The sequence below is a fragment of the Pseudophryne corroboree genome, chromosome 4 (genome assembly GCF_028390025.1).
Source record: "Pseudophryne corroboree isolate aPseCor3 chromosome 4, aPseCor3.hap2, whole genome shotgun sequence".
NCBI lineage: Eukaryota > Metazoa > Chordata > Amphibia > Anura > Myobatrachidae > Pseudophryne > Pseudophryne corroboree.
Genome location: NC_086447.1, coordinates 919,286,175 through 919,430,353, shown reverse-complemented (window position 1 = coordinate 919,430,353; position 144,179 = coordinate 919,286,175). Strand labels below are relative to the sequence as shown.

The window sequence follows — 144,179 nt, the reverse complement described above, 5'->3', positions numbered from 1 at the left end:
AAGGAAGCCTCACGGATTCTACGTTGGGCAGAACGCCATCTACCGGCAATATTCATTCTGGGAGTCCTGAATTGGGAAGCAGACTTTCTCAGTTGTCAGGACGTGCATGCCGGCGAGTGGGGCCTCCATCCAGAAGTGTTTCAACTCCTCGTGGAAAGGTGGGGTCTTCCAGATGTGGATCTGATGGCGTCTCGACACAATCACAAGGTTCCGGTCTTCGGAGCAAGGACAAGGGATCCTCAAGCAGCATTCGTGGATGCGCTGGCAGTGTCGTGGAGGTTTCGGCTGCCGTACGTGTTCCCTCCGTGTCACTCCTGCCCAGGGTAATTCGGAAGTTCAAGCAAGAAAAAGGAAATCTGCTTCTCATAGCTCCGGCGTGGCCCAGACGGCACTGGTTCTCAGACCTGCAAAGCCTATCGTCAGAGCGTCCACTTCTACTTCCACAACGCCCAGACCTCCTCGTTCAGGGCCCCTGTGTCTACCAGGACCTAGGCCGGCTGTCTTTGACGGCGTGGCTCTTGAAGCTTCCGTCTTAAGAGCTAAGGGTTTTTCTGAAGAGGTCATTAAAACTATGTTGCGGGCCCGGAAACCGGCCTCTGCTCGGATTTACCATCGGGTCTGGCATTCCTACTTTTTTGGTGCGCATCTAACCATTATGACGCTTCCAAGTTTAGTACAGCCAAACTTTTGGCTTTTCTACAGCAGGGCCTAGATTTAGGCCTGCGTCTGGCCTCCCTCAAGGTTCACATTTCTGCCTTGTCGGTGTGGTTTCAGAGAAAAATTGCGACTTTACCTGATGTTCATACGTTCTCTCAGGGTGTGTTGCGTATCCAACCTCCCTATGTCCCGCCTGTGGCTCCTTGGGACTTGTCGGTGGTTTTGGAGGCGTTACAAGAATCTCCATTTGAACCTCTTGGTTCAGCTGATCTTAAGTGGCTTTCCCTTAAGGTGGTGTTTCTGTTGGTTATTGCCTCTGCTAGAATAGTGTCGGATTTGGGTGCCTTGTCTTGTAGTTCCCCATATCTGATTTTTCACCGTCACCGGGCGGTTCTTAGGACTCGTCCCGGATATTTGCCTAAGGTGGTTTCTTCGTTCCACCTTAATCAGGAGATTGTGGTTCCAGCTTTTGTCTCTCCTGATTTGTCTCCCAAAGAGCGGTCTTTGGATGTGGTACGGGCTCTCCATATCTATGTGAAGAGAACTGCTTCTATTCGAAAGTCTGATTCTCTTTGTTTTGTTTGGATTTCACAAACGTGGCTGCCTGCTCACAAGCAGACCCTGGCCAGGTGGATCAGAATGGTGATTGCGCATGCTTATGTGAAGGCTGGTCTGTCAGCTCCTGTTCACATTACGGCCCATTCTACTCGGTCTGTTGGACCTTCTTGGGCGGCACAACGTGGTGCGACCCTTGATCAATTGTGCAAGGCGGCTACGTGATCCTCCGGGAACACGTTCATAAGGTTCTATGCCTTCGATACTGCCACTTCCCAGGATGCTTCCTTTGGATGCCGGGTTCTTGTGCCCGCTACAGTGCGTCCCCTCCCATAAGGAACTGCTTTAGGACATCCCCATTGTCCAGACTTGTGGAGCCCAGTGTACCCCACAGCAGAAAACGAGTTTTATGGTAAGAACTTACCCTTGTTAAAACTCTTTCTGCAAGGTACACTGGGCTCCACAAGGCGCCCACTCTGACACACTTAGCTTCTTTGGGTTGATATGGCATTAGCCGATGACACTTCTCTTGTCGTGAGAGTGTGGTGTATGTGGCTACTAACCGTTGTCGTCTCTTTTCCTGCTACTGCATTGGGCTGGTTAACTAAACTGAGCTCCTGTGCTGGGAGGCAGGGTGATATAGGAGGCGGTGCTATGCATCTTGGGAAGAAGGTCAAAGCATTGAGCCTGTTGGTGCCTCGGATCAAGATCCTACTCTACACCCCATTGTCCAGACTTGTGGAGCCCAGTATACCTTGCAGAAAGAGTTTTAACAAGGGTAAGTTCTTACCATAAAACTAGTTTTTTTCCCTCAAAATACTACACACAACACCCCGTAATGATGTGAAAAAAGTTTTTTGGTGATTTTTGCAAATGTATTAAAAAATAAAAAATTAAGAAATCACATGTACATAAGTATTCACAGCCTTTGCTCAATACTTTAATGCACCTTTGGCAGCAAAACAGCCTCAAGTCTTTTTGAATATGATACCACAAGCTTGGCACACCTATCTTTGGGCAGTTTTGCCCATGCCTCTTTGCAGTACCTCTCAAGCCCCAGCAGGTTGGATGGGAAGCGTCGTGCACAGCCATTTTCAGATCTCCTAAGAGATGTTCAATCGGGTTCAAGTTTGGGCCACTTAAGGACATTCACAGAGTTGTCCTGAAACCACTCCTTTGCTATCTTGGCTGTGTGCTTAGAGTCGTTGCCCTGCTACAAGATGAACCTTTGCTCCAGTCTGAGGTCAAGAGCGCTCTGGAGCAGGTTTTCATCCAGGATGCCTCTGTACATTGCTGCATTCATCTTTCCCTCTATCCTGACTAGTCTCCCAGTTCCTGCCACTGAAAAACATACCCACAGCATGATGCTGCCAACATCATGCTTCACTGTAGGGATGGTATTGGCCTGGTGATGAGCTGTGCCTGGTTTCCTTCAAACATGACGCCTGGCATTCATGCCAGAGTTCAATCTTTGTCTCATCAGAGAGAATTTAGTTTTTCATGGTCTGAGAGTCCTTCGGGTACATTTTGGCAAACTCCAGGCGGACTGCCATGTGCTTTTTACTAAGGAGGGGCTTCAGTCTATTTTTCTGTACCCTTCCCCAGATTTGTGCCTCGAGACAATCCTGTCTCGGAGGTCTACAGACAATTCCTTTGACTTCATGCTTGGTTTGTGCTCAGACATGCACTGTCAAGTGTGGGGACCTTATATAGACAGATGTGTGCCTTTCCAAATCATGTCCAATCAACTGAATTTACCACAGGTGGACTCCAATTAAGCTGTAGGAACATCTCAAGGATGATCAGTGGAATCAGGTTGCATCTGAGCTCAATTTTGAGCTGCATGGCAAAGGCTGTGAATACGTATGTACATGTGATTTCTTAGATTTTTATTTTTAATAAATTAGCAAAAATCTAAAAAAAAAAAAAACTTTTTTCATGTTGTCATTATGGGGTATTGTGTGTAGAATTTTGAAGGAAAAAAATTATTTATTCCAGTTTGGAATAAGGCTGTAACATAACAAAATGTGGAGAAAGTGAAGCGCTGTGAATACTTTGCAGATGCACTGTGTATGTATGTATTATAGATAGATAGATAGAGCCCAGGTAATGTACTATCCTGCTGTCTGTAGATTACCTTCTCTTCTTGCCCCAGACCGACACTAGACGTACATATTTATTACTGTGTTACCAAAAGTAAACCCTACGTAAAGTTTACTACTGCACACATATCTGAAATCTGTTGCAGAACAAGCGTTAATCAGTCACACAGGGAAATAAGGTCAGAAGGTACAGTGGAGGTATTCCACCATGCAGACATAACACTTGTGAGATATACAGAGCGATCTGCCAGAGGGAAGATTATTACAACCTAGAGAACCTATACAGTAACACATTCATAGCCACACTCCCACAACTGCTGTACTGTAGTTTTCTCTGGCTGAACGTGTTTGTTTTTTTGTGTGTCCTCTGTGGTATCTGTCTTTTCCCTGAGTTTAGTCACTTGGTCAGCTGCTGTGTTGGTTGCCTCTTCGGAGTTGGATTGCTTCTCTGTACTCAAGACGTAGGATTCTGGGGCAGATTTATTAAACCTGGTAAAGTGATAAAGTGGAAGGTGATAACGCACCAGCCAATCAGCTCCTAACTGCCATGTTACAGGCTGGGTTTGAAAACTGACAGATATGAGCTGACTGGCTGATGCGTTATCACTTTATCACTTCTCCAGGCTTAATAAATCTGCCCCTCTGTCCTTTGGCGCAGTCAGTGTATCAATGAGAATCTCTCTCACGGTCCGGTTCTGGAGCGTGCTGCGTTTTTTTCCTAATAAATATAAGCAAAGCCCTTTACAGGCAAAATCTCTGATATATTTCTTGCGAGATTTTTTATCATTCCAAAGTGCATTTGGCATTTTCTCCAGCACTCTGGAAGATAAGCCGTTCCATAAATAAGTAGATGTCACTTTTCAGGCAAAACAAATCCCAAGGCATGAATAAAAAATGAGAAATAAATAACTATACTGTACACTCATGAGAAAAATGAGTTATACTTTCAAAAAGTTAAGACGTGAACAAAATTAAATACACAACAGCATGTTCTAAAAACGGGATCAGTAGGGAGTCCGAAGAAGCTTACAGACAACCAACCAATATAACTAATGAAAAAACTACACTAATTAGAAATAATTAGATCTAATACGGCAGAAATTGGTATCAGGACATGCTATAGAAATATGAGAAATCATTAATAAACAGAAATAAAATATTCAGAATGATAATCATAAGAGCAATAAATCTGAATATTCTGAGTAGAAATATATCAACTATATAAATATTGCACTTGTGTACTTATGATTATCATTTTGTATATTTTATTGGTTGTTTATTATTTTATTATATATTTATATACCATGTCCTGATACCAATTTATTTCTGCCATATCAGATCTGTTTTGTTTTATTCAACGCAGTTCGTTACAGTATATCAGTTGATTGTCTTCAATCCTTTTGGGTAGTGCAGAATCTGTAAACATGCGTCAGATTATTTCGGACAGGGTTCTGTTCTTCACTTTCCTCTGGTGTACAGAATACCATCTTCTATTGCTCTATACGAGGTTCCCAACCATGGTCCGAGGTTGGGAAACGCTGCTCTATACCATGTTATCTTGGGAAGTTTTCCAATTTGTCTCCTGTGAATTCACTTCCATGGTCACTGCTGAATGCGGGTTTCTCTGAAACTTATTACAAGTTGCGTATCCCTTATCCAAAATCCCACATTTTTGGGTCCCCTACTGAAATAATGACATATATATTATGTGTATAGATATATAATATACATATATATGTGTACCATTGCTATATAGAGCTGTAAGTAGCTTCATCATTGCTCTTTATCAGATAAGTGACTGTATATGATGAGTAGTTACACATGTAAGTCACTGTATATCTGTTGCATCCTGGTGTGGGCAATTTTGCTTTCCATATTGAGGAATCTATAAGTGTTAAAAGCCTGCTCTTATTACCCTATTGTTTGCCTTAGAAGATTGGTCTTTACAAATTCTGGTGATCATTCTGCTTCAGGCCTTTATTATTATTATCCTTTATTTATATGGGTTCCGCAGCACCCAATTACAGAGTACACAAATAATCAAACAGGAAAACAGCGACTTACAGTTGATGACAATATAGGACAAGTACAGGGTAAATAAACATAGTTACATCAGCAGATGACACTGGAATAAGTATCAGGTGGCAGAAGACTGCTGGATGTGGTACAGTTGAAGATTATTAAAGTAAGACAAAGGATAAGCACATGAGGGAAGAGGGCCCTGCTCGTGAGAGCTTACAATCTAAAGGGGAGGCGTAGACAGACAGGGGTGACACAGATGGGGTACATAGAGAATGTGGAACAGAGGCTTAGGATGAGATTTGGCTGGGTTTGGTGAAGAAGTGGGTCTTGGGAGCCCGTTTGAAGTTTTGTAGAGAGGTGGAGAGTCTGAGGGGGAGAGGTAGGGAATTCCAGAGAAGTGGTGCAGCACGTGAAAAATCTTGGAGGTAGGAGTGGGAGGAAGTAATCCGTAGGCAGGAGAGTCGTCGTGCATTAGCAGAGTGAAGAGGACGGGTGGGAGTGTAAAGGGAGATAAGGTCAGAGATGTAGGTGGGAGAGGAGTGGGTGAGGGCTTTGTAAGCGAGTGTGAGAAGCTTGAAATGGATTCTGAAAGGGAAGGGGAGTCAGTGAAGGTCTAGTAAGAGAGGAGAGGTGGACGTAATGCATTTGGTGGGGAAAATGATCCGGGCAGCAGCACTGAGGATAGATTGAGAGGTGGAGAGAGGTGTTTGTCAGGAATGCCAGTCAGGAGGAGATTACAGTAGTCCAGTCTGGAGATGACCAGTGAGTGGATAAGAGTCTTAGTAGCATCCTGGGTCAGAAAGGGTTTGGTCATGGAAATATTTTTTAGATGAAAACGGCAGGTTTGTTAGAGGTGCTGAATGTGTGGTTTGAAGGAGAGGGAGGAGTCAAGGATGACTCCAAGACAGCGCACTTGGGGGATAGAGGAGATAGTAGTGCCATCAATAGATGAGAGTGTAGGAGGTGAGGTTATGCGGGAGGGAGGGAAGATGATCAGCTCGGTCTTAGACATGTTAAGTTTAAGAAAGCGCTGGGACATCCAGGAAGAGGTAGCAGAGAGACAGTTGGAGATATGTAGATATTCTTCCACAGCATTAGTGAGCTGTATGTGGCTGGAAAACTGCACAAATGCATGGCTACTGCATATTTGCACTTCACACACTCCCTCATAGACCGGAGTTGAGCAACTGTCTCCATTATCACATTTATATGGTATACCGTTTCCATTGCGGTCTCATGTGCTTCAGTTTTGTTTGTTTTTGCAGGAATAACTTGCTGTTTATACTAGATCTTTCATGCAGCTTCTGTAGTGCATTGCACACGCCCTTTGCAGCATTCTCACACATTATGTGAATTAGCTGGTTGTCTTCGATTAATAAACTTATGGTTGCATGTGCTGTCTGATTCTTGGTATTAACTTTAGATTCCACAAGTCATCTTTAGGTAGCAACATTTCAACTTTAAATTTCCACATCTGCTAATTGTCATTAGCTCTGTGCTTTAGCCAAGCTTTTTGCTGCCAGCCATTTTGTTTCCCTTTAACTTTACTCCCTCTGTTGTACAGTACTGGGTTACTCACATGTTCTGTTTAGGTATCTACGGGAAATTCACAATAATTATTTTTTGTTGGAGTGACTGGGTCACACACTTCCCAAATAAGGGGGCCCATGAGTAATCATTTTCTGTGGGTACCCTATGACTGCTTCAATATGACTACCAATATAAGCACACCCCTCCCCCCTCCGCTAGGTGATAGCAAAGACTATCTTTCCAAAGATGGCGCCTCCAGCTGCCAAGGAACCTGGAAGACTCCGCTATGAGTGCAGAGTGTGTCGCTCACAGGCCCATGTATTCTGCATGCCCTACACCCAATATTGTTACACCACTCTTATTAAATGTTACAGGACTTGTGCGAAGTTGGCAGTAAGCCTGTTTGCTTATCATGAAATATGAATATCTGTACTACGCATGCCCATAAATAATTGCACAGCTATGTCACATGCAGATTTTTTGCTTACCCACCTTTTGCTTGGATAGGCAGAGAGGAGGGAAGCCGCAGGCAAACCAAGGCAGAGCGCCGCCGCCATATCCACTACCGATTCAACTACGCACTGGTGGAGCTACCGGCTCCCGCTAGCCACTTCAAATTGGCCAATTGAACTTCCAAGCTGATCGGTGCTTCTGCCTATAACTATGCTGAAAGTTTTGGACCCATCTTACAAAGGGTTCAGATCCATCCCCACCTTGGCCACTCCACTCCTGGTCCTGTCCCGCTCAGCATGAGCCCCTGTATGTATAAAGTGACATATTGTCACAGCATATAAAGGGCTTCCCATAATTATGGAGCACATTTATAATGCAAATATCTAGGACTAGAACAAGCACATTAATTAAGGTCTATGTGTAATACATGATCAAAGTACAAGAGTTCATAGCACGGTTCACGGTTTGAAGATCACATCCCTTAGATGGTCTCCACCTTGAGAACATTCTCGGGCTTCTCTCTGTCACCCCCCACCATAACGCAGTGCCGCTATGAGAATGTGACGCATATGCAGTGAGTGAGTTTGAGTGTGTTCCCCAAGACTAGCGCTTCTTTACTCGGGCGTAACATTCATGATCAATGCCCTGGAAAGGAGACCCACGTTAACTCCCCAAGTCAGACTTTGAAATAAAATACATTTAAAAGATGGGCGAGTGCCCCACGCTCTTGTAAATTAAAATAAGATTTTACTTACCGATAAATCTATTTCTCGTAGTCCGTAGTGGATGCTGGGGACTCCGTCAGGACCATGGGGATTAGCGGCTCCGCAGGAGACAGGGCACAAAACTAAAGCTTTAGGATCAGGTGGTGTGTACTGGCTCCTCCCCCTATGACCCTCCTCCAAGCCTCAGTTAGGATACTGTGCCCGGACGAGCGTACACAATAAGGAAGGATATTGAATCCCGGGTAAGACTCATACCAGCCACACCAATCACACCGTATAACTTGTGATCTAAACCCAGTTAACAGTATGACAAACGTAGGAGCCTCTGAACAGACGGCTCACAACAATAACAACCCGATTTTTTTGTAACAATAACTATGTACAAGTATTGCAGACAATCCGCACTTGGGATGGGCGCCCAGCATCCACTACGGACTACGAGAAATAGATTTATCGGTAAGTAAAATCTTATTTTCTCTGACGTCCTAAGTGGATGCTGGGGACTCCGTCAGGACCATGGGGATTATACCAAAGCTCCCAAACGGGCGGGAGAGTGCGGATGACTCTGCAGCACCGAGTGAGAGAACTCCAGGTCCTCCTCAGCCAGGGTGTGCCCCTGACCAAGTAGCAGCTCGGCAAAGTTGTAAAGCCGAGACCCCTCGGGCAGTCGCCCAAGATGAGCCCACCTTCCTTGTGGAATGGGCATTTATATATTTTGGCTGTGGCAGTCCTGCCACAGAATGTGCAAGCTGAATTGTACTACACATTCAACTAGCAATCGTCTGCTTAGAAGCAAGAGCACCCAGTTTTTTGGGTGCATACAGGATAACAGCAAGTCAGTTTTCCTGACTCCAGCCGTCCTGGAAATCTATATTTTCAGGGCCCTGACAACATCTAGCAACTTGGAGTCCTCCAAGTCTCTAGTAGCCGCAGGTACCACAATAAGCTGGTTCAGATGAAACGCTGACACCACCTTAGGGAGAAACTGGGGACGAGTCCGCAGCTCTGCCCTGTCCGAATGGACAATCAGATATGGGCTTTTGTGAGACAAAGCCACCAATTCTGACACTCGCCTGGCCGAGGCCAGGGCCAACATCATGGTCACTTTCCATGTGAGATATTTCAAATCCACAGATTTGAGCGGTTTAAACCAACGTGATTTGAGGAATCCCAGGACTACGTTGAGATCCCACAGTGCCACTGGAGGCACAAAAGGGGGTTGTATATGCAGTACTCCCTTGTCAAATTTCTGGACTTCAGGAACTGAAGCCAATTCTTTCTGGAAGAAAATCGACAGGGCCGAAATTTGAACCTTAATGGACCCCAATTTGAGGCCCATAGACACTCCTGTTTGCAGGAAATGCAGGAATCGACCGAGTTGAAATTTCTTCGTGGGGCCTTCCTGGCCTCACACCACGCAACATATTTTCGCCACATGTGGTGATAATGTTGTGCGGTCACCTCCTTCCTGGCTTTGACCAGGGTAGGAATGACCTCTTCCGGAATGCCTTTTTCCCTTAGGATCCGGCGTTCAACCGCCATGCCGTCAAACGCAGCCGCGGTAAGTCTTGGAACAGACATGGTACTTGCTGAAGCAAGTCCCTTCTTATCGGCAGAGGCCCTGAGTCCTCTGTGAGCATCTTGAAGTTCCGGGTACCAAGTCCTTCTTGGCCCATCCGGAGCCACGAGTATAGTTCTTACTCCTCTACGTCTTATAATTCTCAGTACCTTTGGTATGAGAAGCAGAGGAGGGAACACATATACCGACTGGTACACCCATGGTGTTACCAGAACGTCCACAGCTATTGCCTGAGGGTCTCTTGACCTGGCGCAATACCTGTCCAGTTTTTTTGTTCAGGCGGGACGCCATCATGTCCACCTTTGGTCTTTCCCAACGGTGCACAATCATGTGGAAAAAACTTTTCGATGAAGTCCCCACTCTCCCGGGTGGAGGTCGTGCTGAGGAAGTCTGCTTCCCAGTTGTCCACTCCCGGAATGAAAACTGCTGACAGTGCTATCACATGATTTTCCGCCCAGCGAAGAATCCTTGCAGTTTCTGCCATTGTCCTCCTGCTTCTTGTGCCGCCCTGTCTGTTTACGTGGGCGACTGCCGTGATGTTGTCCCACTGGATCAATACCGGCTGACCTTGAAGCAGAGGTCTTGCTAAGCTTAGAGCATTGTAAATTGCTCTTAGCTCCAGTATATTTATGCGGAGAGAAGTCCCCAGACATGATCACACTCCCTGGAAATTTTTTTTTTTTTTTTTTCCTGTGTGACTGCTCCCCAGCCTTTCAAGCTGGAATCCGTGGTCACCAGGACCCAGTCCTGAATGCATAACTGTGGCACTTTAGTAGATGAGCACTCTGCAGCCACCACAGAAGAGACACCCTTGTCCTTGGAGACAGGGTTATCCGCTGATGCATCTGAAGATGCGATCCGGACCATTTGTCCAGCAGATCCCACTGAAAAGTTCTTGCGTGAAATCTGCCGAATGGAATCGCTTCGTAAGAAGCCACCATTTTTCCCAGGACCCTTGTGCAATGATGCACTGACACTTTTCCTGGTTTTTGGAGGTTCCTGACTAGCTCGGATAACTCCCTGGCTTTCTCCTCCGGGAGAAACACCTTTTTCTGGACTGTGTCCAGAATCATCCCTAGGGACAGCAGACGTGTCGTCGGAGACAGCTGCGATTTTGGAATATTTAGAATCCACCCGTGCTGTCGTAGAACTACTTGAGATAGTGCTACTCCGACCTCCAACTGTTCTCTGGACCTTGCCCTTATCAGGAGATCGTCCAAGTAAGGGACAATTAAGACGCCTTTTCTTTGAAGAAGAATCATCATTTCGGCCATTACCTTGGTAAAGACCCGGGGTGCCGTGGACAATCCAAACGGCAGCGTCTGAAACTGATAGTGACAGTTTTGTACCACGAACCTGAGGTACCCTTGGTGAGAAGGGCAAATTGGGACATGGAGGTAAGCATCCTTGATGTCCAGGGACACCATATAGTCCCCTTCTTCCTGGTTCGCTATCACTGCTCTGAGTGACTCCATTTAGAATAGGTCTCACCGAGCCGTCTGGCTTCAGTACCACAATATAGTGTGGAATAATACCCCTTTACTTGTTGTAGGAGGGGTACTTTGATTATCACCTGCTGGGAATACAGCTTGTGAATTGTTTCCAATACTGCCTCCCTGTCGGAGGTAGACGTTGGTAAAGCAAACTTCAGGAACCTGCGAGGGGGAGACGTCTCGAATTTCCAATCTGTACCCCTGGGATACTACTTGTAGGATCCAGGGGTCCACTTGCGAGTGAGCCCACTGCGTGCTGAAACTCTTGAGACGACCCCCCACCGCACCTGTTTGTACGGCCCCAGCGTCATGCTGAGGACTTGGCAGAAGCGGTGGAAGGCTTCTGTTCCTGGGAATGGGCTGCCTGCTGCAGTCTTCTTCCCTTACCTCTATCCCTGGGCAGATATTATGGGGACGAAAGGACTGAGGCTGAAAAGACTATGTCTTTTTCTGCTGAGATGTGACTTGGGGTAAAAAAGGTGGATTTTCTAGCTGTTGCCGTGGCCACCAGGTCCGATGGACCGACCCCAAATAACTCCTCCCCTTTATACGGCAATACTTCCATGTGCCGTTTGGAATCTGCATCACCTGACCACTGTCGTGTCCATAAACATCGTCTGGCAGATATGGACATCGCACTTACTCTTGATGCCAGAGTTTCGCATATATAGAAATGCATCTTTTAAATGCTCTATAGTCAATAAAATACTGTCCCTGTCAAGGGTATCAATATTTCCAGTCAGGGAATCCGACCAAGCCACCCCATCGCTGCCCAACCAGGCTGAGGCGATCGCTGGTCGCAGTATAACACCAGTATGTGTGTATATACTTTTTAGGATATTTTCCAACCTCCTATCAGTTGGCTCCTTGAGGGCGTCCGTATCTGGAGACGGTAACGCCACTTGTTTTTATAAGCGTGTGAGCGCCTTATCCACCCTAAGGTGTGTTTCCCAACGCGCCATAACTTCTGGCGGGAAAGGGTATACCGCCAATAATTTTCTATCGGGGGAAACCCACGCATCATCACACACTTCATTTAATTTATCTGATTCAGGAAAAACCACATGTAGTTTTTTCACACTCCACATAATACCCTTTTTTGTGGTACTTGTAGTATCAGAAATATGTAACATCTCCTTCATTGCCCTTAACAAGTAACGTGTGGCCCTAAAGGAAAATACGTTTGTTTCTTCACCGTCGACACTGGAGTCAGTGTCCGTGTCTGTGTCGACCGACTGAGGTAAAAGGACGTTTTAACGCCCCTGACGGTGTTTTAGACGCCTGGACAGGTACTAATTGGTTTGCCGGCCGTCTCATGTCGTCAACCGACCTTGCAGCGTGTTGACATTATCACGTAATTTCTTAAATAAGCCATCCATTCCGGTGTCGACTCCCTAGAGAGTGACATCACCATTACCGGCAATTGCTCCGCCTCCTCACCAACATCGTCCTCATACATGTCGACACACAAGTACCGACACACAGCACACACACAGGGAATGCTCTGATAGAGGACAGGACCCCACTAGCCCTTTGGGGAGACAGAGGGAGAGTTTGCCAGCACACACCAAAAACGCTATATTATACAGGGACAACCTTTATATAAGTGTTTTTCCCTTATAGCATTTTAATATATATATATACATATCGCCAAATAAGTGCCCCCCCTCTCTGTTTTAACCCTGTTTCTGTAGTGCAGTGCAGGGGAGAGCCTGGGAGCCTTCCCACCAGCATTTCTGTGAGGGAAAATGGCGCTGTGTGCTGAGGAGAATAGGCCCCGCCCCCTTTTCGGCGGGCTTCTTCTCCCGTTTTTCTGAGACCTGGCAGGGGTTAAATACATCCATATAGCCTCCAGGGGCTATATGTGATGTATTTTTAGCCAGAATAAGGTATTATACATTGCTGCCCAGGGCGCCCCCAGCAACGCCCTGCACCCTCCGTGACCGTTGGTGTGAAGTGTGTGACAACAATGGCGCACAGCTGCAGTGCTGTGCGCTACCTTCATGAAGACTGAAAAGCCTTCTGCCGCCGGTTTCTGGACCTTCAATCTTCAGCATCTGCAAGGGGGGTCGGCTCCGGGACGAACCCCAGGGTGAGACCTGTGTTCCGACTTCCTCTGGAGCTAATGGTGTCCAGTAGCCTAAGAAGCCAAGCCATCCTGCACGCAGGTGAGTTGAACTTCTCTCCCCTAAGTCCCTCGATGCAGTGAGCCTGTTGCCAGCAGGACTCACTGAAAATAAGAAACCTAAAAACTTTTTCTAAGCAGCTCCTTAAGAGAGCCACCTAGATTGCACCCTGCTCGGACGGGCACAAAAACCTAACTGAGGCTTGGAGGAGGGTCATAGGGGGAGGAGCCAGTACACACCACCTGATCCTAAAGCTTTAGTTTTGTGCCCTGTCTCCTGCGGAGCCGCTAATCCCCATGGTCCTGACGGAGTCCCCAGCATCCACTTAGGACGTCAGAGAAATATAAATGTTCCCCAGCATTATGGAGCACCCTGTAGAAATTAATTGTGTTTTATTTTTATGTCTCACTTCATATATTGGTAACACAAAATAACTCCGACATTAGAGAGTAAATTAACTTTATACATATATTTGTTTTATGAACGAGCCATAATTGTAGCAATAGGATTAAGGAGGCTGCTTTGTTTTGACATGTCTTCAGACCTTCATCGTGATAGTACGCCACCTGCTGGAAGTAACTTATAGTGTTCAATAAAGAAATAAAATAAAAAAAATCACCTAAACTTGCCTCTCTTCAGAGCACACCTGTACGGTATCCCTGGAACATAGGAAAGGCATTGACCAAAGCAGATGAGGGGGTCAGAGCAGGAACTGTCACTTTTATTTAATATTTTTTTCTCTCTCCTTTTTTCAACATTCCTGCATTTTTCACAAAGCCAAAAAGGGTGTTGGGAGTATCAGGGCCTGTCATTGCCCATTCTTTAGTTTCTTGCCTTTTGTCCTCTGCGGCCATGTTGTGTGGTCTTGGAGCTATTACCATCATCTCAGGAGACCACCTTCCTCCTCCAGGCTGGGCAGGACAGATTCCGTTTGTGCCTGGACTCAGAGGTGACGTGGGAAGGAATAGCACCAAAGCAGAGAGGGCAGCACTGAAATTGCTAAAACAAAATATATATTACAAAAAACAAAAACGTGTATCTGAGGGCACCACTTTCTACAATGGTGTAAATTTATTAAGCATTAGTACTCATGGCCAGCAATGATCAGCGGCTTTGAACTACAGACTTAAAATGGCAATATAAATGAACGCTAAATCAGGATGTTTAGCATTAATTCCTGTTGCCGCTTTAAAGTGATCGGTCAAAGCCGCTGATCATCAGAAGCATTGATACCCGCTGCTTAATAAATGTAACCGAATGTCTAACTCAGCAACAGACTTCAGCAGTTTCCCAAACTGACATTACAGTCCAGGTTTTAAGGATATCCAAGCAAAGGGCGGCTGAAGGGGAGGCAGGCCTGGAGAATGTACTGTGATTCTGCATCTATTTGACAGTACGAGCAAAGATATACCTTCATTCTGAACACCACTGATTAACCACTTGGGCAAAGTGCAGCAGACATGTGGAACTGTACAGGATAATACATTGCTGCAGAGGTCATCGGTTCTCTGCAGTCTGTCTGGGAACTGAAGGACAATGACCACTGGATGGGAGATGGTGGCAAGGAAGACGTAAAACTGTAGATTGTCACAAATGTACACACTGCAGTAGTAACCACCAGGATTTACACACATTAGGTGAATTATACCAAAGTGAAAGTGGCAGAGAACAAAGAACCAGGTGTAATCTCTGATGTAGGTAAATCATTATGAAGATAGACTGGGAAGTTTTGGATCGTTTGTTAAGAAAGAGAGGATTTTGGTACTTACCAAGTACATTCTTTTCTTTGATTCCACAGGGGGCACTGGAGTACTCTTGGGATATGGACGGGGCGGTAGCAGGGATAGGCACTTTTAAATATTGAAATTTATAACCCTCCTCCCCCTTCATACTCCCATAATGCCTCAGTGTTATTTACTGAGCCAAACAGGAGCGATCGAGAGAATGAACAATGGAGAATTATATATAACATTATAATATAACGGACAACTAGAAAGTTGACACAACAACAGATAATCACCAGAACATTTAAACAAACCGGTGATAAAGTATTACCAGAAAATATAGTGAATTTACCACAAGACAGGTGAAACTGCTTTGGGTTGGCGTCCAGTGACGCCTGTGGATTCAAAGAAAAGGATTCATCTGTTAAGTACCGAAATCCTATTATTTTCTTTTTCATCCACTAGGGGTCACTGGAGTACTCTTGGGACGTACCAAAGTTTCTCCCTTGGGCGGGAGAGCTGGTTGGCATCTGTAACAGTAGACGGCCAAAGCTAGATGCTGATGCCGCAGAAGTATCAAACTTGTAAAAGCGCACAAACGTGTGCACTGATGACCATGTAGCTGCACGGGAAAGTTGCGTCTTGGAAGCACCACAACGTACTGCCCATGACGTTCCCACAGAACGCGTGTGCTGAAATAGATGCAGGTGGTTGTAAACTAGCATGAAAGTAAGCCTGACGAATGGCCAGCTTAATCTACAGTATCTAGCCAAGGTCTGTTTGGAAGCTGGCCAACCTATCTCGACTGCATCATAGAGAACAAACAATGTATCTCTTTTACGTACGCTGTTCGGGCTACATAAATGTGAAGCGTGCAAACTACATCCAAAGTAGCAGGAGTTCCCGAACCTTCGGAGAACACAGGAACTATGATTGGTTGTTTATATGAAAAGAGGATACTACCTACGGTAGAATAGCGGAATTCGTCCGAAGTCCCGCTCTGTTATCATGAAACACCAGAGACGGTGGCTTGCATGACAAGACACCCAATTCTGAAACACGCCCTGACGAAGCTAAGGCTAATAGAAAAACTGTTTTCCAAGTCAGAAACTTAACATCCACGTGTTGTAAGGGCTCAAAGGTTGAGGACTGCAAAAATAAGATTTTAAACCTACCGGTAAATCTTTTTCTCATAGTCCGTAGAGGATGCTGGGGACTCCGTAAGGACCATGGGGATAGACTGGCACCGCAGGAGACATGGGCACTTTAAGAAAGACTTTAGCACTGGCTCCTCCCTCTATGCCCCTCCTCCAGACCTCAGTTAGAGAAACTGTGCCCAGAGGAGACGGACAGTATGAGGAAAGGATTTTGGTAATCCAGGGCGAGATTCATACCAGCCAAACCAATCACACCGTATAACTTGTGATAAACTACCCAGTTAACAGTATGGAAAACAACATAGCATCAGTTCCAGACCGATGCAACTATAACATAACCCTTATTGAAGCAATAACTATATACAAGTATTGCAGATGTAGTCCGCACTTGGGACGGGCGCCCAGCATCCTCTACGGACTACGAGAAAAAGATTTACCGGTAGGTTTAAAATCTTATTTTCGCCAACGTCCTAGAGGATGCTGGGGACTTCGTAAGGACCATGGGGATTGTACCAAAGCTCCCAAACGGGCGGGAGAGTGCGGATGACTCTGCAGCACCGATTGAGCAAACATGAGGTCCTCCTCAGCCAGGATTTCAAACTTATAGAATTTTGCAAAGGTGTTTGAACCCGACCAAGTAGCAGCTTGACACAGCTGTAGTGCCGAGACCCCTCGGGCAGCCGCCCAAGAAGAGCCCACTTTCCTCGTGGAATGGGCCTTGACCGATTTCTCTAACGGCAATCCAGCCGTAGAATGCGCTTGCTGAATCATGTTACAAATCCAGCGAGCAATAGTCTGCTTTGAAGCAGGGGCACCAATCTTCTTGGTTGCATACAGGACAAACAGCGCTTCAGTTTTCCCAACTCTAGCCGTCCTGGCCACGTAAATTTTCAAAGCCCTGACCACATCAAGTAACTCGGAATCCTCCAAGTCACGTGTAGCCACAGGCACCACAATAGGTTGGTTCATATGAAAAGATGAGACCACTTTTGGTAGGAATTGAGGACGGGTCCGCAATTCCGCCCTATCCACATGGAATACCAAATATGGGCTTTTATGTGACAGCCGTTAATTCCGACACTCGCCTAGCCGAAGCCAAGGCTAATAACATGACCACCTTCCACGTGAGATATTTCAACTCCACCGTTTTGAGTAATTCAAACCAGTGTGATTTTAGAAAACTTACCACCACGTTAAGGTCCCAAGGTGCCACCGGAGGCACAAAAGGAGGCCGAATATGCAGCACTCCTTTTACAAAAGTCTGAACTTCTGGAAGAGAAGCCAATTCTTTTTGAAAGAAAATGGATAAGGCCGAAATCTGGACCTTAATAGAGCCTAATTGTAGGCCCAAATTCACTCCAGTTTGTAGGAAGTGAAGGAAACGGCCCAGATGGAATTCTTCCGTAGGAGCATTCCTGGCCTCACACCAAGAAACATATTTTCACAATATACGGTGATAATGTTTTGACGTTACATCCTTCCTAGCCTTTATCAGCATAGGGATGACCTCAACCGGAATGCCTTTCTCTGCTAGGATCCAGCGTTCAACCGCCATGCCGTCAAACGCAGCCGCGGTAATTCTTGGAACAGACATGACCCCTGCTGCAACAAGTCCTGTCTTAGAGGAAGAGGCCACGGATCTTCTGTGAGCATTTCCTGCAGATCCGGATACCAGGTCCTCCGTGGCCAATCTGGAACAATGAGGATTGTTCTCACTCCTCTTTGTCTTATTATCCTCAGCACCTTGGGTATGAGAGGAAGAGGAGGAAATACTAGGGCGTCTACCGCTACTGCCTGAGGGTCTCTTGACCTTGCGCAATACCTCTTGTTGAGGCGGGACGCTATCATGTCTATCTGTGGCAGTTCCCACCGACTTGTAATCTGTGCGAAGACTTCCTGATGAAGTCCCCACTCTCCCGGATGTAGGCCGTGTCTGCTGAGGAAGTCTGCTTCACAGTTGTCCACTCCCGGAATGAACACTGCTGACAGTGCGCTTACGTGATTCTCCGCCCAGCGAAGAATTCTGGTGCCTTCTGCCATCGCCACTCTGCTCCTTGTGCCGCCTTGGCGGTTTACATGAGCCACTGCTGTGACGTCTGACTGGATCAGAACCGGTTGGTCGCGAAGTAAGGTCTCCGCTTGATGTAGGGCGTTGTATATGGGCGTTTTATATGGCCCTTAGTTCCAGGATGTTGATGTGAAGACAAGTCTCTTGACTTGACTAAAGACCTTGGAAATTTCTTCCCTGTGTGACTGCTCCCCAACCTCGGAGGCTTGCGTCTGTGGTCACCAGGATCCAGCCCTGAATGCCGAACCTGAGGCCCACGAGAAGGTGAGCACTCTGCAGCCACCACAGGAATGATACCCTGGCCCTGGGGGATAGGGTGATCAACCGATGAATCTGTAAATGTGACCCGGACCACTCGTCCAGTAGGTCCCATTGGAAAGTCCTCGCATGGAACCTGCCGAAGGGAATGGCCTCGTATGATGCCACCATCTTTCCCAGGACTCGAGTGCAGTGATGCACTGACACCTGTTTTGGTTTCAATAGGTTCCTGACAAGAGTCATGAGTTCCTGGGCCTTTTCTATCGGGAGATAAACCCTCTTCTGGTCCGTGTCCAGAATCATACCCAAGAAAGACAGACGAGTCGTAGGAACCAACTGCGACTTCTGGATATTGAGAATCCAGCCGTGTTGCTGTAACACCTTCAGTGAAAGTGATACGCTGTTCAGCAACTGTTCTCTTGATCTCGCTTTTATGAGGCGATCGTCCAAGTACGGGATAATTGTGACCTTGCTTGCGCAGGAGCACCATCATTTCCGCCATTACCTTGGTGAAAATTCTCGGGGCCGTGGAGAGACCAAACGGCAACGTCTGAAATTGGTAATGACAGTCCTGTACCGCAAATCTGAGGTACGCCTGATGAGGTGGATAAATGGGGACATGAACGTATGCATCCTTTATGTCCAGGGACACCATAAAATCCCCCCCTTCCAGGCTTGCGATGACCGCTCTTAGCGATTCCATCTTGAATTTGAACCTTTTCAAGTATAGGTTCAGGGATTTCAAATTTAATATGGGTCTGACCGAACCGTCCGGTTTCGGGACTACAAACATGGTCGAGTAATATCCCTTTCCTTGTTGGAGGAGGGGAACCTTGACGACCACCTGTTGAAGATACAATTTTTGTATTGCATATAACACTATCTTCCCTTTCCTGGGGAGAAGTTGGTAGAGCAGATTTGAAAAATCGTCGAGGAGGCACTTCTTCGGATTCCAGCTTGTAACCCTGAGAAACAATTTATATTGCCCAGGGATCCCACCTGGGAGTGAACCCAGATGTGGCTTAAACTCCGAAGACGTGCCCCCACTGGGCCGGACTCCGCCAGTGGAGCCCCAGCGTCATGCATTAGATTTTGTAGAGGCCGGGGAGGACTTCTGTTCCTGGGAACTAGCTGTGTTGTGCAGCTTTTTTCCTCTGCCCCTACCTCTGGCAAGAAAGGACGCACCTCGCACTTTCTTGTTTCTTTGTGACCGAAAGGACTGCAATTGATAATGCGGAGCTTTCTTATGCTGTGAGGGAACATAAGGTAAAAAATTTGATTTTCCAGCTGTAGCTGTGGAGACTAGGTCCGAGAGACCTTCCTCAAACAATTCCTCACCACTGTAAGGTAAAACCTCCATATGCCTTTTTGAGTCGGCATCACCTGTCCATTGGACTCTTCTGGCAGAAATCGACACAGCGTTTATTCTATAACCCAGTAGACTAATGTCTCTTTGAGCATCTCTCATATATAGGACAGCATCTCTTATATGCCCCAGGGGCAATAAAATAGTATCCTTATCTAGGGTATCCATCCCCTCAGATAAGGTATCCGTCCATGCCGCTACAGCACTACACACCCAGGCCGAAGCAATTGCCGGTCTGAGTAAGGTACCTGAATGTGTATAAATGGACTTCAGGGTAATCTCCTGTTTGCGGTCAGCAGAATCTTTGAGGGTAGCCGTATCCTGGGATGGGAGGGCTACCTTCTTGGATAAGCGTTAATGCTTTGCTCAGACATGTCGACATACGCGTACCGACACACCACACACACAGGGAATGCTCTTTCTGAAGACAGTTCCCCCACAAGGCCCTTTGGAGAGACAGAGAGAGAGTATGCCAGCACACACCCCAGCGCTATATAACCCAGGAATAACACAGTAACTTAATGTTTGCCCAGTAGCGCTGCTGTATGTAATTTGCGCCGAATTATGTGCCCCCCCCCTGTCTTTTCAACCCTCTTGTCTACCGTGGTATAAGCAGGGGAGAGTCCGGGGAGCTTCCTCTCAGCGGTGCTGTGGAGAAAAAATGGCGCTGGTGAGTGCTGAGGGAGAAGCCCCGCCCCCTCGGCGGCGGGCTTCTGTCCCGCTTAAAAAGTAAAATTGGCGGGGTTCATACATATATACAGTGCCCAGCTGTATATGTTATATTTTTGCCAAAACGAGGTTTATATTGCTGCCCAGGGCGCCCCCCCTGCGCCCTGCACCCTTATAGTGACCGGAGTATGTGAGGTGTATGGGAGCAATGGCGCACAGCTGCAGTGCTGTGCGTTACCTCAGTGAAGATCATGAAGTCTTCTGCCGCCTATGAAGTCTTCTTTTCTTCTCATACTCACCCGGCTTCTATTTTCCGGCTCTGCGAGGGGGACGGCAGCACGGCTCTGGGACGGACGGCGAGGGTGAGATCCTGCGTACCAATCCCTCTGGAGCTAATGGTGTCCAGCAGCCTAAGAAGCAGGACCTTGCAAGTTAGAGAGTAGGGCTGCTTCTATCCCCTCAGTCCCTCGATGCAGGGAGTCTGTTGCCAGCAGTGCTCCCTGAAAATAAAAAACCTTACAAAATACTTTCTGTCTGAAAGCTCAGGAGAGCTCCTGAAAAACACCCAGTCTCCACTGGGCACAGTATCAAACTGAGGTCTGGAGGAGGGGCATAGAGGGAGGAGCCAGTGCACACCCAGAACTGAAGTCTTTCTTAAAAGTGCCCATGTCTCCTGCGGAGCCCGTCTATCCCCATGGTCCTTATCCTTACGGAGTCCCCAGCATCCTCTAGGACGTTAGAGAAAAGTCTAAAACTAAATTCAAGTCCCATGGAGCTGTAGGTGGCATAAATGGAGGTTGAACTCTAAGGACACCTTGCAGGAACGTATGCACTATTGGCAAAAGAGCCAAACTGAAAGAAAATTGACAAAACTGAAACCTGCACCTTTAGTGTCACTAAACGAAGTCCTCCATCTAACCCAGTCCGTAAAAAATAAGATTTTACTCACCGGTAAATCTATTTCTCGTAGTCCATAGTGGATGCTGGGAACTCCGTAAGGACCATGGGGAATAGACGGGCTCCGCAGGAGACTGGGCACTCTAAAAGAAAGATTAGGTACTATCTGGTGTGCACTGGCTCCTCCCTCTATGCCCCTCCTCCAGACCTGAGTTAGGATACTGTGCCCGGAAGAGCTGACACAATAAGGAAGGATTTTGAATCCCGGGTAAGACTCATACCAGCCACACCAATCACACCGTATAACTCGTGATACTATACCCAGTTAACAGTATGAAATATAACTGAGCCTCTCAACAGATGGCTCAACAATAACCCTTTAGTTAGGCAATAACTATATACAAGTATTGCAGACAATCCGCACTTGGGATGGGCGCCCAGCATCCACTACGGACTACGAGAAATAGATTTACCGGTGAGTAAAATCTTATTTTCTCTGACGTCCTAGTGGATGCTGGGAACTCCGTAAGGACCATGGGGATTATACCAAAGCTCCCAAACGGGCGGGAGAGTGCGGATGACTCTGCAGCACCGAATGAGAGAACTCAAGGTCCTCCTCAGCAAGGGTATCAAATTTGTAGAATTTAGCAAACGTGTTTGCCCCTGACCAAGTTGCAGCTCGGCAAACTTGTAAAGCCGAGACCCCTCGGGCAGCCGCCCAAGATGAGCCCACCTTCCTTGTGGAATGGGCTGTTACTGATTTAGGATGCGGCAATCCAGCCGCAGAATGCTCCAGCTGAATTGTGCTACAAATTCAGCGAGCAATAGTCTGCTTAGAAGCAGGAGCACCTATTTTGTTGGGTGCCTACAGGATAAAAAAACGAGTCAGTTTTCCTGACTCCAGCCGTCCTGGAAATATAAATTTTTAAGGCCCTGACTACGTCCAGTAACTTGGAATCTTCCAAGTCCCTAGTAGCCGCAGGCACTACAATAGGTTGGTTCAAGTGAAAAGCTGATACCACCTTAGGGAGAAACTGGGGACGAGTCCTCAATTCTGCCCTATCCATATGGAAAATCAGATAAGGGCTTTTACATGACAAAGCCGCCAATTCTGACACACGCCTGGCCGAAGCCAAGGCCAATAACATGACCACTTTCCACGTGAGATATTTCAAATCCACAGTTTTAAGTGGCTCAAACCAATGTGATTTTAAGAAACTCAACACCACGTTGAGATCCCAAGGTGCCACAGAAGGCACAAAAAAGGGGCTGAATATGTAGCACTCCCTTTACAAATGTCTGAACTCCAGGCAGTGAAGCCAGTTCTTTCTGGAAGAAAATCGACAGAGCCGAAATCTGGACCTTAATGGAACCCAAATTTAGGCCCATAGTCACTCCTGACTGTAGGAAGTGCAGAAAACGACCCAGCTGAAATTCCTCTGTTGGGGCCTTCCTGGCCTCACACCACGCAACATATTTTCGCCAAATACGGTGATAATGGTTTGCGGTTACTTCTTTCCTGGCTTTTATCAGCGTAGGAATGACTTCCTCCGGAATGCCCTTTTGCTTTAGGATCCGTAATTCAACCGCCATGCCGTCCAACGCAGCCGCGGTAAGTCTTGGAACAGACAGGGCCCCTGCTGTAGCAGAGCCTGTCTGAGCGGTAGAGGCCATGGGTCCTCTGATATTATTTCTTGAAGTTCTGGGTACCAAGCTCTTCTTGGCCCATCCGGAACCACGAGTATCTTTCTTACTCCTCGTTTTCTTATTATTCTCAGTACCTTTGGTATGAGAGGCAGAGGAGGGAATACATAAACCGACTGGTACACCCACGGTGTCACTAGACCGTCCACAGCTATTGCCTGAGGGTCCCTTGACCTGGCGCAATATCTAGTTTTTTGTTTAGGCGGGACGCCATCATGTCCACCTGTGGCCTTTCCCAACGGTTTACCAACAGTTGGAAGACTTCTGGATGAAGTCCCCACTCTCCCGGGTGTCGGTCGTGTCTGCTGAGGAAGTCTGCTTCCCAGTTGTCCACTCCCGGAATGAACACTGCTGACAGTGCTAAGACGTGATTTATCGCCCATCGGAGAATCCTTGTGGCTTCTGCCATCGCCATCCTGCTTCTTGTGCCGCCCTGTCGGTTTACATGGGCGACTGCCGTGATGTTGTCTGATTGGATCAGTACCGGCTGGTTTTGAAGCAGAGGCCTTGCCAGACTTAGGGCATTGTAAATGGCCCTCAGTTCCAGAATATTTATGTGTAGGGACGACTCCTGACTTGACCAAAGTCCTTGGAAATTTCTTCCCTGTGTGACTGCCCCCCAGCCTCGAAGGCTGGCATCCGTGGTTACCAGGACCCAGTCCTGTATGCCGAATCTGCGGCCCTCTTGAAGATGAGCACTCTGCAGCCACCACAGTAGAGATACCCTGGTCCTTGGAGACAGGGTTATCAGCCGATGCATCTGAAGATGCGATTCCGACCACTTGTCCAAGAGGTCCCACTGAAAGGTTCTTGCATGGAACCTGCCGAATGGAATTTTGCTTCGTAAGAAGCTACCATTTTTCCCAGGACTCGTGTGCAGTGATGCACCGATACCTGTTTTGGTTTCAGGAGGTCTCTGACTAGAGATGACGGCTCCTTGGCTTTCTCCTGCGGGAGAAACACTTTTTTCTGTTCTGTGTCCAGAACCATCCCCAGGAACAGCAGGCGTGTGGTAGGAACCAGCTGTGACTTTGGAATATATAGAATCCATCCGTGCTGTTGTAGCACTTCCCGAGATAGTGCTACTCCGACCAACAACTGCTCCATGGACCTCGCCTTTATAAGGAGATCGTCCAAGTACGGGATAATTAAAAACTCCCTTTTTTCGAAGGAGTATCATCATTTCTGCCATTACCTTGGTAAAGACCCTCGGTGCCGTGGACAGTCCAAACGGCAGTGTTTGGAATTGGTAATGGCAATCCTGTACCACAAATCTGAGGTACTCCTGGTGAGGATGGTAAATGGGGACATGTAGGTAAGCATCCTTGATGTCCAGGGATACCATGTAATCCCCTTCCTCCAGGCTTGCAATAACAGCCCTGAGCGATTCCATCTTGAACTCGAATTTTTTTATGTATGTGTTCAAGGACTTCAAATTTAAAATGGGTCTCACCGAACCGTCCGGTTTCGGTACCACAAACAGTGTGGAATAGTAACCCCGTCCTTGTTGAAGTAGGGGCACCTTGACTATCACCTGCTGGGAATACAGCTTGTGAATTGCCTCTAGCACAGCCTCCCTGCCTGAGGGAGTTGTCGGCAAGGCAGATTTGAGGAAACGGCGGGGGGGAGACGCCTCGAATTCCAGCCTGTACCCCTGAAATACTACTTGAAGGATCCAGGGATCCACCTGTGAGCGAGCCCACTGATCGCTGAAATTTTTGAGGCGGCCCCCCACCGTACCTGGCTACGCCTGTGGAGCCCCCGCGTCATGCGGTGGACTCAGAGGAAGCGGGGGAAGAATTTTGATTCTGGGAACTGGCTGACTGGTGCAGCTTTTTCCCTCTTCCCTCGTCTCTGTGCAGAAAGGAAGCGCCTTTGACCCGCTTGCTTTTCTGAAGCCGAAAGGACTGTACCTGATAATACAGTGCTTTCTTAGGCTGTGAGGAAACCTGAGGTAAAAAAATTTCTTCCCAGCTGTTGCTGTGGATACGAGGTCCCAGAGACCATCCCCAACAATTCCTCACCCTTATAAGGCTCTATGTGCCTTTTAAAGTCAGCATCACCTGTCCAGTGTCGGGTCTCTAATACCCTCCTGACAGAATGGACATTGCATTAATTCTGGATGCCAGCCGGCAAAATATCCCTCTGTGCATCCCTCATATATAAGACGACGTCTTATGTTCGCAAAATAGTATCCCTGTTTGACAGGGTTACAGACCACGCTGCAGCAGCACTATCTGCAGGTCTCAGTCTAGTACCTGAGTGTGTAAATACAGACTTCAGGATAGCCTCCTGCTTTTTATCAGCAGGTACCTTCAAAGTGGCCGTATCCTAAGACGGCAGTGCCACCTTTTTTGACAAACGTGTGAGCGCCTTATCCACCCTAGGGGATATCTCCCAGCGTAACTTATCCTCTGGCGGGAAAAGGTACGCCATCAGTAACTTTTTAGAAATTATCAGTTTCTTATCGGGGGAACCCACGCTTTTTCACACTTCATTCACTCATTGGATGGGGGAACAAAACACTGCCTGCTTTTTCTCCCGAAACATAAAACCCTTTTTTAGTGGTACTTGGGTTAATGTCAGAAATGTGTAACACATTTTTTATTGCCGGGATCATGTAACGGATGTTCCTAGTGGATTGTGTATATGTCTCAACCTCGTCGACACTGGAGTCAGACTCCGTGTCGACATCTGTGTCTGCCATCTGAGGGAGCGGGCGTTTTTGAGCCCCTGATGGCCTTTGAGACGCCTGGGCAGGCGCGGGCTGAGAAGCCGGCTGTCCCATAGCTGTTACGTCATCCAGCCTTTTATGTAAGGAGTTGACACTGTCGGTTAATACCTTCCACCTATCCATCCACTCTGGTGTCGGCCCACAGGGGGCGACATCCCATTTATCGGCATCTGCTCCGCCTCCACATAAGCCTCCTCATCAAACATGTCGACACAGCCGTACCGACACACCGCACACACAGGGAATGCTCTGACTGAGGACAGGACCCCACACAGCCCTTTGGGGAGACAGAGAGAGAGTATGCCAGCACACACCAGAGCGCTATATAATGTAGGGATAAACACTATCACTGAGTATATTTTCCCCAATAGCTGCTTGTATAAACAATATTGCGCCTAAATTTAGTGCCCCCCCTCTCTTTTTAACCCTGAGCCTGAAAACTACAGGGGAGAGCCTGGGGAGCTGTCTTCCAGCTACACTGTGAAGAGAAAATGGCGCCAGTGTGCCGAGGGAGATAGCTCCGCCCCTTTTTCGCGGACTTTTCTCCCGCTTTTTTATGGATTCTGGCAGGGGTAATTATCACATATATAGCCTCTGGGGCTATATATTGTGATTATTTTGCCAGTCAAGGTGTTTTTATTGCTGCTCAGGGCGCCCCCCCCCCAGCGCCCTGCACCCTCAGTGACCGGAGTGTGAAGTGTGTATGAGGAGCAATGGCGCACAGCTGCAGTGCTGTGCGCTACCTTGGTGAAGACTGAAGTCTTCTGCCGCCGATTTTCCGGACCATCTTCATGCTTCTGGCTCTGTAAGGGGGACGGCGGCGCGGCTCCGGGAACGAACACCAAGGACGGGTCCTGCGGTCGATCCCTCTGGAGCTAATGGTGTCCAGTAGCCTAAGAAGCCCAAGCTAGCTGCAAGCAGGTAGGTTCGCTTCTTCTCCCCTTAGTCCCTCGTTGCAGTGAGCCTGTTGCCAGCAGGTCTCACTGTAAAATAAAAAACCTAACATATACTTTCTTTCTAGGAGCTCAGGAGAGCCCCTAGTGTGCATCCAGCTCGGCCGGGCACAGAAATCTAACTGAGGTCTGGAGGAGGGGCATAGAGGGAGGAGCCAGTGCACACCAGATAGTACCTAATCTTTTTTTTAGAGTGCCCAGTCTCCTGCGGAGCCCGTCTATTCCCCATGGTCCTTACGGAGTTCCCAGCATCCACTAGGACGTCACAGAAATAGCAAAAGACAGGACAACTTGAAAGATGTCAGAAACTTCCGAGCTTCACACCCACCAATATAAGCTCACCTGTGATGAGCTGCTCTAACTGGCTTCCTAGCACGTAACATGGTTAGTATAACCGACTCTGGAATGCCCTCTCGTCTTAAGAGAGCAATTTCAACAGCCACCCCGTCAAACACAGCCACACTAAATCGGGGTAAAGAAACGGACCCTGTTGTAGACTTACCATCCACTCACTGGTCATCTCGCGACTCGACTACTGCAATGTTCTCCTCACTGGCCTCACTTGCTCCCCTTCAATCTGTCCTGAACTCCGCAGCTAGGCTTATCTTCCACTCCACTTTGACAAAATCTACACTGGCTCCCATTCTCCTACAGAATCCTCTTCAAACTCCTCACCCTCACACACAAGGCCATCTCTAATTCCACTGCTCCCTACATCTCCAACCTCCTCTTCCTTCATACTCCCTCCCGCCCACTACGGTCGGCCAATGACCGTCGCCTCTCCTCTGCCCTGGACACGGCTTCCCATGCTCGAGTTCAAGACTATGCCCGTGCTGCACCCCTTCAGTGGAACGCACTCCCCCGCTCCATTAGGCTCTCCCCGACCTTGCAAAGCTTCAAACGGGCACTAAAAACCCACCTATTCATCAAAGCATAACCTAGTCCTGAGGCCGATCCTCCATCCCCCTGCCTTGAACATCTCAGCTTTGCTTACATACTACCATCAGGCTACCTCCCGCTTGCTTGCACCTCATGTCATCTGTCTGTCGCCCCTTCCCACTAGATTGTTAGCTCTTCAGAGCAGGGCCCTCTTTCCTCTTGTTATCTAAGCCCTCTTCTCAACACATTTCACTCGCAGCTCTCCCCTACTCAGCGACCATCTTTACCGCTTTTTCTCCTGCTGGTAAAGGTTCATCTCCATCTATGGCCACCAGCCCCTAGTAGTACGATGACCACTCCCTCACTACTTACATCTTAGCTGTATTATGTCCTGAGAATTGTGGTGCTTCTTGTTACCTGTACTCTATTTTTGTTATTTATATACTGTAATGCTAAGTTTTGTCTCCCTGTACTGTCCTTTGTATGGCACTGCGAAACACTTGCGGTGCCTTATAAATAAAATGTAATAATAATAATAATAATTAGAAGGTTTGGACGTACTGGAAGCGGCCACAGATCGTCTGCAAGTAGACCACGGAGATCCGATGTACCAAGCTCTCCAAGGCCAATGAGGTGCCACTAGTATGACTGTCATGGACTCTCGTTTGATCCGCTTTAGCAACCGAGGAAGCAGCAGAAAACGGTGAAAAGAGATACACAAGGCTGTGCAGCCACGCTATTTTGAGAGCATCCACTGCCACTGCCTTTGGATCTCTCGTTCTGGACACACACTTGGCTGTCTGATGATTTTGGCGAGATGCCATTTGATCCACCTGTGGGTAACCCAACCGCTGGCCAACATCTGAAACACCTCTGGATGTAAAGCCCATTCTCCTGGATGAAAATCCTGACTGAGATAATCTGCTTCCCAGTTGTCAACTCCTAGAATGAAGACTGCTGACAATATCACTTGGTAATGCTCGGCCCAATTTAGGATCCAAGCAACTTCTCGCATGGCCATGCGACTTTGAGTCCCTCCTTGTTTGTTGATGTATGCGACTGCCGTTGCGTTGTCTGACTGAACTTAAACAGTCTGAGAATGGAGTATGTGAACTAGAGATGAGCGGGTTCGGTTTTACTCGGATTTACCTGAATCTCGTTATTGGCTCACGGACGTCATGTGTTTTGGTTAGCCAATAAGAAAAATCCAGAAAAAAAGAATTTGCAATAATTCTGGCGTTGAGAACCAAATAAATCCGAACCTGCTCATCTCTAATGTGAACTGCCTGTCACATAGCGTTGAAAATTGCCCTGAGTTCCAGGACATTTATTGATCGTAATTGTTCTCGGTCTGATCATAGACCCTGAAGCGTCTGTCGTTATAATTATCCAATTCCAGACTCTGAACCTTTTTCCTGCAGTGATATTTTGTATGTGAAGCCACCAGAGTAGTGATACTCTGGCCCTTGGAGACAACCGCACAATTTGATGAATTTGTAGAGGAGAGCCTGACCACTGTGCGAGAAGATCCAGTTGAAAAGGACGTGAGTGAAATCTTCCGAACTGGAGTGCTTCGAAAGACGCCACCATCTTTCCAAACAGTCGAATGCACAAGTACACCGTGACTGTCCGTGGTTTGAGCACTAGCTGTACCAGATGACGAATACTTTGTGCTTCTCCTGGGGCAGGTAAATTTGTTGATCCACCGTATCCAGAATAATTTCCAGAAATTGAATTCGTTGAGACGGGACCAGGCTTGATTTTTTGAAGTTGACATTCCAACTGTGCTGAACTAGTACATTGTATGTTAGTAAGGCACTTTGAAGGAGTGCTTGTTGAGACGAAGCCTTGATGAGGTCGTCTAAATATGGAACTATTATCACTCCCAGAGACCTGAGATGAACCATCATAACTTTTGTGAATACCCGAGGCGCTGATGAGAGGCCAAACGGTAGTGCCTGGAATTGATAATGGTTTCACTGTACAGCAAACCTTAAGTACGCCTGATGCGGTGGCCAAATTGGAATGTGTAAGTACGCATCCTTGAGATCTAGTGAAATCATGCATTCCTGTGGTTGTAGACCTGCAATCACGGACCTCAGCGATTCCATCTTGAATCTGTAGTAAGTGACATACTGATTGAGCCCCTTTAGGTTCAAAATCGGTCTGACCGAGTCGTCTGGCTTTGGTACTTCAAAAAGATTGGTCTAAAACCCTTGACCGTGTTGGTGTACTGGTACCTGAAGTAAAACTGCTGAATCTACGAGAGACTGAATAGCGGTCTGCAGAACTGCCGTCTTGTCCGCTGACACAGGCAGACCTGTGTTGAAAAACCGCATCGGTGGTAGACAATCGAACTCTATTTTCTTTGAACACTAAATTGCGGATCCACCCACCTGTGGACGTCTGAAACCACGCCAAGTGAAATGTTTGAAGACATGCTCCCACAACTGAAGATCCAAGATGGACTGGAAGCCCGTCATGCCACTGGTTTGTCAGCTGGCTTTGTGTCAGCAACAGTAGGAAAACAGACTTTCCCCCAGTAGCCCGATAAATCCATTTGTCCAATTCAGAACCAAATAATATATTGCCAGTATAAGACAATGCTTCTATTCGTCGTTTTGACTCAGTCTCAGCCTGCCAAGAACGCAACCATAGCGGCCTTCGGGCCGCAATTAGTGAAGCTGAAATCCGAGAACAAACTTGTCCGACATCCAGAGAAGCCGTACCTAAATACTCGACCGATTCACAAATGTCATCAGCAAGAAGAATAACTGGTCTAAGGAAAGATCCTGTTGTAGGCCTAACTTGAGCTGTTTAGCCCATGCAACTACCACCTTGTTAACCCAAACTCCAACTAAAGCATGTCTAAGCAACACCCTTATTGCTGTATACATGGACTTCAGCATGGCCTCAAGCTTGCGCTCCGACAGGTCCGACAGCCGGGACTGAAATACTTAACTTCTTGGAAAGTTTTGAAACTATAGAATTCACTGTCGGCAGAGTCTCCCATTCAGTTATCATAGCCTGTGGGCAAGGGTAATTAGAAATCGCTTTGGCACAGAAAACAGTTAATCTGGATTTTGTCATGCTTCCGTTAACTGCTTATTAAGAGAATCTGAATAAGGAAAACACACAGTCAGCCTTCGTCTCCTAGCAAACAAACCCTCATCTTTCTACAGAGGATCCTCTGACTCAGTGAAATCTAGCACTTGGCATACAGCCTGATGAGATTATCAGTGCCTGAAATATAAGGTCTGGCATTGAATCATCAGAATGTAACTGAGGAACCCGGTTAAGCATGAGACAAACGATGACTACTTTTCGGAATAGACTTACTTTAGGACTTTGTAAAGTTTTACAAATATCCTCAGCCCACTCCGGCTGCTCAGACGACATTAACCTTACATCAGACCTAGCCGACTCACTGTCCTTCCTTGCAGCGGATAACTCTGACTTTAAATCAGCCATCACACCTGCCATCATCGCCCAAGGGGGATCAGGGCAGAGGTCCGCATTTGGACCCGAATTAACAAGACACATTGTGCAAGTGGAAGATTGTCACGTAACACACTACCAAAGACATTGCAGACAAGCTGCTTCTTTGATTTTGTATTAGCTTTCACCATGCACACAGACAGTAATACAATGAAACACAAGTCCGCACGACTCAGTATAATTTAACTGAAGTGTGTATACTCCAGAAATGCACTGCACTCCGGTACACACTAAATTCTGTTAAACATGTGCTTCACTGGAGGGGTGTGGCCACGGCGGCAAGGGACTAGGCAGCAGGATCGAGGAGCTCCCTGGATATTAATCCTGAAACTATCCTGGGGCTCTTTTTTGCGGTCTTCCTTGGTCTCCCCTCCAGCCTGGCAGCACTGGGGAAGTGGCAGGCACAGTTGCTGACTTGTGCGAGTGCTCCCGGCCCGCGCCAGCGGCCGCCCGGACTCCGGGCCTAGGCCGCAACTCAATCCCCGGCCTCAGTTTTGGAGCTCCGCCGGGCGCGTGTGCGCACGCGCGCACGATCGCGCGCCCGAGGCGGACACAGCGGCTGGCAGCTCCGGAGGACAGCGGCACCTCACTCCTGCACCCCCAGGGCTCCACACAGGCATAATTCAGCTCCCCTGAAGGCTGGTGCAGGGTGAGAAGAGGAGGAAATCAGTGTGCTGGGCGGCCATCTTACCTGCAGCTTCCTGTCTCCCTCCTCACAACAGGGTGCAGTGAGTGTGAAGATCGTGCTGGGCTAGAGGATTTTGGACTGGTCCCAGCTACCCTGCCTTTTGCCTTTATCCTTGGAACACCACATATTGGACATTTATATACCACTGAACTCGCCTGGTCCCCCCTTCTCCCATCAACCTGGCAGCTGGCTATCCCGGTGCCTGACGTGCTGCTGATACTGCATTCACTACCCACTGCAATACTTCTTGACACTGAATATCGAGACTCTGAGTTTTGCTGGGCATTGATACGATGGTGAGGGGTGGCCAGAGCGCGGCCGCGGCTAAATTGGAGAAGTTTGCACGACAGCCTGCAACCCAGTCGACGCAGTCATCCCCTAAGCTCGCCCCCCCTGCCAGAATGGATCCCTCGGCCGGGGCCGACTCGGGGGCGAAAACACAGCCACCCGCTCCCTCCATCCAGCAGGTCCTGGAGGCCATAGCGGCCAGCGAACAACGTCTGTCGGACAAAAGGGAGAAGGTGCAGTGTGATTTATCGTTGCTGCGACAGGACGTCCAGCGAATACGGGAGAGAGTGGGCAAAACCGAGACAAGGGTCTCCAACTTGGAGGACCTCAGCGGCCCTCTACAGCGATCGGTGTCTGCAGTTACACAACAAGTCACGATGATGCAAACCAAACTCCTGGACATGGAGGGCAGACTCCACAGAAATAACGTGAGATTCGTGGGCCTCCCCGAAAAGGAGGAGGGGGCACATCCTGAAGATTTCCTGGAGTCCTGGCTAAAAGAGGCATATGGCGCTGAATCCTTTACCTCCCAGTTTGCAGTGGAGCGGGCTCACCGTGTGCCCTTTCAGCCTTTACCACCAGGCGCCCCGCCACGAACTTTCATAGCAAAATTCCTGCACTACAAGGATCGGGACTCTGTCCTGCGCCTGGGCCGTGTGAAGGGCCCCCTACTCCGGAATGGAATCCGGGTGTCGGCATTTCCGGACTTTGCAGCGGACGTTCAAAAAGACCGGGCCCAGTTTCTTCCCATTAAGCGACGTCTTCGCGACTTGAATCTGCCCTACTCGATGCTGTTCCCCTCCAGGCTCCGTGTGGTGGCGGACGGGGAGACAAAGTTCTTCGGCTCGCCGAGGGAGGCGGCGTCCTGGTTGGACAGATATGCTCCGGGGGTCCGCCAGCTGGCTCCAGACTGACACCGGGTCGCCCTCCTATATGGGCCAACATTCCGCAAGTATAAGTCCAGGGAGCTTCCTCTAGTTTAATGGTTCTGGACTTTGCTGAGAAGTGACATTAACGTATAAATGGGTTTTGTACTGGGGTTGTTTCGATCTGTACACCTGGTACAGTGTTGCCGTAGGCTTTGGGATCTCCAGGGCTAGAGTTTAGTTAGGGATATGGGTATACCACAGTTCGGGGAGGTATACGGGGTGGGGGGAAGTTTGGGGGCCGCTGTTGGCCTCTCAGCAGTTATTCTGTTGCCTGTTTTGTATTCAAGAAGCCTGTATACTTGTCATTCAGAAGGTGTGGTGGGTTTGCACTGCTTTGTGGGGTCCGGGGCCTGCGGACGACATGATTACAAGTGCGAAGCACCGGTTGGACGGGTAGTTGCTAAAAGAGCTGTGTCCCTGTTGATACTTCAGCCGACATGCCTCCCTTGAAATTTCTGGCGTGGAATGTCCGGGGCATCAACAATAAAGTTAAACGGTCCCTAGTATTTAAAATGATCAAGAAATATGGCCCGGATATCATTTGCTTGAGTGAAACCCACTTGGAGGGGAACAGGCTGTTGTCGCTCCGCAGGCCTTGGGTGGGGTGGGCGTATCATTCCTCGCACTCCTCTTATTCCTCGAGGGGTGTCGGTGATAAGGAGGACTGTACAGTTTGAGATGATCAGGGTAAATACAGATCCTTATGGTAGATATGTGTTCCTAGAGTGCAAACTGTTTTCACGTAATTTTTTCCTATTGTCTGTGTATGTTCCCCCCCCATTCTCCTATGATGTCCTGCAAAAGGCCGCCTCATTTGTTGCCTCCTCCCCCCGCACCCCTGTCATCTGCCTGGGGGACTTCAACGCTGTGTTGGATGCCTCTTTGGACAGATGGAGGGCTCCTTCGAGTCAGGGAGCGGGGGGCGACTTGATTCCTCCCAAATCTAAATTTGCAGAGTTTCTAGACAGTATGCAGTGGGTAGATGTCTGGAGGGTTCGGAACCCTACTCTTCGGCAATACTCCTGTTATTCGGGTACACACGGCTCCTTTTCCAGAATCGACCTGGCCCTGGTCTCACCTGAGCTTTTGCCTGACGTGACGGACGCCCATTACGAGGCACGGGGGGTGTCCGATCATTCACCCCTGGTGCTGTCACTGGTTGGGGACTGTCAGAGGGGACAGTCATATTGGAGGTTGCATCCATCCTGGCTTGCCCAGCTGGGCGATTGCCCGGAATTAGCGTCCACATGGGAGGGATTTTTCGCGGATAACGCGGACACGGCCCCGGTTGTTTGGGATGCATTCAAGGCGTATTTGCGCGGTACCTTAATTGGCAAAATTGCTGCCTGCAAGGTGGCTCGCAGGGCGACGGAAAGACAACTCGAGACTGAGTGTAGGGACCTGGAGACACGCTACCTGACTGAGGGCACCCCTGCGCTGAAGGCCTGCTGGCTGACGGCTCAGGAGGCTTGGCTGGCTCACCTCTCAGACAAAAATGCACGCTCCCTCTTGTTCAGGGCCAATAATATATACATGCAGGCGGACAGACCAGGTAGTTTGATGGCCCACTTGGTGCACTATGACCGACCTGGGACCACGATAGCGCAGCTGCTTGGCGCCGACGGATAACACCCCCGACATTGCACAGCTGCTCCTCTGTTATTTTAGGGAGGTATATAATAGTCGACTAACATGTTCCGGGGAGGAGCTAGACCTCTACCTGACAAATATCCCCCTCTCTAAACTTTCCCCTGAGGCTAGGGACGCCCTGGACACGCCTCTGACCCTTGAGGAGGTGACGTCGGCGGTGGAGGCGGCTCCTAGTGGTAAATCCCCGGGTAGTGACGGTATTCCCACGGAACTATATAAACAGTACATTAAGTTTTTTGGACCTCAGCTACTAGACATGTATGTTGATATATTTGCCGCTAACTGCCTTCCTCCCTCAATGTCCGAGGCTATTCTCATAATGCTTCCAAAACCTGGTAAGGACCCTAAACTCTTGGAGTCATACAGGTCGATCTCCCTCATTCCCACAGACGCCAAGATCCTGGCGAAAATTCTTGCGGTCCGTCTCAACATGGTGATTGAATCTATAATCCATCCCGATCAAACCAGCTTCATGCCTGGGAAATCCACATCCATTAATTTGCGCAGGCTATACACCATTTTGCAGGCTCCCCATGATTTCCCTTCGGATGAGGTCGTGGTCTCATTGGACGCGGCCAAGGCTTTTGATAGCGTTGAGTGGCCCTACTTGTGGGGAGTTATGAGGAACATGGGCTTTGGCCCAAACTTTATACAATGGGTCAAACTGTTATACCAGAATCCACGCGCCAGGGTCCTGGTGAATGGATATATTTCCTCCTCCTTCCCTTTGACACGGGGCACCAGACAGGGATGCCCCCTCTCTCCTGCCCTGTTTGCCATAGCCATGGAGCCCCTGGCCTGTTTGATTAGGTCACGCCCGGACATTGAGGGAATCAGTACGGGTCCCTGCACTGACAAACTGGCCCTTTATGCGGACGACCTGTTGTTATTCCTCCGAGACTACGCGGTGGATATGCCCATTGTGTTGCGGGTCATTGAGACCTTTGGTGGGTACTCGGGTCTCCGCATAAACTGGTCCAAATCGTTTATCATGCCCGTTATAGGCTCCCCCCCCCAGACTCCGAAAATATCCTTACCGTTGTGTTGGACAGACCAGTTTAAATACCTGGGGATCCTGGTCACTAACGACCCATCGGACTTTGTGCCCTTAAACCTTGACCCTCTGGTACAGACGGTTGTGCGCAAATCAAGAGCTTGGTGCAAGCTTCCACTGACAATGACGGGCAGGGTCGGCCTCATTAAAATGGTAGTGTTGCCTAAACTATTGTATGTTCTATTGCAGTCCCCTGTTTACATATTTCCAGCCTTCTTCAGAAAATTAAATAGCGTCCTGACGTCCTTGATATGGGCCAATAAAAGATCCAGAATAAAATTATCCACTCTTACCAGACAAAAAAGGGACGGCGGCTTGGCCTTGCCCCACTTCCAATTGTATTACTATGCTGCTCAGCTATCACATATCGGTATGTGGCTTCGAGGAGGGGAGGCAGATGGACTGGGCGTTCCTTAGGTGCTATTACCCGGGTCTTTCCCCGGCACAGGTCTTGGCGGGGGGTAACCCTTCTAGACTCTCACCTCCTATTGTCTTCCAGGCTATGAAGATATGGTTAGCATTGAAGGTCCTGCTTGGGTACGAGGGAATGGACCCGGATACTCCCCTGTGGCACTCCAGACTGCTCAGTGAACTAGGGTCTCTGGGGGGTGAGGAGGTATGGGCTCCGTATTCGATAGTTTCGGTGTCCCAGCTATATAGCGATGGTACATTGAAATCATTTCAGCAATTAAAGGAGGAGTTTGGACTCCCGAACTCTCACTTTTACAGATTCTTACAACTGAGACACGCCCTGCAGGCGCAGTTCGCAGATTCTTCCCCGGCGCTTTTCCCCTTCCCCATAAAAGCATTTCTACATTCACTGGGTCGAGTTAAGGTGATCTCTTTTACCTACTCGTATCTCCTTCAAACGACACATGCAGACCCGCTCTCGAATCTTAGGGAAAGATGGGAGAGTGACGTGGGTCCCATGGATGGGGAAGATTGGGAGGGCGCTCTGGGTAACCCGAGCCAGGTCACCAAATCGCTGCGGTTTCAACAGATACAGTTTTTCATTCTGCATAGATCATACATGACGCCGAGCAGGCTGGCCAGATTTAGGACAGATAGCGCTGATGCTTGTCCCAAGTGTGGGGTTGCCGGAGGTACATTTTGGCACCTCACATGGGAATGCCCGCTGCTGCAGGTGTTCTGGGCTGGGGTCGGGTCGATTCTGGAACATACGGGGATACAGAGAAGTTTGCTGACTCTGAGATTCTGCATTTTGGGGGTGGGCGACCCCGACTCTGGGTCCCGCTGGGAAAACATGTACGCCCGCAGCATATGCGCTCTTGCAAAGGTGTGCATTGCGCGGACGTGGATGGCCCCGCGACCTCCCACGATACATGCTTTTAAAGGTTTGGTAAATGATACCCTAACAAAAGAACGTTATGTATACATGAAATACAATGCCCTTACCAAATACGAGAAGATATGGTCTCCCTGGATCAATTCCACATACTCATCCCTTGCCCTTCGTACTTAGAGGGCACCGGCCTTCGTTGCGGTGTGATATTTGGGCCCTGGGGCGCTGGGCCGGACCTTATCTCTCCTCTATCATAGTTGTTTACCTATCTAGTTGCCACACCACACCACACATATGTCAGGTTAACTAGGCTTAAGTTAGTTAAAGGGTTTGTTTGGGGGTAGAGGGGTTGTGGGCTATACAAGGCCTGCTAGTCGGGGTAATTATAATACAGGTCCTGGGTGGGGGGAAAATCATAAAATGTTAAGTATGTGAATCACGACCTGGTTACAGACTTCAGAAAATATGTATATTGTGGGAAGAATGCACGGGAACTGCAACACGGGAAATGTCATTTGTATTGGTATATGTATATCCTTGGAGACAAGCATGCTTAGAACAACGTGTAATACCAAATGTGCTTCCCAGTGTACACTGAAATGTCTGTATATATAAAAACTCTGTTGAATAAAAATTACTCTATTAAAAAAACATGTGCTTCACTGAAAGTCCTACTAATACCACTGCCGCCTCCAGTGGCCGAGTGTTGTAGGACTTTCCTGTGGGAAGAAGCAGGAAGTTTAGAAAATAGCGTCTGCCATGTGCTTTATTTTTTTCATAAATACATTAGAATATGCAATAAAATATATATTAATATATATATATATATATATATATATATATATATACATACACACACACACACAGCAACCCCAAATTCCTGCCTTCCCAGGCTTTAGAACCTTATATATTCATGGTCCCTCTCCCCTTATGTGAGGGGAATCTTTGTGACTAGGGACTTGAATACATCTCCCTCACCGCTTGTATTAACAAGACACACAGCATCTGTAAGGCGCGGTGCAGCCCTGCAGGAAGCCTCCAGGTACTGTCTCCCCCTCCCCGCAGTGTGCAGAAGCAGCGCATTCTCTGAGATCCCGATGCTTCAATCTATTGTGGAGCGGTGTTCACCCCTGGACGGGCGGACAGCGGCAGCAGAAGCTATCCGCGGCAGACAACAGGGGAGCGTGACGGGTCCAGCGGGGGCACCCAGCGGCGATGGCTGGGAACTGTAGTGGTGACGGGCGGCCAGCGCGGGCACCCAATGGCGGCATGCTAACCGCAGCTGGGAGATGTTTGTACATTAACTCCCCCACACAAGGTGGGAGCAGTCAGCGCATATTAACCCACTGGCTCAACAGAGTGGTGGCAGCGTGAGCAAACCGCCCGCTCTTTCCTCAGTTAGAATGTGGAGGCTCTGACGGGGCTTCTTCTTTAAGCGTCGTCAAGCTCCTGCATCCTTAGGCTGAAATCAGCAAACGCTTATTAAGGTCTATGGCGGGGCTCCTCTCGGAGTCCGACAAGCCTTGCTGGACTCAGCAGCACCCACAATCCCGGACCCACGCCTTTTTGTAAGCTGGGAAGGGATATGGGAATGTAAAAAGTAAAAAAAAATAAAAAATAAAGATTGGAGCTCACTCCAAACGTGCCTTCCATGTGAGGCACAAAAAAAACCACTGGGTTATCTTGGGAGTATGGAGGGGAAGGAGGGTCACTAATTTAAATATTTAAATGTGCCTGTCCCTGCAAACGCCCCATCCATATCCCAAGAGTACGCCAGATGAAAAAGATATACCTATTTCAAGTACTGTTTGTGCTGCAATCACCGGGAAAGATCCTGTGTATACAGAGCCGATTCCTTCTCACCACAAAACTAAGCGCTGTCCCATAAGACACAACAGAGGGGGGACCAGACTGTAGACGTACGTTTCCCACTAATGAAGCAGTGCACAAAGATCTCCAGAATTGCGCAATGTTGGAAAGATGTCATTTAAATAACTCTATAAATCTCTACTGATTGCCGTTGCTACGCTTTGTGGCTGCTGAATAATTGCCCCCTGTGGACCAATCCTTATACTTATGTGTCACCTGGTAAAAATGAAAGTAATTGGTTTAGTATTAATAGTTTGTGTTGGTTTCAAGCTTTCTGAAGTGAAGTTTCCTAACTGGTTGCTAAGAGCAACATCTCCACTTGTCGTCTTTAGAAGGTTTAATAAATGCCAAATGTGATTAAATATACCTATTTAGAGGGGGCGTGGCCACGGCGGCAAGCGGGTAGGAAGCAGGACACAGGAGCTCCCCGGATTATTAATCCTTTTCAACTCCTTGGGCTCCCCTAAACCTGCTTCCTACGGCTCCTAGCTCTCACAGTCTCTCTGGGGAGGCGGCGGGCATTGCTGTGAAACTCCTGCCCGTGTCTCCGGCCGGCGCCGGCTGCCGCACGGTTCTCAGGCCTAGGCCGCCAGCACATCCCCGGCCTCAATTTGCGGGGCACTGCCGCGCGCGGACGCGGACCCGCGGCGAAGATTGCCGCTGCCGGCGACGTGGGGTGAGCGGCGCCCTCCCCTTGCACCACCTGGATCCCATACCTGGCTGCTCCTGTCCCCTGGAGCCCGAGATCCGTGTGAGGGAGGTGAGGCAGTGGGCCCGGCGGCCATCTTGGAAGTTCCTCCCTGCTTTACCCTTTCTGCACTGCTCTGGGAGCTTACAGGAGCTGCAGGGCTGGATAGAGGGACACAGGACACGCTGCCCTGTTCTTCTCTCAGTACCCAGCCTATATTATATTATAACACCTCCTCTTGGGTCCCCCTGGCCCCCATCCCCCCTCTGCTCCACTACAAGACGCCTGGGGCTCTGGTGCATTTCTGACACTGCAATCACTGTTCTTTGCTACACCTCCTGACACTGAATACCTGGGCTTTGCGTGCTGCTTGAACATTGATATTATGGTGAGAGGTGGTCAAAGCGCGGCGGCGGCTAAATAGGAGAGGTTCGCCCGTCAGCCTCCCACCCAGCCGACGCAATCCTCTCCTAAAACCTCCCCATCTACCCGACCCGTTCCCCCGGCCTGGGCCGATACAGGTGTGGACATGCAGCCGTCTGCTCCTTCCATTCAACAAGTCCTGGAGGCCATAGCGGCCAGCGAACAAGGCCTGTCGGATAAAATGGAGAAGGTGCAGTGCGATTTATCAGTTACGCCAGGATGTTCAGCGCGTCCGAGAGAGAGTGGGCGAAACCGAGACGCGGGTCTCCAACCTAGAGGACCTCACTGGCCCCTTGCAGTGGTCTGTGTCGGCTATCTCCCAGCAAGTTTCGGCTATGCAAACTAAACTCTTGGATATGGAGGGACGCCTTTGCAGAAACAACGTGAGATTCGTGGGCCTGCCTGAAAAGGAGGAGGGGGCACATCCCGAGGATTTCCTGGAGTCCTGGCTGAAAGAGGCGTATGGTGCTGAATCCTTTACGCCTCAATTCGCGGTGGAACGGGCGCACCGGGTGCCATTCCGGCCTCTGCCCCTGGGTGCACCTCCGCGAACATTTATTGCCAAGTTTCTGCACTACAAAGACCGGGACTCCGTCCTGCGCCTGGGCCGCGTGAAGGGCCCCCTGCTTCGAAATGGTGTTCGGGTGTCAGCATTTCCAGATTTCGCAGCGGATGTCCAGAAGGATCGGGCCCAGTTTCTGCCCATCAAGCGGCGTCTTCGTGACCTGAATCTTCCCTATTCGATGCTGTTCCCCTCCAGGCTGCGTGTGGTGGCGGACAGGGACACTAAGTTCTTCAGTTCTCCGAGGGAGGCGGCGGCCTGGCTGGACAGATACGCTCCGGGTGCCCGCCAGATGGCTCCGGACTGACATCCAGTGTCCATTCTAAATGGGCCTACAATATGCAAGTATAAGTCCGGGGAGCTTCCTTCTGTACTAGTTGTTCTGGACGTTGCTGGGTAGTGACTCTTACGCATTGGGTATCGCATTGGGGGTTTTTGTTTGAATCTGTATGCTACGCATAGCACTGCCGTAGGCTTTCAGACCATCAAGGTTAGAGTTCTGTTTGGGATATGTGTATGCCACAGTTCGGGGAGGTATACGGGGAGGGGGGATGTTGTTGGGATGTTTGTTTTTCTGTTTTCCTATTTCTTTTTTTTTCAGTGTTTTGTTTTTCATATGACCATTTATCAAACTGCGAGGTGGTGATGTGCTATTTAGAGGGGTTTGGCTCGGGGCCCAGGGCCTGCGGGCGATATGGTCCCAGGGATGGTACCGTGTACGGGCAGATGGAAAATTGGATAATGGTGATGGGGGGGCTCTTTTCTCACTCTGTAGGGTCTCTGCACGCTGTGTCTCAGATGGTACAACGGACGACATGTCTGCCTTAAAGATTCTGGCATGGAATGTCCGGGGCATTAATAATAAAGTAAAGCGATCCTTAGTATTTCAAATGATTAAGAAATATCGCCCGGATATTATCTGTCTGAGTGAAACTCATTTGGAGGGGAATAGACTATTGTCGCTCCGCAGGCCTTGGGTTGGCTGGGCGTATCATTCCTCTCACTCCTCCTCTTCCAGGAGGGTGTCAGTCATGATAAAGAGAACTGTACAGTTTGAATTAATTACGGTGAACCCGGATCCATATGGTAGGTTTGTGTTTCTGGAATGCAAGCTGAGCTCCCGTAACTTCTTTATTTTGTCTATTTATGTTCCTCCCCCATTCTCCTATGATGTCCTGCAGAAGGCGGCCTCATTTATTGCTGCCTCTCCACATACTCCTGTTACTTGTATAGGGGATTTTAACAACGTGCTGGATACCTCTCTGGATAGATGGAGGTCTTCTCGTGATTCGGGGGCGGGGAGTGGCCAATCTATATCACAATCTAAGTTTGCGGATTTTATAGATAGCATGCAGTGGGTGGATGTCTGGAGGGCTCGCTACCCTATGCTTAGGCAGTACTCATGTTTCTCTGGTACGCATAGCTCTTTCTCCAGAATCGACCTGGCCCTGGTCTCACCCATGCTCCTACCTAGTATAACGGATGTTCATTATGAGGCACGGGGGGTGTCCGACCATTCGCCCCTGTTACTGTCTCTCGATGTGGAGTGCCGGAGGGGACAGTCTTACTGGAAGTTACACCCGTCCTGGCTGACTCAGCTGGGAGAGTGCCCGGATTTACCGCCTAGGTGGGAGGGTTTCTTTGCGGATAATGTGGGCTCGGCCCCGACACCGGTTATATGGGATGCATTCAAAGCTTATTTACGTGGTACGCTGATAGGCAAAATAGCTGCCTGCAAGATAGAGTACAGAGCGACGGAGAGACGGCTTGAATCTGAATATAGGGATCTAGAGACCCGCTACTTGGCTCAGGGAACCTCTGCGCTAAAGGCAAGTTGGCTACTAGCTCAGGAGGCCTGGCTAGCTCACCTCTCGGATAGAAATGCGCGCTCCCTAATGTTTAGGGCCACCAATATATATATGCAGGCAGACAGGCCGGGTAGTTTATTGGCCCATCTGGTGCACTATGACCGTCCTGGGTCCACGATAGTGCAGATGTCTGACCCTGATGGCTCCATAGTAGATAATACCCCCGACATAGCGCAGATGTTTTTTTCACACTTTAAAGAGGTCTATGATTCTCAGTCAACGTGCTCCACAGAGGACCTAGACCTGTACCTGTCCAACATACCCCTTCCCAAGCTTTCCCCCGAGGCCAGGGATATTCTAGACGCGCCCTTAACTTTGGAGGAGGTGACTGCGGCGGTGGGTATGTCTCCCAGTGGCAAGTCTCCGGGAAGCGATGGCATCCCCACTGAGCTGTATAAACAATACACACAGTTCTTTGGTCCCAAGCTGCATGAGATGTATAGACATATTTACCACTAATCAACTTCCTCCCTCAATGTCCGAGGCTGTAATTGTAGTACTGCCAAAGCCTGGCAAGGACCCCAAACTAGTGGAGTCCTATAGGCCGATCTCCCTTGTCCCTACCGACGCCAAGATCCTGGCAAAAATCCTTGCGGTCCGGCTCAACTTGGTCATTACATCTATAATACACCAGGATCAATCTGGCTTCATGCCAGGGAAATCCACGTCCATTAATTTGCGCAGGCTATACACTATTTTGCAGGCTCCCCATGACTTCCCCTCGGACGCGGTTGTGGTTTCCTTAGATGCGGCTAAGGCATTCGACAGTGTTGAATGGCCATATCTGTGGGGGGGTCATGACATATATGGGCTTCGGCCCTAATTTTATACGTTGGATCAAATTGCTATATCAAAGCCCACGCGCCAGGATCTTGGTTAATGGCTATGTTTCTTCCTCCTTTACTCTGACTCGGGGCACCAGAAAGGGATGCCCCCTCTCCCCAGCCTTATTTGCCATAGCCATCGAACCCTTGGCCTGTTTGGTCAGATCGCACCCGGACATTGGGGGAGTTGACACGGGCCCATGTACTGACAAAATAGCCCTTTATGCAGACGATCTATTACTCTTTTTACACGACTACAGTGTGGATATGCCTGTAGTGTTGCAGGTCATAGAGACCTTTAGCGGCTTCTCTGGTCTCCGCATCAACTGGTCGAAGTCATTTATAATGCCCATTCTGGGCTCTCCTCCCCGGGTCCCAAAGATTTCCCTACCGCTGAGCTGGACAGGACAGTTTAAATATATTGGGATCCAGGTTACTAATGACCCCTCGGATTTTATACCCTTGAACCTTGACCCACTTGTACAGCTGATTGTACGCAAGTCGGGGGCTTGGTGTAAACTCCCGCTGACAATGACAGGTAGGGTTGGCCTTATTAAGAGGATAGTTTTGCCCAAACTACTGTATGTTCTTTCGCAATCCCCTGTATACATATTCCCGGCCTTCTTTAAGAAATTAGATAGTATACTATCATCTCTGATATGGGCCAATAAAAGGCCTAGAATAAAGTTAAATACCCTCACAAGACAAAAAGTTGATGGCGGCTTGGCCTTGCCTCACTTCCAATTATACTACTATGCGGCCCAGCTGGCACACATCGGTATCTGGTTGCGGGGAGGAGAGGAGGCCGGCCTGTGCTGGGCGTTTCTCCAATGTTACTACCCGGACCTTTCTCCGATTCTAGTGGGGGGGAGCGCCTCTCGGCTGTCCCCTCCTATTGTTTTTCAGGCCATGAAGATCTGGATGGCTTTGATACGTATGCTCGGGTACGATAGTATGGACCCGGATACTCCCCTTTGGCACTCCGCATCACTCCATGAACTGGGGTCTTTGGAGGGGGGGGCGGTGTGGGCCCCGTACTCCGTAACTTCCATATTCCAGTTGTACAACAATGGTACAATGAAGTCCTTTCAGCAACTAAAGGAAGAGTTTGGTCTCCCGAACTCTTACTTTAACAGATTTTTACAGCTCAGGCACGCTTTACTATCACAGTTCGGGGATTCCCCCCCGGTGCTTCTCCCCTTCCCTATAAAGACCTTTCTATGCTCATTGGGTCGGGTCAGGGTGATCGCCACTTACTCGTACCTTCTAAAAACAATTCACGCTGACCCGCTCTCGAACCTTCGGGAACGCTGGGAGCGTGACGTGGGCCCCATGGATGTGGAGGACTGGGAGGTGGCACTGGGGAACCCGAGCCAAGTCACCAAATCACTACGGTTCCAACAAATCCAACTTTTTATATTGAATAGGTCATATATGACTCCGAACAGGCTGGCCAGATTTGAGGGCGGCGGCACCGCCGCCTGTCCTAAGTGCGGGACCGCTGGCGGATCATTCTGGCACCTGGTGTGGGAGTGTCCACCCTTGCAGGCGTTCTGGGCTGGGGTCGGGTCGATTCTGGAACACACGGGGATACCGAGAGGCATGCTGACTCCAGGATTTTGCATTCTGGGAGTAGGGGGAACTGACCCTGGGACTAAGTGGGGGGACTTGTATGCTCGCAGCATATGCGCCCTCGCCAAGGTGTGCATTGTGCGGACATGGATGGCTTCACACTCCCCTAAGATGTCCGCATTTAGAGCCCTTGTGAATGACACAGTATTGAAGGATCGGTACATCTATATGAAAAATAATGCCCTTTCTAAACACGAGAAGATATGGTCCTCCTGGATTAACTACATACTCCTCCCCTGCCCTTAGAATTTAAAGATTCTTAACTTACATTGTCGTATGCCTTTTACGGCGGCCCGGCTATTAGGGACCCGCGGGGGCGAGCCAGGCTCTTCTCCCGTATTCTACACTGTAGGGATAATGCACCTCATCTCGCACGACTGCAGGAATCTAGGCCTGTGTTGTTTTGGTCTGCTTTATTTATGGGTCTTGCTCTCCATAATTTTTTTTTTTTCTCTTTTTTCGGGCAGGCTTTATTAGGCCCCATAGTTGGGGAGGGGGGGGGGGGTTACCTAAGTATTTTGGGGAGAAAACAAAAAATGCTAGTATGTTTTAATCTCGCTTGCAGACTTCAGAGAAGCTGGTATTTGTGGGTAGACATCATATGGATCCGCGACCACTTGTTATACCACGCATATGCACATAGGAACACCGTGGATTAGCTCCAGGAACAGGACAGTGAATTCAGCTTAGTAAAGGGGCCTCACCCCAGCAGCAAGTCCCAATTTAACACCTCTGGGATGAGCTGGTACAAACTTTATAAAAGCAGAAATCCATCCCTTGTGCTGCTCTTTCTACCCCTAATGGGGAACATTTCTGAAAATATGGTGATGCCCCCAGAAACCAGCCTTTTGCTTTAATTTTCTACCCCGTACTGGAAACAGATCACCCAATGCTCTATAACTACTTGTCAGAAAAGTTCCCAGGAGTGTCCCCTACAGTCTACAGTGGGCAGCACGGTTGGTGTAACGGTTTTAAGTTCAATGGCCACCACTTCCCCAATTGTGTGGAGTTCATACAACCAACCCTTGCTTGCGTAGGGTTCCTACATGTGTTAAGGTTTGCGCTAACGCTCCATAAACATACTGGTATATTAATTGGCTCCAGTCAAAAAAAATGTAACCAGTGTGTAGGTGTGTGGCGATATGATAGAGAATAATGGAACCCATACATCTGTGACAAATTGCCACCATTTGCTGTCTGAAAACAGTTGGCATCGGCAAATCTGTGATGTCTAACGCTGTTAATTTCCCCCGATGGCCGCCGACTGGTGGTGCCAGTAGATCGGGCGTATCGGCTTCCAGCTGTATGGACAGGGAGGCTTAAGATCACTGGGTCAGGGACTGATATAAAAGGCCAAAATATTCCCTGTAAAGCACTGCGGAATATGTACTTGCTATATAAATAACTAGTAATAAATAAATTCTGTACCAGGCGCAAATGTGTTAAGTTGAACGCCAGTCCGACGTGATGGCTCCTGCATTAAACAGAACTGACGTATACATTTACCAGTATGCAGAGTTGCACAAATCATGTGTTGCACCCATCCCATTTCCACACGCTTGGTTTGAAAGCCGTCAACATCACTTACACAAGCCCTACGTGCATGCGCTCAATTGCGGAGCATGCTAAATGAGAAATCACGCACAATAAGTTCTGTATGAGGCCTTACGTTCAAACTCTGCACCAGGCTGACCATTTTTAACATAAGGCATGTCACACTACTAATTTGCACGTGTTCTAATGTTTCCTATGAAACGCTCCTGCAATCTGGAAACAACGCATTTCACCTATTTAAGATAATCACACACAACTGTGTTTATATACAGTTTTCATTTATACATTTTACATTGGTAACATTATCGGAGCATATTCAATTCTGGTAAAATGTATTTTCAAAGTTAGAAAAATAATAATAGCAATATGTAAACCTCATAGAAGAGATACCATATAGTTATCTATAGGGCATTCAGGTTTTTTTTTTTGTTTTTTGTTTTGTTTTTTGTTTTTTTAAATCACATTCAATATACCTGGCGGAAACCTTTTACAGCAGTCCAAAGATTAGAAGCCTTCATCAGACCAACAGTGGCAACACATATATTGCAATTTTATTTAATTTGCTCAAACATAAAAACAAAAAGTTAGCATGTAGTAAATAAAAAACAAAAAAAACAAATGGTATAAAATAGCAAAGAGGACTTAGAAAACAAAACTAAAAGTGGAAAGCAAAGGACATGTGACATTCGTTTGAGTGTTTTGACTACGGTTTCAAATGAGACACATAAAATAGGAGAGGACAAGTGTCTATACCAGGATGAGTAGAGATTTCAGCACCAACACTTGATTTGTACATTCAGTTCCATTGTGATTCAATTTTTTTTTTAAAAAACCCTTGGTTATTTTAATCACAGCTTAGGTCACAGTGTTGCGAAAAATAAACAGAAAAAAGTGGAAAGGACGTCTCAAACTGTCCTAAGGTTAAGACATCAAAACACAAACAAGATATTCCCCCGGAAATGTGTTTTTGCAGCACTCCCTGGATTGTACATGAAGCAGTAACAGCCGCCTCTTATTGAATCACTGAAATCTCTACTGGGCCAATAATCAGCGGGTATACTTTACGTATCCAAGATAATCGCTGAAAGAAAACCAAAAATACCCCAGCAATATTTTAGGGGTTGGAGGGAACCTGGGTGAGTGGGCTGGGATTCAATAAAATAAAATGGATATGCAAGACAAGATGTGAACACAAAGTGAAGACATTTGATTACTCTATAACTGAAATCATGTTCATTTTAGACCAAGGCACAAAAACGCAATAGTGCATAAACTGGTTTCATTCAATACGCAGGGGGGGAGATTACAACCCATGGACTGTCTGACTTTGGACTGCCCTCAGTCATGTGCCATATTAAGAGTTGGCTTAGTCTTAATTATTACGTAGCAAAAGAAATGACACGTGGATAGCATCACATAACATGGCTGAACTCTAATTGTTGAAAATGTTTGCAGTAACAGAAGTAAACGGTTATTAAACGATGGTGATGACTCCAACGCATTTAGGGTGAGCCAGTCCTGGATAAGCTTGTTGCATTAGTCAACAATGCCTTTACTTCGTACCATGCACAAAAGTTTTTTGGGAAAATGAAGAGGCTGTGATATTGGTATATATATATTTTTTTTCCTTTTTTTGTATATATAGAGTCCGGAACTCTGTGTTTGATAAGTGCCAGAAGAGCATTAAAAGTGATTGATGTCCATGGTCAAAGCTTCCTGTAGGCGCGTTTCGCTTTGGCAGCTAGAACTTACTGGGGGTAGGTTTTACATTTTCCTTTCTTTTGAGCTGCAGTGAAAGTGGTTCTCTGAGTAGAATTTCCATATGGCACGGTTCCAAACAAGGCTAAGATTGCACTCCTCTTCCAACACATCCTCTTGAACTTTGCATTGCAATGTAACTCTCCAGTGCCATTCTTAACTGAAAGCCTTTGAACTTTTCCAGCAAAAAAGTTAGTTGTCGAAGGTCAAACTGGATTTTTTCCCCATAAGCTAGTCATCTTTCAAACAGACCAGCTTTTACTTAAAAACAAATCTTTCCTCTAACATACCAATCATCAGCATAACCCACTCCGTTATCAAATGCCATAATAAAATGTTAAAAAACAATTACCTACAAAACAGCAAATTGCTTGTTTGGGAAGTGGATCATGAAGATAGAAAGAAGTCACAAGATGGCCGCTGTTATGTTTGAAAGGGCACTTAAGCCCAACGGAAAGCTCAAACCCCCGGCTGCAAGATTTGAGAGAAGCATTTGTGGGAAACGACAGTCATAGAATCCGTAGTGAAACGGCCGCAGAATCCGTAGTGAAACGGACGTTCTTTCCAACGTGTTACTAGGCTCACAGAATTTGCCCCCATGCAAGATAAAGGAAATCTTTCAAATCATACCATTGACTTAATGCAGATCTCTCTCGTTAAAGAGGTTTTTGTTTTGGTAAAGCATTATAACAAGTTATGAAGGCATTTATGTTTTGTTTTTGTTTTAAACAGATATTTATCATCTTAAATGAAACTACAAAAAAAAAAAAAAAACCAAGAGGCATCCTTGACTCAGTATCAAAAAATATGTATAAAATTAAAACCCTCTTGATGTGGAACACTAAAACTTCTCCCAAATATTGCGCTGTGACTACACGTCTTCATGTGCCCAGAACACAACTCTATGTCATACATTCTACAACGCGCGTATGTGTGTGTTATCTTAATAAATGGAAATATCAAATATTATAGGAAGACAAACCTGAGTTACACTTGCAGCACACAACTGCACAACCTGCTGGACCACTTGCCGATTACATACTGAAAGTTATGTGCAATGATTGCTGTTTGTTTCTCCACGTGACTGGTATATGCGCTGCAAGCTCATAGGACAGGAAAATAAAGTAACTTCTGCAAAAGTGTTTAGAAACTTTAAGACCATTTTCCCCGTCGCTCTCAAAGCGCAGAAAAAAAAGAGAAAAAAAAAAATGATGCAGAAAACCAGGAGATAGTTTTGTATACATCCAAAGTGAAGTCTCTGAAAGTTCTTTATATGCTGTTCCCCGGGTGTAGCATCTGCCTTTAAAACAGCTTAGAAAAAGGAGTTCTTACTAATTAGGGCATGTGAGCAGATTCGTGTCCCTCTCCTCTATGCACTGTTTGATTTTCCCAGCTCTTGCCTGATGGCTGAAAGTTAAAGAAACAGTTAATTACTGTATGATACATGTGTAATTCATGGCTGCAGCTTTAGTGAGTGATATCTGAAATTTTGTCACATTACCGCCCCACCTCTCATATCCCCAACATTACCGTCTGGCTCTAACGCGTCCTTTCCTCCAAACAACCCACACTTATCCTTGGGGACACATTGACATCACCACGGATAAGCCCTGTGGTACCCTCTGCCTCCAAACCCTACAGCCACTACCCCACCTACTGCCCACTGTAATGCCTACACCCTTGATAATGTGTTCTATAAACCGCTGTGCTGATTCCGGGCTTATAAGGCCCCCCGTTAACTCAGACCTGCATTTAGTGATAACTTGTCTCATTATACAGATGGGTCCAGTTATCTTGGTTAGTTTGCTGCACATAGGTACAACATGGTTTATTAACATAAACCCTTCATCTATTGTTCTCAGCTGCAATACAATACAGCAGGGGATTAAGTTCGACTGCCCAGTTTCAGTTAATCCTATTAAAGGTCAACATAAACATGGACCCATCTGTGGTACAAAGCAATAGGGTGTAGAGAGGCCACAATCGCACTCTCTTATTTAGGCACAAAAATCTTCCCCCATCTTTCACCTGCAAAACCCCATTACTGCATTTACTCACCATCAATAAGCTCTTCTTTTAGTTTTGTTAATTCTTTCCTCATTTCTTCTAAAATGTCCTAATAGTTGGAGAAATAAAATCATTAATACAAATATAGCCTTCGTCCACTGTATTCAACCAGGTAATTTTAAAGTGTAGCCGGCCAGCAGTTCTGACAAATCTAGCATTAATAGCTCACCGTAAGTGACAGCCTAAATTGGCGTGTAAAGTTATTAAAAGATAACCCAATGTTGAGGTACGTCAGCTGCACCACTGTGCCCCTCACTGCCTGGGCTACAAATGCACCAACTTGCTAGTGGTGGCTGCAGAAGTGCCAGTGACACGGAGATCATGTGATCACTCAGAGCCAATGTGCCGATAGCTGGCAGCTTGATGACAAGATCTTCATCAGGCGCACTGAGCAAGTGCCTGCCAGTACATGGGCTGCCCCACCCCCCTCATTAACACTCATGAATATTCCAAGCTGCCTAGAGAACAAACATGGGCTGTCTCCCCGCTCCGCACACCATTAACGCGCACGAATATTCATATCATCAAAGCCTCCAAGAGAAATAAGAGTGTGCATGAAAATATAGCAGAAACAACTGCAGTATCTAATATCATAAAGTATGTCAACATGATCAGGATGTTGACATTTTACATGCCGACATTTTCGGCCATCTGTGCACTGGGCATGTCCTGTGATGGGGGGCAAGGGGGGTGCGGCAACCCAAACCCAATACCCAAACGCAGGTTTCTTGCGGCTGTTTTGCGACTGTGATCCCGTCTGTAGTGGTAAGGGCTCAGGCGTCTTACTCCCTGCGCCCATGCTGTACGACCATAGGACTTACTCGGAACTCCGATAATCGAATGACGGTGCCTCTTTGTACGCAGAAGCTGAGATTTGCGAGGCCATCACCATACGTGCATTTTTCGCAAATTAGCAGTGTACAAAGTCGCAGGATGCGAATGCTTTCACGTACCCCTCCGAACAGGGCCCCTGTGTTACACCAAGTAAGGAATACCTGTGTCACCTCCCGAACAGGTAAATTATCCTTGCCACAAATGGATGTATATTACTTCCTGATAAAATGGGAGCAGAGATCCTGTTCTAAAACTGTGCAGCTGAAGTCATTTTGCGATTATAACAATATACCAAACATTATATGGACGTTGATCAGGACAATGTCCCAGGATAAAACCGCTCAGTGACTTAATCCCCTGCAGCTTTCCAGAATGTAAAAAGCATAATATAAGGACATAACCGTTCCAGGTTCATGTATTAATGGGATGTAGTTATGGATGTCAGGAGACCTCCGGTCACAATACAGACGGCTACATCCCGAGCCCTCTAAATCCAGACAGCCGACATGCCGACTAACAGGGACTATTGCCACTTGTGGCTCTCCACGATACTCAGAGTGGGAATAGAACCTGTAGCGAGCGCAGCGCCGAGCCCGCAGAACCATCGATCATTGGATGTGTGGTAATAGATCGGTAACCCATTTAAAGTTAGTACAAAGAGAGCGAGATCTTGCGTTCTGTAACGCTTCGAGCGCTGGATAAGGAGACCGTCTCCTGTCTTTCTCCCTTATCTATAGTAGAGACTTCCATACAGCCCACAGAAAGACACATGTCAACAACAGATAACTGGCTGTTCCATTGCTGCCGCAATAACACCGGTGGGGGGGAGGGGGGCTGAGAGATATCAGACAGCCTGCAGAAAATACTTTGTGCAACTGTATCTTAGGTAAAACAGTATAGAGTCTGAGCAGTAAGAGCAGACCTGCCTGATACAGACTAACGCTTTCTATTATTCAGGAAACTCTACGCAGGGGAATGCAACATGCGGCCTTCCAGCTGCTGTGGAACTACAACTCCCAGCATGCCATGCCAAAGTTATCTTACTAAAACTGTGGCAGGGTAAGCTGGGATGTGTAGTTTTAAAGTAGCTGCAGGGCCACGTGTTGAATAACCCTGCAGTAAGGGCTGGATTTCATGAGCGGCTTTTTTCAAGCTGAAATTTAAAACGGCAATGAGATTAAAATGCAAAGCACGCCCTGTTCTGCATTTAATATCATTGCCCCTTTTAAATTATGCGGCCAAATGCTGAGAAGGAAATCATGCCCTAGTTCTGAACCCCGCGCGGCGGTAGTTCTGAGCCAGCAGTGACCACTCATATGTAGCAATCTAGGCCAAACACAAAAAGAATGGTCTGGGAAAGTGACCACATCCTAAAGCAGCTGAAGATCGTGAGGTGCAAGGACTGCGGAACTCTCTCCGGTACCTGTTTCAATCGGTCATAGTCCAAGGCTTCTGACTGAACCCCATTGGCACTTGGCTGCCCCGTTGGTGTAGACTTTGGTCTAGAAAGAGAGAGATTTTGTCACGTTTCAGACTAGTAGGTGCTTCGTATATATAAGAGTGTTGCAACGGGGAAGGTCAAAACCTGCACCAGCTTGGACTAAACGCACCGATGCAAAGCCAAGTATAACGGAATCAATAGAGGTTTACCTGGAGATAACAGGTGATTTGCTACCATTTATTGTGTTTGTTCTTTCCCAAGGCTTCCTTGTCGGTTCTAGAGGCGATAAAGAGGGAGGACGTTACTGACAGCAAACCCATATTTGCATCAATGATCATTGCTACGGACAACGGGGAACTGCCCACACGTGGCTGCTGGCTGGTAATATAGGAGCCCTGCGGTCAGTGGTGACCATGAGGACGACACAGGATGAATAGATGTCAGACAGCTTACCAGGTGTGCCAGCAGAAGGCGCTTTTATAGGTGCGGGCTCCGGCTCCTCCTGTGTTACCGGGCAGAGAATAAAGCATGAATGAGAAGCAGATACGTAATAATACACTTTAAATAGTATTAGAAACAATTCCACCCCTTGATCTAGTTATACATGGTTCTTTTGTCTGTAGAGAGAGCGGACTATATTCAGTTCCCCATTGCTGTTATCTTATCATATATAGGCCCAGATTGATCAAGCCTTGGAGAAGGATAAATTAACGGTGATAAAGTACCAGTCAATCAGCTCCTAACCGTCATGTTACAGGTCAGGTTTGAAAAAAAATGACAGGAGCTGGTTGGCACTTTATCACCGTGCAATTTATCACTCTTTAAGGCTTGATAAATCTGGGCCATAATCCTATATCGTATCTCGGAGAGACCAGGCCGCCCCCACTTATTAGCTACAAAAGATTTTTCCCACTGTACGGAACAGACACATTGTTGAGGAATAATTAGTCTATTTACTAAGCCTTGGATGGAGATAAAGTGGGCGGAGATAAAGTAGCAGCCAATCAGCTCCTAACTGTCATTTTTCAAATCCAGCCTGTGACATGACGGTTAGTAACTGATTGGCTGATACTTTATTCCGTTCACTTTCTCTCTAGCCAAGGCTTAGTAAATCGACCCTTAAGTCTGGTAGATTGGGAAATTCTAGAGGTCTATTTGAATATTTAAACTTTATTGGCATAACAAGGAAATAAACTAGATAAGCAAATAGGGAGAAAGACAGACACTGTATATATATCAAGGTCTGACCACTATGGGATCCAGGGACGTAGGCATCTATCAGTTTATATTCGCTTTTCTCCTGGATAGCATGCTGACACCACGTGGGTTAGATATACCAAATGTCTACAAATGATAATGAGTAATCGAGGGAAGGTTGCCTAGCGATACGGCCGTTATGTACATAGACGGGAGTTGGAAGAAAGTTGTTACCCCCATTATTACTTGCTGACATATCACACCGTATACAGCCATGCATAGATTCCAGCCAATTTGTCGCGGAACGATGTGTTTGAGTCAGAGACCGGCGCGCAGTCTCACTTACCATCTTATCTTCTTTTGCGTCCGGTTCTATTGTTGGTGTTTTCTCTACAATTCTTCTCCTAAAATGAGCAGAAATAATGCGTTAATCCAGCTGTACGGCTTCGAAAAAAAGTCTCCCCAATACGGATTAAAGGGGTCAAAGGGCATAAAAATCCAATAGATTGTATGCCTGCGAGCAGGACCCTCTTACCGCTCTGTTTATTGCAGGTTTGTCACAATGGAATATCCGGGCGCTATATATCTTAATAAATAAATCTATCACATTCTTTATCAGATGCTATGGCTTTTAGCCAATTTGTTTGGGTCACATTTTTTACTATTGTATTATTCATCTATAAACATCCCTCCTTTGTGATCCTGCAGGTGTTATATCTGTAGTGTTACTCTCCCAGATTACTGTGCCCTCTCTCTGTGTACTGAGCTACAGTATATGCAGGTGTTACATCTGTAGCGTTACTCTCCCAGCCTACTGTGCCCCATCCCGCTGTACTGAGCTACAGTATATGCAGCTGCATTATGACAAGGTCTGGTCGGCTGTACAGGACTACTTGAGGGAATGCAGAAGGACATCCCACCGGCGGAGCATAGCTGTTGTAGAGTCACAGGCAGACTTAAGCTGGGTACACACCGGCCGATGCATCGCCCGTTCTACCGAACGACCAATATATCGCTGGCCCGTCGGCCAGTGTGTACCAAAGATATGTCTGAATGCCGTCGTTTGCAGACATATCCCGACAGCCCTGCAGCACACACGATGACCAATATATCTACAGCCGACCGCCCGTACACATGCTGCAGAGGCCGCCGGTGATTGGCTGCTCAACGTGGAGGGCGTAGTGAATGCCCACCCAATCCGTGATGTTTGTCATGACGGATCGGGCAGTGTGTATGCACAACACACTGCCCGATCAGTCTACGGATACATCTGCAGATCCATTGATCAGTGTGTACTCACCATTACATACATGCAATGAGACACTAAATACCAAACCACAAAAGGAAGAATATTTGGCACAATAAATTAAGTTAAATCTGTATCAAACATGTTTCTTTTCTTTTTTTAAACTCCCTCCCCTCTCATGTCTAAGCCCCCTATCGCCATCGGCTGCTGATGCGGGAAGCAGGAATACCACGCGTTACTTTAGTTTAATGTGCAACAACTTTTCTACGTCAAGAAATATACAATTCGTCAAACTAAACTCACCTCCTTGCTAGTAATGCACTCATCTCTTCCATCAGTCCTCCACTACTACCCATCGGAAGGGGACCGTTCCCACGGCTAGATTCCGTCTTAGCGGGACACGGGCCGGCACCGACAGAACTTGCGCTGTTCTGACTGATGGCTTCTTCAGTCTGCCAACAACAAAGGATGGGTTAAAAGAAAATGTAGACGCATTTACTAATATTTAGGTCGTGTGTGTTTGTCTAGGATTTCTTTAAAACCACGCAGGCAAATTACACAAGGAAATTTGTGGGGGTTTTCTTTATTTCTGAAATACTAAAACACAGTATATACACAGGCCCTTCATCTTTCCTATTATCAGAGACAACAGCATTTCTTATTTCTTTCTGATGAAAAGAGAAATCACAGGATGCCGTTCCTATCCGTCCATTATATAATTATAGGCTTAGACTATAGCACATTCTCTAGAATAAAGCTAGAAAATGTGTAATAAAAACACCTGGAGTGCCGCAGACAGCTATAGGTCATTTGGTCGACCACTATTGGTTGACATGTGTAGGTCGGCATGGTCACCAGGTCGACACAAGGCTGTTGTTTCTTTTACTTTTTTTGGTGTCGTTTTCTTCGTAAAGTGACGGGGAACCCCCGATTAGTGCAGTGTCCCCTCGCATGGCTCGCTTTACTCGCCATGGTTCGGGCAAGGTGCCTCGCTCTGCTACAGCTGCGCTCGGCACAGGTTACCGTTCCCAATTGTAGTCCACGTGGATCGTAAAGTATGAAAAAGGTCAAAAAATTGAAAAACTCATGTCAACCTAATGACCAGGTCAACCTAATGACCGTAAGCCCCGCAGACAGAGCCAAGCGCTACCTTTAATCTCAAAAATGACATCAGAATTAAAAACATCCAAAGTAGTTTCACACAATAGGGGCACTTGGCAAACGCCATCAACAACTGGGTGAACGATGCAATTTGGAGCATAACCCCTGATCTAGAAAATATTTGCTGCAATGTAATTACCCGAGAGACTTTTCTAAGTTTCGCTCCAGCCAGCGCAGCGGCCAGGCCTGATAAAGGACGGTTCTCGTCTGAGCCCATGGAAGCTGCAGAGAACGGAAGTGGCGGTGCAGGTGGTGGAGCTGGCGGCGGAGGTGCAGCCATTGGTGCTGGTGGTGGAGGCCCAGGGGGCGGCGGAGGCCCAGGAGGTGGAGGGGGAGCGGGACCTGAAGGGGGAAGAGGGGGAGCTGGAGGAGGAGGAGGGGGTGCAGTTACTTGAGACAAGCTTGAACCTGAAGGCAGGGGGGGTGGAGGTGGCGGTGAAGGTGGTCCTGGAAGCGCACCTATAGGGGAAATAAATTATAGTCAGAGCAGGTAGGAACAAAACACAAATCCTTGTCCCCTGTTTAAAACGTTCTCTCTTTTATGGCGCAGTTAGGTTTCATCAGTCTTAAACATGCCATTAACAAAATAATAATATTGTCTGCACTTAAACTAGAAACAAAAGTGAGCATTTACCAGAAAGACAATAGTAAACTAAAAAATGCAGACTACAAAAAAAAAAGGAACAAAATTAAACGGAAGAGGCATAGATCCTAATTTGCAATATGCTAGTAAACCACAAAAGGGCACTGGTTGGTTAAAGGCAGGGTTATACTGAAATTACAAAATGCATCGCATTAAACTGACTGCACAATAACTGCGTCTGTATTTGGCACCACAGGAATATGTGAGTATAACATTGCATACCATTCGTTAGCATAAAAAAACAAAATTCACCAGTGTAGTTCTGGACTAAGGGGTTAGAGTATCTGTTCTGGAATACACAGTATTCTCCACACCGGCAATTAGCATTTGATGTCACCCCACGGGGGAGAATTGGTGCCGTTTCTAACATACTATTGCGCAATATAAGTGCAAAGTTTTGCACAGGAGACATTCTTCTTGAAACATTTGTCTTATTGGCCTTGGCAGTTACTTTGCACTATAAAGGCAGGGTGTAAAGAAAAGTTACTTATTCCAGATAATTAGAGACTGACGAAATGTAGCCATTTTTATAGGCTTAACCAAAGTGCATGTGTCTACAGATAATCCACATATCTCAGAGGCTCCCAAACGCGGTCCTCAAGGCACACCAACAGTCCTGGTTTTAAATGTATCCATGCTTGGTCACAGGTGACTTAATTAGCACCTTAGTCAATTTGAATTAACCATCTTTGCTGAGCCAAGGATATACCCAAAACCTGGACTGTTGGGGTGCCTTGAGGACCGCGTTTGGGAACCTCTGACATATCTAGAAAAGTTTGCACAACAAATGAACGTCAACTGAAGGCTGAAAACCCCTTTAAAGGTTCTAGGAATATGTTCTACAAGTACTACATGTGTTCGGGGATCTAGTGTTGCGCTATAAGTGTTTAGACGCCAGTCTTTATGTTCATACGTGCCTTTGAATTCAACTATTTGATGTGGATGTATTTTTGGACCAACGCCATATTAAAACACAAGCTCAATGAATGCATGTCAAGGTTAGTCAGTTAATCGCAGCGACAGAAAGCCTTACCCGGATGGGACGCAGGGTCAATCGGCTGAGAGGTTGTGGTGAAGTCTGGCTGAGAAGCACAGGGGTCTCCCAGCACAGAGTTTAAAGAATTCTCAACAGAGGCAGGGGAGGCTGCAGAAGGAGAAGGGAGAACACTAGGCTGGGATGAAGAAGCTGAGACAATAGGAGTGTTTGGAGACGGAGCGACAGCTTGAGATGAAGACAGGGAAAAAGGTGGAAACAATGGTAATGGAGGTGGAGGCGGTGGTGGGGGAGCACAGGACAATTCAAATGGCGACATGTCTGCATGCCCATTAGGCGCGGTGGTTATGAGGGCCAACTGAGAAGCAGAGACTAGGTGGACTGCCCGTGGGCCAGTTGCCTTCCCAGGAGGACTGCTAATCATTACAGGCGGGGATGGAGGTAGCGGGGCAAAATTAGAAGCAGACCAGGAGATAGGCTTCACGGGAGGAGGGGGTGGTGGAGGTGGAGGTGCAGGGTTCACCGGAGAAGGTGGTCGGGCAACCTTATTTAAGGGTCGAGGAATAGTTGCATAATGGGGAAGGACAGGATGGAAGGCGGAGCCTAGAGACGTGGCGAAACGCGATGCAGAGTGCCGGAGTGGAGGTGTGGGTGGCGTTGAGTTAATGGACTGAGAGGTTACAATGACGTAGTCTGCAATGGAGTCTGTACATATAGAGGAGATAGGGACGGAAATGGCTTTAGCGTAAGAAATGGGAGATGCGGAGTGGGGCTGACAGCTCGAGAAATCGAGATTTTGAGCGTTATATAAAGAACTGTCGAACGATGAGTCTGGTGTGGATGGATGAGTAAAAAAAACAGCGACAGACAGGACAAGAAAATAAAGAGAAAAAGAAGAAAGAGAAAAAAAAAAGGAGCTAATGAAGCAACCAAACCAGCATTCAAAGAAAGTCTAAATGAGATCTACGGTTAGTATAACATTAGATAAAGAGGTTATTGCACGGACAGAATTCACTACTATATATCGGAGCCCTGACATGCGGAATCTGCTGGGTCCCGGTGACACTGCCTCTATAAGGAAATCATTGGTTATTCTTAGCGGGGAATCCAATTAGTTGCGAGCAGCTCACAGAGCGGAGGTGTCAATGTTGTAAAACACCAGCAACGCCGTGAAAACTCGCCCCCCTCGCTGACCATTCTAGCGCCGAAATTGCACATTTTTGCTCACGGCCCAACGGGGCTGTGAACAATAATCCACGAGTCTGGCGGTAGCGGAAGCGCGGCCTCAGACGCACTTATTCGCTGGTGGGAGCTGCTCGCACCTAATGGGATTCCCTCCTTACTTACCTTAGTGGTTCCTTTAAAATACATAAAGTGGTTTATAATCAAGTAACCGGTTTTGCCTGCTCCTGAAACACGGGCGAGGACTGTGCACTCTAATAAGACTTCTAAAACTAAAAGCTGGAATATGTGATTTGCGGCATCTAATAAACTTATCCAACTACAGGATCTATCAACGCATAAATATTTACCATTAAATAGGGTGATCTGTGATGGGCAACAGATGACCAAGGACCACATCGGCCCTCAGAGACTCACCTGGTCCCCCCCTCCTTCTGATATACAAAGCCGGGGATTGTGTAAAGATCGGTCCAGTGGTAGTCCCAGAGTAGTGAACCGATGCGTTTCGTTGTAGAGTACACATCATCATCTTATCAAGCTGTGGATTATTCCGCAACAAAATGCATTTGGGGGCGGTGGACTGTGCTTACTTGGAAGCGGCAGCGATGCACTAGTATGGTAACGTAGCAGTAGGCATCTGCATTTGTGATGCACTGCTGCTTCCGAGAACGCAGCATTGCATCACCTGCGACACCATCAGCCGGCTGAGTGACCCATGAAGTCACGTGTGCCGGCCACCGCAGCTTCTACCAAGAGGCCAGCAAATCCCCGTCGGAAAATTTCCGGCCTAAGTACTCCCACAAAACAGCTGCAGTCTCCGCCCCCAAGCGCATTCCGGCTGTCAATCTCTTGACGTCTGCAGCTGCGGTGCGTCGAACTATGCAGTAACCGTACCGTCCGTCGCATGCGCAAAGTACCGCCCATCTGCACTTGCGTCTGAGCCTCCAATTGAGTCTTGACCTGAACCAGGCCCTCTGTACGCTACCAAATGTATTGTTCTAATATAATACTGAGATTAAAGATAATGTGCAGCCCTTTTTGCAAGGTAACAGGGACACCCTATGGTCCCTGTATTGCCGCCCATCTTTATAAACTACAGCAGAAAACGCCATATCCGCCGCATCCCTCCCCCAGCGTCATGGGTAGTAAAAATGACAGCAGCGCCCTCTGCAGGGCAAGTTATTAGCAGGCTGATATCTGTATTATATAACAGAGAGCAACGTGGAGGGAATGAGCAAGTGAAAGCGACCGCACACCATTAGAACACAGCATTAGTACGTTAGCTCTTTAGAAAGATATTAGAACAGTCAGGCCAAGTTTTTAACCACAACCGGCATCCAAAGGCTTTGTACAAACTCGGGAAACCCAGGTCAGGCGCTGTCTCAGTATCCGTTCACTAGGGTGTAGAAAAACAAATCTCTGCTTTCCCTTCCAACAAATCTAAAAGTATGAATACTACTTACAGAACGGTATCCATAAGAAAGGTCAGCACCAGATCAACTCTGGATTAACGGGAATCTTAACGAGTCAATGTTTCTCATTGATAAATCAAGCCAGCACGAGTGAGTATCTGGCATAGTTAAACCGCGGCTTTCCAGCTATTGCACAACTACAAGTTCCAGCATGCCCTGCAACAGTTTTGCTATTAGGGAAGACTAAAACTGTATCGGGGCATGCTGGGATGTGTAGTTTCACAACAGCTGGAATGCCGCAGGTTGGCTAGGCCTGTTCTATATATAACAATAACCAGTAAATCGTTTAAGCCAATGTGTTCACAAAGAGCGGAGGAGGGGGCGCCGTGACATCACAGAGAGGACTCCGACATCACAGATGGACGGCTACACGTTGGCAGACTACAATTTACCGAAACATTCACCTTGACCGGGGTCTCCTGAAATTATCTGTTCACTTCACAGCCCTAAAATCACCCTGCGGCCTGCCAGACGCTGTGGAACCACCAGTGCCAAAGATTGGCACGACATGCTGAGCCTTGTAGTTCCACAGCAGACCGAGCCCCACAGTATGACTAACATGACCCCCCACATCCCGATCATTATTAATCCATAGCCACTAGACCGCAGGTCTCCTGAGAAAGGCATCGGTGTGACCCAGCGTGCCGGCACGATGCACCCCGGGGTAGGTGTGTGTGAGAGATGCTCCGGGGCAGACAGGCACTTACCAGCGTTGGACACTCTCCTCTCACGTTCCCACTGCAGCTGCTCCTTCTCCAGCTGCTCCTGCAGCTCCCTCTCCTGCCGCTCCTGCTGCTCTAGCCGCTCATGTTCCTGCAGCTCGCGCTCTAGCTGCTCCTGACGCTCCCGCTCCAGTCTCTCTCGCTCTCTCTCCAGTCTCTCTCGCTCTCTTTCCAGTTGCTCTTGCTCTAAGCGCTCGCGCTCCAGGCGTTCTCGTTCCAGTCTTTCCCTCTCCAGCCTCTCCCGCTCCAGTCTGTCGCGCTCTATACGCTCTCGCTCCAACATCTCGCGCTCCATCCGCTCGCGCTCCATCCGCTCGCGTTCCATTCGCTCGCGTTCCAGTTCCTTCTGCCGCTGCTGTTCCTGCAGCTGCCTGAGGACAGACAGAGAGGAGAAGTGTTATGTGGGAATAAAGGGAACCATGGTGACCGGATAAATGCTCAGCTCAACTTCCATTAATATTTTAACAGGAAAACAATCAGTTCCCTTTGTCACGGCCGCACAGGGCCGGCACAGACCTCACTGCCAGACACTTACCTGCCAGTAACCGGGGCATGCCTATTATAATACTCATGTGATGTTTATATATGGAAAACACAAATGTATAAGCTACCCATGTTTATTCCCCCCCCCCCCCCCCCCCGATTATCCATCGCTCAGAGATCTGGCTCCTATTCCCCTGCTCTAAATGGTTTTAAAGGTAACGGAAGTCGCATTGGATTACAGAACCAATACGCAGGCAGTCGGTGGGCGGCTTTGCGCCATTTTTATGCGACAAGACAACACTGCAACCTGTGAGAAGCAGTAATGTACTAAACACCAGTTACCAGGCCAAAACAAAACTCACTTTACATAGAATTATTTACCGTTCTCCGCGGCGTTGCAATTTGCGCTGCCCTAAAGTTGGAGGAAGGGCCCTGCTAGTCTTATTTATGTAAGGAGATGGAGCCACCTAGCGCACACCTACTAGAGGTCAGCTTTTGGAGTAGACCGATATACAAGCACATGCAAATAGCACACGACAAAAGGTTCAGACAGGAGCCACAAGCTCTATCTGCTGCTTCCCAATAAGAAACCATATTAGGCGAGTGACTACGGGGGTATCCCCGCCCAATCCAAACAGTGAGGAACAGGCACCGATATCTCTCATCTGCCCCTAATGGTCAACTCTACAAGACGGGAAAGGGAGCAGGTTAGATGGCCTGAAGGTTCCATTTCCAGCTATTATAAGCAGCCTTAAGACATATACAGGTTGAGTATCCCTTATCCAAAATGCTTGGGACCAGAGGTACTTTGGATATGGGATTTTTCCGTATTTTGGAATAATTGCATACCATAATGAGATATCATGGTGATGGGACCTAAGTCTAAGCATAGAATGCATTTATGTTACATATACACCTTATACACACAGCCTGAAGGTCATTTTAGCCAATATTTTTTATAACTTTGTGCATTAAACAAAGTGTGTGTACATTCACACAAATCATTTATGTTTCATATACATCTTACACACACAGCCTGAAGGTCATTTAATACAATAATTTTAATAACTTTGTGTATTAAACAAAGTTTGTGTACATTGAGCCATCAAAAAACAAAGGTTTCACTATTTCACTCTCACTCAAAAAAGTCCGTATTTCGGAATATTTGGATATGGGATACTCAAAATAAATATATATATATATATATATATATATATATATATATATATATATATATATACACACACACACATATATACACACATATCTATATCTGTCTATATATAGTTCTCTGGTGCTTCTTCAGGCGTACTTACAGCAGAAGCCGGTCCACTTTTGGTCCATTTCCCGTCTGCAGCACAATGTAGCAGCCGTGCGGCTTCATACTGGAGAGGCACTGTGTAACTCCTGCCTCGCAGTGATCACTTTCTCTTTATAAGCAGGTTTGGCCTCGGCTGTGACTCCCCGGCTATAAATAGGGTGTGCAGTCCTCTGACAAGCTGCGGCCCTGAGTCACGCTGATGCCATCCCTGAAATGTGTTCCCGGCCAGCTGCGGGGGGGGCTTACACAGGAGCAACCTATGGCCCGTATGGCAGCGAGGTCATTGAACTACGTTTTGATTTCATAATGCACCTGTTGCCTACAAACAACTCGGGCGGCCATTTTGTTGGCTGCCAATGTTCTCCTGTGAAGGCCGGTTGGTTTTGGGCCTAGTGATTTGGTTGAGCACATGAAATGCTTTTGAGGTGACGACGGGCACCCTTTATATAAAGAGGAGGTCAATGACCTATCGTTCAGAAAGATATGTATGCAGATGCGTCCTCATACATCATTGCGGCAAACAGCACCTCTTGGCGCGCCAGGTCCTGTGAGACAATACTAGCTTTGGGCGACTGTCGTAAAAACGTGTCTTAGTCGAAACGCCACGCACCAGGAGACTGTGCTGATCAATTATATATGTGACATTTGTATCGGTGTGCAACGGAGTCTGATTCGGTATACAAAGTGCTCCGATGCAGTAAGTCCCGTTTTTTTACCACACCAGGTTCTGTTGTGCTTTGTATACAGCCTCAGTCGCACACAGATATACAAATGTCGCATATAAAATTAATCTGCACATTCTCCTGGTGCGTCCTATTCGCATCACGTCGCAACAAAGACGCATTTTCATCAAAATAAGACGCTAGAGTGGCACGGACCTGGTGGCTCACTAGCACCATGCATCTCGTGCGTATTGAGGCTAGATGTATCAGGACACATCCGTGAACCTCGGTCACAAGAGATCTGCTATGTAGCTACAACTACCTCTGATGCCCAAATCTCGTCTGGTTTCACCAAAGAACAAAAATAAACAACAAACAAGGCGGCGGAGTTCCCCTTTATCAGAACCGGCTTACAGGGCAACTACTACCGCTCAGTCCGGCATCTTGCAGGAAAAGGAGTCTGTGAAGTGACCGGGCGTAAGTGACATTACGGAGGCAGCCATTCTGTAGGCAATGGGGCATCCCCCTAATACCACCTACAATGGGATAAGAAAATCCTGACTCTATATCAGGTAATTCGCCCAATAACAGACGGACGCCACAAAATAATCAGATTGGGAAATGTGTAAGATTGTTGTGACATACTGTCAAGTGCGCTCACGTGTGCATGACGCCGGTAGCACGGATTAGAGGAGCCCAGAGCAGTCCCACACCGGCCCCCGCGGACGTGGTATCATGACGTCACACAGTAAATGTTGGGGAGTAGTATGATGGGAGCTGGGTCTCCAAACGCACCCTGCAAGATGTAAACAAGTGACCCCAGGGCAACCACCGTTGTGCCCCCTCAGCCTCGCACCCTGAGCAGCAGCACCGGTCACACACCCGTCGTTACGGAACTGCATGAGGTCACCTAACGCGGCACTAACCAGCACCCCCCCCCCCCCGTTATGTAGGAGGAGAATCCGCTATTCAGCCTATCCCCCCACAAGCGCTTTTAAAAGGCACGTCTTCACTATAGCCTATCCAACCTACCATATACTAACCTCCCCCTAGATTGTGAGCTCTTAGGATCAGGCCATACCTACATTCTGTCTCATGTCTGCAGCCTCGCCTGTACTTGCTTGGTGGCTACGTGCAATTTTTGTGGACAAATACGGCAATATGGCGTGTACAACTAAATGATGTTGGGTCTTATCCATCCAACTGATCACTTAATATGCTGCACCAATGTCGCCACTGAGCCCGTAGTTTTGCGCTTCGCTCGAGCGCCAGAATCAGCTTCTGCGTGTCCCGAGGTAATCCCGGTGAATTACATCAGTAGCACAAAATACATTCTGGCTCAACTTCCACATAGAATATGTGTTGCGCTAGGAGGAATGCCTGGGGGGAGGCAGGTAATGGCCTCCAATGTCCTATAAATAGCAGTGACAGAGCGTAGCCTATAAATATCCTGCCGTACACAAGTATCTGCCTGACAAACACAGATGCACAGCCCCCGACACACTCTATACATCTCTGCCACGCTGCCACGGACGTACTCCTGGCACATGTGATATTAGTGTGGTCGCTGGGGATTGCCATTCTGTGCGCAGTCGGTGACTGGGTCGCGCCGGTGCTAAAGCCTGATTGGTCACATACATATATATATATATATATATATATATATATATATATATATATACACATATATACACACAACATTAGCGATTTGTAGGTGGCCACAGCTAATCCCGTGCATTTTGACAAGAGAACGCATCCGCCGCAACCAGTGCAGGACCAGTCGCCCAAAACAACCGACTACATCAGTCACTTTAGACAGAAGCAAAACGAGTGATAAACAACTGGATAGCCCCCCCTAGGTGTATTGCATAGAGTAAAACATGGGCTTTGATGTATACATACAGTAAGCGGCTAATTGGCTTTACTCTGTGTTTATAAACTTATTTTACATCATCATCAATGAATATAGTAACACAACGTAAATCCTATTTCTGGTCTATGGTGCAAGTACCAAGAATGCGGCAGCTGTGACACAAGACGAGCCTACAATACGGTGAGTCTCCAATCACAGGACACTACATAATGCTACTTACTAGTCACAAGCTAGAAGAATCACGCTGCCGGGCGAGGAGGGGGGTGATCTAACACGGAATGTACCCAACTTTGTGTGTACAAGATGTATGTGGTCTCTCCCCTCTTTGTGTCACCCCTGTCTGTCCTCTCACGAGCAGGGCCCTCCATCCCTCCCTTATACCATCACCTCCTCCTAACTTCCCACAACACAACAATCACTCAATAGCTGGACCTACTTCTGTGGGTATTACGTCATATAACAGAAGACATTTGTGGCAAATCTGATCCCGGAATTTAAGAGCCTGAAACCTGATGGAATTTTAACGCTTACAAGGAAAATATGACAGGCCGGATTGCTGTGACGTGTTGCCAGATATGCAGAGCCAGCAAACTAATGATGAGCCTGCGTCAGCCAAGTAGATTACCACAGATGTCCCCTAGCCATCGGCAAATGTAGTGCAGTCAGGACCAGCTGCTATATGCTGTACACCGCGTCACACTGCCGCAGGGACACAACGCAGAACCGCAGATGAGCTTACTCTGGGAACAGATTTCACTTTTTTTTTTTTTTTTTTATAAAATTGGTTATGTATGACATTGGTCTTTGGTATGGACACTAGACAAGCCATAAGGTCATCAATCGCCTCCCCAGACACTTGGGGGAAGCAGAAACAATGAATTTTGTAAACATTTGGCAATGTGTATTTTCACACAAAATGTTCCAGACAAAGTAAAAAAAACTGTTCAAGCCGAGAACATTTTCTTAAAAGCCTCAAACTGGTGACACCATCGCTAAAAGGAAACAAAGCAGAGAAAGCGTCTATTGTAAAAGCCGTATTAAGGAAGGTGAACACAGAAGTGACTGAACGCCTGTTCTCCATCAACCATCCCCCCCCCCCTCATCCCCAACGCTCACACAGCAGGTCCCCCCCGTAAAGGTATTACACCGCTAGTAATACCCTCAAAACATCCCTCCAAATGTATTACACATATATCTATATCTCTATCTATCATATATATCTATATACACACACACATACATACAGGCAATGACCCACTGCTGCAGCCACGCCTCTCTGGGGTGCATAGCACTTTAATCAGAAGCTCCGCACTCACCATACAAATAAAACAACACCCCAAGCTCTTCCTATACTATATAAACAGGGAATGTTAGTTACAACTGTTGCAACATTTGTTAAAGCCGACCAGCTGCTCCCGAGTCTTCCCCATCTGGTCAGTCCTGCGCTCTCTCATCAGTGTTACTCACGAGACGCGCGTCCTGGGATGAGGCTCACCTGCACACAGTCTTATAACGTCAAGACCGCCGCCCAGCACGTGCGCTATACGTGTAACACCTAGGAAAGCAGCGCACACAAGCTGGGCTTAAACGTCACTGGGGAGCACGTATATATATATATATATATATATATATATATATATATATATATATATATATATATATATATCTCTATCACATGTTATATCAAATTAGCAGTTGATATCCCGGTGCTCAGCATACCGGCGCCAGGATACAGACAACTATTCTCCCTCTTGGGGTGTCCACGACACCCCCTGGAGGGACCATAAATAGCGTGAGGCTCTTTTGCACTCGTCCCACTGCCGGCATTCCGGCGGTCGTTATCCCGACAGCCAGGATATCGTAGTAAACACCAGTTGGACATTCCCTGCTTATAAAGTATAGGAAGTGAGAGAGTTTGGAGTGTTTTTTATATTGGGATGCTGTGGTCTGTATGTACACAGACACACTAGGGTTATATTCTTATCTTTTGTTAGGAGCTAATTGACCTACCAGGGAGAATATACAAACTCCACACAGTTATGGGTGTGGTGGGAATCGAACCCATGACCTCAGGGCTTTGAGGCAGTGATGCTAACCTTTACACCATAAAAATAAGATTTTACTTACCGATAAATCTATTTCTCGTAGTCCGTAGTGGATGCTGGGGACTCAGTCAGGACCATGGGGATTAGCGGCTCCGCAGGAGACAGGGCACAAAAATAAAGCTTTAGGATCAGGTGGTGTGCACTGGCTCCTCCCCCTATGACCCTCCTCCAAGCCTCAGTTAGGATACTGTGCCCGGACGAGCGTACACAATAAGGAAGGATATTGAATCCCGGGTAAGACTCATACCAGCCACACCAATCACACCATACAACTTGTGATCTGAACCCAGTTAACAGTATGACAACGTAGGAGCCTCTGAACAGACGGCTCACAACAAGAACAACCCGATTTTTTTGTAACAATAACTATGTACAAGTATTGCAGACAATCCGCACTTGGGATGGGCGCCCAGCATCCACTACGGACTATGAGAAATAGAATTATCGGTAAGTAAATTCTTATTTTCTCTAACGTCCTAGTGGATGCTGGGGACTCCGTCAGGACCATGGGGATTATACCAAAGCTCCCAAACGGGCGGGAGAGTGCGGATGACTCTGCAGCACCGAATGAGAGAACTCCAGGTCCTCTTTAGCCAGGGTATCAAATTTGTAGAATTTTACAAACGTGTTCTCCCCCGACCACGTAGCTGCTCGGCAGAGTTGTAATGCCGAGACCCCTCGGGCAGCCGCCCAGGATGAGCCCACCTTCCTTGTGGAATGGGCCTTGACAGATTTAGGCTGTGGCAGGCCTGCCACAGAATGTGCAAGTTGAATTGTGCTACAAATCCAACGAGCAATCGTCTGCTTAGAAGCAGGAGCACCCAGCTTGTTGGGTGCATACAGTATAAACAGCGAGTCAGATTTTCTGACTCCAGCCGTCCTTGAAATATATATTTTCTATGCCCTGACAACGTCCAGCAACTTGGAATCCTCCAAATCGCTAGTAACCGCAGGCACTACAATAGGCTGGTTCAGGTGAAACGCTGACACCACCTTAGGCAGAAAATGAGGACGCGTCCGCAGTTCTGCCCTGTCTGAATGGAAAATCAGATATGGGCTTTTATACGATAAAGCCGCCAATTCTGACACTCTCCTGGCTGAAGCCAGGGCCAGTAGCATGGTTACCTTCCATGTAAGATATTTCAAATCCGCCGATTTGAGTGGCTCAAACCAATGGGATTTGAGAAAATCCAAAACTACATTAAGGTCCCACGGAGCCACTGGGGGCACAACCGGGGGCTGTATATGTAGTACTCCTTTTACAAAAGTCTGGACTTCAGGAACTGAAGCCAATTCTTTTTGGAAGAAAATCGACAGGGCCGAAATTTGAACCTTAATGGACCCCAACTTGAGGCCCATAGACAATCCTGTTTGCAGGAAATGCAGGAATCGACCCAATTGAAATTCCTCCGTGGGGGCCTTCCTGGCCTCACACCACGCAACATATTTTCTCCAAATGCGGTGATAATGTTGTGCAGTCACCTCCTTCCTGGCTTTTACCAGTGTAGGAATGACCTCTTCCGGAATGCCTTTTTCCCTTAGAATTTGGCGTTCAACCGCCATGCCGTCAAACGCAGCCGCGGTAAGTCTTGGAATAGACACGGTCCCTGCTGAAGCAGGTCCCGTCTTAGAGGTAGAGGCCACGGATCTTCCGTGAGCATCTCCTGAAGTTCCGGGTACCAAGTTCTTCTTGGCCAATCCGGAGCCACGAGTATCGTTCTTACTCCCCTTTGCCGTATAATTCTCAGTACTTTTGGTATGAGAGGCAGAGGAGGAAACACATACACTGACTGGAACACCCACGGCGTTACCAGAGCGTCCACAGCTATTGCCTGAGGGTCTCTTGACCTGGCGCAATACCTGTCCAGTTTTTTGTTGAGGCGAGACGCCATCATGTCCACCTTTGGTTTTTCCCAACGGTTCACAATCATGTGGAAGACTTCTGGATGAAGTCCCCACTCTCCCGGGTGTAGATCGTGTCTGCTGAGGAAGTCTGCTTCCCAGTTGTCCACTCCCGGAATGAACACTGCTGACAGTGCTATCACATGATCTTCCGCCCAGCGAAGAATCCTTGCAGCTTCTGCCATTGCTCTCCTGCTTCTTGTGCCGCCCTGTCTGTTTACGTGGGCGACTGCCGTGATGTTGTCCGACTGGATCAACACCGGCTGACCCTGAAGCAGGGGTTTTGCCAGGCTTAGAGCATTGTAAATCGCTCTTAGCTCCAGTATATTTATGTGAAGAGATATCTCCAGGTTTGACCATACTCCCTGGAAGTTTCTTCCCTGTGTGACCGCTCCCCAGCCTCTCAGACTGGCATCCGTGGTCACCAGGACCCAGTCCTGTATGCCGAATCTGCGGCCCTCTAACAGATGAGCACTCTGCAACCACCACAGAAGAGACACCCTTGTCCGTGGCGATAAGGTTATCCGCTGATGCATCTGCAGATGCGATCCGGACCATTTGTCCAGCAGATCCCACTGAAAAGTTCGTGCGTGGAATCTGCCGAATGGAATCGCTTCGTAAGAAGCCACCATCTTTCCCAGGACTCTTGTGCATTGATGCACAGACACTTTTCCTGGTTTTAGGAGGTTCCTGACAAGTTCGGATAACTCCTTGGCTTTCTCCTCCGGAAGAAACACCTTTTTTTGAACCGTGTCCAGAATCATTCCCAGGAACAGCAGACGTGTTGTCGGGGTCAACTGAGATTTTGGAAAATTCAGAATCCACCCGTGTTGTTGCAGCACTACTTGGGTTAGTGCTACTCCGTCCTCCAGCTGTTCTCTGGACCTTGCCCTTATCAGGAGATCGTCCAAGTAAGGGATAATTAATACGCCTCTTCTTCGCAGAAGAATCATCATTTCGGCCATTACCTTGGTAAAGACCCGAGGTGCCGTGGACAATCCAAACGGCAGCGTCTGAAACTGATAATGACAGTTTTGCACCACGAACCTGAGGTACCCTTAATGTGAAGGGCAAATTGGGACATGCAGATAAGCATCTTTTATGTCCAGGGACACCATAAAGTCCCCTTCTTCCAGATTCGCTATCACTGCTCTGAGTGACTCCATCTTGAACTTGAATTTTTGTATGTACAGGTTCAAAGATTTCAGATTTAGAATAGGTCTTACCGAGCCGTCCGGCTTCGGTACCACAAATAGTGTGGAGTAATACCCCTTTTCCTGTTGTAGGAGGGGTACCTTGACTATCACCTGCTGAGAAAACAGCTTGTGAATGGCTTCCAATACCGTCGCCCTGTCTGAGGGAGACGTTGGCAAAGCAGACTTTAGGAACCGGCGAGGGGGAGACTTCTCGAATTCCAACCTGTAACCCTGAGATACTACCTGCAGGATCCAGGGGTCCACCTGTGAGCAAGCCCACTGCGCGCTGAAATTCTTGAGTCGACCCCCCACCGCTCCTGAGTCCGCTTGTAAAGCCCCAGCGTCATGCTGAGGGCTTTGCAGAACCCGGGGCGGGCTTCTGTTCCTGGGAAGGAGCTGCTTGCTGCCCTCTCTTACCCTTTCCTCTGCCTCGGGGCAGATATGACTGTCCTTTTGCCCGCTTGTTCTTATAGGACCGAAAGGACTGCGGCTGAAAAGACGGTGTCTTTTTCTGTTGGGAGGGGGTCTGAGGTAAAAAAGGTGGATTTTCCGGCAGTTGCCGTGGCCACCAGATCCGATAGACCGACGCCAAATAATTCCTCCCCTTTATACGGCAATACTTCCATATGCCGTTTGGAATCCGCATCACCTGACCACTGTCGCGTCCATAAACTTCTTCTGGCAGATATGGACATCGCACTTACTCTCGATGCCAGAGTGCAAATATCCCTCTGAGCATCTCGCATATAAAGAAAAGCATCCTTTAATTGCTCTAAAGTCAATAAAATACTGTCCCTATCCAGGGTATCAATATTTTCAGTCAGGGAATCCGACCAGACCACCCCAGCACTGCACATCCAGGCTGAGGCGATGGCTGGTCGCAGTATAACACCAGTATGTGTGTATATACTTTTTAAGGTAGTTTCCAGCCTCCTATCAGCTGGATCCTTGAGGGCGGCCGTATCAGGAGACGGTAACGCCACTTGTTTTGATAAGCGTGTGAGCGCCTTATCCACCCTAGGGGGTGTTTCCCAGCGCGCCCTAACCTCTGGCGGGAAAGGGTATAATGCCAATAACTTTTTTGAAATTAGCACTTTTCTATCTGGGTTAACCCACGCTTCATCACATACATCATTTAATTCCTCTGATTCAGGAAAAACTACAGGTAGTTTTTTCACACCCCACATAATACCCCTTTTTGTGGTACTTGCAGTATCAGAGATATGTAAAGTCTCCTTCATTGCCGTGATCATATAACGTGTGGCCCTACTGGAAAATACGTTTGTTTCTTCACCGTCGACACTAGATTCAGTGTCCGTGTCTGGGTCTGTGTCGACCGACTGAGGTAAAGGGCGTTTTACAGCCCCTGACGGTGTCTGAGACGCCTGGGCAGGTACTAACTGGTTTGCCGGCCGTCTCATGTCGTCAACTGATTTTTGTAATGTGCTGACATTATCACGTAATTCCATAAACAAAGCCATCCATTCCGGTGTCGACTCCCTGGGGGGTGACATCACCATTACCGGCAATTGCTCTGCCTCCACACCAACATCGTCCTCATACATGTCGACACACGCGTACCAACACACAGCAGACACACAGGGAATGCTCTATTGAAGACAGGACCCCACTAGCCCTTTGGGGAGACAGAGGGAGAGTTTGCCAGCACACACCCAAGCGCTATAATATATATGGGAACAACCCTATATAAGTGTTGTATCCTTATAGCAGCTTAAATATAGTAATATCGCCAAAAAAGTGCCCCCCCTCTCTGTTTTACCCTGTTTCTGTAGTGCAGTGCAGGGGAGAGTCCTGGGAGCCTTCCTCACAGCGGAGCTGAGCAGGAAAATGGCGCTGTGTGCTGAGGAGAATAAGCCCCGCCCCCTATTTCGGCGGGCTCTTCTCCCGGAGTTTGTGAGATCTGGCAGGGGTTAAATACATCCATATAGCCTCAAGGGCTATATGTGATGTATTTTTAGCCATAAAAAAGGTATTATACATTGCTGCCCAGGGCGCCCCCCCCCCAGCGCCCTGCACCCTCAGTGACCGCTTTGTGAAGTGTGCTGACAACAATGGCGCACAGCTGCAGTGCTGTGCGCTACCTCATGAAGACTGAAAAGTCTTCTGCCGCCTGTTTCTGGACCTCTTCAATCTTCGGCATCTGCAAGGGGGGGTCGGCGGCGCGGCTCCGGGACCGGACTCCATGGCTGGGCCTGTGTTCGATCCCTCTGGAGCTAATGGTGTCCAGTAGCCTAAGAAGCCAATCCATCCTGCACGCAGGTGAGTTCACTTCTCTCCCCTAAGTCCCTCGATGCAGTGAGCCTGTTGCCAGCAGGACTCACTGAAAATAAAAAACCTAAAAACTTTTTCTAAGCAGCTCTTTAGGAGAGCCACCTAGATTGCACCCTGCTCGGACGAACACAAAAACCTAACTGAGGCTTGGAGGAGGGTCATAGGGGGAGGAGCCAGTGCACACCACCTGATCCTAAAGCTTTATTTTTGTGCCCTGTCTCCTGCGGAGCCGCTAATCCCCATGGTCCTGACTGAGTCCCCAGCATCCACTAGGACGTTAGAGAAATAAAATATAATATTGATATCCCGGCACGCAGGCAGCTCCCCCTCACCCGTCCCACCCACATGTAACGCACCGGAAGCTCCCCCTCACCCGTCCCACCCACACGTAACACACCGGCAGCGTCCCCTTCACCCATCCCACCCACACGTAACACACCGACAGCGTCCCCTTCACCCGTCCCGCCCACATGTAACACACCGGCAGATCCCCCTCACCCGCCCCGCCCACATGTAACGCAACGGCAGCATCCCCTTCACCCGTCCTGCCCACACGTAACACGCAGGCAGCTCCCCTTCACCCGTCCCGCCCACATGTAACACACCGGCAGATCCCCCTCACCCGTCCCGCCCACATGTAACGCAATGGCAGCGTCCCCTTCACCCGTCCCACCCACACGTAACACACCGACAGCGTCCCCTTCACCCGTCCCGCCCACATGTAACACACCGGCAGATCCCCCTCACCCGTCCCACCCACATGTAACGCAACGGCATCGTCCCCTTCACCCGTCCTGCCCACACGTAACACGCAGGCAGCTCCCCTTCACCCGTCCCGCCCACATGTAACACACCGGCAGATCCCCCTCACCCGTCCCACCCACATGTAACGCAACGGCAGCGTCCCCTTCACCCATCCCACCCACACGTAACACACAGACAGCGTCCCCTTCACCCGTCCCGCCCACATGTAACACACCGGCAGATCCCCCTCACCCGTCCCGCCCACATGTAACGCAACGGCAGCGTCCCCTTCACCCGTCCTGCCCACACGTAACACGCAGGCAGCTCCCCTTCACCCGTCCCGCCCACATGTAACACACCGGCAGATCCCCCTCACCCGTCCCGCCCACATGTAACGCAATGGCAGCGTCCCCTTCACCCGTCCCACCCACATGTAACACACCGGCAGCACCCCATCACTCATCTCACCCACATGTAATGCACCGGCAGCTCCCCTTCACCCGTCCCGCCTACATGTAACACACCGGCAGCGCCCCCTCACCCGTCCCACCCACATGTAACATACCGGCAGCACCCCCTCACCCATCCCGCCCACATGTAACGCACCGGCAGCTCCCCTTCACCCGTCCCGCCTACATGTAACACACTGGCAGCGCCCCCTCACCCGTCCCACCCACATGTAACATACCGGCAGCTCCCCCTCACCCGTCCCGCCCACATGTAACGCACCGGCAGCTCCCCTTCACCCGTCCCGCCTACATGTAACACACCGGCAGCGCCCCCTCACCCGTCCCGCCCACATGTAACACACCGGCAGCGTCCCCTCACCCGTCCCACCCACATGTAACGCACCGGCAGCTCCCCTTCACCCGTCCCGCCCACATGTAACACACCGGCAGCGTCCCCTCACCCGTCCCACCCACATGTAACGCACCGGCAGCGCCCCCCCCTCACCCGTCCCACCCACATGTAACGCACCGGCAGCGTCCCCTCTCCCGTCCACATGTAACAGACCGGCAGCGCCCTCGCACCCATCCCGCCCACATGTAACGCACCGGCAGCGCCCTCGCCCACATGTAACACACCGGGAGTGCCCCCTCTCCCTCCCTCCGTTTTACACCAGAATTGCCACGCCACGTGTGTTACAGCGGCACTGTGTGCACCCCCCCCCCCTATATTTACTACACCAGCGCTGGTTCCTTCACACATCCCGCCCCCATTTCATTATACTACTACTGTGTCTTTACACTGATAATTCCTGCACATACCAGTCACCATACCGACTACACTAAAGCTCATTCCAAATGGTGATCAAATAATAAAAATAGGGGGGGGGGGAGTCGCGCTACAGCAGCGTAGCCGGAGGATGTGTCACAGAGGCGGCTGTGACATCCTTCCGCTATGCTGCCTGCTGCTGTAGCGCAGCTCTCCCCCGTCTCCTCCTCTCCCCCATCTCAAGTCGACTTTTTTTACAGTCAAATTGAGATGGTCGAAAAGAGGGCCAAAACCGTTTTCGACACAAGCATACGGATCGGCAGCTATTCCGCCGATCCACGTTCTTTGACTTGTCGAATAATTTAGGGGGTATATTGAATAGGTCGAAACCCCTTCCGATCTAAAAAAGTCGAAAACTGCCGTCTTTTCGACAGGCGGCAGCTTTTGACTTCAATTGAATATTTCCCATTCGCACCATCACCCAGTGGTGGTCAGACCGTGACAAAGGGACTACAAATACTTAAGCACTTTCTCTACCCTACAAAATGAAATATCAGTGTTTAGGGAAAGAGTACCTCCTCTGGATCTCCAGCTCTTCCTGCGACGGGCCATTCTGCACTTGTAGGGGTATATGAGAATTCTGCCGGGACAACGTTGGACCTGTAACCAAACGAGAACAATTTGAAACTGTAAAACGATCCCAGTTGTCAGCGGTTCAAACAATCATACATTTGGAGTCATTCATTTGGATTTTAAAAAAAGAACACAAAATAAAATAAAAAATAAAATAATGACACAGCATGGTTAATAATTTACATAAAGTGAAGCTGAAAGCAGACGTGTCAGATATCTGGCCAGCTACAGGGCTACAACAGTAAGCAGATGTTTCGGGTCAGCCCGGAGATCTGGCCAGGTACAGTACAAGGCACCGACAGAACATAACGACCAGACAAATGCTCCATCTAATAAACTAAATGCAGCTAACAGAGAACAGGGATGTAACTCAGATAAAAGAAACACGGGGAATAAAAAGGAAAATATATCAGAGCTGTAAAACGAAGTGACAGTTGTAAACAAAACGCAAACCCGAGATCCTGATCCACCTGCCATGCTCACGTCACTGACTCAATACAAGAGTGTGACACTATGAAGCCAAATGCCGACGAACGGCTGAAATCAAGGTGTAAGGTATCTCTTCCGCAAGCTCCCTATGGGGCATTATGCCACTTATCTATGCTGGCGTACCTGTGGCCACTGACTATCTCTGGCACCAAGTCTGAGAATTACTCCGCACCAATACCCAGATACACCTTCCATCAAACCTTTCCAGGTATCTTTTCTCATAAGTTATCCCCATTATCCCCCATCAATCATATCCTCGCAGCTCCTAGCTGCCGGATCCCTTCCATCTGACAGCCACCTAACCATGGCAGCTCCGAGATGCCGGATCCCTTCCATCTGACAGCCACCTAACCATGGCAGCTCCTAGCTGCCGGATCCCTTCCATCTGACAGCCACCGAACCATCGCAGCTCTGAAATGCCGGATCCCTTCCATCTGACAGCCACCGAACCATCGCAGCTCCTAGCTGCCGGATCCCTTCCATATGATAGCCACCTAACCATCGCAGCTCCTAGCTGCCGGATCCCTTCCATCTGACAGCCACCTAACCATCGCAGCTCCGAGATGCCGGATCCCTTCCATCTGACAGCCACCTAACCATCGCAGCTCCTAGCTGCCGGATCCCTTCCATCTGACAGCCACCTAACCATCGCAGCTCCGAGATGCCGGATCCCTTCCATCTGACAGCCACCTAACCATCGCAGCTCCTAGCTGCCGGATCCCTTCCATCTGACAGCCACCCAACCATCGCAGCTCCTAGCTGCCGGATCCCTTCCATCTGACAGCCACCTAACCATCGCAGCTCCTAGCTGCCGGATCCCTTCCATCTGACAGCCACCTAACCATGGCAGCTCCTAGCTGCCGGATCCCTTCCATCTGACAGCCACCTAACCATCGCAGCTCCTAGCTGCCGGATCCCTTCCATCTGACAGCCACCGAACCATCGCAGCTCCGAGATGCCGGATCCCTTCCATCTGACAGCCACCTAACCATGGCAGCTCCTAGCTGCCGGATCCCTTCCATCTGACAGCCATCGAACCATGGCAGCTCCTAGCTGCCGGATCCCTTCCATCTGACAGCCACCGAACCATGGCAGCTCCTAGCTGCCGGATCCCTTCCATCTGACAGCCACCTAACCATCGCAGCTCCCAGCTGCCGGATCCCTTCCATCTGACAGCCACCTAACCATCGCAGCTCCTAGCTGCCGGATCCCTTCCATCTGACAGCCACCTAACCATCGCAGCTCCTAGCTGCCGGATCCCTTCCATCTGATAGCCACCGAACCATCGCAGCTTCTAGCTGCCGGATTCCTTCCATCTGACAGCCACCTAACCATCGCAGCTCCTAGCTGCCGGATCCCTTCCATCTGACAGCCACCGAACCATCGCAGCTCTGAAATGCCGGATCCCTTCCATCTGACAGCCACCGAACCATCGCAGCTCCTAGCTGCCGGATCCCTTCCATATGATAGCCACCTAACCATCGCAGCTCCTAGATGCCGGATCCCTTCCATCTGACAGCCACCTAACCATCGCAGCTCCTAGCTGCCGGATCCCTTCCATCTGACAGCCACCTAACCATCGCAGCTCCGAGATGCCGGATCCCTTCCATCTGACAGCCACCTAACCATCGCAGCTCCTAGCTGCCGGATCCCTTCCATCTGACAGCCACCCAACCATCGCAGCTCCTAGCTGCCGGATCCCTTCCATCTGACAGCCACCTAACCATCGCAGCTCCTAGCTGCCGGATCCCTTCCATCTGACAGCCACCTAACCATGGCAGCTCCTAGCTGCCGGATCCCTTCCATCTGACAGCCACCTAACCATCGCAGCTCCTAGCTGCCGGATCCCTTCCATCTGACAGCCACCGAACCATCGCAGCTCCGAGATGCCGGATCCCTTCCATCTGACAGCCACCTAACCATCGCAGCCCCTATTCAGAAGGTCTGGTTAGTATACAAAGTGGCGCTCAGGAGTTCTGAGTGCACGCACGGGACATATAAAACCTTCTCCCTCTTGGATCTATCACAGGACCCAGGACCCTGTGGTTCACCTTTATTTGCTTTCCCTTCTGCTCATCCTTGTACTATAGTCACTGTGTAGCTCTCCCCTTTTTATCTTTACAGTATAGAAAACTCCAGCTGAGGTCTTCCTATTCAAGTGAGCAGACCCTCACCTGACAAACTGCAATTACATTGATCCCTCTGCTTTCTTAATACTGGATGCAGAAATGTTTAAGCAGATGTACCCCCCACCCCTACCCTCCCTCCATTCATTAGAGGGCTCTCTGCTTTGAAGACAATGTAAACACAGTATCGCCATCTGTAGTTGGGTTCTGGTACAGCAACTGTTACACCTGCAGTCAAACCTACACTTCCCGACTTTACACATCTCAGGAAAGTGAAGTCCCGTCATTCTGGAAGACCATCTATTGGCACGCACCCTATACCATTAGTGTTCTGTTGGGTATACATATATTGCATTAATATTGCTACGCATCTGGTACAGTGTACAATAGGCCAACATTGCTGTGTGACAACATCACACAACCCACCAATAACATTTCCAATCTGCAGGACCAGTATGCAATAGATAGGCCATTGGAAAACAAGAATAGGTGCCATTTCCCTATACGGTGTAAGCTTGTGAGCAGGGCCTTCCTACCTCTATGACTGTCTGTTATTACCCTGTTTTGTTTTTGTCACTGTTGTTTCCAACTGTGGAGCGCAACAGAATATACTGTGCTATATAAGAAACAGATTATTATTATTTTTATTATTATTAATAATAAGTGCAAAATCGAGCGCGGGTTTATTTTTTTCCTATACTACCAGTTACCTACAATCCCAGACACCGTACTATGGGGGTAATTCAGAGTTGATCGCAGCAGCACATTTGTTAGCAGTTGGGCAAAACCATGTGCACTGCAGGGAGTACAGATGTAACATGTGCAGAGAGAGTTAGATTTGGGTGGGGTGTGTTCATACTGAAATCTAAATTGCAGTGTAAAAATAAAGCAGCCAGTATTTACCCTGCACAGAAACAAAATAACCCACCCAAATCTAACTCTCTCTGCACATGTTACATCTGCCCCACCTGCAGTGCACATGGATTTGCCCAACTGCTAACAAATTTGCTGCTGCGATCAGGTCTGAATTACCCCCTTTGTGGTGTTACACTGTAGTTTCTTGCTGTTGCGTCTTTATACTACAGCTTCTAGTGACGCCATAACTTACAGGACACAGTGAACAGCACTGCACAGGGCAGCGTGGAGAAGGACGCATTTCATACGGTGTTTCCCCGATCGGAAATCTCCCACGCGCACATTTAAAGAGGAAAATGCAGCTTAACAAATACAAAAAAAATAACTGTAATCAGTCCTCATATTATGTAAATGAGACGTTCTTTACATCCGCTGGGTGACTGAGCAAGAGGGGAAGGATGGGCCGGGCACGATGACAGCAACAGGTTAGACAGACGTATAGGAGCTGCAGCACAGGCAGCCCTATAATGACAAGGAACACCAACGTACAGCAGAGAAGGGGATACTAAACACATACACAAGTCATGGTAATGAATGCATGGACTCCTGTAACTAATATATGTAAGAATGGAGATTCCTTTGGTGCTCACTGGGACAATCTGCAATATGAAGGCATAACGCACTCCCTACTGTAAATTATTATGGATCAGGAGCCCCCGGCTGGTAACAGACCTCCCTGACGACCTCTAACTAGCCTACTTTTTACAGCAGAGAAGGCCCTACCCCATCACACCCTCACTCCTTGTATAAAGGCTGGGATTGTCCTTCATTTGGTTTATCGTACATCATGGAATAATTTCACCTTGGGAACCGATCTTGATTTCAAGCAGCGTCCCAATTTGTTTTTATCTGGCATATCCTATCTCATTATATACTCTGTGTGCTGATATTTATTGCAGAAGGCTATTCATTGTGATAAAAAGAGAACATAACGCACAGTAAATCAAGTTGAGCCAACACACAGTTTGTGTAATAGTGAGCACTGCTCCAAGGCCGGACTATAAGGAGCCACACCACTGGCTTCTATGCACGGGCGCAGCCGTAACGCCACCCAGGAAATTATTCTAAAAGCTATATAAAACTTTGCTTTGGGAGTCTGCCCAGGAATGTTCCCCCCACGTTTCTGCTTGGAGCAAGACACAAAAGACCAGAAGCCAACTTTCTAGTGTAAAAGTTACTACGTAGCCCCGAGTCTCTGTTCTGATTGTTAAAGCGAGCAGAACATTAGACAATAACAAATATAACTACACAACGACTTTATGCAGTCTCATAAATTGAATTTTCTGCATTATTTATTGGGAGAATAAACTCATTTCCATATGATTGGCCACCATTGAACTGATTTTTTAATTCTATCATTGCAGAAAACACGACAGGACATTCAGTAGTTTAACAACAACTATTCAGTAATAGTGGAGTATAGCACACGTGTGTGTAAAGTACAGACACACATTTGTACTGTATTGGCCAGATGATGGTACAACAAATCTTTAAATGTTGAAATTATGGACCTAACTTTTCCATACGCTGCTAAAATCCAGATGGGCTGCAACACAAAACACCTGTTCTGCGTGCACAGTACTGCGAATATTACAGAACGCAATGACATCTGTAGTATACACAGTTATTCCATAAACAGCGCGCTACGAAGGCAACTAGTCCAGATCGTGTACTAAGGCAACGCCGCAGATTCAGATACTTACAGGCGAATATATGCGCGTTGTTTCCTTTGTGACAGCAGAAGTATTTCCACATCCCATCGTGGGCAGTTTGAGGCTCCCCCTCATGGTGAACAGGGTGTGGGTCCACCTCGTGGCGCCCGTTGGCGTACAGAAACAGGACCATTGTACCGAGGGTGCTTTTCCTACGCTGGGGAACACATAGCGACGGACGCAGAGGCTCACCTTACAAGCAGCTTGTTGTTTCTGCTCAGATGAGACTGTGAAGTCAGGTTCTTGTCTGCATTTCCCCGAAATGACTGAATTATTGATGCTTCTATATCCATAATCCTAACCGCTCTCTAACTCCGACCAGGGCTAATGTAAACGCGGGGCTCTCAGAGAAGAGGAAGCGCATCAGCAGATTACCAAACATTACGTGAAGTTTGCAAATATTGATTCATTAACCTCCATCTAGAAAGTGGCTTGTGTCCTTCAGACGGATCCATTATAGAGCCGGCATTACAACGGTGTCAGCAGCGCAGGGAACTTGGAGAATTGCTCCAGGGATAGGCGAGAGGCCAGAATAGACTTTGCCAACATCCATTTAGCACAATAAATCAATACCGCTATTCTTAAAATATCATTTATGTTCTGCCATAAAATACTGCGCATATGAATTATATAGGAAAAAAGGACGAAGTATACATTAAGCTCCTGTCTACTGCCATAGTGCAGCGGTCCCCAAACTTGGTGGCGTGGCACACGGAGGTACCACAGGTCACTTGCAGAGCTGCCACGGATTGGTGGTTACATACCACGTGAATATATCCAGCGCTGGTGGCTGCCAGTTACATAATATGTGGACAAGAAGCTGATGTAACCGTCCCTAAAGAGGACAGCCGAGCACAATTTTCTTCATTTTTGCAGAATTTCTTAAGACGCTTGTGACCAAGGAGAGCCGTGAAGAATATGCTGATAAGATAGGACTCTGATTCAAGGAAGTTTGGGAACTACGGTCATTAGTGTATAGGACAGAGGACGGGAATGGGGCACTGTGGCCACAAAGGGGTACGAGCTGCGTGTAAGTACACCGACATACTGTATGCATAGCTTTCTACATGCTGTCTGAAGAGCTGACTGTTACCCAGAACACATTCCTGGTGACCGTACAGCTCTTACGCAGGTGTGTAGGTAAATGACTGTAGTGCTATTATAAGGCAATATAATGCCTATTCCAAAATGACCGCGCTGATCTGTGTAACTCCCCCCTACTGTTGTGCCCCCTCTTTCACACTACAGAGGATGGCACTTGTCCGACTTATCTGCACAATCTGTAGCCCAACCGACCGTGGAGATACTTGGGAGATCACTCTTATTGCAGAAGAAAATAAAGCAGACAAATCCCTAGTTGGGTTCGGTCATGTTTAAATGCAGAAAGGAGAATCACAAATTATATGTGATCGAAGGTGTGGTGATTACCTACAGAAATAATCACCAATAATGTTTTCAAGTGACTGTATATATATAATTTTGTATTCTTTCAGCTTATATGTGACAAAATGGCTGACAGGCGATGTCCTGTGTTTGACCTCCATGCATCTAGGCTGTGTGTGTGAGAGAGAGTAGATTCTGTCTTACTTAAATCAACCCCTATCTACAGACCATAAAGTTAGGGATGAAAGCAATGCTCTATGTGCAATGACCAGACCAGAGGTTATAAACCCTGATAAGAGGGAGACGGCTGGGATCAATAACCTAATGGAAAATAAAGGAGGTCCACATATTTAGATGAATAAGCCACTAAACTTCCTGGCTAGTCATAAAACTATCCAGGGATGACAAGGTACAGAGCCTCACAGACCTCACTCTCTATGAAGTAGATTTCAATGCCCCCCCCCCCCCCCCCTGCCCGCGCCTGTGTTTCTTTCTATCACCAACAATATGTAAAAATGGTGTATGTTTAGTGTTCAGCAGGGAAGTGGTTAAAAATCCCAAGGGAGGGGGCCTGGAGCAGCTGAGGACTATATCTGTCCCTCTCACTGGGACAGAGAGGGCAATTCTTAGAGATACAGCAGCTACATGCTGGAGTTGACCATTTTCTAGTCTGTGAAACTCCCCCACAATAGAAGCACCTAAGTTCGTTTGAGTAAGTGATTTAGGTTTTCTGTATTTATTTTCATTTACTGAGATCATACCATAAACTGTGTGTTTTTAAAATATTCTTAATAATCTTTGTAACACCTTCTTGTAACTAAAGCTCTGAAGTATTCTTGAAATTAAACATCTAATTTTTAGTTCTGATTCTGTGTTTATTATGAACCAAGACCTCGTGTGGCCCATGTCTACCTACTTTTCTAAGTATTGCAGTGTGTGTGTGACAGGCAGAAGCGAAGACTACCTTGCGTTTAGTCGCTAAATTCCTCTTGCTGGTGGCAGCTAAGGTGTTTAATTAATCCCGTGTGTCAAAAGTGACCCCGTCGCATATGGCAATTCTCAAATTGGCGTATTTGTGGAATTGGCCGGCAGCGTCGTGACAGGTTCTCATTAAAGTATCTGGACTACCATCATTTAATGGCTGGGTAGGATTATCGGCATCATCTGCAAATGGTTATATCTTTTTCAGACCCTCCAGCTGGCAGTCCCCTCACACTACTGCACGAAGCCCAACAGTCTCTCGTCCACTTTATTTGGAACAGTCGGAAACCCAATGTTATCCTCTAATATTCCTAGACGCCCATCCCCAGGGAAGGACGAGTTCCTCCTCTTACATTATACTATCTCCCTGCACATTGTCCCCAGACCGCCTCTTACTCTTCACCGGGGATGTATTCTTGGTTAGACCTGGGAGGAAGGGTGGGGGGGGGGGTGTCCGGGTAGGATACAGATAAGGCGGCCTGGGAAGACATGGAATTGTGCACAGCTAAACTTAAGGAAACATCCTATAAGTTGTATTATGGCTGATAGTCTCACAGGGATATACTCTCTCAAATGTTTCCTTCTGCCTCGCCCACTTGCTGGAGAAACGGTGTACCCCAAGCTTATATTTGGAGGACTTGCCATGTATTTACCCCCTACAGCAAGCCAGTTAATGGCCTCCTGACCCACCTCCGAGGCCCCAATACCCAAAGATCAGTGGGACTTTTATGCAGTCCTGCACAAAACCTCCAAGAAAGCCAACTTTCTGTTAAACAAACTTCCCAGATATTAAAAGCCATGTTTCTCACTACAGCAAGTTCCAACCTCTATACTATTTCCTTAAAGACACTGCACCCCTTTTAGCCCCCCAACACCCCCCCCCCCCTATTTTCTGTACAAGGTACAACATTAAACTTAAAATAAGAATTTACTCACCGGTAATTCTATTTCTCGTAGTCCGTAGTGGATGCTGGGAACTCCGTAAGGACCATGGGGAATAGCGGGCTCCGAAGGAGGCTGGGCACTCTAGAAAGATTTCAGACTACCTGGTGTGCACTGGCTCCTCCCACTATGACCCTCCTCCAAGCCTCAGTTAGGATACTGTGCCCGGACGAGCGTACACAATAAGGAAGGATTTTGAATCCCGGGTAAGACTCATACCAGCCACACCAATCACACCGTACAACTCGTGATATGAAACCCAGTTAACAGTATGAAACAACTGAGCCTCTCAACAGATGGCTCAACAATAACCCGATTTAGTTAACAATAACTATGTACAAGTATTGCAGATAAACCGCACTTGGGATGGGCGCCCAGCATCCACTACGGACTACGAGAAATAGAATTACCGGTGAGTAAATTCTTATTTTCTCTAACGTCCTAGTGGATGCTGGGAACTCCGTAAGGACCATGGGGATTATACCAAAGCTCCCAAACGGGCGGGAGAGTGCGGATGACTCTGCAACACCGAATGAGAGAACTCCAGGTCCTCCTCAGCCAGGGTATCAAATTTATAGAATTTTGCAAACGTGTTTGCCCCTGACCAAGTAGCAGCTCGGCAAAGTTGTAAAGCCGAGACCCCTCGGGCAGCTGCCCAAGATGAGCCCACCTTCCTTGTGGAATGGGCATTGACAGATTTTGGCTGTGGCAGGCCTGCCACAGAATGTGCAAGTTGAATTGTACTACAAATCAAACGAGCAATAGTCTGCTTAGAAGCAGGAGCACCCAGCTTGTTGGGTGCATATAGGATAAACAGCGAGTCAGATTTTCTGACTCCAGCCGTCCTGGAAACATATATTTTCAGGGCCCTGACCACGTCTAACAACTTGGAGTCCTCCAAGTCCCCAGTGGCCGCAGGCACCACAATAGGCTGGTTCAAATGAAACGCTGACACCACCTTAGGGAGAAACTGGGGACGAGTCCTCAATTCTGCCCTATCCATATGGAAAATCAGATAAGGGCTTTTATAAGACAAAGCCGCCAATTCTGATACTCGCCTGGCAGAAGCCAAGGCCAATAACATGACCACCTTCCACGTGAGATATTTCAGATCCACGGTTTTTAGTGGTTCAAACCAATGTGATTTTAAGAAACTCAACACCACGTTGAGATCCCAAGGTGCCACAGGAGGCACATATGGGGGCTGAATATGCAGCACTCCCTTTACAAATGTCTGAACTTCAGGAACTGAAGCTAGTTCTTTCTGAAAGAAAATCGATAGAGCCGAGATCTGTACCTTAATGGAACCCAGTTTTAGGCCCATATTCACTCCTGCTTGCAGGAAATGCAGAAATCGACCTAGTTGAAATTCCTCAGTTGGTGCCTTTTCGGCCTCACACCATGCAACATATTTCCGCCATATGCGGTGATAATGATTTGCTGTAACCTCTTTCCTGGCTTTAATAAGCGTAGGAATGACTTCCTCCGGAATGCCTTTTTCTTTCAGGATACGGCGTTCAACCGCCATGCCGTCAAACGCAGCCGCGGTAAGTCTTGGAACAGACAGGGCCCCTGCTGTAGCAGGTCTTGTCTTAGCGGCAGAGGCCACGGGTCCTCTGAGATCATCTCTTGAAGTTCCGGGTACCATGTTCTTCTTGGCCAATCCGGAACCACGAGAATTGTGTTTACTCCTCGCTTTCTTATTATTCTCAATACCTTTGGTATGAGAGGCAGCGGAGGGAACACATAAACTGACTGGTACACCCACGGTGTCACCAGAGCGTCCACAGCTATCGCTTGAGGGTCTCTTGACCTGGCGCAATACCTCTCTAGTTTTTTGTTTAGGCGGGACGCCATCATGTCCACCTGTGGACGACCCCACTGATGTACAATCATTTGGAAGACTTCTGCATGAAGTCCCCACTCTCCCGGGTGGAGGTCGTGTCTGCTGAGGAAGTCTGCTTCCCAGTTGTCCACTCCCGGAATGAACACTGCTGACAGTGCTAGTACATGATTTTCCGCCCATCGGAGAATTCTTGTGGCTTCTGTCATTGCCATCCTGCTTCTTGTGCCGCCCTGTCGATTCACATGGGCGACTGCCGTGATGTTGTCTGACTGGATCAGCACCGGCTGGTGTAGGAGCAGGGATTTTGCTTTACTTAGGGCATTGTAGATGGCCCTTAGTTCCAGAATATTTATGTGAAGGGAAGTCTCCTGACTTGTCCATAGTCCTTGGAAGTTTCTTCCCTTTGTGACTGCCCCCCAGCCTCGCAGGCTGGCATCCGTGGTCACCAGGACCCAGTCCTGAATGCCGAATCTGCAACCCTCCAGAAGATGAGCACTCTGCAGCCACCACAGAAGAGACACCCTGGTTCTTGCAGACAGGGTTATCAAGCGATGCATCTGAAGATGCGATCCGGACCACTTGTCCAACAGGTCCCACTGAAAGATTCTGGCATGGAACCTGCCGAATGGAATTGCTTCGTAAGAAGCTACCATCTTTCCCAGGACCCGCGTGCAGTGATGCACCGATACCTGTTTTGGTTTCAGGAGGTCTCTGACTAGAGAAGACAACTCCCTGGCTTTCTCCTCCGGGAGAAACACTTTTTTCTGGACTGTGTCCAGAATCATCCCCAGGAACAGTAGACGTGTCGTCGGGACCAGCTGTGACTTTGGGATATTCAGAATCCAGCCGTGCTGGTTCAGCACTTCCTGAGATAGTGCTACTCCCACCAACAACTGTTCTTTGGACCGTGCCTTTATTAGGAGATCGTCCAAGTACGGGATAATTAAAACTCCCTTTCTTCGAAGGAGTATCATCATTTCCGCCATAACCTTGGTAAATACCCTCGGTGCCGTGGAGAGTCCAAACGGCAGCGTCTGGAATTGGTAATGGCAATCCTGTACCACAAATCTGAGGTACTCCTGGTGAGGATGGTAAATGGGGACATGTAGGTAAGCATCCTTGATGTCCAGGGAAACCATGTAATCCCCCTCGTCCAGGCTTGCAATAACCGCCCTGAGCGATTCCATCGTGAACTTGAATTTTTTTTATGTACATGTTCAAGGACTTCAAATTTAAAATGGGTCTCACCGAACCGTCCGGCTTCGGTACCACAAATAGTGTGGAATAGTAACCCCGGCCTTGTTGAAGTAGGGGTACCTTGATTATCACCTGCTGAGAATACAGCTTGTGAATTGCCGCTAGCACCGCCTCCCTGTCTGAGGGAGCAATCGGCAAGGCAGATTTTAGGAACCGGTGGGGTGGAGCCGCCTCGAATTCCAGCATGTATCCCTGAGATACTACTTGAAGGATCCAGGGATCCACCTGTGAGCGAGCCCACTGATCGCTGAAATTTCTGAGGCGGGCCCCCACCGTACCTGGCTCCACCTGTGGAGCCCCACCGTCATGCGGCGGACTTGGAAGAGGAAGCGGGGGAGGACTTTTGTTCCTGGGAACCTGCTGTCTGTTGCAGCCTTTTTCCCCTACCTCTGCCTCTAGACAGAAAAGACCCTCCTTTTCCACGCTCGCTTTTCTGGGTCCGAAAGGACTGAACCTGATAAAATGGCGCCTTCTTAGGCTGTGAGGGAACATGGGGTAAAAATGCTGACTTCCCAGACGTTGCTGTGGAAACTAGGTCGGAGAGACCATCCCCAAATAATTCCTCCCCTTTATAAGGCAAAACTTCCATGTGCCTCTTGGAATCTGCATCTCCCGTCCACTGACGAGTCCATAAGCATCTCCTAGCAGAGATAGACAATGCACTTACTTTAGATGCCAGCCGGCAAATTTCCCTCTGTGCATCTCTCATATATAAGACTGAATCTTTTATATGGTCAATCGTTAGCAGAATAGTGTCTCTGTCTAGTGTGTCAATATTTTCTGACAGTTTATCTGACCATGCAGCGGCAGCACTGCACATCCAAGCTGACGCAATAGCTGGTCTAAGTATAATGCCTGAGTGTGTGTATACAGACTTCAGGATTGCCTCCTGCTTTCTATCAGCAGGCTCCTTAAGGGCGGCCGTATCCTGAGAGGGTAGTGCCACCTTTTTTGACAAACGTGTGAGCGCTTTATCCACCCTAGGTGGTGTTTCCCAACGTGACCTATCCTCTGGCGGGAAAGGGAACGCCATTAGTACCTTCTTAGGAATTACAAATTTTTTATCAGGGAAAAGCCACGCTTCTTCACACACTTCATTTAGTTCATCTGATGGGGGAAAAACTACGGGTAGTTTTTTCTCCCCAAACATAATACCCTTTTTTGTGGTACCTGGATGTAAATCAGAAATGTTTAACACCTCTTTCATTGCCTCAATCATGCAGTGAATGGCCCTGACAGGCATTAGGTTTGACTCATCGTCGTCGACACTGTTATCAGTATCCGTGTCGACATCCGGGTCTGCAAACTGAGGTAGCGGGCGTTTTAGAGCCCCTGACGACCCCTGAGGCACCTGGACAGGCACGAGCTGAGATCCCGGCTGTCCCACATTTGGCATGTCGTCAAATTTCTTATGTAAAGAATCTATACGTGCACTCATTTCTTTCCATAAGTTCATCCACTCGGGTGTCTGCCCCGCAGGGGGTGACGTCCCATCAAAATGCATCTGCTCCGCCTCCACCTCATTATCCTCATCAAACATGTCGACACAGCCGTACCGACACCCCCCCCACACACAGGGAATGCTCAACAGAGGACAGGACCCACAAAAAGCCCTTTGGGGGGACAGAGTGAGAGTATGCCAGCACACACCAGAGCGCTATATATATATATATATATACAGGGACTAACTGAGTTATGTCCCTAATAGCTGCTTTTCATATAATATATATGTATATATACTGCCAAATTTAATGCCCCCCCTCTCTTTTCCCTCTTACTGTTACTGTATATTGCAGGGAAGAGCCAGGGAGCTTCCTTCCAGCCGAGCTGTGAGGGAAAAATGGCACCAGTGCGCTGAGGAGATAGGCTCCGCCCCTTTTTCGCAGCCTATTCTCCCGCTTTTTATGGAATTCTGGCAGGGGTATTTACCTCATATATAGCCTCTGGGGCTATATATTGAGGTATTTTAGCCAGCCAAGGTGTTATTATTGCTGCCTCAGGGCGCCCCCCCCCAGCGCCCTGCACCCTCAGTGACCGGAGTGTGAAGTGTGAGAGGAGCAATGGCGCACAGCTGCAGTGCTGTGCGCTACCTTGGTGAAGACAGAGACTTCATGCCGCCGATTTTCCGGACCATCTTCTTGCTTCTGGCTCTGTAAGGGGGACGGCGGCGCGGCTCCGGGACCGAACACCAAGGACTGGGCCTGCGGTCGATCCCTCTGGAGCTAATGGTGTCCAGTAGCCTAAGAAGCCCAATCCGGCTGCAAGCAGGCGAGTTCGCTTCTTCTCCCCTTAGTCCCTCGCTGCAGTGAGCCTGTTGCCAGCAGGTCTCACTGAAAATAAAAAACCTAAGTCTATTCTTTCTAAGAGCTCAGGAGAGCCCCTAGTGTGCATCCAACCTCGGCCGGGCACGAATTCTAACTGGAGGAGGAGGGTCATAGTGGGAGGAGCCAGTGCACACCAGGTAGTCTGAAATCTTTCTAGAGTGCCCAGCCTCCTTCGGTGCCCGCTATTCCCCATGGTCCTTACGGAGTTCCCAGCATCCACTAGGACGTCAGAGAAATACTATATTAAAGTTCCTTTTGTTGTATGCTGTGTCTTACATCTTCTTTGTGAGCAAGCAAAATAAAGACTCACAAAAATAAATAAAAAAAGTCTCTGGATTTACTATCACACCGCCTGAAACCTCCCGTCACTACCATCCCTCAGGGTGATACTATTCCTAAGGAGACTCTGGAAGCTAGGATGCCAGTGATCCACAGGGAGGGTACAGACCCACACAGCTGTGCCAGCTACAGGCCAATATCTGGTCTTAATTAATGAACGAGATGAAGATTCTCGCTAAGCATTTTTAGAGTGCACAGACCAAGACCTCCCCTAATCGGCCCGCACAGCTTTATCCCAGGACGCCACGCCCAATACTCAACTCCAGATCTCCATCTATCATACTCTCTGTGGATGTGGGGAAACCATTCAATAGGACCAACTCTTTGGACAGGACACAACACTGTGGAAATATAATAAAGTGTACTTTATCTCCCCACATCAATCCTTCTGATGAGCGTAACGCCATTAGATCCAGCGCTCAGCACTTCCCTGCGCTATGTCCACGGAAGCACACAAAGTAAAACTGTATGTTTGGATTATGACTCCCAAAAATATATGACACACAGGGCAGTCCTTAAGAGATTACCAAGAGTTCAATCTGTGCAAAAATAAGACACTGGCTAGCATCTGGTCTGCCCGGCTACTTGAGATCTATCCCAGCTCTTTGTAAGATCGATGGAGACCATGCAAACTTTGCTGTCCTGTGTTCAGACAGTCGCCGCCCCAGGGGGAGTGTAAAATTCGCCGTGCAAGTGTGCGATCCTATGTGTGTATACCGAGCTGCAAAAATCTACTTTGTGATGTCTCTGTCTAGCCCAGGACTTACTCCTCCAGTGCGATGAGAACAGGCTGATCGGGGCCGGAGCCGACGTCACACACCCTCCCGCTTGGACACACCTGCTTTTTTCCAGATACTCCCTGTAAATGGTCAGTTACCACCCACCTTGCGAACATCAGTGCGAACTGATTTTTTGCACCATCCAGTCGCTGACCGGCGATGCCCTTTGTTGTTGTCTGACACGCGTGCACACTGCAGTGCATACACATGCGCAGTGACTACCTGATCGCACAGCAGTGACCAGGTCTGAATCACCCCCCATGTGTGATCAAAGGAACATTTAACCACATCTGGTGGCACTACAGACACTGCGTTACCAAGTTACCCGTCACACTCACTGCTACACCATACCCTGCAGACACACTGCTATTCTTACTGGCCACATACCCCGTGCTGCTAAATCTTCCATTACCTCTAACGCGGAGCAAGTCCAACTGCTTGCGCCAGCTTCTGTAATTAATAAGAGTTTGCCAGTTGTACAGTTATGAATCTACTGCAAGCATTGGTCAGCCATTGGGATCCCATTCCACATGGATATTATGGAGCAGACCATAAATCTGCAATTGCTGGACTTATAATCTAACCTTAGCGGTAAGGTGCTACTTCCTACGGAGCCGATCACCTGTGTAATGAGTGGGACGCTCAGGTGAGGTATCCGTGAGCTTGAGGGTCAGTGTAATGATACACAGAGACCCATATTCACGCAAGAGATACAGCCATATGTCACACTACATGACTAGTCAGCTCTCCCGCACATTCATCATCCAGGTCTGACTGCAGCATAGTGGGATAAAGTAAGACAACGGTAATACCCAGGAAGGTAATGTTGAATATACAGAAAACCTATCATTTGTCTTTCAATGAGACGGAACAGACTGATTAGGGCACTAAAGAATAAACACAACTAAGCAGACGCCTTAAACAGTGTCCACAAGAGTCCTTCCTATAAATGGCCACAAGAGGGCAGTGTGAGAGCAGCCAATGGCTCTCCCCAGCTCATTTCAGAGAACTGGAAGCAATTACAAAAATCACAATTTTTACCATTTACCCTTCTTTCATCTTGACCTTAAATCCCCTCACTATATAAACTGGAGACCGGCATCAATTCATACTGCTCCAGACATTAAACCCCTGCGCCAAAGAAAATATCTATTTATAGAAGATCCACCTGCAACTGCACAGCAGGATTATTCCTATTTCACTGCTGAATGTTAGGAAATGAGCTGCAGTAAACGCACAGAAAAAAAAGAGGACCCGTCCTGAACACTGCCTCCGACAGGTGCACGTGCCCTGGACAACTGCTGCGCAGTGCACTTTTTAACCCTTCCGGGATACACCTACTGCGCAGAGCGCTAGGTAACCCATTCCAGATAGGTCCACGCTAGGTAACTCTTCACCGTAAATGTCTGCAGCGCAGTGCGCTAGGTAACCATTCCCTGATACGTACCACTTGCACGCACCCAATGCAGACCCCTCTCCAATAAGAACAATACAGTATTTGCTCATATCACTGCGGGACATTACTCCTACATATCTGCGCAGTACCACCATTTCACAACATTACGTATATAGCGCACACATATTTCATATCGCTTTGCATAGAATATTCAGTATAGCGTTCACTTTGGTCTATGCCCCAGTGGAGCTTACAATCTATACTCCATACCACATGAACATACATTTTTTGTATTGTGGGAGGAAGTTACCCGGAGGAAAGCGGTGTATACATACAAACTCAACACAGCTGGGGCCTTGGTGGGAGTGGGACCATGCTGTGAGGCAGTAAGACAGTCACTGCGTCACCTGCCGCATCCCCCAATTACGGCAGAACACTGCCACCAAGTGGCACAATAGCAGTATATACAGGAATGACTGACTGCCCTAACAACCATCTACCCAACAGGGAACTACCACAGCTCTAAGGAATCACATTGTAAAGCGTATTACTAGCTGAATAATTATCCCTTTATTACCTAGTTTTAGACAAAGTCTATGGTAATGTATTAGCATTTTGTGTGTACTCACTGAGCATACACACTGGCAGCAACCACTTGAGAATATAGGCAATGAAAGTTCCATTTAACATCACTGAGGTAGGAGCTACTCTGTGCCTCTGCAATGTCACTAGTTCCAAGTGAAGTAATAGGTTGAACATTAGGCCTAGCCCGTACCTCCGCTGGTTACAAGCATATAGGGTAAGAGTTCTTTAGGAGAGAGAGTATCTCCTATCTGAGGGAGAGTGTAAAACAAGAGAGGCGGCCTCAGTGGACGGCCCATCTCCATCCAAGCGTGTCGGCACCAGACAGTAAAGGGCCTGTGAATACGCATTCCTCTGGCAAGGGACAGGATCACAGTTCCCAACCAGATCCAACCCCTAGATCGAAGCCAGGACACTCCAGCTCTGCGTTCCTCACAGATGAGATTCTATGTCTGGTGGGGGGAGCGGAGCAAAGTAACTTACAGACAAAAACCATCATACACCAGGGGGGAGGGGGGGTCATTCCGAGTTGATCGCTCGCTAGCAGTTTGTAGCAGCCGTGAAAACGCTATACCGCCGCCCTCTGGGAGTGTATTTTAGCTTGGCAGAAGTGCGAACGATAGGATCGCAGAGCGGCAGCAAAATAATTCTGTGCAGTTTCAGAGTAGCTTCAGACCTACTCAGCGCTTGCGATCACTTCAGACCATTCAGTTCCGGATTTGACGTCACAAACACGCCCTGCGTTCGCCCAGCCACGCCTGCGTTTTTCCTTGCACGCCTGCGTTTTTTCGATCACTCCCTGAAAACGGTCAGTTGACACCCAGAAACGCCCACTTCATGTCAATCACTCTGCGGCCAGCAGTGCAACTGAAAAACTTTGCTAGACCTTGTGTGAAACTACTTCGGCTGTTGTGCAAGTACGTTGCGCGTGCGCACTGCGCCGCATGTGCAGAAGTGCCTTTTTTTGCATCATCGCTGCGCAGCGAACATTTTCAGCTAGCGATCAACTCGGAATGACCTCCCAAATACGGAGGAACACCCTCCCATAGAGCCTGCGACCGCCTCTCTGTCTAATGGTCACCTCTCCTTGCTGCATGGCTGCTGGACATACAGTAGCTAGGTACACACTTGTACAACTCACACGAGACCAGATTCTTCTTACAATTACAGATGAACACGCAGATTCACGTGTGCGCAGTGTGTTACACTCTACCATTCGATCTGCGATCCCATCTCTTGATATCTTAAGACAGCTCATGAAAAGGTCTGGGAATCGGAAGACCTGGCTGAGGATTATATAGGTGTGTACCCAGTTTAACTGCATGGACTAGTAGGTACACCCAAACACAATACAGAACCGCTACAGGCACACAGTCCAAATCCGGCTGACCAATCACTTCACGGTTACACCAGAATACAATGTTATTGGAACAAATGTAATCGGATAGAGCTTAACACTGGAGTCGGGAGTATTGAGGGGTGTAAAAGGGACCTCACGGTGCAGCGATTGTAAGAAATATATAATGCGCACTTTGCTCACCCGATGATTCCTGGGAGTTCAGCACCTCCAGAGCATGCATCATGGCACTTGCAAATACATTGGCATCTTCTTTGCTCCCAAAATTGAGGCCGTACACCTGCCTTGCATCTCGCCACTGGTGGAAGGTCTGAGTCGCTTGGTTGTACTTCAGCCCCTTAGGAATGGCACAGTTGATCACCACCTAAAGCACACAAAAACAGCAGGATTAGAAGATGGGTACCATGTCCCATCCGATATATATCCAGCACTGACCCAGAACCACCAACCAAACCCGAAAACGTTTCTCTGAAGATCGTACCAATAAGGAAACATTTATTCTCTGCAGATCACAGTTAAACCTCCGTTCTCTGCAGATTTATTTTCTGTTTGCAGGATTTACAGTGGGGCAATAAAACCATGTATTTCTTATCCTCTATACTTAGGAATCTTATATAGAAAATGCACTGGTCTGTTTGGCTGTCTGTCTGGTCATGCATTCAGATACCCCTGCACCGATTGGGATGAAACCAACGAGAAGTGGTCCAGTTGGATCGTGGCCAGGTTTTTAGTGGGTTAGGGTCCCGGCCGGACCTCCCGTTGGTGTATGCTGGGCAGAACTTTGACCCGGGGAGCCTGTTCTGGGCCTTCCACTGGATGGATTTGGTTGAAAACTTTAATGAAATGACCATAATTCAATGAACTTAAATGACGGACATAAATGGAGGTGGGAAGACAAAACACATTGGGGTCAATTCTATTCGGCAACTAAAGAATAGCGCCGGGAATTAGCTCCCGACGCTATTCAATTCTGCTACTAGTTGCCCGCAATTGTCGGGAATTCTTCTCTCATCCCCGGGGGATGAGAGAATAAACCCGACAAAAGTGCTGCCTCGCGCCGGGTAGTTAAGTCGGAGAATGCCCGTTCTCCCGACAAAACTACCTGTTAAGTCGGCGAGAACGGGACATCGCCGACTTAACTTTAGCTGAATTGAATAGCGTCGGGAGCTAATTCCCGGCGCTATTCTTTAGTTGCCGAATAGAATTGACCCCACTGTGTACCCAAAAGCCTTGACATAGCGACACTGATAACAGAAGGAAAACTTTAAATCCAATTTGCAATGGAAAAGTGATTATACAATCAAACAGAAAGGAAAGCTGGGGATTACGGTCACTGGCAATATTCACCCACCCCCCTCCTCTAAAAACAAACAATCCACTGGGCAGCCCCCTCACCGGTGTGTTGGAGGAACGGCTAAGCTACTAAATTGTTTTTTAAATGTTATCAAGTTACATACAACTCATTGATAACTTAAGAACTTGAAAATTTAACCCCGGGTACCTTAGTTTATATATATTGCAGTGAAACACACAGCGGCCATATCACCCCAAGCAGTAATGCGGCAGGATACGTGTACAACAAAAACACATTTACACAAGATATTCTGCAAGCTTCCGCACTAAAGCCCCGTTTACAGCACTGCTTGGCAGACAGCTTAAAGAACTTTGATTTTTCTTTGTATTTTCTATATGCAGCTGTTATTACTATGCTGGTGTGTTACCGCCAGGACTTTAATAAACTCCTTACACTGTGTGCTCCATAAACAATACCTCAAAATAACCTATGGGAACGTATATGCCAAACATGCCGTTACTAGTTGTCTTTCACATTTACAGTATTTTGTGGACTAGGTTATAGTGGGCCCCACTGGGTACTGTAATGTGACAGGAGGCAATATAATAGACCCACATCAGTAAGGGTGCACACAAAGCGATGCTCAGCTAATTTCTAAACACTGTGACTAGATTGCTTAGAAGTTAGCCGAACATCGCTCAGTGTGTAGGGGTGCCGGCGACAGCGATGCGCGGCCCCACGCGTCGCTATCGCCGGTACTAGATTGTGCCTTTACGCCGGCACAATCTAGCAGGTCGGTCATTTCACCGGTGGGTGAAATGAGCGGCCCCCGTGTCGCCCCCCACCTCGCTTAGCACATCGCGCTGTGCTGAGCGGGGGGAGAGATGTGTGCTGAGCGTTCTGTGCTAGACCACTCAGCACACATCTCTGGGGAAATCCCCCCGTCAGCACCCCCCTTAAGTGTACAGCTACAGGATAGAAGAAAATTATGGAGAAGAGAATGGAAACAATGGCAACTTCACTGAGTGCTGATCGGGGGGTGGGGGACAGAACCATCACAGAGCTTACTGCCAACATTCTAAAATAAAAGTCCAATATATTAAAAAAAAAAATAAAAAAAAAAAAGAGAAAAACATTTTATACATTTAGAACTTAACCTTGAAATGGAAATCAACCTAGTAATTAATGAATGCTGTATCTCTAATAATCACACACCATTTCCACCACTGTTTGTTGACTTTATCACCGTAAGTGGCTTAATCTGATTTACGGCTACATCCAGACACATTAAGTAAAATACATCTAGAATCCTGTTATATGGTGTATATAACATACAGGAAGCATTTGCGTCCGGCAGAAGCTGTGGTGTTGGTAAGTGAATGTGATCTGTAAGGGGGGTATTTTCCACTGCGCTCATCAGTGTCGCTACTGTTGTCTGCGGAATGTTTCATATCTTCCAGCTCCCACGGGGGATGTGTTTAAATTTAAATAACGCAGATAACAAGGTAATCGCTCTGAATGGCCGGCAGGGAGACCAGGCATTCATGGCAGGGAACGTAAAACAAATGCAGGGGGCGCTACACTGGTTTACAATCATTAACCATAGAGGTAAAACAAGTGTCACTATTAATGGTAAAAAAGTTGATTTCGGGGGGGGGGACAGGACATAGCTACAAGTCAGGAAACACAGCAGATGAATTTCCAGCTTCAGTCCGGTCGTGTCACAAGGTAAGAACGCACCTATGAAGACTAGATTTACATAACAAACAAATAGGGGGTGATTCAATTGTTTAATGGATGCCCAAGTTCTAGGCGTGACGTGAAAAGTGACGTTTGGCCGCACAAACGGGTAATTTTTTCGTACATTTCTGCCGCCACATCAAGAGGCTGCGGGCAGTAATGGCGGCGCCGGTAACTGTTCGCTCCCGAATGGGGCAACAATTGAATTGCTCTGTCAGGCAGCAGACACCGGCGCAAACAATTAAACTTTTTAGATTGTAAGCTCGTAAGAGCAGGGCCCTTCTCCCCTCATGTGCCTTTCCTTACACTATCTTATACAAACCCCATCAAGCCACACTTCCTGAATGCAGCGACTGCGTACTTGGTTTTGCATTTGACATATCCCCGACTTCTAATTCTAGAAATGAAGAGTAGATGGTAAGAAAGCCACGGACGGCTCATTACAGCAATGCGCTCTGCGACTGGAGAACCATCGCACAAACCTCGCAGAACGTCCGTTGTAATCGGAGGTCTGGAATATTTGTGTGATACTGTCAGTTTAAGTTTAGGATCAATACAATGTGAACATTCTTACTCTCTCCTGTAGCTCAACCGCCACCTCCCCCCCCCCCCCTCCTCCTCCCCGGGCTGTCGTTACTGTTCCGCACTGCGATTTACAACCTTGAACTTACCTTGACCACATTCTCACAGCTGACAAAACAGCTCCACACGTTACACACAAGTGCCGCTCACAACTGGCAGCGTGACACCCGCACCTATGCGCCCAGCGCGCTGTAACGCATCTGCTGGCTTTTAACACACGCACACAGCAAGCGTGAACCCTGGGGTCCTGCCAAGAAACACAACAGGACCTATAGAACAACAGGACCTACAGAATACATAAGAGTACAAGCTGTACATGCGGTGTAACCCGTGTCCCCAGTACATGCCACACGGAGACAGTAACATGCAGAGATGAAGCTACGTCTGACAGCAGAACTTATATTGCATTTATTCACACTGCGAATGCTCCGCAAATATAGGGGGAATGAAGAGTCTACACTTATGGCGGAAAAGGCAGAACTAGGGTGTGACGGGGCACTCGTATAGGCAGCAGCCAGTGAGGGCGAGTTCATGCAAATGTGTCTAGTGCAGAGATAGATGTGTAAATTACACCAGTGGGGAGGGGAATCTTCTGCACCTAGTAGAGCAGCATTTCCACAGCCCTCAAGACACAGAAACCGTCCAGGTTTTAAGGATCTCACAGTACGGACATCTTACAATTGGAAAAAAATGCTGGATTTACAAAAGGCCTTTGCAAATCGCTAACTGACACCCAACTTTCCTGTTACCTAGGAGACTGCAAGCCTATGCACAGATATCAAAGAAACTTTAGTATTCTGTGCAAAAGCCCCATCAGCATTCAGCATTATGGAGATCAATACAACGTGTGTCACCACGAATAAAAAAACATGTGCAAATTATTGCCATAAATCATATCAAGATGTTATTTCATCCTCTAGAATTACAGAAGAGACTTTTTATAATTTGTCTGATTTACTGGCAACCAACACTAAATGCCAAAGTGTCCTGTATGTGTGGAGTTTGAATGTTCTCCCTGTTCTGTTGGCTCTCCCCCCATATGTTGAACTTTAGTCCTGCATTCCAACAGTGCCGTAGAGAATTAAATTGCAAGCTCCACTCTGGCAGGCCGGCGGTGAATGATTAAACATTCCTTGTATAACGCTGCGTAATATGAAGGCACCATACAAATAACAGCTATAATATGAATTACAACAAGTTACATATTACGGCACATCAATGTATTTGTGTAATCCACTTATAAAGGCTTCTTTGAATTAATATAATAAATAGCTGTACTTCTCTCCTGTTAGAGAGGATCGGGTAATCGAGTCTACAACAAAATTCCATCATCTTATACATGTTTAAGCCACTTGAAGTTACACGTTCCATTATTATTATTATTATAATATAAAAGAGGATGCACATTTCATTCTCTCTCCGCACCACCTGACTGTGCAGCGTAACCTCCAGTTGTGACGCACAATACATATAGGAGGGTAGTGAAAGACACCGCGGGAGCTTAGCACTAAATCGCCCATTTTATTTCTGGGGAGGTTGAACATACTAAAAAAAACAAACACATTAAAAAAATAAAATAAAAAAACACCACCACGCATAACAATCTTCAATGCTACAATACAAAAATGAAATTGGTTACAACATAGAGAATCAAGCGGGAAGACGTCAGTGTGGACAAGACGGAGCAGGAAACGGGCGTGGAAGGAGGGGAGGCTCCGGCGCGCAGCTACATATGGAACATGAATGCATGCCGCACAGGCTGAGTCAGACATACCTGGTGATCCTGGATTTTCCTGCCCACCACCCTGAACGTGTTATTTCCTGTGTGGTGATAGATATGAACTCGGCTAAACCCCGTTGAGCCGCCTGCCGGAATCCATTTTTTGTTGGCATCGTCGTAAACCATTACAGCAGCCCGGGCTTGGCAGATGCTCTGCTCACTGCAAGGACATAAAAAAAAACACAGGCTATATTTAGTTTCATTAGCTCTTTCTCCTCCAGTCAAACAGTACGACACAATTCCATTTAATCTCATCAGGTAGGTACATAATCTATTTTTATTTTTGGGGAAGGGGGCAATAATTAATAAATTGGGGTATTCGAAAACTAAATCCTCACGCGACTGGCACCAAACTGCGCAGCGCGGCACCAAACTGCTGAGAGTAAGCGCCCCACCTCCACTGCAGAGGCCTCTGCAAATTACAAACGGGCCTTCAGAAAAGCCACAAGAGTTGGACTGTGAAAGTACCAGCGTCAAACATCCAAACTCCAACATCTAACCACTCACGCCAACCCCCAAAAAGAATATGGCGGTCACGTCTGGCACCTTGCGCTTCACCAGTTGGACTCACTGCTTTTAGACGGCGGGTATACTTGGACAAAAACAGCTTTGCGTTTTGTGCACCGTAAGGCAGATTTATCTAATTTGGTAATGCAGTAAAGCACAGGTCAGATGTTCCTGTACCAGAGACTTCACAGCAATACCCGAAAACATCTCCGTTCCGGCCCAATATAAGTGCACGTGGCCTCTAAAAGGCACAATAATGACTATCAAAATTGTAGGGCCGTTGGTCTGCCGGTGCGATCGGTCAACTGCACCACCAGGCCCCATGGGTGGGGCTCAGATCATACCGTGCTCAGTCGCTGTGTCGAAAGCTGCAACATTACACCCTTCATTACAAAGTACAAGACATCTAGCCTATAAACAGTGGTAACCGCAGGAAATTACCAAAACAATTTTTTTTTTAAAGATATGCAAAATTAGAACTGCCTTTAACGTCACTGTGTAGGCCGCCATTTTGTGCATTTAGAACGCAGACCAGCAAGAAAGCCTCCATGATATCGCTGACCGCGGCTGAATTTATGGCCCGTTTTCTGTCCCTCTAGAATCTTGGTACGGCCGGCTGCAACCGTCAGACAGGAGATTGTAAGCACAACGATCAAAGACAAAACACTAATTGTCATATTAGAAACCTGGATTACAGAAATTGGTTGAGGAAATTAGGTTTAGTCAGGTATGGCACTACAGATACACAAGGTAAGTGGAATCGGCAGATAAGTGCCGGCTGTGCCGGAATGGACATCCCCTCCTGATCTGCGGCTAATACCAGATGATAAAATCTTGAGGCTTCCCACTAGTGAATCACAGCAATACCACATCACCACAAAGACACTATGTCACAACCGGATATATAGACTCACAGATTGGAAACCACAACTAGCAGCCACACATACACACACACACACTTGCACTATAGTTACAGCAGGAAAACCACTCACAGTCCAGGAAAAGTCACCGGTTAGATAGGAGACAGAGGGGTCGATTCAATTCAGCAACAGTTGAATAGCGCCGGGAATTAGCTCCCAGCGCTATTCAATACAGCGACTACTTACCCTCAGTTGTGGGGAATTCTTCTCAGCCCCGGGGGGGTGAGAGAAGAAAACAGACAAAAGAGCTGCCTCGAGGCTGATTCTGTTGGGAAACGCATCGCCGCGGGTAGTTAAGTCGGAGAATGCTCGTTCTCCCGACAAAACTACCTGTTAAGTCGGCGAGAACGGGCATTCTCCGACTTAACTTTAGCTGAATTGAATAGCGTCGGGAGCTAATTCCCGGCGCTATTCATCTGCTGCTGAATTGAATCGACCCCAGAGAAACGCTGGGAAGAAATCAGGGAATCGCCTACAAACATCAACGTAGACTGAGACCAAAGTTTAATACACAGTTATTAATACCACAAACGGACCCTACACACTTGCCGATGTGTGCGGGCGATATGAACGATCCCGTTCAGTAATGAACAAGAAATCGTTCATAGTGCTCAGTGTGTATGCACCAATGATGATCGATGTGCGGCCCCGCGGTCGTTCATCGCTGGTTCTCCGTCGCTTTGCAACGCAAGTCAATTTGGACGATGATCGATCATCACTCAGATCGATCATCGTCAAAATTGCGAGCGCCGCTGAGTGTGTAGGGCACATTAGCCTTAGAGGTCTGATCTTCCACCCATCTATGGAGAAAGGCCACTAGTACCTGAGGAAATTGGAAGACATCTCTATATGCGAGCGGTCGGTCCCTACTAAACACAGGGAATTGTGTGTGTGTGAGTGTGTGTGTGTGGGGGGGGGGGGGGGGGGGTCTCAGGGACCACTAACAGAATTATTGGGAAGGGAGTGGGTTTAATTAAACATCTGAAATAAATGTGGAAAACCCCATACAGAGCCCCTAGGACACAAACTACACTAACAGGTAATATGTTCCTGGAGGAGAGACAATGACACCCACACACGCCGTGTCCTCTCCAGCTTGCTCTATGCTGCATGGTACAATATAACCTGCCGAGGTGCCACCTACAACCTGCCCGTACTGGCTTATCATACAAGTCAGAACTATTACGGAGGCGGCACAAGCTATGGAAGATGCCCACTGGAATGACAAACGCGACGCAGTTACACCACTTATTAATGCAAATAAAAGGGAAACACCCCAGATGGAAGGTTTTTTCCCACATCTTTCGAGAAAGAGAAAAAAACAAAACCTAAGCGCACAGACGTTCGTGTAAAAGTGCCTCCAGCTTGTGAGAATCACTGTAGAACTAAGGTCTCATCCCCTTCCCTCATAACCCCAACTGTACGAGGGCTGCGCAACAGGCCTGTGGGGTCCTAGTGAATTGAACACCTTGTGGACGTGCTCTCGGCTTGCAAAGCGACCGTGCGCATTATCCCTCGCTCGGTGTAACGCTTGCTTTCCGAGCCCGGGGCCGCGGTTCGCAGCACAAGGCCCCTTTAAGAGACGGCATTTTAGCATGATCTAAATTGGTCCACGTTTAAACAGGATCCTCTCGCTACACATACTGCAGGAGCCAGAGAGATGAGGAATGTGCCCATTCCCAAAAATAACCTAAACACTGATATTTTACTCGGCAGCAAGGGCCCGCCGTCCCAAAACGGAGCGGCGTCTAGCGCCGCGTATTGATTACAATAAGATCTGGTAACTTCTAAAATAGACAAAGAGTTTTAAAACCCAACAATCAGGAAGATTTACAGAATCTTCAGAGACACGAAGGTATGATACACTTTGTACAGGGGAGAGTGGAGTAATACGTCACCATGAGCTCAATGGTCACTCAAAAGAAAGTATTAAAAGCAGCACTCCCCATGTCATATTTAATGGGCTCCATATAGGATTCCGCTCTGTAACAGGACTGGAATTCCCGGCAGGGGGCACTGGGACGGCTCTAGTAGGCAGTCTAACATGCATAGAAGGATGGAGACTGCAGCTTTGGAATATAAAACGCAACAAGCCTGCAAACTAGATCTGCCTCGGGAGGCCGCCTCACCTGTCGCACCTGTGACGGAATTAGAGGTAACATTACCAGTAATTACAGTTAGAAGTGTTGGGTATCAGTTGCACGGGATCTTAGGCAGATTGGAACCAGGTGAGGCGTGGGTACATTTTGCATCCATGTTAAAACTATAAGGGTGACTTCTGAGGAACCAGTAAGGGGGCCCGCCGCCCCGCGTGGTGAATAGAGCACCGCTGCTGCAGGTGTCTGCATGAGAACGGCTACAAGGTGTGGGCCGCCTTCAGAAAACATGACATACAAAATATAGTTTGCTTTTCAATTTAGCCGCCAAACCTCTGTAGGGGCTGATGCGATGTGTAACACAATCAATTTTACCTACATCGCAATGCATGCATGGGGGGAAAAACGCAGCTATTGCCCAGTACGGGAGTTACTTCCGTCTACGCAATCACACTGCGCTATGTATTATAACAGGTGTGCAGTGGCACCAGCCCTTTCACTGGGGCATGTGATCCCCCAGAAAACAGGCCCATCTCCCATTATCCTAAACTAGACATAGCCCGCCATAACGGCTACACATCCTCGCTAAACGTAGCTTACATGCACGTGACCGCCATTACCATCCAGTTACGCCCTTTCAGCCGCACGTGGAGAAGTGACCCAATTGCACGTGGCAAAGCATCGCCGGGATACAGTCATTAGGTCGACCACTATTGGTCAACAAGGTCACTAGGTTGACAGGAGTTTTTCACTTTTTATTTTATTTTTCATACTTTACGATCGACGTGGACTACGATTGGGAATAGTAATCTGTGCCAAGCGCAGCGGTAGCAGAGTGCGAGGTTACACGGTGCACTAATTGGGGTTACCAGTCACTTTACGAAGAAAACGACACCAAAAAAAAAGTAAAAAAATAAACCCCTCATGTCGACTTAGTTCAAGTCGACCTAGTGACTAAGTCGACCAATAATGGTCGACCTAATGACCCATACCCGCATCGCCCACACTTTGGTGTGTTCAGATCCCAAGCATACGCGGAGCAGAAAACCGCAGGTCCCTTCATCTTTGCTGTAGCCCTTTAATATGCGAGTCACAGCCTGATCCGGCACGTTAATAGTAGACAGTCACAAGACTGCATTATAAATCAGGAAACCGATTTCATTAAAGGTGGCACGGCGTCATTGTGCCGAACAGTTTTCCTAATACAGGAGGGGCTACGTTCATTCATTACGTCTATGAAGAAGAAAAATAAAAGGAAAAAAAATAAAAAAGCCATAATGAATATTGTAAGCAGGTATTCATAAGAGCAATAGAATAATAAGAATTGACTCACCGGTAATTCTATTTCTCGTAGTCCGTAGTGGATGCTGAGAACTCCGTAAGGACCATGGGGAATAGACGGGCTCCGCAGGAGACTGGGCACTCTAAAGAAAAGATTAGGTACTATCTGGTGTGCACTGGCTCCTCCCTCTATGCCCCTCCTCCAGACCTCAGTTAGGGAAACTGTGCCCGGAAGAGCTGACATTACAAGGAAAGGATGTTTGGAATCCAGGGTAAGACTCATACCAGCCACACCAATCACACCGTACGACTTGTGATAACCTTACCCAGTTAACAGTATGAACAACAACTGAGCCTCACTCAACGGATGGCTCATAACAATAACCCTTATTTAAGCAATAACTATATACACGTATTGCAGAAAGTCCGCACTTGGGACGGGCGCCCAGCATCCACTACGGACTACGAGAAATAGAATTACCGGTGAGTAAATTCTTATTTTCTCTGACGTCCTAGTGGATGCTGGGAACTCCGTAAGGACCATGGGGATTATACCAAAGCTCCCAAATGGGCGGGAGAGTGCGGATGACTCTGCAGCACAGAATGAGCAAACACAAGGTCCTCCTCAGCCAGGGTATCAAACTTGTAGAACTTTGCAAAGGTGTTTGAACCCGACCAAGTAGCCGCTCGGCAAAGCTGTAAAGCCGAGACCCCTCGGGCAGCCGCCCAAGAAGAGCCCACCTTCCTTGTGGAATGGGCTTTTACCGATTTTGGATGCGGCAATCCAGCCGCAGAATGAGCCAGCTGAATCGTGCTACAGATCCAGTGAGCAATAGTTTGCTTTGAAGCAGGAGCACCCAGCTTGTTGGGTGCATGCAGGATAAACAGCGAGTCAGTCTTTCTGACTCCAGCCGTTCTGGAAACATATTTTCAAAGCCCTGACTACGTCCAGCAACTTGGAGTCCTCCAAGTCCCGAGTAGCCGCAGGCACCACAATAGGTTGGTTCAAATGAAGCGATGATACCATCTTTGGGAGAAATTGGGGACGAGTCCTCAATTCTGCCCTGTCCATATGGAAGATCAGATATGGGCTTTTACATGACAAAGCCGCCAATTCCGACACACGCCTAGCCGATGCTAAGGCCAACAGCATGACCACTTTCCACGTGAGATACTTTAGTTCCACGGTCTTAAGTGGCTCAAACCAGTGGGATTTCAGGAAATCCAACACAACGTTAAGATCCCAGGGTGCCACTGGTGGCACAAAAGGGGGCTGAATATGCAGCACTCCCTTAACAAACGTCTGAACCTCAGGCAGTGAAGCCAGTTCTTTTTGAAAGAAAATGGATAGGGCCGAAATCTGGACCTTTATGGACCCCAATTTTAGGCCCATAGTCACCCCTGACTGTAGGAAGTGCAGGAATCGACCCAGCTGGAATTCCTCTGTAGGGGCCGTCCTGGCCTCACACCAAGCAACATATTTTCGCCATATACGGTGATAATGCTTTGCAGTCACGTCCTTCCTAGCCTTTATCAGCGTAGGAATAACTTCATCCGGAATGCCTTTTTCCGCTAGGATCCGGCGTTCAACCGCCATGCCGTCAAACGCAGCCGCGGTAAGTCTTGGAACATACAGGGCCCTTGTTGCAGCAGGTCCTGTCTGAGAGGCAGAGGCCATGGGTCCTCTGTGCGCATTTCTTGCAGTTCCGGGTACCAAGTCCTTCTTGGCCAATCCGGAACAATGAGTATTGTTCTTATTCCTCTCTTTCTTACTATTCTCAGTACCTTGGGTATGAGAGGAAGAGGAGGAAACACATATACCGACTGGTACACCCACGGTGTCACTAGGGCGTCCACAGCTATCGCCTGAGGGTCCCTTGACCTGGCGCAATTCCACCTGTGGCAGTTCCCATCGCTTTGCAATCTGTGTGAAGACTTCTTGATGAAGTCCCCACTCTCCCGGGTGGAGGTAGTGTCCGCTGAGGAAGTCTGCTTCCCAGTTGTCCACTCTCGGAATGAACACTGCTGACAGTGCTTGCACGTGATTCTCCGCCCACCGAAGAATCTTTGTGGCTTCCGCCATTGCCATCCTGCTTCTTGTGCCGCCCTGGCGGTTTACATGGGCGACCGCCGTGATGTTGTCTGACTGAATCAGCACTGGCCGGTTTCGAAGCAGGGGCTCTGCTTGACTCAGGGCATTTTAAATGGCCCTTAGTTCCAGTATATTTATGTGTAGAGAAGTCTCCAGACTTGACCACAGCCCTTGGAAGTTTCTTCCCTGAGTGACTGCCCCCCATCCTCGGAGGCTTGCATCCGTGGTCACCAGGACCCAGTCCTGTATGCCGAACCTGCGGCCCTCGAGAAGGTGAGCACTCTGCAGCCACCACAGAAGAGACACCCTGGCCCTTGGGGACAGGGTGATCAGCCGATGCATCTGAAGATGCGATCTGGACCACTTGTCCAACAGATCCCACTAAAAGATCCTTGCATGGAACCTGCCGAAGGGAATGGCTTCGTATGAAGCCACCATCTTTCCCAGGACTCGCGTGCAGTGATGCACCGATACCTGTTTTGGTTTCAGGAGGTCCCTGACCAGAGATGCTAATTCCTGGGCCTTCTCCACCGGGAGAAACACCTTCTTCTGTTCTGTGTCCAGAATCATGCCCAGGAAAAGCAGATGCGTCGTAGGAATCAGCTGCGACTTTGGAACATTCAGAATCCAGCCGTGCTGTTGCAACACTTCCTGAGAGAGTGCTACGCTGATCAACAACTGCTCTCTGGACCTCGCCTTTATGAGGAGATCGTCCAAGTACGGAATAACTATAACTCCCTTCTTCCGAAGGAGTATCATCATTTCGGCCATTACCTTGGTAAATATCCTCGGTGCCGTGGACAGGCCAAACGGCAACGTCTGGAACTGGTAATGACAGTCCTGTACCACAAACCTGAGGTACTCCTGGTGAAGTGGGTAAATGGGGACATGCAAGTAAGCATCCTTGATGTCCAGCGACACCATAAAATCCCCCTCTTCCAGGCTTGCAATAACCGCTCTGAGCGATTCCATTTTGAACTTGAATTTCTTTATATAAGTGTTCAAGGATTTTAAATTCAGAATGGGTCTCACCGAACCGTCCGGTTTCGGTACCACAAACATTGTGGAATAGTAACCCCTTCCCTGTTGAAGGAGGGGGACCCTGATAATCACTTGCTGGAGGTACAGCTTGTGAATTGCCGCCAGTACTACCTCCCTTTCCATGGGGGAAGCTGGCAAGGCTGATTTGAGGTAACGGCGGGGGGGGTCGCTTCGAATTCCAGCTTGTATCCCTGAGATACAATTTGTACAGCCCAGAGATCCACCTGTGAGCGAACCCACTGGTTGCTGAAGTTTCGGAGACGCGCCCCCACCGCACCTGGCTCCGCCTGTGGAGCTCCAACGTCATGCGGTGGACTTAGTGGAAGCAGGGGAGGACTTTTGTTCCTGGGAACTGGCTGCATGGTGCAGCTTCTTACCTCTACCCCTGCCTCTGGCAAGAAAGGATGCGCCCCTGACCCTCTTGCCTTTCTGAGAACGAAAGGACTGCATTTGATAATACGGTGCTTTCTTAGGCTGTGAGGAAACCTGAGGCAAGAAAGTCGACTTTCCAGCTGTCGCTGTGGACACGAGGTCCGATAGACCGTCCCCAAACAATTCCTCACCCTTATAAGGCAAAACCTCCATGTGTTTTTTAGAATCAGCATTTCCTGTCCATTGCAGAGTCCATAAGACCCTCCTGGCAGAAAAGGACATAGCATTAATTCTAGCAGGCAAATGTCCCTCTGAGCATCCCGCATATATAAGACGACGTCTTTTATATGGCCCAGGGTTAGCAAAACAGTATCCCTGTCGAGGGAATCTATGTCGTCTGACAGAATATCCGTCCATGCTGCTACAGCACTACACATCCAGGCTGAAGCAATAGCAGGTCTCAGTAGAGTACCAGAGTGTGTATACACTGACTTCAGGATAGCTTCCTGCTTTCTATCCGCAGGCTCCTTTAGGGCGGCCGTATCCTGAGAAGGCAGGGCCACCTTTTTAGATAAGCGTGTCAGTCCACCCTAGGGGATGTTTCCCAACGTAACCTATCCGTTGGCGGGAAAGGGTACGCCATCAGTAACCTCTTAGAAATCACTAGTTTCTTATCAGGGGAACTCCACGCTTCTTCACACAATTCATTTAACTCATCAGATGGGGGAAAAGTCACCGGCTGCTTTTTCTCCCCAAACATATAAACCCTCTTGGTATTAACAGGGTTAATCTCAGAAATGTGTAATACATCTTTCATTGCAATAATCATGTATCGGATGGCCTTGGTCATTTTAGACTGTAAATGTGCCTCATCATCGTCGACACTTGAGTCGGACTCTGTGTCGACATCTGTGTCAACCATCTGAGATAGAGGGCGTTTATGAGCCCCTGACGGTTTCTGAGTCGCCTGGGCAGGCGCGGGCTGAGACCCCGGCTGTCCCAAGGCTGCAGCGTCATCAAACCTTTTATGTAAGGAGTTTACATTGTCGTTTAAGACCTTCCACATATCCATCCAATCAGGTGTCTGCCCCGACGGGGGCGACACCACACTTATCTGCCCTTGCTCCGCCTCCACGTAACCCTCATCAAACATGTCGACACAGCCGTACCGACACACCGCACACACACAGGGAAAGCTCAGACTGAGGACAGGACCCCACAAAGTCCTTTGGGGAGACAGAGAGAAAGAGTATGCCAGCACACACCACAGCGCTATATAACACAGGGATTTTCACTTATAATAAGTGATTACCCAATAGCTGCCTTATATGTTTTATTTGCGCCTAAATTTATGTGCCCCCCCTCTCTTTTTTACCCCTTCTTGTACCTGGATACTGCAGGGGAGAGCATGGGGAGCTGCTTCCAGCGGAGCTGTGAAGAGAAAATGGCGCTGGTGTGCTGAGGAAGAAGGCCCCGCCCCCTCAGTGGCGGGCTTCTGTCCCGCTTTCTGTGTAAAAAAATGGCGGGGGTTTTTACATATATACAGTGCCAGACTGTATATATGTATTTTTATTGCCAAAAGGTACTTCAATTGCTGCCCAGGGCGCCCCCCCCAGCGCCCTGCACCCTACAGTGACCGGAGTGTGTAAGTGTGCTGGGAGCAATGGCGCACAGCTGCGGTGCTGTGTGCTACCTTAAATGAAGACAGGAGTCTTCTGCCGCCGATTTCGTTGTCTTCAAGCTTCTGTTCTTCTGGCTCTGCGAGGGGGACGGCGGCGCGGCTCCGGGAACGGACGATCGAGGACAGGTGCCTGTGTTCGAACCCTCTGGAGCTAATGGTGTCCAGTAGCCTAAGAAGCACAAGCTAGCTGCAAGCAGGTAGGTTTGCTTCTCTCCCCTTAGTCCCACGTAGCAGTGAGTCTGTTGCCAGCAGAAGCTCACTGAAAATAAAAAAACTAATAAATACTTTCTTTACTAGTAAGCTCAGGAGAGCCCACTAGGAGCACCCAGCTCTGGCCGGGCACAGATTCTAACTGAGGTCTGGAGGAGGGGCATAGAGGGAGGAGCCAGTGCACACCAGATAGTACCTAATCTTTTCTTTAGAGTGCCCAGTCTCCTGCGGAGCCTGTCTATTCCCCATGGTCCTTACGGAGTTCCCAGCATCCACTAGGACGTCAGAGAAATGGGGGGTATTCAATTAGTGCTGTTTTTTCGACCAGTCACAAAAACTGCACTTTTCGCCCATTTTTTGGTCAGTGTACTTTCGACCTATTCAATGCCCTTGCCGTTTATTAAACTGGTCGAAAAATCCAGCACTGGCGAAAGCCACGTGTATCGACGAATTCTCCACCGATACATGTGTTTTGGCTAATTTGCAGGTGTTTTCGCCCGTTCTTGGCGCAATTTTTGCCCATACCGATTTGACAAAAAAAAAAAAAAAGTGAAACAGCATGGGCAAAAATGGGTTCAAAAACTGGCGAAAACGCCCGCAATGGAATACGCTGTGTCGAATTGGTGCAGATTTTTCAACCAGTTGGAAAAAAAAAGTGGAACTTAATTGAATACCCCCCTATGCCTGGGATGGACAGGTCCCAGGAGCCTTGTCGCCAACACACCTAACCAAACGTCCTAACTAAACTGTAAAACCGCTACTGGAGAATTACCCCTAACAACCTACAGATGTGGCCTCATACAACGCGCCTGACTACGCTATGTGATGCGAAACAGCTGGCGCAAGTAACTAGCCAGGTCCTTTGCAACCCTGCTAGCGACAGGAGTCAAAAATGCATCTTGGTTTAATGTCCTGAACATGAAAGCGAATCCAAATAAGCCGCCCTAAAATAAACAGAGCTTGCTCCCGACTGTATGCTGGAACTACATGTGAATAGGGTAATGCCCGTACAGGTCTGACGTCAGTGGCGCCATCCATCTTCAAACACGGGTACTTATCAATCCAATCACCCCTCGTAATAATCCTCCAATGGTCGGTCCCAAGTCAGACCTGTAGAGCGGGTGCGCCAGTGGCTCCCACCGCGCAGGGGGGGGGGGGGGGGGCGCAGGGTAAAGGGACGAGGCGCGGCGAGGGTGGAGGCCGGCCGAAAGATGTTGCAGTAAGTAATGAAAAATGATTGAAAGATGGCAAGTAGAAAGTTGGGACGTTGGGAGACTGTTTAACCAGGCATTCGCCGGGAACAATATGGCAGGAAATAAAATAGCTATGTAAACAATTCTGCTCATCCAATGCTCCGCCATCACTCAGTTCCCCTCACAGGAGAACGATCAATATCAGCAGTACTGTCAATTACCGATATATCTGCAGCCAGGCATTGTGGGGACTCCTTGTCCAACAACGGCAACACCTGGACACTTTGCTACGATTGGGCCCATCCTAGTGGGCACCTGGCTACCAATTCATCCCATCAGCTTGCTACTACCATCAGTATATTCCAAAGGTGAGCTCGTCCTATCCCTACCTAGTCTTCCATACTTACCTAATATAAGTGTGCCAACGACAGATCACACTGTTGAAAACTTGTTTAAAAAAAAAAAAGATATTTTCAGATCTCACCGTAGAAGAGTCTTCAGAGCTGCATAAAAACGGAAGTGTTTCCGCAGCGACCAATAAGATTCTACCTATCATTCAACTAGTAAAAACTAGAAAGGGACAGCTAGAATCAAAGCAATAAACCACATGACAACAGCCCAACACTTATTCTCCAAAGAGTGTCTGAACAAGGTCACGTCACAGAGAAGTTCTCATGAAGTCCTATCATACACGTATAGTATTACTAGTTTCCACTTTCTTTAGCGCACTAGAAAAATGACAGACCACAATATATTATAAGAACGCTTCCCATTGGCTAGCCAAATACCAGGATATCACTGAAACAGTCCCACGCAAACTGAGGTTGCGTGAAGAGTCTGTGTGCCCTAGTGTGGGGATCAACCTCGTATGTGATGTAAAGGGGCATACACGGTGCAATTTGAACTACCGATATGAACTATATAGTCCATATCGGTAGAAGACATAGCACATATCGCACCATGTGTATACAAGCTTGCAATGCCGATGAGCGCTCCCGCGGGGTCGGTATCGCAAGAAAGAATAGACTGTGCAGACAGGTCAATTTTGACTAGGAAAGTGTACAATCTAGTACATAGTAAATAGAGAATGTCTCTGGAGAAGCCCAGAGAGAGGACCGGCTCCATCTGGCACATTTTTTAAATTGGTCTGTAGGGGGGGCATAGAGGAGAGGAGCCAGTCACAATTCGAAAGAATTTAAAGTGCCGTCTCCACTTGACCACCATCTATACCCCACCGTAATGATCCTCCAGTGTCCCCTAGTGGATGAAGGAGAAATTGGCCATAGCAAACATCACACAGAGTGTACAGTCAATATCGGTAGTTTTGGGATCCGGGGAGTTCAAGGGAAGTCGCACAGTGCCAATCGTCCACATAGGCAGAATCGCAGCGTGTGTATGTGCCTTATGATATAAATGACCTCCAGTACGGACAGTGTAATGGTTAGCATTACTGCCTCACAGCACTGAGGTCATAGGTTCCATTCCCACCATGGCCTAAAATGTGTGGAGTTTGTATGTGCTCTCTGTGCTTGCATGGGTTTTCCCCGGGTACTCCGGTTTCTTCCCACAAGCCAAAAAACATACCGGTAGGTTAACGGTCTCCCGACGAAAGTGTGCAGCCTACTGTGTATGTAACATATTTCTGCATAAATCATTAAATGTTAAGAATTAAAATAAAAAATTAAAAAGTTGAGGGTCTATGTGGTTATATATGGAATATAAAGCCTCCTGATCTGAACACAGAAGTTTTAATAAAGTCATTTGGCACGTGTACATTCAATTATGCTTTAGAGGTTTCTTATTTTTGAGATTCCTCATCAACCGTAACAGCAGAAGAGAATGGGCACTTCCTGGCCTCCAGTCGCCTCCGATCCCTTCTACACGTCTCTAATACTGTACCTCTGCCATTGATTTATCAGCTAGGCCCATAACACATAAATCTAAAACGCACCGGCAGTAGGCCACAGTCTCACAATTATGTATTCAGAATGACTGAGGGCAACGGAAGCCTCTATAAGTCAGTACTGGGAAGTGTGACTTCATGGTGGCGAAACCATCAATACATTATGTTGCATCAGCAAGTAAATACAAGCGCCATCATTTTAGTAAAAAAACACAAAAAAAACCCATAAACGTTCGAATTAGTATCTTCACTGGGTAAGAGGCCAAAATCCAGCAATACGCCACCAGGGCATTAGGAAATTATAGCACAAAACAGATTGGACATGAAAAATTGGGGGCGATTCAATTAGCACCTCTGGGATGTAGCCCACGGGTGAAGTGCAGGGCACGTGACATGGGAAATACATCCCAGTGGTGCTAATTGAATCGGCCCCAATACTGTGACTAATGCTTGGGGCTTATCTTCCAGGTTGAGTGCCAGGTGCGATGCAAATGGACACAATTTGCCATTGAATCATTGAATTCCACACTATATGAGTAGGCTCCTTCACTAAAAGAGTTCCTCTCTCTGTTAGCAACAGCATGTTACCGACTCTCCCCCTCCCCCCCCCCCCCCACCCCCCACTGTGCGCGCACAACTTGATGCCACCGCCTGGCACCGCTTATTCCAACCCAGGCTCCTGGAACCCATTTACTTCTGGCTACGCATGGTCATGTTTGCTGCAACACCTCCTGGTTTACATAAATACAAGCCTAGGTAGCTGTAGCGTGCAGGCTGAGATACTGGGCGTAGTGGGAGAGATGAAACAGGAGAGTGAGCACTGCTTGCAAGAGCTTGCACTCTAAAACGGAGAGGGGAGTAGTGGTGGTGAAGTGGAGAAACAGCAGGTCAGGGATAGAAACATACAGTAGGAACTGATGGCAGATAAGAACCTATCTAGTCTACCCATGTGCATACAAACGCAAGGGTTCATTTATTTATTTTGGTATTAACCTACCAGTATATTTTGGATTGTGGGAGGAAACCAGAGTAACCGGAGGAAACCCAAGCAAGCATGGGGAAACATATACAAACTCCACACAGTCATGATGGAAATCGTGCCCATGACCTCAGTGCGGAGATCGGGTGAGTTCTGAGGGAGTGCTTGTAGAAATGGATGCAGGGGGAGAGTAACAAAATGAGGGAGAGCATTCCACAGACTAGGGACGGCGCAGGGAGGAACCAGCAGCCCACAGAGGGTTAAATTCTAATATTCCCACACACACACACACACATTTAATCAAGCTTTATAAAAAATGTATGCGTTGCTGTTAGGTATATCGCCATCAGAAGTGTCCCGATAGCGGTTAAGCACCAGGCAATATTGGACTGATGGAGAAAGGAGGAGACCGGCCATGACAGTTCTGATGGGAAACTCTGTAATCATTCTTACAGGCACAAATCCGCCAAGGGTTCCAGTGACAATCCACTACAACAGCCAAGGATGTACAGTGTACCTACACAATGTTGTGTGCATGCACTGCACACAATGCAGTGTGAGGACTGTGCAGGATTAACGTTCAGAACTCGGTATTCCGGATTCGTCGTCATTCTCCAGGGATCATTAAAGGTAAATTGTGTGAATGTACTAATCCGGAATGTCTCTCAGAGGGATTAGCACTGTGCCAGGGTTGTATGGCTGCCTTCTGGCCCATACACTCAGTAAACCTTTATATAACCGGCATACCTTTAATAGTTACCGATAATGGATTTTACAGACGCTTGTTTTAAACATCATTTTACCATAGGAAAACACAGGTATAACTGCATAGCAAACCTGCTTTACAAGAACCTCTCTGGTGAGGGGGGACATACAAACTCCACACAAATAGGTCCTTGGTCAGGAATTGAACTCATGACAATCAGGGCCATGAGGCAGTAATGCTAACCACTACACCAACTGTGCTGCCCAGACACGGGACAACACAATGCAGACAGGGTAAAGTGGCAGATTAAAAACAGTCAAAACACCAAACTCTTGAAAACATCCTTGAGGACACAGGTTGCGGGGGATAGCGGTATAGAGCAGATTTCTTCTATTAAAAGAGCAGTAACTGGCTGGTCAGACGCTAGCACGTCCGTGATTCTTACTACGTTCTGCTGGAGCAGTCTACAAATGAAACATTTCACTGCTGGCTCCTAAATTATTTTTTAGCGTGGAGTGGGGGGGAAATCAGACAATTCCAGGAGCCAGGGAATGCAGACAAGCTCAAAAATAGATCTCGTAAGAGGAAGGAATAGATCGCAAGAGCCGTGAAAACACAAGTGATGGTTTACGGACCCAGACAAACTGCATTATAAAGTTCCTTTCCCTGGATACCCCAAAAAGTGCATCCGCAAATCCCCCTGCGGCTTAGTAATACTTCAATGGTATTGTACAGAGTGCCGGAGCAATGTTGGAACTGACAAAGGGGGAGGATAAGAACTTCAAATGCATAAATACCCAATGCATTGCGTCAGTCAGTGGGGTATTCTGTCACTGTCACCTGCATTTCAGGGACGTGCGGCCAGGGTAGGCAGAGCCTCACCTGCCATACCCGGGTTTGGACTAGAAAAATGATTAGAATAATACAAATATGGCATTAAGAACTTATAAATATAATGTTTGTATTATTCATGTTATCTTTGTATATTTCTATTAATTGTTATAGTCAACATTTACGGTGGAGTCGCATTATTCTGACCACCAGCCAATAGCCGGAGTAACCGCCGTGTGCAGCACAACCAGCAGCTAGACGTTCGCTGAACTGGCGTTTTAGACACACGTCTGGTAGCCCCCAGGGTCATTCTGACGGTGAGCTGCTCCGCTGTAGCGTCGGTCGGCCCTCACGCACCTTCGTAGCCGACGTTCACCTCTCACATCTATCGCACGTGGTGCTCCACAGTTTCCACGTCGGTTACCCGCAATGGCGCCATTTGTCCAGTCACGATACACCTTCACCGCAGCAGCACGCAGACAGGTCACACACTGCGCTGTGTCAGAAATACCGCCGCCCGAAAGCCGGTTATCATCCCCTTTTGCAACTCTGATAAATTGCCCCTTTAACCCATGACAGCAACGAGTGATATGTGTGCAGACGGCCTATCACACACCTTATATACCCACCAATGATATACTGCATGGATAAAGAATCACTACTTATAAATTATGTAAATTGGTTCCTCTAGATGTGTGGGAAAGTGGGTGCATCTGGATTAAAAATGGAAATAAACTAGTCTTAGGGGAATGATTCAATTAGCAGTGGGACCATTAGCTGGATTTTAGCTGTGTTAAGTGCCAAGAGCTATTCAATTACTCCCCACGGTGAGCCCACGACTAGCTCAGTGGGTGCGCTTAAAGCGGATTTCTACTCGCATCATCCTGGAGGTGCAAGCACAGACCAGCGTTAACTAGCGCTCCCGAGGCTTTTCGCGATGATACCACGGGTGGTAACTGACTTAAGTGCCAGGCACGATGCTGTTTCCGCCGTGCTAAGGGCAGACATCAGCTTGGCGCTGGCACTTTTGTTGGATTTCTGCTCGCACCCCTCCGGGGGTGCGAGAAGAAATCCAGCCGTCGGGTATCACAGCACGTTGTATTGAATAGCCCTGGGAGCTAATTCCCGGCGCTATTCAACTCTTAGAATTGAATCGAGCTCGTTTTTTGTTGCATCTAAGCCACACTGCGTATGTGCCAAGAGGGTGTTGTGATGGAGGTCGCAGTGAGGATTTATTCGCAAAGTGGAAGTCCAGGAACATTTGAGGGTGGTGACAGGGCAGTGGCGACCGTGTCTTGCTTTCGACTGCCAATTTGCGCAACTATAGAGTTACTCGAAAGTTTGATAATTGATCCATGTGGGCTTGATGGTTTCGTCTTTGTACAATAGCAGATCTGAGATGACTTAAGTGGGCAAATCCCGTCAGCAGCGACATTTGCATATTTCTGCATAACCGTTGCATACAGTATTTGCATCCCCCTCTAAATCAGACCCTTTGCACCTTGGAAAACCATGTTGCCCTGCAAGGGGGGCAGATGTAACATGTGCAAAGAGTTAGAGAGTTGGGAGGGGCGTGTCCTAGCTCAGATCTAATTGCAGTGCAATTAGTGCCCAGCATGTGTGGGCTATATGCAGAACCGTCCTGTATCTACCCTGCATGCAAACATAATTGTATTACCCCCTTTGCACTGCAACACGGTTTGTCCAGGTGCAAAGTTACTGTACTTTTTTTTTGTTTTGTTTTTACTTTCAACTCTGAATCCGTCCCATTGTGTACAAGCTAAAATTAAACTTAAATTAGAAACAACTGGAGGGGAACAGAAAAAGTCTATTTCAGCCAATATGTCAGGAATAGTCTGCGGCCAACTTTGAATCAAGTTTCACAGAAGTCCTGTAGGCGCAGAACTGATTCCTGGCTTCCACCGCCACTACTCACACACTAAACCTGGCACATTTTCCATACATTAGCATTAAAAAGCCGCTGCTTAGGCTAAAAATAGTTCTGACTTGCTTCAATACGACTAAAGGCACTTTTCTGTTGTTAACGCCACTTCCAGACACTATCCGCCGCCGGAAACCTGCGTCACGCATAGGGTGGACGGTTGCTTACAGGTCAGCCTTGCCACGGCTTTGCAAAACTGTTAAAGCTTCATTTAAAAGGATAGAAAGCAGAATGGCCGGTAAGTCAGGTGTTAGATCGTACTAATAAAACTACAACGTGGAAGGAACATGTGTAACACGCAAGTATTTCCTACCTTTTACCTTACTCCAAGCTCCTATGTGCGCACGAACCCTAGAGTCTCATCTATATGCGGGGGCCGGACACCGCTAAGGAGTCAGGCAGCAGACTGCTCCTAAAAAGTTGTTACATCACTTTGGAGGCCATTTCTATTACGACCAATGGATGCAAATCTTTCCTGCCTCCTGTTAGGATCCGGCCGGTTCCTAGAAGTTGAACGACTGCACATCATTTTGCCCACCGCTGCCAATGCGGGTACACTCATTGGATTCTCAGCACTGGTCTGACCGGCGGGGTGCCAAGATAATCAGCGCAACTTTTATGTACCGTATATACTCGAGTATAAGCCGACTTTTTCAGCACTTTTTTTTGTGCTGAAAAAGCCACCTCGGGTTATACTCGACTCAGCGTTAGGAGGGACACGGAGGGCACAGCGCGCGGCTCTCCTGTGTCCCTCCTGCATCTCCAGCGGCGTGCGTGTGTTAAAGGAAGTGCACGAACAGGCACTTCCTTTAACACACGCCGCTGCCGCCGGAGACGCAGGAGGGAAACAAGAGAGCCGCGCGCTGCGCTCTCCGTGTCCCTCCTTCAGAAGACAGCGCGGGAGCGATGGAGGGTAAGTATCTAGCACTGTGGGGCATATCTGGCACAACTGGCACGGTGGGGCACACCTGGCACGGTGGGGCACACCTGGCACTATGAGGTCTGTGTACGGGTAGAGCTGCATTTCCCACCCTAGGCTTATACTCGAGTCAATAAGTTTTCCCAGGTTTTTGTGGTAAAATTAGGTGCCTCTGCTTATATTCGGGTCGACTTGTACTTGAGTATATACGGTAACTATTCATTTTGCATAACAGCAACTTGCTGCAAAAAGCATGCAGTACAACCGTCCACGATAATGAACGATATATACCCTGGCCAGGCCCTGAACTCGCATGGGGTCACATTGCAGAGAGGTCCAAGCTACTTCTACGCCAATGAACAGCCCTCTTTCAGCCATAGAAGGGAGCAAGCATCGTCACAGCCAATCACATCATGGTTTTTAGGCTCCTGCGTGGCCGTAAAACCCTACGCATCTTTGCGGCAGTACAGTTTTGGGCGGAGCTAGCGACAATCTTCCAAACTTTCCAATGCAGCAGCACCTCTAGTTGCATCATGGTGGGCTGCAGATTACTGGCTCAGCTTTACCAAGCACTCACATTGGAGGGTAACACACCGCGGATTTATTTAGTAGTGTTCATTCTAGCACCCTGCACCTTTACAAAATCTGTGCAGTTCCACTTTCCTGCCTGAGGTGTCGCTCTCTGCTGTGGTGCTTCTCAGCACACTCTGATCTGTTACTCAGTGCTGTGATACAGACCTGTGTGTGCTGAGAAGCACCAGAGCAGAGAGTGACACCTCAGGCAGAAACAAGGAACTGCACAGGATTTGAAAGGTGCAGGGTGCTAGAATGAACACTATTTAATAATGTGTTCAAAACAAGAGCCGCTTCCTGCTTTTACAATGAATATTATCTTGCATTACCATTCCACCTACTGCTTACATGATGCATAACAAGTGCACAGGTAGGGGACAACTTAATAGCTGTATTTAACAGTATTCCAGCATCACAAGCTGCATAGGGTATCAGAAGTCATCTTTTCTGCCGTATGTAGGTGGAGATTTATCAAATCCTGGAGAGAAAGTGTCAACCAATCAGCTTCTGTCATTTTTCAGAAATAGCCTGTAAAATAGCTAGATGCCGATTGGTTGATACTTTGGGCCTGATTCATGTCTGTAAGTAAAGCAAAAAAGAAAGCAACTGGGCAAAACCATGCAGCACTGCAGGTGGGGCAGATGTAACATGTGCAGAGACAGTTAGATTTGGGTGGGGCGTGTTCAAACTAAAATCTAAATAGCAGTGTAAAAAGAAAGCTGTCTAAAGCCCCATACACGGTGGGGGATGTGTGCTGAGCGATCTAGCACAGACCGCTCAGGACACATCCCCCCCCCCCCCCCCTGCTCAGATGTGTAATGGGGTGGCGCTCATTTCACCAAGCGGTGAAATAAGCGATCTACTAGATTGGGCTAGTCTAGCACCGGCGATAGCGCCGCGCAGGGGCCGTGCATCGCTATGGGCATACACAAGGAGAGATCCGTGCTTAATTTCTAAGCAATCTAGTCATATTGCTTAGAATTTAAGCACAGATCTCTCCATGTGCACCCCCCTTAACATTTGTGGGCTACATGCAAAAGCAGCCAGTATTTACCCTGTACAGAAAAAACTTAAATGTATTTGCTCCCCTTGCACTGCAACATGGTTTGTTCCGGTTACTTTTTTTTTTTGCTTTACTCACAAACATGAATCAGGTTCTCTCTCTCCTGGTGCTATTCAATTCAGTACACACTTATGTCAGAGAAAGCCGGTTCTCACGGACTAAACAGGGTGTTAAGTCGCGAGAACTGGCATTCTCCGACTTAAGAGCTCATCGCGATGCTGTTGCGAGACGAAATCCTCTCATTGGGCATCACATCACGCAGAGATGAATAACTCCGGGAGCTGCCCCCTGGCGCTATTCAATCCGCGCTGAATTGAATCCCTTTGTTTGAAAAATAACAGGAGCTGATTGGTTGGTACTTTATCTCTCTCCAAGGTTTGCTACATCTCGCCATATATCTCTCCAAGCTAGATAAATATCCCTCTTCACGTGGCCCTGCCGCTTGCCTATAACGGAAGCTGCCAGTTTGCATATATTAATTCATAGGGGTCGATTCTATTCGGCAACTAATGAATAGCGCCGGGAATTAGCTCCCGACGCTATTCAATTCAGCAACTAATTACCTGCAATTGTCGGGAATTCTTCTCTCATCCCCGGGGGATAAGAAAAACCCGACAAAAGTGCTGCCTCGCGGCCGGCGCGAGGCTGATTCTGTCGGGAATCAGCCTCGCGCCGGGGAGTTAAGTCGGAGAATGCCCGTTCTCCCGACAATTCAACCTGTTTTGTCGGCGAGAACGGGCCATCGCCGACGTAACTAGTTGCTGAATTGAATAGCGTCGGGAGCTAATTCCCGGCGCTATTCATTAGTTGCCGAATAGAATCGACCCCCTAAAGTAATTTTTATTTAGCTTTTAGAGGTCCTTTTACTAATGAACATAAAAGGCCAATCATAAGTTTATTTATACATTTAAAGCAGATTTTATAGTTACTTGCCCATAAGGAACTGAAAGACTGTCGGGTTACTATAGAGAGGAGATAATTCATGGTCTTACAGACCGCGTTACCCGCAGGGGTGAACACACCGCTACATCCCAAGTGCACAATTTTACACACACTGCGAGAAGGGTGTCACCGACCAAGTGAGGATGTGTGTGTGTGAGGCCTGGAGATAGATAACCGCAATGTGTTGCTGCGTTCTGTCACCACGACCTAGCAGCCTAATCACACAGCAGCCAGATAGCATGTGTGTGCAGTTCCAGCTTCTGTACAGCCATACCGGCCTAAGTACTCATTTTACCCACAAAGTAAAACAAGAAGCGCTTACGCAGCACTATAAGACAAAGGCAGAGCTGGAAGGGAAGGCGCCTTCCACCGGAATTCTGCAAAACAACCCCCCCCCCTTCATATAACCTCTTGTTTTATAGCTGGAAGAACAAAAGGAGGGGTTGATCAAGGGGCAGTAGAGAAGGGGTCACAAGCCCAATCCACCTGTCTGCTCCGCACAGCTCCCCGGCACAAAGTGACGACAGCTGGGCCGTCTGCATGTACACAGAGAGAGGAGACATTAGCAAAGGTGACTGGTAAAGAGATCTTAACGCTCATTCATAAGCGGCAGCTGCTTTCCTTAATGCTCCCTTTGTGTGACGTGCCTCCAGGGGACAGACATAGACAGATGAGCAGAAACTTCAATGCAATATAGGAAACATATTTATGACGGCAGCTTCCCCCCTGTAACAAGTTATGGGCCTAAAGCGGAGCGGAGCATACACCTGTTTGAAGAGCAACTAGAGTTTTTTCACAGTGCACACGTGATGCTGCAACTGGGCACAGGGCCGCCTTTCGCTCACCTCCACATTCTTGCCCGCAGAAGCCAAAGTGGTCATTCTGGCGTAACCACGCTCAGCGGGACATGGAGAGTTGGACGGAAGCGCAAACGCTCGTTTGCAGACATACATTTTGCACCAACAAAATGCTGGTGCGAGTGTGCACCGATAACTAGCGCCAATCTGAGTGTATGGATAAAGGGCAGGAGCCCCATGAGATGCGTCATACTACGCACGGTATCCGTTCACATGGTCGACCATGTTATGGTGGACAGTCATTAGGTCGACCACTATTGGTCGACATTGACATGGTCGACATGGACACATGGTCGACACGTGAAAATGGTCGACATGAGTTTAACTTTTTTTTCTTTTGGGGAACTTTTCCATACTTTACGATCCACATGGACTACGATTGGAACGGTAAAGTGTGCCGAGCGAAGCGGTAGCGGAGCGAAGGCACCATGCCCGAAGCATGGCGAGAGAAGCGAGCCATGCGAGGGGACGCGGTGCACTAATTGGGGTTCCCAGTCACTTTACGCAAAAAATGACACAAAAAAAAAAAGTTAAAAAACTCATGTCGACCTTTTCATGTGTCGACCTTTCATGTGTCGACCATTTTCATTTGTCCATGTCGACCAAGTCAATGTCGACCATGTCAATGTCGACCAATAGTGGTCGACCTAATGACTGTCAACCATAACATGGTCGACCATTCATACCGGAACCACTACGCACACGGGGGTCATTAATTACCATGTACGGAATGTGGGAGCATATGTGCAGATTTCCATCCCAAACTGCATGCAGCGCTACAGGTGTGTCCTCATACACCTATAGTTATTTCGCCATATGGCGTACAAGACGCTCCACCACGTTTAACGATTCTCAGGCTTTCGAGCCTACAGATTAATTTAGCGCCTGTGTTGCATCGTGGCTGCAGCCAAAGCCGCTTAGACTGTACCAAGTGCTCAGGGTTAGTACTTTCATCGCAATGGAGTTAGTATAAAATCACAGACTACACACAGCGCTGCCGGATACATGGCGCGCCTTACTCGTATCTGACGTCTGCCTGTTTCCCCAGGTTAGAGTCGCTCACCGCTGCAACGTACAATGTGAGTGGCCGCAATCCAGCAACTCGTGCATTGGACATGGGTCGCATTAGAGGTGTGACTTAGGCGCATATCGGGTACATAACTGTGCGAGGGGACGCATGGCGCGGCTTCGTCGCATAATCTGCACCATTGGAGAACAGGATAGTGTGGGCACTTCTGTACATCCGTAACACAGGTCCATGCCACTGGAAGACTTTCAAGGTAAGTAGCACCCTTCCATAGGGGGTCAATTCAATTCAGCGACAGTTGAATAGCACCAGGAATTAGCACCCGACGCTATTCAATTCAGTTAAAGTTAAGTTGGAGAATGCCCATTCTTGCGGACTTAACAGGTAGTTTTGTCGGGAGAACGGGCATTCTCCGACTGAACTATCCGCGGCGATGCTGATTCCCGACAGAATCAGCTTCGCGTCAGCCCTTTTGTCAGTTTTCTTCTCTCACCCCCCGGAGGTGAGAGAAGAATTCCTGACAATTGAGGGTAACTAGTCGCTGTATTGAATAGCGCCGGGAGCTAATTCCTGGCGCTATTCAACTGTTGCTGAATTGAATTGACCCCATAGAGTATAAAGAAGGAGCTCAACACATAAGAAGCTCCCTGCCCTATGTAGCACAGGATAAAACTGCATTAAACAGCGAGAAGAAATCGTCTTCTAAAACGCATTGGGTCACAGGACAGTGACTTCACCCCTACCCCAGGGTTATGTCACCCACAGCGTTCAACAACAATCCGCACACACAAAGAATCCTTTAGCCTCCCCCTTCCTCTAAGTTTATGGTTCATCTGAATGAGAGTTTAGTGCGGAGGAGGATACACCGGCCTTTACCGATTATACGCAGAGAATGGAAGGTTTTCCTTATAGGGTTTCTTCCCCTATTCATCCTATGTATTTAGCTCACCATGGCCGACCGAACACATAATGCCAAATAACCCGACAGATAAACCCAACTGACGTACGTCAGGCGCCAGATTATTATTCACCTGGCTCAGGTAAGAGATTTTTGTTACGATGCTACCACAGAGTCTAACTCGCTGCGCTGAACAGGAGCGGGCGTGACAAAGCAGAGAAGAGCGAGGACGGTAAGTATCTGATTTTCGTCATATTTCATTTCCCAAATCTTAGTTTCCCTTAATTCTAGGAAAATGCCTCCATGGAAGCCTTCGTAGTGTAAAACAGACACTTAAAGTTCAGTAACATCCAATACGTACAGTACACGGCGCCTCCTGCCACTGCAGTGCTGACTGGGCAGTTTTGCAGCAGACCTCATGATGACATTATTCAGCTGCTAAAAAACCAGAGCCGTAACTCCGGAGACAGCTGTGCAGTCAGCATCGCAGCTATAACCCCTGGTAACAGGAACGAACGCTTTGCCAGTCCATGGAGTGCCGCCTGCTCGGAAACACGTTCCAGCATTCTTCCGGATCTGCACTGGCAAAGACATTTAAAAAGTTTATTGCCGTAAAAATAAGGCAAACGTACACTAGGAACATGCAGACGACACCGCAGAAGGCGTCCTAGAGGGCGAATAGGCCGCTTACTGGTTTACGTGCGAGCAACAGGCCTACTTTGGAAATAGTACATTACAGACTAAACAAAGGCCTTCGCTCCGGCTGCGTGCGTGCATATCCGTACGGGTATAGATGCCTGAGACACAGGATTCCCTAGCTAGCTGTGCCGTCACGTGCTTTGTCTGTAATGGTGTATTAGTGTAAGCGACTCCTCCAAGGTTACATTATACAGGCCGTAGCAACTGTTTGTCATTAATCTTTAACAGAACGGCACAGTGACCGTCTGTAAGGCTAGATGCTTCCACGGGGACGCTGCCCAGGCAGTTTTGTTTTACCCAATTGTTTAACCTTAAAGGGCAGGCCGGGAAGATGGGAGATAGCGTTTCATTACAATACATCAGCATTCAGGTCTCAATCCTCACAAAGCACTGCACCAAAAGACAAGGAGCGTAGCAACAAACTCCAGTGCATCTGCCTGCCGTCTGGCAGCCGCGGATGCAGAAATCACCTACAAACACTGGGAGCAATAGGATACAGACATACTGGGATTACCATGATCTCACGGAGTATTGATCCAACCGGAGGGGTGGGGGGGGGGGGGGGTTCAGCATCTGCTGCAATGCAACAAATAAGAGGACGGTAAAAGTGGAACAAAAAAAAAAATACAGCATTTCACTTAGAGGTGACAGCAGTCTAGCACAGGTCACTCATTGGCTGATGCAGAAAATGCCGAAAGAGCTGAAACATCATGCAACGCACACGCTGGGGGAGAACGACGGGAATGTAGTCATCTAGCACTGCCAGTAAATAGGACCACGGTGCATTACAAAAATAAAATAAATGAAAGGCACAACCTGAGACTAGCTAGATCTTTAAATAAACGAGACACGGCAGCAGCAAAGGACTGCATAGAGCAATCAAGTGGTGCAGCCACAAATGCTCAGCACGCAGAGGAAATTCCTGTCCTGAATGGCATCACAAAACCATTCATAGCGTGCCGTTCCAACCAACTCTATACACCCCCAATCATGCAACAACTCTGGATGGGTCACGTGCAAAATGTAAAATTAGGAATTTACCATAATGACACTCAGGACGCCAACAATGTGTAAGTCTGTTGTATACATGAAAACCACAACACAGGGATTTCCCTGGAGTGGGCCTTATACCGTGTGTACAGTACATAGTAACCCTATAGAACACGCTCATCGTGAGGTTAGGAGTGCAGTGTATTGCGGTCGATGACGGGGCCTGATCAGGCAGTGCTATACATGGATACAGCCGTGAATAACACACTGACCATTGCAAAGCTGGAGGAAGTGGGACGGAGCAGCTGTCCTTCCCATTCACAGCAAATTCCACACGCTACATGAGTCAATTATTACCCTGCATTTAGAAAACACTGACATATGCCTTCAGGGACTCGGGGGAGCCATTAAGGCACCATATGCATAGGTACACCTACCCATCCCATCAGCGTGAAGTGGGATACCGAGTCTTTGACTCTTCGGCCTCAAAGGGCGGCTTTTTGCTCACAGAGACTCTGCAAGTGGGACTCTGGTATTAGAGCTAGCTACGTGTTATATACAGGGGATACTGGACAAAGTACAACATAGCCATTGTTACAGATAAGTCTCCTGCAGGCTGCACAGTAACCCAGACGAGGCAAAGGGACCAGCAACTGCTGTAACAGTACCCAGACGTGGCAAAGGGACCAGTACCCAGACGTGGCAAAGGGACCAGCAACCGCTGTAACAGTACCCAGACGTGGCAAAGGGACCAGTACCCAGACGTGGCAAAGGGACCAGCAACCGCTGTAACCGTACCCAGACGTGGCAAAGGGACCAGCAACCGCTGTAACAGTACCCGGACGTGGCAAAGGGACCAGCAACCGCTGTAACAGTACCCGGACGTGGCAAAGGGACCAGCAACCGCTGTAACAGTACCCAGACGTGGCAAAGGGACCAGCAACCGCTGTAACAGTACCCGGACGTGGCAAAGGGACCAGCAACCGCTGTAACAGTACCCAGACGTGGCAAAGGGACCAGCAACCGCTGTAACAGTACCCAGACGTGGCAAAGGGACCAGCAACCACTGTAACCGTACCCAGACGTGGCAAAGGGACCAGCAACCGCTGTAACAGTACCCAGACGTGGCAAAGGGACCAGCAACCGCTGTAACAGTACCCAGACGTGGCAAAGGGACCAGCAACCGCTGTAACAGTACCCAGACGTGGCAAAGGGACCAGCAACCGCTGTAACAGTACCCAGACGTGGCAAAGGGACCAGCAACCGCTGTAACAGTACCCAGACGTGGCAAAGGGACCAGCAACCGCTGTAACAGTACCCAGACGTGGCAAAGGGACCAGCAACCGCTGTAACAGTACCCAGAACGTGGCAAAGGGACCAGCAACCGCTGTAACCGTACCCAGACGTGGCACTGGGAGGGAATAAACACTAACAAAAGCACAATGCAAATGACAGTGGTTCTCTCTGATTCACCTGGTCAGAGGTGGGAAACGGCCCAGCGATAGTGTTTACACACAATGTACACAGAGCTACACAAAGCCTATATACAGCCGGCTATAGCTGTGTGTACACACAGGGAGTCCCAGGCAGAGTGTGTACACACAGAGAGCGGCTATGTACAACGCTATGAGAGACAGTCACCTACAGCGCTATCAAACTATATGGGGAAGGCGATGGAGAATCCTAAAGTACACGATGGGGAGGGGGACTAAGTGCTAGGTAGGTGGTATGCAAATGATGAAGCGGGGGTGTAGGTGCTGGATAAAGGTAAAAGTAGAATCTTTGGGGCCCAGAACAGGCAGAACATGCAGGAAGTATAATGAGGGGCAAATGCTGGGTAGGCATGTACACCAGGGTGTAAGGGAAAATGCTGGACAGGAATGGTGCTGGAGGCCAAGCGCTGGGGGGGGAGTGTGGATACTGAAGTGGCAGGTGAGCACAGTGCTGGAGAAGGGGTCCTGGGGGTAAGGGGCGAGCACAGTGCTGGAGAAGGGGTCCTGGGGGTAAGGGGCGAGCACAGTGCTGGAGAAGGGGTCCTGGGGGTAAGGGGCGAGCACAGTGCTGGAGAAGGGGTCCTGGGGGTAAGGGGCGAGCACAGTGCTGGAGAAGGGGTCCTGGGGGTAAGGGGCTAGCACAGTGCTGGAGAAGGGGTCCTGGGGGTAAGGGGCGAGCACAGTGCTGGAGAAGGGGTCCTGGAGGTAAGGGGTGAGCACAGTGCTGGAGAAGGGAACCTGGGGGTAAGGGGTGAGCACAGTGCTGGAGAACGGGTCCTGGAGGTAAGGGGTGAGCACAGTGCTGGAGAAGGGGTCCTGGAGGTAAGGGGTGAGCACAGTGCTGGAGAAGGGGTGAGCACAGTGCTGGAGAAGGGGTCCTGGGGGTAAGGGGTGAGCACAGTGCTGGAGAAGGGGTCCTGGGGGTAAGGGGCGAGCACAGTGCTGGAGAAGGGGTCCTGGGGGTAAGGGGCGAGCACAGTGCTGAAGAAGGGGTCCTGGGGGTAAGGGGCGAGCACAGTGCTGAAGAAGGGGTCCTGGGGGTAAGGGGCGAGCACAGTGCTGAAGAAGGGGTCCTGGGGGTAAGGGGCGAGCACAGTGCTGGAGAAGGGGTCCTGGGGGTAAGGGGTGAGCACAGTGCTGGAGAAGGGAACCTGGGGGTAAGGGGTGAGCACAGTGCTGGAGAAGGGGTCCTGGAGGTAAGGGGTGAGCACAGTGCTGGAGAAGGGGTCCTGGAGGTAAGGGGTGAGCACAGTGCTGGAGAAGGGGTGAGCACAGTGCTGGAGAAGGGGTCCTGGGGGTAAGGGGCGAGCACAGTGCTGGAGAAGGGGTCCTGGGGGTAAGGGGCGAGCACAGTGCTGGAGAAGGGGTCCTGGGGGTAAGGGGCGAGCACAGTGCTGAAGAAGGGGTCCTGGGGGTAAGGGGCGAGCACAGTGCTGAAGAAGGGGTCCTGGGGGTAAGGGGCGAGCACAGTGCTGAAGAAGGGGTCCTGGGGGTAAGGGGCGAGCACAGTGCTGGAGAAGGGGTCCTGGGGGTAAGGGGCGAGCACAGTGCTGGAGAAGGGGTCCTGGGGGTAAGGGGCGAGCACAGTGCTGGAGAAGGGGTCCTGGGGGTAAGGGGCGAGCACAGTGCTGGAGAAGGGGTCCTGGGGGTAAGAGGTGAGCACAGTGCTGGTTAAGGGGTCCTGGGGGTAAGGGGTGAGCACAGTGCTGGAGAAGGGGTCCTGGAGGTAAGGGGTGAGCACAGTGCTGGAGAAGGGAACCTGGGGGTAAGGGGTGAGCACAGTGCTGGAGAAGGGGTCCTGGAGGTAAGGGGTGAGCACAGTGCTGGAGAAGGGGTCCTGGGGGTAAGGGGTGAGCACAGTGCTGGAGAAGGGGTCCTGGGGGTAAGGGGTGAGCACAGTGCTGGAGAAGGGGTCCTGGGGGTAAGGGGTGAGCACAGTGCTGGAGAAGGGGTCCTGGGGGTAAGGGGTGAGCACAGTGCTGGAGAAGGGGTCCTGGGGGTAAGGGGTGAGCACAGTGCTGAAGAAGGGGTCCTGGGGGTAAGGGGTGAGCACAGTGCTGGAGAAGGGGTCCTGGGGGTAAGGGGTGAGCACAGTGCTGGAGAAGGGGTCCTGGGGGTAAGGGGTGAGCACAGTGCTGGAGAAGGGGTCCTGGGGGTAAGGGGTGAGCACAGTGCTGGAGAAGGGGTCCTGGGGGTAAGGGGTGAGCACAGTGCTGGAGAAGGGGTCCTGGGGGTAAGGGGTGAGCACAGTGCTGGAGAAGGGGTCCTGGGGGTAAGGGGTGAGCACAGTGCTGGAGAAGGGGTCCTGGGGGTGAGCACAGTGCTGGAGAAGGGGTCCTGGGGGTGAGCACAGTGCTGGAGAAGGGGTCCTGGGGGTGAGCACAGTGCTGGAGAAGGGATCCTGGGGGTGAGCACAGTGCTGGAGAAGGGGTCCTGGGGGTAAGCACAGTGCTGGAGAAGGGGTCCTGGGGGTAAGGGGCGAGCACAGTGCTGGAGAAGGGGTCCTGGGGGTAAGGGGTGAGCACAGTGCTGGAGAAGGGGTCCTGGAGGTAAGGGGTGAGCACAGTGCTGGAGAAGGGGTCCTGGGGGTAAGGGGTGAGCACAGTGCTGGAGAAGGGGTCCTGGGGGTAAGGGGTGAGCACAGTGCTGGAGAAGGGGTCCTGGGGGTAAGGGGTGAGCACAGTGCTGAAGAAGGGGTCCTGGGGGTAAGGGGTGAGCACAGTGCTGAAGAAGGGGTCCTGGGGGTAAGGGGTGAGCACAGTGCTGGAGAAGGGGTCCTGGGGGTAAGGGGTGAGCACAGTGCTGGAGAAGGGGTCCTGGGGGTAAGGGGTGAGCACAGTGCTGGAGAAGGGGTCCTGGGGGTAAGGGGTGAGCACAGTGCTGGAGAAGGGGTCCTGGGGGTAAGGGGTGAGCACAGTGCTGGAGAAGGGGTCCTGGGGGTAAGGGGTGAGCACAGTGCTGGAGAAGGGGTCCTGGGGGTAAGGGGTGAGCACAGTGCTGGAGAAGGGGTCCTGGGGGTAAGGGGTGAGCACAGTGCTGGAGAAGGGGTCCTGGGGGTAAGGGGTGAGCACAGTGCTGGAGAAGGGGTCCTGGGGGTAAGGGGTGAGCACAGTGCTGGAGAAGGGGTCCTGGGGGTAAGGGGTGAGCACAGTGCTGAAGAAGGGGTCCTGGGGGTAAGGGGTGAGCACAGTGCTGGAGAAGGGGGTCCTGGGGGTAAGGGGTGAGCACAGTGCTGGAGAAGGGGTCCTGGGGGTAAGGGGTGAGCACAGTGCTGGAGAAGGGGTCCTGGGGGTAAGGGGTGAGCACAGTGCTGGAGAAGGGGTCCTGGGGGTAAGGGGTGAGCACAGTGCTGGAGAAGGGGTCCTGGGGGTAAGCACAGTGCTGGAGAAGGGGTCCTGGGGGTAAGGGGTGAGCACAGTGCTGGAGAACGGGTCCTGGGGGTAAGGGGCAAGCACAGTGCTGGAGAAGGGGTCCTGGGGGTAAGGGGCGAGCACAGTGCTGGAGAAGGGGTCCTGGGGGTAAGGGGTGAGCACAGTGCTGGAGAAGGGGTCCTGGGGGTAAGGGGTGAGCACAGTGCTGGAGAAGGGGTCCTGGGGGTAAGGGGTGAGCACAGTGCTGGAGAACGGGTCCTGGGGGTAAGGGGTGCCTGAACACTGAGGGGGCTGCAGAGGGCAACCAGAGAGGAAGACTGGGGGATTAACTGGAGTGGGGGACACTGGAAGCTGGGACACAGGAGGGGGTAACAGGGGTGGAGGTCACCGGGAGCTGGGACAGAGGAGTGGTGGTGGGAGTTAACAGGAATGGGGGACACCAGCAACTGGGACACTGGGGAGAGGGTTGACAGGAGCATGGGGGATACTGGGAGCTGGGACAAGGGGGTGTGGGGGTAACGAGTGTGTGGTGGGGGGACTGGAGTGTGGGGACACTGGGAGCTGGGGCACTGGGGGGGCAGGAGTGTGGGGGCACTGGGAGCTAGGACATGGGGGGGGCACTAGGAGCTGGGACACAGGGGGAGTAACAGGAGTGTGGGAGCACTGGGAGCTGGGACACGGGGTGGGGGGGTAACAGGAGCGTGGGGGCCACTGGGAGCTGGGACACCGGGGGGGGTGGGGGGGTAACAGGAGCGTAGGGGGCACTGGGTGCTGGGACACAGGGGATAACAGGAGTGTGGGGGGCACTGGGAGCTGGGACACAGAGGACGACAAAAGTGTGAGGGACACGGGGTGACAGGAGTGGGGGGGCACTTGAAACTGGGAAAGGGGGGGGGGGGTGTAACAGGAGTGGGGGGGGCACTGGGAGGAGGGACACGGGGTGGGTAACAGGAATGTGGGGGACACTGGGAGCTGGGACATGGGGGATAACAGGAGTGTGGGAGGCACTGGGAGCTGGGACACGGGGGGGGGGTAACGGGAGGCTGGAGGACACTGGGAGCTGGGACACGGGGGGGGGGGGGGGAGTACCGGGAGTGTGGGGGTCACTGGGAGCTGGGACACGGGGGAGGGGTATCAGGAGTGTGGGGGCACTGGGAGCTGGGACACGGGATAACAGGAGTGTGGGGGACACTGGGAGCTGGGACACGGGATAACAGCAGTGTAGAGGGGCACTGGTAGCTGGGACACAGGGGGGCAACAGGAATGTGGTGGGGCACTGGGAGCTGGGACACAGGGGGGTTACAGGACTGTGGTGGGGCACTGGGAGCTGGGACACAGGGGGGTTACAGGACTGTGGTGGGGCACTGGGAGCTGGGACACAGGGGGGTTACAGGACTGTGGTGGGGCACTGGGAGCTGGGACACAGGGGGGGGGTAACAGGAGTGTGGGGGGCCCTGGGAGCTGGGGGGGGGGGGGGTTTGACAGGAGTGTGGGGGTGCCCTAGGAGCTGGGTCACTGGGGGTTGACAGGAGTGTGGGGGTGCCCTGGGAGCTAGGACAAGGCGGGGGGGGGGGGGGGGGGGGGTAACAGGAGTGTGAGGGGCACTGGGAGCTGGGACATGGGTGGGTAACAGGAGTGTGGGGGGGGGGGGAAGCTGGGACAGGGGGGTAACAGGAGAGTGGGGGGCACTGGGACAAGGGGGGGGGTAACAGGAGTGTGGGGGGCACTGGCAGCTGGGACAATGGGGGTAACAGGAGTGCGGGGGGAGCTAGGACACGGGGGTAACAGGAGTGCGGGGGGAGCTAGGACACGGGGGTAACAGGAGTGGGGGGCACTGGGAGCTGGGACAAGGGTGGGGTAACAGGAGTGTGGGGGGCACTGGGACAAGAGGGGGGCAACAGGGGTGTGGGGGGAACTGGGAGGTGGGTAACAGGGGTGTGGGGGGCACTGGGACAAGAGAGGGGGGGTAACAGGAGTGTGGGGGGCACTGCGAGCTGGGACACAGGGGGGGTAACAGGACTGTGGTGGGGCACTGGGAGCTGGAACACTGGGAGAGTAACAGGACTGTGGTGGGACACTGGGAGCTGGGACACTGGGGGGGTAACAGGAGTGTGGGGGGCCCTGGAACACTGGGGGGGTAACAGGAGTGTGGGGGGGCCCTCGGAGCTGGGACACTGGGGGGGGGGGGGGGGTAACAGGAGTGTGGGGGGGGGGCCTGGGAGCTGGGACACTGGGGGGGGGGGGGGGGGGGGGGGGTGATAGGAGTGTGGGGGTGCCCTAGGAACTGGGACACTGGGGGTTGACAGGAGTGTGGGGGTGCCCTGGTAGCTAGGACAAGGGGGGGGGGGGGGGGTACAGGAGTGTGAGGGGCACTGCGAGCTGGGACAAGGGGGGGGGGGGTAACAGGAGTGTGGGGGGGGGCACTGCGAGCTGGGACAATGGGGGGGTAACAGGAGTGTGGGGGGGAGCTGGGACAAGGGGGGGGTTACAGGAGTGTGGGGGGGAGCTGGGACAAGGGGGGTAACAGGAGTGTGGGGGGCCCTGGGACACTGGGGGGGGGGGGTGTAACAGGAGTGTGGAGGGGCCCTAGGACACTGGGGGGGGGGGGTGATAGGAGTGTGAGGGTGCCCTGGGAGTTACGACAAGGGGGGGGTAACAGGAGTGTGGGGGGCACTGGGAGCTGGGACACAGGGGGTAACAGGAGTGGGGGGGGCACTGGGAGCTGGGACAGGGGGTAACAGGAGTGGGGGGGGCACTGGGAGCTGGGACACAGGGGGTAACAGGAGTGGGGGGGCACTGGGAGCTGGGACACAGGGGGGGTAACAGGAGTGTGGGGGGCGCTGGGACACGGGGGGTGGGTAACAGGGGTGTGGGGGTAACTGGGAGCTGGGACACAGGGGGGGGTAACAGGAGTGTGGGGGGCACTGGGAGCTGGGACACGGGGGGTGAGTTACAGGGGTGTGGGGGGCACTGGGAGCTGGGACACAGGGGGTGAGTTACAGGGGTGTGGGGGGCACTGGGAGCTGGGACACAGGGGGGGTAACAGGGGTGTGGGGGCACTGGGAGCTGGGACACGGGGGGTGGGTAACAGGGGTGTGAGGGGCACTTGGAGCCGGGACACTCGGGGGGAAGCATGAGGTCACATGATGGACGGCAGATGCTGCAGAACCTCTTGGGAGGCCGTGCTGTCTGTCACCATAGAGAAGAAATGAATGGGGAGCGCAGAGCGATGGCAGACACATCCCGGGGGGCGCCTCACCTCATGGTGCCCGCTCTCCTCGTCTTCTGCACTAGTGAATGGAGGCTCTCCTCTCCCCGGTTACCGGAGCGCAGACAGGGAGTGGCATCCGAGCGCGGTACCGGCTCCTCCAGTCACTCCGTACTCCGGGTAAATCCCAGCACCGCCTGGCAGCTCCTTCCCGGGGCAGCAGCAGCAGCTCCTCTGCCCACAGCCGCCGCCGCCTCGACCGCTACACACAGCCCGGTGCCTCTCTCTCTCTCCCGCGACCACAGGACCGCAGCGCGCATGCGCGGCCCCGGACACACTGAGCGCGGGATGGGGAGGGTGCGCGCTAGCGAGGCAGGCTGACGGCGCGCTCCCTGGGTTGGACAAGACGAAAAGCACCCGGTCGCTGCGTGTGAAGGGGCGGGGCGGAGCTTTTCTGCCGCGCGCTCCCGACAGCCGCAAGCGACGCCCACACCACCCACAGGCCACGCCCACCGTGCGGCTCTCTCAGCTGTTCCAGGGAAACCTGCGTCTGTGGAGGAGGGTGTCGTCATGGTGCATGGGGAAGGAGGGAACTCCGCCCCCTCCCCTTACACCACCAGCAGCAGCAGCAGCAGCACACACGTCTCACCCCCCATATCTGTCATATGTGTGTCAGGGCCCCACTCACCTGCCTCTGCCCCACATATCTCACAACTGTCTCTTCCTGTTACCATGTGGTCTCTAGTACCTATTGTGGTGGAACTACTAATCCCAGCATGCTGGGACCAGCAGTAATCAGAGATTTCTTCATGGGCGCCTCTGGTGTCTCCTAGTAATTCCGCTATGGCGGCAAAGCATGATGATCACTTACTAAGCAGCGAAAAGCTGAACTGTCCCATCGCTTGTCAAATAACAAAATGGCGCCAGCTATGGTCCCGCTGCTGCGTCCGAATGCACATGTGCAGCGTGCTCCAACTGAGATCTTGTGCTTTTTCCAAGTCTCATGCATGCGTCCAGGAGCCATTACGCGTGGCCTCAGCATCACCTGTGTTGAACTACTTAATTGATAAGAAAGGTGTTTCAATGTAGGTGATTGCAATAATAAATTAAGAAGGAAGTCCATGTAGAGAACATGTTGTCCCCCTGGAATGGGTCATGGTGGGAGGTATGGATTGTGTATATTAAATTTAACCCAATGGTGTATACTGGTTTTAAACTAATAGTTTAATGATACCTGGGTATTGTTTATAGTTCCAACTAATTGAAAGACAACTACTATATAAAATTTTCATGTAGTCTAACAAAGTCAACTTAACCTTAAAATACACATAGAAAAATAAAATAATTTATCTTGTCACATGCACGAATAGCAGCAGCCTCTGTACTACTTACACACTGGGACAGGACTCAGGAGGAATCTCTCTGTGTGTCTCTATCTCTAAACTCAAATGGTTTAGTTGCATAACAGTTTACACAAGACTCAGACACCCAAGCAGGGAGGAGGAGAAGCTGGGATCCCTGAGTCACTTACAGCTCTCTCCACCCTCCTATCTCTCCTCTGGTTGGAAAGCTCTATCGATATCTCATGAAACATGATACTCCTGTGTCTCTGCCTTCACTGCATACTGTCCTGCTCACATTCTGGCTGTTGGTTCTGCTGCTGCTTAAGAGGGAAAGCTAGTGATGTCAGTGTGCTCTGGCCGGGGGCCCTGACAAAGGGGGGCCCGGGGTACAGTATGCTCTGCATCCCCCCTTAATCTGGCTATGGCGGCGATGCAGGATGTCTCACTGCAGAGAAAAGGGCTCTATGAAGCTGCGTTCTGGTGAGAAGGCCTCAAAAAGTCTCCTTCATTCAATTTATCAAATGATTTATGCTACAGAAATAAGAGTCTCCCCCAGCTTTAACCCACGAAACCGGCGTCCTGAGACGCCATTGGTTATACCTAGCAATGGGGACCAGCGGAGAGGCAGCTGTCTCATGTTACCCTTTTGCTGGCAGCATTACACTCCTGTGAAGTGGATTCTGTTAGCCGCGGAACAGAGTGGATTCTGTTAGCCGCGAGCAGCACAATGTGCTACTGCAGCAGTGTGGAAACGCCAGCAACGCACATCAGCCGAGTCACCCCCATCTCATGGCATCTGAGGCAGCGGGGAGTTCTGCAAATGCACCTTCTCCAAATGCACCTTCTCCGCCCCTTCATTTCCTTTAAATAATCCCATCCCAGAAACATAGCTTGTTTTTTGCACAGGGAACTATAAACATACATTTAAATAGTTCCATAGTTGTAAGTTTGATAAAAGATTAATGTTCATAACGTCACTATCTACTGACAGCACCACTGACTCCACCAGCCCGCAAGTGCGCTGTCTTGGAGTAATCCTTGACTCCTTGGTCTCCTTCACACCACATATTCAGCACCTCTCACAGTCCTGCTGTTTCCATCTCAGAAAGATCTCCAGGATCAGACCCTTTCTCACCCTGGAGGCAACTAATTCCCATCCACTCCCTGGTCATCTCCGGACTGGCCTACTGCAATCTCCTCCAATCTGGCCTCCCTGACTACTGCCTCTCTCCACTCCAATCTGTCCTCCGTGCTGCTGCCCGGCTCATCTTCCTCTCCAAATGTTCTACATCTGCCTCCCCTCTCTTACAAGCCCTTCACTGGCTCCCATTCCCCTTCAGATCCCAGTTCAAGCTTCTCACGCCCACTTATACAGCCCTCACCCACTCTTCTCCCTCTTACATCTCTGACCTCATCTCCCTTCACACTCCCGCCCACTTTCTTCGCTCAACAATTGAATGCCACCTCTCTTGCCAACAGATTGTTTATTCCTACTCCCACCTCCAAGATTTTGCCCATGCTGCTTCCATCCCTACCTCTGGAACTCTCTCCCTCTCAGACTCTCCACCTCTCTACAAAACTTGAAACAGGCTCTCAAGACCCACTTCTTCACCAAACCCAGCCAAATCTCATCCTAACCCTCTGTTCCATGCTCACCGTCCAGTGTCTACCCTATCTGTGTCATCCCGGTCTGTCTGACCCTCCCCTTTAGAATGTAAGCTCTCACAAGCAGGGCCCTCTTCCCTCATGTGCTTTCTTTCCATTACTTATGCTATCATCTACTCCATACTTCCCAAAACAGCACCTAACCCTCGGTTTCTACACCTGGCTGCTTATTTGATTGTTATGATCACTGATGCTTATATACCATGTCCTGCATTGTCTTATACTGTGAGTCACTATTTTCTTGTTTTGCTCACTTGTTTACCCCCTTTGTTAGGTGCTGCAGATCCCTTGTGGCGCCATATAAATAAAGGACAATAATAAAATAATAAAGTACTAACGTTTAATTAACTTTAACTGTGCTGATCTGAGGCACAAAAGGTTTAGCCTCATAGGAGAGAAAAATGCTTCCTGACCTCAAACGTGTCACTCAAATTCTGTGTATCATTATAACTACAGTTATGCAAGTGCCATTATTATTACCCCCCCCTCCTCAGCGCCACCGCATAATACCACCACACTGCCACCAAAGCATACACATTATCTTTCCATACGCTGTATGACATAGTACATAGTAACCAATCAGATTCTAGCTCTCATCTATCTAGCACATTGTAAAGCTGGAACTGATTGGTTGCTATAGGCAGCGCCTCTCCTTGCCCTATTTCGAAGCTTTGAACTAAAAACTCACTAGACATTAACACCCCGGCTTAGATTTCCCATTGACATGACGTGTTCCTGAGGTGAGAATACTTCTATAATGGGACACTTGGCTGGAGAAGGAATAGAGAACCAGGGATGGATTGTCTCAGCGGCAGTCACACAGATAAAGTAATATTATGTATTTCACAGCAGATGTTTTTTTTTTTTTTTTGCCAGTGCAAAGTGTGATGCCCGACTACAGAGGAGCGAATGGACATTGTAATTTAGGAGGCTGCCACTAGGCAGTGCTGTTACGCGTTAAACCAGAGACAAGCCAGCAGCAGAACAGTGATTCAGTGTGTCCAGGGAGACGCCGAGGAGCGGAGTGCAGAGCGGGAGTACTGCAGGTCTGCTGTGAGAGACATGAGACTGGGCAAAGCATGATCGCTGAAGTGGTGATGTGACAGAAGCCGCCAATGGGTACCTGCTGATGGTGCACTGAGTGACTGCTGTAGAAACACGAGCTGAAGGGGGGAGATGTGTCAAAGCTTGAAGAGATAAAGTGCCTAATTCAGACCTGATCGCAGCAGCAAAATCTTTCTCTAATGGGCAAAACCCTGTGCACTGCAGTAGGGGCAGATATAACATGAGCAGAGAGACTAAAGGTGCATACACACTGGGCGTGTATGCACAGCGATGATCGCTGACATCGCTGGGCTGAAAAGCGCTTAGGGCATACACACTGAGCGCTTTCCCCCCCTGCGATATCAGCGGGGGTGAGCGGCTTTCCATAGCAGGACGCTATGGAGAGCGGCTCACCCCGCCGTTCATCTACTGGTAATACCAGTAGATGAACGGCGGCCGTCAGCGATGAAGCGGGAGCGCGCATCAGCGCTCACCGCTCATCGTTTGGGCATACACACTGGGCGGCTTTGAGCTGAAAGCAGCTCAACACACCAAAAGTGACCTGCTCTCAGCTATCGCCCAGTGTGTATGGGCCTTTAGATTTGGGTGCAGAGGTGTGCGCAGCAGATTTTATAAGGGGGTGCACGACTGGAGCGGCGTGCCTAGCACCATATATTAGCAGTCAGAGAGAAAGAGGGAGAAAAATAGAGAGGTGAGACAGAAAGTTGAGAGAGAGGGCCAGGGTAGAGAGGGGGTACAGGTGGCACTGTGTACCTCGTTCTGTCACCGTACCCCCTAGTACAAGCATTACTGTGTGTGTCCCGTCAGTACAAGAGGCACTGGGTACCTGAGGCAGTGGCGGGTCCTCCTTTCAGCACCGGCAGCAGCGGTCCCCCTCTTCTGGTTTCCGTTGGAGTGCAACATCGGGCATCAGGATCAGAGAGGAGAAGAAAAGGTGAGAGGAGGGTCTGGATCACCTCCTCCTACTAGTACTGCATTGATGGGTGTGGCCCGTCAAAAGGGGGTGTGCCCTTCAGTGTAGTTTAACACACCATATAACCCTTATACACATTATGCACCACAATAGTAGGACCCCTTATACTATCTAGTACTGGTGCCCCTTTCACATTATAGCACACGGTATGTACCGAAATTCACTTTATAGCACACAGTATGAGCCGAAATTCACATTATAGCACACGGTATGAGCCGAAATTCACATTATAGCACACGGTATGAGGCAAAATTCACATTATAACACACGGTATAAGAAAAAATTCACATTATAGCACACGGTATGAGCCGAAATTCACAATATACCACACGGTATGAGCTGAAATTCACATTATAGCACACTGAATGAGCCGAAATTCACAATATACCACACGGTATGAGCTGAAATTCACATTATAGAACACGGTATGAGCCAAAATTCACATTTTAGCACACGGTATGAGCTGAAATTCACATTATAGCACACGGTATGAGCCGAAATTCACAATATAGCACACAGTATGATCCGAAATTCACATTATAGCACACGGTATGAGGCAAAATTCACATAACACACGGTATAAGACAAAATTCACTTTATAGCACACGGTATGTACCGAAATTCACTTTATAGCACACGGTATGAGCCGAAATTCACAATATAGCACACGGTATGAGCCGAAATTCACATTATAGCACACGGTATGAGCCAAAATTCACATTATAGCACACTGTATGAGGCAAAATTCACATTATAACACACGGTATAAGACAAAATTCACATTATAGCACACGGTATGAGCCGAAATTCACAATATAGCACACGGTATGAGCTGAAATTCACATTATAGAACACGGTATGAGCCAAAATTCACATTATAGCACACGGTATGAGCCGAAATTCACATTATAGCACACGGTATGAGCCGAAATTCACAATATAGCACACGGTATGAGGCAAAATTTACATTATATCACACAGTACGAGACAAAATTCACATTATAACACACGGTATGAGACAAAATTCACATTATAGCACACGGTATGAGCCGAAATTCACATTATAGCACACGGTATGAGACAAAATTTACATTATAGCACACGGTATGAGCCGAAATTCACATTATAGCACACGGTATGAGCCGAAATTCACATTATAGCACACGGTATGAGACAAAATTTACATTATAGCACACCGAATGAGACGAAATCCAGATTATGCCACACCGAATGAGACAAAGTTCAGGGAGAGTGACAGCAGGGACAGGGAGAGTGACACAGGGACAGGGAGAGTGACAACAGGGACATAGAGAGAGGGAGAGTAACAGAGAGAGGAACAGCAAGAGCATACAGTAGGGCATGGGTCTTCAACCTGCGACCCTCCAGCTGCTGTGGAACTACACATCCCAGCATGCCCTGCCTCAGTTTTAGCATACCTTAATAGCAAAATTGTGGCAGGGCATGCTGGGATGTGTAGTTTCACAGCAGCTGGAGGGCCACAGGTTGAAGACCCATGCAGTAGGGAGTAGGGAGAGAGACGATAGCAGGGTAACAAAATAGCCCACCTAAATCTAACTCTCTCTGCACATGTTACATCTGCCCCACCTGCAGTGCACATGGTTTTGCTCATTAGAGAAAGATTTTGCTGCTGCGATCAGGTCCGAATTAGACCCAAAGTACCAGCCAATCAGCACCTAACTACCATGTTACAGGCAGTGTTTTTGAAAAATTACAAGAGCTGACTGACTGGTACTTTATCTCTCCCCACTTTATCACTCTTTGAGGCCTAGTAAATTTGAAGGATGGACGCTGCTCGTGGGCAAGTGCACGGTGGTGAATAAAACTAAATTTGCCATTCTGATGTCCTAAGAGAGTAGTTGCTGATATTTGTTAGATGTGTAAGGGCCTTATTCATCTTTGTAAGTAAAGCAAAAAATTAAACTGGGCAAAACCATGCTATACTGCAGGTGGGGCAGATATAACATGTGCAGAGACAGTTAGATTTGGGTGGGGTGTGTTCAAACTGAAATCTAAATTGCAGTGTAAAAATAAAGCAGCCAGTATTTACCCTGCACAGAAAAAAATATAAATGTATTTGCCCTCCTTGCAAGGCGAACATGATTTGTTCCAGACACAGTGGGACCGATTCAGATCTGATCGCTGCTCTGCGTTTTCGCTCAGCGGGCGATCAGGTCTGAACTGCGCATGCACCGCAATGCGCAGGCGCGATGATTCGCAGCGCCGGGGAGCGCCGGGCAGCGACGGGATGGTGCGCACCGGCGAACGCAAGGAGATTGACAGGAAGGCGGCGTTTGTGAGTGGCAACTGACCGTTTTTAAGGAGTGTTCGTAAAAACGCAAGAGGGACCAGGCATTTGAAGGGAGGGTTTCTGACGTCAGCTCCGGTCCCGATCATCCCACTGAACGCACACATACACAGCGATTTCACCCCTCCCCCTGTAGGCGGCGACTACCTGATCGCAGGAATGCAAAAAATGCACCCTAGTGATCAGGTCTGAATTACCCCCAAAGTTACTTGCTTTTTTTGCTTTAATTACAAACAAGAGTCAGGTGCCATAACATATGTAGATGCTTCCTGCTTCTAGGGACTACAGTTCTATAGAAATCCTTACCGGGAATATGCAGAGCCAGCCTTAACCAGTATGATGCCCTAGGCAAGATTTTGGCTGGTGCCCCCTAGCACCACCGCTAGTTCTGCCTCTGACCCTGCACCTCTTTCCCAGCACCATCACCCCTCACCCATAGCAGTCCTCATTTTGGTGTTCCTACCCCCCTATATTTTAAATAGGAACAGTGTGCACATACAGGACACAGTCCGAAAAGGAAGGGCATGGCCACACAATAGTACCCCCAATTCAAATTATGCCACACAGTACTGCAACTTTATTCACATTTTATGCGATAGTGTCCCTTCTTCACGTTACGTCCCACAGTAGTACCACTATACCTTATATACGTTACTCCTCACAGTAGTGCCCCTTATTCACATTACATCACACTGAGCTGCTCCTTATTCACATTACACCACACGCCACACAGTAGAGCACCTTATACACATAATGCCACACATTAGTAATGCCTTTATACACATAATACCACACAGTAATGCCCCTTACACATATGACATACATTATTAATGCTCTTGTACACATAATGTCCAATACACATATGCCGCACATTATTAATGCCCTTATACACATAATGACACACATAATGTCCCATACACATATGCCGCACATTATTAAAGCCCTTATACACATAATGACACACATATACCCCTTTCACATCGCAAAAATAACCCCGTATCGACCCAGAATATTGCCTGGTTGACACGGTCAGTGTGCGATGTGAAAGGGGCCTTGGAGAATTCCCAGGTCGCCTGACCCGGTAATTCAACACGAGTAATAAGAAGGGTTATTAGCCGGGTTGAATACTGGGTCAGTGGCAGCGTAAACGGATTCCCGGGTCGATGCGACCCGGGACAAGTTTACTACATAGGGAGAGGCGGCGTGGAGATGAGCTCATCTCCCAGCACCGCCTCCACCCCCGCCCCCACTGCCGGCTCCACCCCCCGCCGCTATGGCAAGCGATTCGGCATATTTCCGGGTCAGGAATCCAGCGTGGAGGCTCCAATGCTGGATCCCAGCCGGGAAGGACCAGTTTCCAATTCCCAGGTGGGATCCGGCATTGGAGATCTGAAAGGGGTGATAATGTCCCATACACATATGCCGCACATTATTAATGCCCTTATACACATAATGACACACATAATTTCCATTACACATATGCCGCACATTATTAATGCATTTATACACATGACAAACATAATTCCCCTTAAACACATGCCAAACAGTCACTATTGCACAACCAACCCACCCGCACACAGCACTCACACAGCCGCTAACACTGTGACCTCTGCCTCTGCTTGGATACAGATGTGTCCTCATACATCTTGCCTCAATACGCCATGCAGCAGAAGATGCCTGGCGTGAGTCAGCTGGCAGCTCTGCTAACGTTGGACGCCTTTTTTGCCAAAAATACATCTTATTTACATTGCTATGTGACTAGGATGCACAAGCAACTTCTGCTGATAAAAATGATACGCGGCATGCCTATATTCTGTGTGCGACTGTGACTGGATCTGCATACGAAATGCTACATTACAGTGATTTCCAGGAATATACTGTAACTTAGCATTTCGTACGCAGATACAGCCGTAGTCACACACAGAATATAGGCATGCCGCATATCATTTTAATCAGCAGTAGCTGCTTCTGTGCCTCTAGTCATTCCAAATATCCTAAGCATTTTCCTAGTTGCCTAGGGTCGGCTCTGGGAATATGTATTGCAGCTTTGAGCATCAGCAAGGCGAGCATTTGTTTCTAGTACAGACTGTTTCCTATATAAGTGTTTCATAGTGGGAATGGGATAAAAAATATCTAATCTATATATGGCTTGATGGATCAGGACCAAACTTGGTATACATACCCTTCATTATCCAACTTAAAATATTGTTAGGGTTTCAACAAAAAAAAACACCCCTTTCCGGGCCAGGGCCATATATCTTATGTATAAAAGTCATTGGTCTGTTTGTTTGTCTGTCCAGTTATGCTTTCGGACACCCCTGCACGAATAGGGATCAAACCAACGCGAAGTGGTCCAGTTGGAGCCTGGTCAGGTTTTAGGGGGGTTAGGGTCCCGGTCAGACTTGTGTGGGCCTTCCACTGGATGGATTTGGAAGAAAACTTCACAGAGTGGTAACATTGGATCCCAGAAGACGTACTAGAGCAGAGGTTCCCAAACTGTGTGCCGTGGCTCCCTGGGGTGCCTCAGAACACTTGCCGGGGTGCCCTGGGTTGGTGATCCAGGACCAATTCAAATTATTCATGGTCAATATAATAGGCAAAACCAGTGCTGGTGGCTGCCAGTCATAAAATATGTGGCCAAACAGAAGCAAATCCTGTCCCTCACCACACAACTGACCCTAAGGATGACATATAAACGCCATCTACTTAATGTAATATTTCTTTCTAAATTTCTCAATAAGAAATTTTTGGCCTAGGGGTGCCGTGAAATAAATTCTGATATTCTAGGGCGCCGTGATTAAAAAAAAGTTTGGAAACCACTGTACTAGGGGGTTAGGGTCCCAGTGGTACCTCCCGTTTGTGTACGCTGGCCAGAACTTTGACCCGGAGAACCTATTCTGGGCCTTCCACTGGATGGATTTGGATGAAAACTGTAATGACCTGAAATACAGTAAATATAGATCAAGACCTGAAATAACTGACACAAATGGAGGTGGGAAGAAAAAAATATTGTGTACCCAAAAGCCTTGGAATAGCAACATTGATAACACAAGGAAAACTTTAAACTCATCTAGCAATTGAAAAGTAATTATACAACTGAACAGAAAGAAAAGCTGGGGATCAGGGCTACTGGCGACACCCCAAAAACAAAAACGACACTGGGCAGCCACCTCATGGGTGTGCGGGAAGAGCGGCTAAGCTACTAAATTATTTTTAATATGTTGACAGTTACATACAAATCATTGCTATCTTAAGGCCCGTACACACTGGTTGATGTATCGGCCGTTCTCTTGAACGGCCGATACATCGCGGAGCCGTCGGCCAGTGTGTACGGGTGATACGTCTGTGAACTCCGTCGTTCACAGACGTATCGCGTCGGCCGCGCAGCACAGCCGACAGCCAATATATCTAACGATATATTGGCGCGTCGCTGTGTGTGTACGGGGCGGTCGTCCGACCGCCCGTACACATGCTGCGGCGGCCGGCGGTGATTGACAGGTGAACTGGGCGGGCGCGAGCGCCCGCCCATTTCATGACGTCAGTCCCCCGACGGATCGGGCTGTGT

At 48.8% G+C, this 144,179-nt stretch overlaps 1 protein-coding gene and 1 long non-coding RNA gene across 5 annotated transcripts; one reads left to right on the top strand and one right to left on the bottom strand.

Moving 5' to 3' along the window:
- Nucleotides 1–46,998: 46,998 nt before the first annotated feature.
- ENAH (ENAH actin regulator) lies at nucleotides 46,999–133,671 on the bottom strand. 4 transcript variants are annotated; one of them, XM_063918990.1, is made up of 14 exons: nucleotides 133,294–133,671; nucleotides 99,443–99,608; nucleotides 94,227–94,416; nucleotides 75,567–75,651; nucleotides 61,184–61,569; nucleotides 57,862–58,653; nucleotides 56,325–56,644; nucleotides 55,328–55,476; nucleotides 54,125–54,182; nucleotides 53,035–53,083; nucleotides 52,791–52,857; nucleotides 52,564–52,642; nucleotides 50,298–50,355; nucleotides 46,999–49,646 (listed from the first exon to the last, which is right to left on the bottom strand). In XM_063918990.1, exons 1-14 carry the CDS (start codon nucleotides 133,296–133,298, stop codon nucleotides 49,609–49,611), a joined length of 2,442 nt encoding a protein of 813 aa, XP_063775060.1. In that variant the 5' UTR covers nucleotides 133,299–133,671; the 3' UTR covers nucleotides 46,999–49,608. The 4 variants fall into 4 exon arrangements, with proteins under 4 accessions (XP_063775060.1, XP_063775061.1, XP_063775062.1 ...); XM_063918991.1 differs by having other exon boundaries at nucleotides 94,236–94,416; nucleotides 133,294–133,669; XM_063918992.1 differs by having other exon boundaries at nucleotides 57,862–57,972; nucleotides 133,294–133,660.
- Nucleotides 110,820–137,451, top strand: LOC134910682 (uncharacterized). Its single transcript, XR_010176258.1, has 3 exons — nucleotides 110,820–111,209; nucleotides 114,179–114,353; nucleotides 137,127–137,451. It is a non-coding gene; the product is annotated as an uncharacterized LOC134910682 (long non-coding RNA).
- Nucleotides 137,452–144,179: the final 6,728 nt, after the last annotated feature.

What these genes read in the sequence shown, in the direction of transcription:
- ENAH (XM_063918990.1), bottom strand. An exon ending in GGAAAATCCAGGATCACCAG is followed by an intron (nt 94,417 to 99,442) that starts GTATGTCTGACT and finishes TGTGTGCTTTAG; the next exon opens with GTGGTGATCAACTGTGCCAT. An exon ending in GAGCTGGAGATCCAGAGGAG is followed by an intron (nt 61,570 to 75,566) that starts GTACTCTTTCCC and finishes GTCTGTCCTCAG; the next exon opens with GCAGCTGCAGGAACAGCAGC.